The following is a 144,179-nucleotide window of genomic DNA, read 5'->3' as shown; positions in this document are numbered from 1 at the left end:
CACGTCAATATCACGTCTTTATCACGTCAAAATCATGTCAATATCAGGTCAATATCAGTTCAATATCAGGTCATTATCATGTCAATATCAGTTTTTTTCAGGTCAATATCAGTTTTTTTCAGGTCAATATCAGGTCAATATCAATATTAGGTCTTCATTATGTCAATATCATGTCAAAATCAGGTCTTTATCAGGTCAATATCATGTCAATATCAGGTCTTTATTTGGTCAATATCAGGTCTTTATTAGGTCAATATCACGTCTTTATCAGGTCAATATCAGGTCAATATCAGGTCTTTATTTGGTCAATATCAGGTCTTTATTAGGTCAATATCACGTCTTTATCAGGTCAATTTCAGGTCAATATCAGGTCTTTATTAGGTCAAAATCAGGTCTTCATTATGTCAATATCAGGACTTTATTAGGTCTCTATCATGTCAATATCAGGTCTTTATTAGGTCAATATCACGTTTTTATGAGGTCAATATAACGTCAATATCACGTCTTTATGAGGTAAATGAATCAGGTCAATATCATGTCAATATCAGGTCTTTATTAGGTCAATATCAGGTCTTTATTAGGTCAATATCAGGTCTTTATTAGGTCAATATCACGTCTTTGTCAGGTCAATATCAGGTCAATATCAGGTCTTTATTAGGTCAATATCAGGTCAAAATCACGTCAATATCATGTCTTTATCAGGTCAATATCATGTCAATATCAGGTCAAAATAACGTCAATATCATGTCTTTATCATGTCAATATCAGGTCAATATCAGTTTTTTTTAGGTCAATATCAAGTCTTTATTAGGTCAATATCACGTCTTTATCAGGTCAATTTCAGGTCAATATCAGGTCAATATCATGTCTTTATCAGGTCAATATCAGGTCAATATCAGTTTTTTTTAGGTCAATATCAGGTCTTTATTAGGTCAATATCACGTCTTTATTAGGTCAAAATCACGTCTTTACTATGTCAATATCAGGTCAATATCAGGACAATATTAGGACAATATCAGGTCTTTGATAGGTTAATATCATGTCAATATCAGGTCAATATCAGGACAATATTAGGACAATATCAGGTCTTTGATAGGTTAATATCATGTCAATATCAGGTCAATATCAGGACAATATTAGGACAATATCAGGTCTTTGATAGGTTAATATCATGTCAATATCAGGTCAATATCAGGACAATATTAGGACAATATCAGGTCTTTGATAGGTTAATATCATGTCAATATCAGGTCAATATCAGGTCATAATCAGGTCATAATCATGTCAATATCAGGTATTTTTTAGGTCAAAATCCTGTCAATATCATTTCAATATCATTTCAATATCAGGTCAATATCAGGTCAATATCATGTCAATATCGTGTCAATATCATGACAATATCAGTTCAATATCATTTCAATATCGTGTCAATATCATATCAATATCAGGTATTTTTTAGCTCAAAATCCTGTCAATATCAGGTCATTATCAGTTCAATATCATGTCAATATCATGTCAATATCGTGTCAATATCAGGTTAATATCAGGACAATATCATGACAATATCAGGTTAATATCAGGTCAATATCAGGACAATATCAGATCAATATCACGTCTTTATCAGGTCAATATCATGTCAATATCAGGTCAAAATCAGGTCAATGTCAGGTCTTTATTAGGTCAATGTCACATCAATATCATGTCGTTATTAGGTCAAAATCCCGTCTTTACTATGTCAATATCAGGTTAATATCAGGTCAATATCAGATCATTATCACTTCTTTATCAGGTCAATATCAGGTCTTTATCAGGTCAATATCAGGTTAATATCAGGTCAATATCAGGACAATATCAGATCATTATCACGTCTTTATCAGGTCAATATCAGGTCTTTATCAGGTCAATATCACGTCAATATTAGGTCTTTATCAGGTCAATATCAGGTCTTTATCAGGTCAATATCACGTCAATATCACGTCAATATCAGGTAAAAATCAGGTCTTTATTAGGTAATATCAGGTCGATATCATGTCAATATAAGGTCTTTATTAGGTCAATATCAGGTCTTTATTAGGTCAATATCAGATCAAAATCAGGTCTTTATTAGGTAATATCAGGTCGATATCATGTCAATATAAGGTCTTATTAGGTCTATATCATGTCAATATCACGTCTTTATGAGGTCAATATAACGTCAATATCACGTCAATATCAGGTCTTTATGAGGTAAATATATCAGGTCAATATCATGTCAATATCACGTCTTTATCAGATCAATATCAGGTCAATATCGTGTCAATATTAGGTCTTCATTATGTCAATATCATGTCAATATCAGGTCTTTATCAGGTCAATATCACGTCTTTATTAGGTCAATATCAGGTCAAAATCAGGTCTTTATCAGGTCAATATCAGGTCTTTATTAGGTCAATATCAGGTCTTTATCAGGTCAATATCATGTCTTTATCAGGTCAATATCAGGTCAAAATCAGGTCTTCATTATGTCAATATCAGGACTTTATTAGGTCTATATCATGTCAATATCAGGTCTTTATTAGGTCAATATCACGTTTTTATGAGGTCAATATAACGTCAATATCACGTCTTTATGAGGTAAATGAATCAGGTCAATATCATGTCAATATCAGGTCTTTATTAGGTCAATATCAGGTCTTTATTAGGTCAATATCAGGTCTTTATTAGGTCAATATCACGTCTTTGTCAGGTCAATATCAGGTCAATATCAGGTCTTTATTAGGTCAAAATCAGGTCAAAATCAGCTCGATATCAAGTCAATATTAAGTCTTTGTCAGGTCAAAATCACGTCAATATCATGTCTTTATCAGGTCACAAGGTGAGTGAGATAGGGAAGAAGTCATGATTGTGCAGTGCTGAAGGTCACAAGGTGAGTGAGAAGTCATGATCGTGCAGTGCTGAAGGTCACAAGGTGAGTGAGAAGTCATGATCGTGTAGTGCTGAAGGTCACAAGGTGAGTGAGAAGTCATAATCGTGCAGTGCTGAAGGTCACAAGGTGAGTGAGAAGTCATGATCGTGCAGTGCTGAAGGTCACAAGGTGAGTGAGAAGTCATGATCGTGCAGTGCTGAAGGTCACAAGGTGAGTGAGAAGTCATAATCGTGCAGTGCTGAAGGTCACACGGTGAGTGAGAAGTCATGATCGTGCAGTGCTGAAGGTCACAAGGTGAGTGAGAAGTCATGATCGTGCAGTGCTGAAGGTCACAAGGTGAATGAGATTGGGAAGAAGTCATGATTGTGCAGTGCTAAATACGCCATGCACTGAAGTGTGCATTATTCACTCATGGGTTGGTAAGCAACACCCCAATACTCAGGTAATGTTAGCTTTTAACACCAGTGAACCACACACTTATCCATGGGAACATCAACGTTCTTTCACTTGGTCAGTAGCATACAATAAATAGCCTACAATAAATAAAATGACAAATATTAGACCTACTTGAATGAAAGTTCCATGGTTGGCAACGAATAGTGCCAGCCTCAATGTCAGAAGCGCAGGAAGCAACACTGTATGTACAGCAGTATGTGGACACCCCTTCAAATGAGTGGATTCAGCTATTTCAGTCACACCTGTTGCTGACAGATAAAAAAAATTGCACACAGCCATGCAATCTCCATAGACAAACATTGGCAGTGGAATGGCCTTACTGAAGAGCTCAGAGACTTTCAACATGGCATCTGTCCTTGGTGGCAACACTCACTAACAAGTTCCAAACTGCCTCTGGAAGCAACGTCAGCACAAGAACTGTTTGTTGGGAGCTTCATGAAATGGGTTTCCATGGCCGAGCAGCCACACAAAAGCCTACAATCACCATGTGCAATGCCAAGCGTCGGCTGGAGTGGTGTAAAACTCAATGCCATTTGGACTCCGGAGCAGTGGAAACACATTCTCTGTAGTGATGAATCACGCTTCACCATCTGGCAGTCTGACAGACAAATCAGGGTTTAGCAGGTGCCAGGAGAACTCTACCTGCCCAAATGCATAGTGCCACCTGTAAAGTTTGGTGGAGGAGGAATAATGGTCTGGGGCTTTTTTTCATGGTTCGGGCTAGGCCCCTTAGTTCCAGTGACGGGAAATCTTAATGCTACAGCATACAATGAAATTCTAGATGATCCTGTGCTTCCAACTTTGTGGCAACAGTTTGGGGAAGGCCCTTTCCTGTTTCAGCATAACAATGCTTCCGCGCACAAAGCGAGGTCCATAAAGAAATGGTTTGTCGAGATCGGTGTGGAACAACTGCGAGCCAGGCCTAATCACCCAACATCGGTGCCCAACCTCACTAATGTTCTTGCAACTGAATGGAAGCAAGTCCCTGCAGCAATGTTCCAACATCTAGTGGAAAGCCTTCCCAGAAGAGTTGAGGCTGCAAAGGGAGGACCACCTCCATATTAATGCCCATGATTTTGGAATGAGATGTTGGACAAGAAGGTGTCCACATACTTTTGGCCATGTAGTGTATGTCGATGAAAGGTCCTGTTATTCATGGGACACACTTTTCAAGCCACTTTGATACAAATTGATTGACATAGGGGTTAGGAGAGAATTTCCGCTAACCTTAACCCTTATCCTAACCTTCACCTAAGTCTCCTAACCCGCTGAGGAAGTTCTCCCAACCTGCTGGCCGCAGGTAGCCTAGTGGTTAGAGCGTTGTGCCAGTGACCAAAAGGTTGCTATATCAATCCCTGAGTTGACAAGGTAAAAACCTGTCGTTCTTCCCCTAAACAAGGCAGTTAACCCACTGTTCCTAGGCCGTCATTTTAAATAAGATTTTGTTCTTAACTGACTTGCCTAGTTAAATGAAGGTAAAAATTATTTATTTTTTAAATGCTTGCAAAACGTGGTCAATTTCACACCTCGCAGGGTTAATTCACATATAGACCTAAATCCCTTGTAAATGAATCAACCGTTTGGGAGCACAAAAGGTGCGGTGAGGAGGGTGATATGCATTTTAATAAAATGTCTATGATTACTTAACACCTCCCGTTTCAGAGAATGGTCTCAAAAACAATGGTCTCTAAAAACAAACCTAACGCGTGCCGCCGGCGCCCATAAACTCCCCCTCCTTTTCTTGACCGCCAGGCGCAGCTTGACCCTGTCCACATATCGGCACGTGCTATTTCACACTTGAAAAGCAAATGGTTCGAAAGGGGAACCACAGTTGCAGAACGAAGGATGTCAGAGAGATTAAGTACATTCGTAGGCCTAAATGAATTGTAAATGTTGGCCTCTAGGTTTAGATGATTCAATTGTATTGATCATATGGATGTTTCGTTTTTAATAATATATATATTATTACAAAAGATAGCTAATAAAAAATAACAATAATGTATTCCTCTCCCTGTTGAGTAGAATACGCTTCAACTTGTCTAAATAAACGTTTATTCAAAAATGTATTATGAATCAAAAGTAGGCCATGCCCCTATTCACACAACTGACTTGGCTAATATTATTTATAATTCTGAGACGTTTACAATATCCCACAACAAAAGTTACACCTATTCTAAAACATGGCCACTCTGGGTGCGAGCGTGACCATATGCTGCAGGTTTTCCAAAGTGTGACTTGACTCACACCTCACCACCGTGGCGCATGGACACTTTGGGCAATGTCAATGCGCAATTTGACACGAGCACCCTGGCCCGATATATACAAGGCGTCTGACTCGACTTTGTGATCACTCTCAATCGCAAACTCTCAGAGGATTTGCTCGAGACACACTATCATCAGAAACCATGGAGAATATCATCTCTCATTGTGGATTAACTGGCGCAATCACCGGAGGAAACTCTGTTCAACAGCCCGCTAATTTGTGGAGACCTTGGGATGCCAAAGTAGGCAGGGACGCGACACACATGGTTAGTACAGATTACTTTCAAAACTAAATTATTAGTGTCAATAGTTTGTAGAGGAATTAAGTTTGATGTTTCATAGGTCTAGCTATAGTGGACGAAATAGTATGCTAACATCATTGTCTTTCTTTATCCCCTCGCAGCCACACACAAAGACAATTGGAGGATTTCCAGACACCAAACACTGCAAGAGTCCTCAGATCACTCACCCAGTAAAGTAAGTGAAATTGCCTCAGTAATATCACCAACATACACAGGCTACATTAAATATAAGCGTCTCTGTTTGTGCGTAATGGTGATTGAGATGGGCATTCTCTCCATATCTGTTCTCAACTATATCCTAGCCTACTTTCTATTTCCCATTCAAACTCCTAATGTGAGACCGTTTTGTTCTCTAGGTTGTTCTGGCCCAAATCGAGATGCTTCGATTATCTGTACCAGGATGCAGAGATGCTTCTGCGCAACTACCCAGTCCAAGCAACTATCTGCCTCTACGAAGACTCGAGCAGTGATGATGATGAGGACGATAGTGATGATGACGAGGAAAAAGACAGCGTGAAGGAGCTGAATTTAAAAAAGCCCCTTCTCTCCAATTGAAAAAACGCTGAATGTATATTTTAATATGAAATTATAATATATTCGTGCATAATTTATTTTTTGTAAATATCTGTAAATTTGCCATATGACTAACGAATGACTAACACATTTGTCAGGGTAAACAGCATTTTATAATTTATATTTCATAATGGCCTACCTTTATTTAATTTTGTATCCAATGGAGGGCGTTGTAATAAAACAGTTATAAACTCAACAATGAGCTCCTTGAATCTGTGGATATGTTGGTTCTTCTTCAACAATCATTTAAAAAGGTTTATTTTGAGGACTATATCTCTTCCTTCGATTAGTTTAATTGACTTTGCTATCTATTATGTCCACCACTAACTTGAATCAAATTCTATTCTAGCATCTTGATCAAAAAAATTATGAGATCCAGGGGCACAACTTTCACTGGGGACAGGGGGACATGTCCCCCCCACATTCTGGAATTGCATATTTGTCCCCCCCCAGTTTTATCATTGGAATGTGATACAAAACGAGGCAACGGTGTGCTTTGGGATCATGCGGATGCCTCCGAGCAGTCGGGTAGGATGTTTGGCGTGTTTATCTGACCGGATAGATTAAAATATATATATATTTTTGTCCCCCCACTTTTAAAACCAAAGTTGCGCCCCTGATCAGATCTATAATTTTGCTGAATACAAAATCTACGAACACCATGCATTTATTATGACCTCTGCTCCCATAACAAAGATTCTCTCTCATATGTATTGATTCACTCAAGACAGATGTTCATTCAAAAATAAAATCAAGAGTGGTTTCATTGATCACTCTGACAGTGATCATTGAGGTGTAGGCTACAGTTGAGGAATGATCTGAGACCAAGGCATTTTGTTTGATGATCTAAAAAGAAAATGTATCATCCTTGGATGAGAAGCAGAGGTTGCATACATCACTTGGACTATTGGCCAAGAGCACGTGCGACAGTGTCAGTGTCGCTTACCACTTCCTCTCGTAAAACAACAAAGTGCATAAACAAACAGACTCTCAGAGGACAGTGAGCATGAAAACGCCCTACTCATTAATGCCAAATGTGTGAGCGCCAAATGTGTGAGCGCCAAATGTCGGAATGCACACTTTCCATATTAAAAGTAATAGACCTAATATTTGTAATTACGTCTCACAGAGTCACGTCAGAATTAGATGTTCATCCATGTAAAACAAATGTCAAATTTAGAGGTTGTTGCAAACTTCAAATTTTAAAGTGTTTAAGGTTAAGTTTAGGTATTAACTCCGAAATCTTAAGGTTAGACATTATACTTCACATTTTTAAGGTTAGGGTTAAGTTTAGACATTAACCCTGAATGATTAAGGTAAGGGTTAAGGTTTGGGATAGGCTTAAAACTAACATCACAAAAAACACTTTTTATCTCTGGATTGGAACTTTGAATCAGAGGCAAATGCTTACACCTATCCACCATCCCCATGTAGATTCATTTGTATTGTATGTGAACTACTGTCATTGCCATTAGGACTCATTTGATAATAAATATGTAACATTTAACATGACATTATATTTGGCCAGTAGATGAGAAAAACATAGAAGCCATCCCGATGTCCACTATAGAGGACATTTATTGACCAGCTCTTATTTAGCTCTTATTTAATGTGAAAAAATATTACACCGCTCTGTGTCAGGGCATTCTATGTTTTTGTTCTATGTTGTCTATTTCTATGTGTTTGGCCGGGTGTGGTTCTCAATCAGAGGCAGCTGTCTATCGTTGTCTCTGATTGAGAACCATACTTAGGTAGCCTTTTTTCCACCTGTGTTTTGTGGGTAGTTGTTTCCTGTTTTGTGTTGCTGCACCTTACAGGACTGTTTCGTTTCGTTCACTCTCTTTGTTGTTTTTGTTGTTTCAGTGTTCAGTTTATTTATTAAATTAACATGAACACTTACCACGCTGCGTTTTGGTCTCCTCCCTTAGACAATCGTTACACTGAAAACTCCCCAAACTATTCCTGAGATATTTACCTATTAGAAACAATTTGAATATCAAACTCACAAAAATGAAAAATGTACATTTCACAATTACACACACTTACCATCAAATGTGCTAATTGTGATGGGAACCATTTTGAAGAACCAGAAAGAAAAAATTATCCAGGTCCCACTCCCACTGTCACGCCCTGGCCTTAATATCTTTGTTTTCATTATTATTTTAGTTAGGTCAGGGTGTGACATGGGGAAGTTTGTGTGTTTTTGTATTGTCTAGGGTGTTGTATGGTTTAGAGGGTTAAGGTGTATAGATGGTTTAATGTTGTGTGTAGTTGTCTAGGAAAGTCTATGGTTGCCTGAATGGGTTCCCAATTAGAGACAGCTGGTTTCGGTTGTCTCTGATTGGGAGCCATATTTAAGGTAGCCATAGGCTTTAGCTGTTTGTGGGTAATTGTCTATGTCTAAACGTTAGTAGCTTGTGTGTGCACTTTCGTTTTGTAGCTTCACGGTCGTTTGTTGTTTTGTTAGTTTGTAAGTGTTTTGTTTCGTTTTTTCCTTCTTCAAAATAAAAAGAAGATGTTCTTTTCACGCGCTGCGCCTTGGTCCTCACTCTCTCCTATAGACGATCGTGACACCCACATATCTGATATCATTGAAAAGCCAAGAATGTTCTCTCAAAAGGTACAACAGGACAGAACACAGTGGCATGTATGGCCTCAGAGATACAGACCAAAAAACGAATGTCCATTAAAGAGGACAAAAATTAACTGCTGGGTCGCAGGAGGCTATTAAAATTATATTTGTGGCCTGGAAATTTCAATTTCAATAGAGCTGTCTGTTAAGTAAGACTTTCCATTGTTTCAAATGATTGCACGTCTATAGCCTATACTTCTGAATAACAGGACATTTCACAGATATATTGTGTCTGAGTGTGCACATGCGTGTAGCCTACGCCTCGGCTCAGGTTACTGATCATGTGAACTTTAATGAACTAACATGTTGACGTTTTCATCCACTATCACATTTCTCCCATGGTTAGGTGTAATGTTCAAGCTAACACTGTCAATGGGTGGGTGTTGCTTATCCAGGTGTGAAGAATGCACACCTTCAGTGGTGGGTGACTCAGCACTGCATGAGCTAAATCATGACTTCACACGCCCATTCAACTTCTGACCTGATGATGAATATATCAATATGGGCATAACACATAACATATTCTTGAGAAAAGATTAATACATACAGTATATATGATAATTCAACAAAGTGAAATAAATAATCAGAAATGAACAGTAAACATTACACTCCAAAAATGTTTTTAAAAATATAAACATTTAAAATGTTAAATCATTGGCTATGTATAGTGTTGTAACAATGTGAAATAGTTAAAGTAAGAAAGGGAAAATAAATAGACAGATATACAGTACCAGTCAAAAGTTTGGACGTATCTACTTATTCAAGGGGTTTTCTGTATTTTACTATTTTCTACATTTTAGAATAATAGTGAAGACATTAAAACTACGAAATAACACATATAGAATCATGTAGTAACCAAAAAAGTGTTAAACAAATAAAAATATATTTTATATTTGACATTCTTCAAAGCAGCCACCCTTTGCCTTGATGCGGGCTCCAGAGTGGCGCAGCAGTCTAAGGCACTGCATCTCAGTGCAAGAGGCATCACTATAGTCCCTGGTTCTAAACCAGGCTGTATCACATCCGGCCGTGATTGGGAGTCCCATATGGGCGGCACACAATTGGCCCAGCGTCATTCGGGTTTGGCCGGGGTAGGCCATCATTGTAAATAAGAATGACTTTCCATTTTTAAAAAGACAGCTTTGCACACTTTTGTCATTCTCTCATCCAGCTTCAGAAGGTAGTCACCTGGAATGCATTTAAGTTATCAGGAGTTCCTTCTTAAAAGTGTTATTGGATTTTCTTGGTACAGTTGCCAGGACCCCAAATACAAATTCCATATAGACACCATTGCCCTAGAGCACACAAAAAACGATATATGCCTCATCCTAAACATCAGCACCACAGGTAACTTCCACAAAGCTGTGAAGGATCTGAGAGACAAGGCAAGAAAGGCAAAGCAGATCCTATTCTGATGAAACCAAGATTGAACTCTTTGGCCTGAATGCCAAGCGTCATGTCTGGAGGAAACCTGGCACCATCCTCTGATCTGCAGAGAAGAATGAGAGAAACTCCCCAAATACAGGTGTGCCATACCCAAGAAGACTCGAGGCTATAATCGCTGCCAAAGGTACTTCAATAAAGTAATGAGTAAAGGTTCTGAATACTTACGTAAAGGTGATATTTAAGTTTTTTATTTTTAATACATTTGCAAACATAAAAAAAAATAATAATAATTGCTTAGTCGTTATGGGGTACTGTGTGTAGATTGGCTTAATCTATTTCAGAATAAGGCTGTAACGTAACAAATGTGGAAAAAGTAAACCCTTTTTGGTTCTATTGTTCTATGGTTCTATAGATCAAGTCTGTTTGAGTGCTTGTTGAAACCTCCAGTAGATGGACAGTCGTGCCATTGAGAGGACCTGGAAAGTCATAGCTAGAGGGTCAGCGGAGGTGGTGGTCGGAGCTTGTGGTCAGCTCAGCATGTCAAAGGGCAGTCAGGTAGGCAGGCAGCTCCATGTCATCAGGATGTCTCAGATTCTCTGTATTGGGACTCTAAGATTAAGTTTGAGCTCCACAGAGTACAACCCACACCTTGATACAGAAGTATGCTCTTGAGCAATGAAAAATCTGTCCCACTGCCAATCCTGCAATGCATAGCCTCCTATTGGGTCACCGTTGGTGAAAAACTACCCAAAGTAAATAACGTTAGGTATAATTCAAATGAAAACAAACACTGGCTAGCTAGCATTTGCTAGCTTGTTGACAATGCTAATTTTCATCAATTTACAGGTAGGAATCCAATTCATGATATCAAGACTTGATCTGCACCCATTTAGAGAGTGTACATGAGCTCTCTGCCTAGGCTGCCACTAGGTGAATGTGATTTGGTTCCAGAGCCTGGGGTAAACTCTCAATCCCTCTCCTCAGTGTCAGAGCCAGAAGGGTTTCCTAATCTGGGACCTTGTTACATTTTAGGCTATGACTAGGACCCTGTCTCCTGGCCAGGTCACGTAGTGAGGAAACACTCCCAGCCCTAAAGGAACCTGGTAGAGGACCAGTGGGAGGAAGAGTACATCTTTTTGTTCCAATTAACATTAAACAAAACTAACCCTGGTAAAGCTTTAAAGGGTGTTCATAATGACAATAGAAATGCTTTATATAACACTTATAACCAAAATCACACTATATAAAGGGTTACATGAAAGGTTACATCTGCTACTTTACCAAGTATTGCCCAGCCCTCTGAAATAGCTTGATGTTTGCTTTGTAAAGAATTATGAATCATTTATATAGGCCTTGTAAAGGGTTTATGAGGGCTTCATTAAGCCTTAAAAATTGTGGTTAGTTTCTAATGTTGCCAAGCCCAGTATACAGTGCTGTCATGTCTGTAACTACCAGTTGCTGGCTGTGTCTGTATCGATCAACCATCCCAGAGTAGGATTGCTGATCTAGACTCAACTCCAGCATGTCCATATAACATTATTAATTATGATCTAAAAGGTAAAACTGATCCTGAATCAGCATTACTCTGTGACGCTTGATACGTTAGCTGATTGTCCCTCAGCTAATCCATAGCCTTGTTGTGATAGATCAGCATCTGCTGGTGCCATCCAGTGTGTGTGTGTGTGTGTGTGTGTGTGTGTGTGTGTGTGTGTGTGTGTGTGCGTGCGTGCGTGCGTGCGTGCGTGCCTGCCTGCGTGCGTGCGTGCGTGCGTGCGTACGTACGTGCGTGCGTGCGTGCAGTTGTTAACATGCAATACACATGAATACTTTCACAAATACACAGAAAGCAAAAAAACAACCACATTTTCAAACATATTGTTGGTCCCTCACAAAACCCAGAATGCTATGGGATTCGATTTTGTGCATTTTTTGATCTGCCTCGGTTAGCCAATTCTGATTCCCTCTCTTAGTGGGAGCTTCACATTGATACTCTCTGCAGGCATATAGGTTTTTTAGAAGGTCAAAACTTTCAATCAATGGGAGGTGGACAGCTTCGTAGCGAACACACCATGCTGTTACCAAATACTTGAATCATGGGGGAGGTGAGTAGCAGTTCCATCTGAAGATCACTGTTTATTCCTCACTGTCGGTGGCCAGGGACTATTTGTTGGGCGTTATTGTGCTCTTCTTGTTTACATTCTTGGCACGCACGCACGCACGCACACACACACACACACAGGCTTTTGTTCCAGAGTCAACACAATGTGTTGTAAACAACCAGATGATCTACTGTAGTATCAAGCAGCTTCTTCCTCTTTAATGAACTTTCTATCTATCATCCCATTCCCTCTACATGTCTCCATCTCCCTCTATCATCCATCTACCTCTATCATCCATCTCCCTCTATCATCCATCTCCCTCTATCATCCATCTACCTCTATCATTCATCTCCCTCTATCATCCATCTCCCTCTATCATCCATCTCCCTCTATCATCCATCTACCTCTATCATTCATCTCCCTCTATCATCCATCTCCCTCTATCATCCATCTCCCTCTATTAATCCCTCTCCCTCTATTAACCCCTCTCTCCCTCTATCATCCATCTCCCTCTATTAATCCCTCTCTCCCTCTATCATCCATCTCCCTCTATCATCCCACTCTCTCTCCATCTCTCCTTCTATAATCCCACTCCCTCTATCATCCCACTCTCTCTCCATCTCTCCATCTCCCTCTTTCATCCCACTCTCTCTCCATCTGCCTCTATCCCTCTATCATCCATCTCTCCCTTTATCATCCCACTCTCCCTCTATCATCACACTCTCTCTCCATCTTCCTCTCCCCCTCTGTCATCCCACTCTCTCTCTTCATCTCCCTCTCTCCCTACTTCCTTGTCATCTTTCTCTTTTCTCCTGAATGGGTACTCTTTATGTGATTCCTTCTCCATGGCAACTGTCTCCGTCTGCTAACATGGTCTTAGTCCCAAATGGCACCCTGTTCCCTATGTAGGGAACTACTGTTGACCAAAAGTACATTGTAAAAAGTAATTCGTTCTCATAACAATTTTTTGTTGTTGTAGAAACCCGTTGCCTGGAACCATTCGAGTGTGTCAGTGTTCAATACTTAATGGTGCAATATGCGGAAATCGAGCCATTTCCTGTTTGCTAAAATTCGAATAGTTTGCCTAATTTCCGTTTGTGACAAAACAAGCAATGTGTAGTGTAGAGACTCATTGTACCATCTAAACCCGCTGTGAAATATATTTTCAATAACCAACAATATTGTATTTTCAGCTGTTTGAAGCTGGTGTACAAAACCGAAAGTAAAAGATGCAAAAAAGTGCCTACAGTGCCTACAGTCGCCCCCAACAGGCCATCAGGGAGAAGTACAAGGGTTCAAAGTTTGGCAACGTGTCTATGCTAAGTCCTCCTGAGGATCTGCCTTTTTACTGAAGTTCCTGGAAAATGACTGACAACACAGCTCTTAGCTCCCTCTGTAGATGCCTACTGGAGAACTTTTATTTGTATTGCTTTTAAATGTTTTACATCTTATTAACACTTTGTTCTAGCTAGCTATTTGTGTAGGTAGCTATCAAGTAAACACAATGATAAATTGTGCTTATTATTGTTTATCAGAGGGGGAGAGGGATGCAAAAAAAGTTACTTGAAATTGAAAATTGAAGTTACTTGAAATGTAATATTTGTTCTAGTGAACATGTTGTTGGGTCCCTTCTACATACATTATTAATCTTCATTACATAATTTTGTCAAGTGGAGGAAGTTCAGATCATTAATATTAGTGGTCGTGTCTTAAGGTTCAACATTGTTTTCTGTATTTGACAATTTGTCATTTGAACCCACCTTAAGCAGACATTGTTGAGCACGGTGCTCACTCCTCTATAACTGCAGGTAGAACTGTAAACATTACAGAATGCTGCATTAGCCTCTGTCATTGTGAGTGGTGCACAACCTGACCTTGTTGATGGTGGGAAAGACTTGTCTCATTATTGAACATCAATTTGCCTGACTGTTTTGATATCCATTCATCATGATCAATTACACTTCATAGCACAACAAACTGCTTAATACTCTTTTAGAAACACCTTTCTTTGTTCAAACATGCATAGAACATTGTGTAAAAGTATCATGAAGTCTTAACATAAAAAATTACCCACAATTCTCTAAAAACAGTATTCACAACTTTCGAAAAAATGTGTTTTTTACTCAAATATCAAAGTGTCTGACTACTAATTTATTATGTTAAGTAAAGACGTAAACACTACAGAATCAAGTAAGAACAACTGATTTAATAAATGTTAGATATTATTTAAAATATTAAGCAATCATACCTTGTAAACAATCAATAACTTTAGATTAACAAAACACAGATAAATAAAGTTATATTTACTCAATAACCTAACATTTGTTAACAGTACTCAAAACCATTAAGGGGATAAGAACATCTCATTGAGTGCCACTTATATGATTTGAGTTCTACAGGCAGTTGAAGATGTTTGAGTAATCACTACTCAATTGCTTCAATGAAATAGGCAATTACTTTTTACAGTGCTGTAACGATTCTCGTGGGCTGAAGGAAGAGTCGACCAAGGTGCAGCGTTTAAAGTGTTCATAATTGAATCCAAAAACCAAATTGAACAAAAACAACAAACAGGAGAATGAAAGCGAAACAGTTCTGTCTGGTGCAGACACAAAACAGAAAACAACTACCCACAAAACACAGGTGGGAACAGGGTACCTAAGTATGGTTCTCAATCAGAGACAACGATAGACAGCTGCCTCTGATTGAGAACCACACCCGGCCGAACACATAGAAATAGACAACACAGAACAAAACATAGAATGCCCACCCCAACTCACGCCCTGACCAACCACAATAGGGACATAAAAAGGATCTCTAAGGTCAGGGCGTGACAAATGCACTATATAGTACAGCAACTATCGTCTATATTCATACGTGTCAGTAATATTTTCGCTGTATTTGGCCATGTTGTCCATTGTTATCACACATGCCTGCTAAGTGGTTCACTGTGCAAATTGCTCCGTCTTCCTGTGAAGCATGTAGAGTGTTTCCTTTGTACTTCATCAGACTTTACCACATGGAGAAATTAATTAGGATGTGTGTGTGTGTAAATGTGTGTGTGTGTGTCTGTGTGTGTGTGTGTGTGTGTGTGTGTGTGTGTGTGTGTGTGTGTGTGCGTGCGTGTGCGTGTGCGTGTGTGTGTACGTGCGTGCGTGCGTCAGCTCATGTGTTCCCGTACGGCTGTCTAATGTAGACTTCTCTGCCTTGGTATGCAAAGATAAGTCTATTTAAACTGCATCTTGGAACTGCAGGATCAAGGTATTCTTATGGACATCGCTGTTTCTATGATTTACAGCTACAAACACCTGTCATTTTCTTCAGATAAAGCTCTGCTAATAGAAAGCTATTACCTAGAGATTTACTTGGTGTTTTCAGACCATTTGGAGATCTTTCTGTGCCCTGGGTGTGGTGTACTGCACCCAGGGTGCTTTGATGCAGCCTAATTGTATCATGCGCTGGGAACCGATTGGCAAAGGTCCAGAAACCATGGAAACATCACTGAATATATTTGGAGAGGCATTTTATCTAGGGGTTGACTAGCTACTGAAACACAAATAAAACTCAACATAAGATAACTGAACATAGTAGGACAGGCTCACCATTGGCTCATATAGGGTACGGCCACAAAGAGATTTTTGTGCCTGAATTTACGGATTGAACCATTGGTTTTTCAATGGGAGTCATTCGTTGCCAAGCGATGGACAATGATCTTCATTGTTCATCAGACTAATGCACATTGTCTGAAAAAGGTTAAGATGAGCTGAACTTCTGTCGGACAAAAAAAATGAAATGACAATGTGCATTTCCTATGTTTTCATACTTCTCACATCCATCCATCCATCCATCCATTCAACCGTCAGCATGCGTGTGTGTATGTGTGTGTGTGTGTGTGTGTGTGTGTGTGTGTGTGTGTGTGTGTGTGTGTGTGTGTGTGTGTGTGTGTGTGTGTGTGTGTGTGTGTGTGTGTGTGTGTGTGTGTGTGTGTGTGTGTGTGTGTGTGTGTGATGATCCAACAGCTTGGCTGGCTGTTCGTTTTCACCCTCTCAGTATTCAGGGGTGCTGGTGGGAGACCGAACTCCATCTGTTTCCTTCAAACACACAGATAGACAGAGACAGGAGCAAAACCTCCTGCCAAGCACTCTCACACTTCAAATGCAGAAACCAAGGGAAAATATGGAAATGTAGACTACAACACACTTTTACCATTGTATTTTATGATACATTTCATATTGAAGTTGTCATTCAGTGTGAGCTTGAGGCAATCCCTCCCCCTGCAAAGCATTCTCACTCTCAAATGTAAGAATGTTCCAATGAAGGTACATTGAAGAGTACATTGAAGCTATCGGTCTACCGTTGGTTAACCACGTAAAGCCCACGCTAAAGAGAGATGGACAGTATTTATATTCCTGCTGCCCTGTGAACACATGTACAGTAAGTCAGTACAAAGTGAAAGGCGTTGAACTAACCTAATTTCCATCCTAAGAACAAGGCTACACGACTAATGGGGCACACTACATCAGTCAATTAGGCTGCAATGTTTCGCCGTTATTTTCTTCTCATACCTCTAAAGAATTCAGCGCCATCTCTCCCTTATCTCTCCACCCTGCCCCTCTCCATTAGCTCTCCGCTATCTCTCCACCTGCCCCTCTCCCTTATATCGCCATTATTTCTCCACAGCTTCCCTTGCATAATCTCTCCATTATTTTGCCATTATCTCTCTGCGTCACTCTCTCCATAATCTCACCAACCCGTCCCTCTGCATAATCTCCCCATCCCATCCATCTCCATTATCTCTCCACCCAAGACCTCCTCATTATCTCTTCACCCCGTCCATTCACCCAGTCCCTCCAGTAGCAAAAAATGGCACCGATAGAGAGGGCAGCCGAACCTCTAGCCCCTAGGAAACTTTGAAGTATTTCGTTTTTTTGTGGGTTATTTCTTACATTATTAGGTCAGAATTGTTTTTGTGTTATGCAGACCGTATGCAGACCGTATTACCTCCCAAGAGAATTATCTTCGGTTATAGTCACAGCCGTGTATATTCCCACTCAAGCCGATACCACGACTGTCCTCAAATAACTTTACTGGACTTTATGTTAACTGGAAACCACATATCCTGAGGCTGCATTTATTGTAGCTGGGGATTTTAACAAAGGAAATTTGAGGAAAACTCGACTGAAGTTCAATCAACATATTGACTGCGGTACTCACGCTGCTAAAAACGACCACTGCTACTCCAACTTCCGGGATGCCAACAAGGCCCTCCACTGCCTTCCCTTCGGCAAATCTGATCATGACTCCATTTTGCTCCTCCCTTCCTATAGACAGAAACTCAAACAGGAAGTACCCCTGCTAAGGACTACTCAATGCTGGTCTGACCAATCGGAATCCACACTTCAAGATTGTTTTGATCACACGGACTGAGATATGTTCTGGGTAGCCTCCGAGAATAACACTGACGAATAACCTGATACATGACTGAGTTTATCAGGAAATTTATAGGAGATGTTGTACCTACTGTGACTATGAAAACCTACCCAAACTAGAAACCGTGGATAAATGGCAGCAGTCAACAAAATTGAAAGCGCGAACCAGCCAATTTAAACATGGCAAGTTGACTGGGAATATGGCAGAATACAAACAGTATAGTTATTCCCTCCGTAAGGCAATCAAACAGGTAAAATGTCAGTATAGAGACGCAATTCAACGGCTCAGACACAAGACGTATGTGGCAGGTCTACAGACAATCACATACCACAAAAGGAAAACCAGCAACTTTGCGTACATCGACGTCTTGCTTCCGGACAAGCTAAACACCTTCTTTGCCTGCTTTGAGGATAACACGGTGCCACTGACCAACCAAGGACTATGGGCTCTCCTTCTCCGTAGCCAACGTGAGAAAGACATTTAAGCGTGTTAACCCTCGCAAGGCTGCCGGCCCAGACGGCATCCCTAGCCACATCTTCAGGGCCAGGGGAGCTGGCTGGTGTGTTTACGGACATATTCAATCTCTTTCTATCCCAGTCTGCTGTCCCCACATGCTTCAAGATGGCCAGCATTGTTCCTGTACCCAAGAAAGCTAAGGTAACTGAACTAAATGACTATCGCCCTGTAGCACTCACTTCTGTCATCATGAAGTGAGAGACTAGTCAAGGATCATTTGACCTCTACCTTACCTGACACCTTAGACCCACTTCAATTTGCTTACTGCCCCAATAGATCCACAGATGATGCAATCGCCATCGCACTGCACACTGCCCTATCCCATCTGGACAAGAGGAATACCTATGTAAGAATGCTGTTCATTGACTAAAGCTCAGGATTCAACACCAAAGTACCCTCCAAGCTTATCATTAAGCTCGAGGCCCTGGGTCTGAACCCCCCCGTGCAACTGAGTCCTGGACTTCCTGACGGACCGCCCACTGGTGGTGAAGGTATGAAACAACACCTCCACTTCGCTGATCCTCAACACCGGGGCCCCACAAGGGTGGGTGCTCAGCTTCCTCCTGTACTCCCTGTTTACCCAAGACTGCGTGGCCACGCATGCCTCCAACTCAAGCATCAAGTTTGTAGACGACACAACAGTAGTAGGCTTGATTACCAACAATGATGAGACGGCCTACAGGGAGGAGGTTAGGGCTCTGGGAGTGTGGTGCCAGAAAAATAACCTCTCATTCAAAGTCAACAAGACAAAGGAGTTGATCGTGGACTTCAGGAAACAGCAGAGAGAGCACCTTCCTATCTACATCAATGGGACCGCATTAGAGAACGTGGAAAGCTTCAAGTTCCTCGGCATACACATCACTGACAAACTGAAATGGTCCAGCCACACAGACAGCGTGGTGAAGAAGGCGCAACATCGCCACTTTAACCTCAGGAGGCTGAAGAAATTTGTCTTGGCACCTAAAACACTCACAAACTTTTACAGATGTACAATTGAGAGCATCCTGTCCTGCTGTATCACCGCTTGGTACGGCAATTGCACCACCCACAACCACAGGGCTCTCCAGAGGGTGGTGCAGTCTGCCCAGCGCATCACCGGGGGCAAACTACCTGCCCTCCAGGACACCTACAGCACCCGATGTCACAGGAAGGCAAAAGAGATCATCAAGAACAACAACCACCCGAGCCACTGCATGTTCACCCCTCTATCATCCAGAAGGCGAGGTCAGTACAGGTGCATCAAAGCTGGGACCGAGAGACTGAAAATCAGCTTCTATCTCAAGGCCATCAGACTGTTAAATAGCCATCACCAGCACATTAGAGGCTGCTGCCTATATACATAGACTTGAAATAATAATGTGTACATATTTTGCATTACTCATCTCATACAGTATGTACATACTATATTATATTCTACTGTGCCTTAGTCTATGCCACTCTGACATTGCTCGTCCATATATTTATATATTCTTAATTCCATTCCTTTACTTAGATTTGTGTGCATTGTGTGTATAGTTGTGAAAAAAACTGCACTGTTGGAACTAGAAACACAAGCGTTTCGCTACACCCGCAATAACATCTGCTAAACACATGTATGTGACCAATAACATTGTATTTTATTTGATCTCTCCACCTCACGCCTCTGTATTTCCCCTTCATTATCTCTCCAGTCCACCCTCCATTATCTCTCCACCTGCCAATCTGCATATTCGTCCCATTATCTCTCCACCTGCCCCTCTCCATTAACCCTTCATTATCTCTTCACGGTGTCCCTCTGCATAATATCCCCATTATTTCTCTCTTATATCTCCACCCCGCCTCTCTCCATTATCTGTCCATTACGACTATATTATCTCTCCACCCCTCCCTCTACATAATATCCCATTATCACTCTATTATCGCTACACCCCACCCCTCTCAATTAGATCTCCATTATCTCTCCACCCAACCCTCTAAATTATATCTCCAGTCATTCTCACAAGTTCCATTCATTTCCTCTACAAAAATACAATTATTCATTCAATCAATAATTTGATCTTTAATTTATTCTCTCACTCCTTTTTCTCCACTTGGCTCTCATTTTCTAATCTCTCCTCACAACCCTCCATACTGTCCCTTTCTTCTCTAGATTAGGCATATCTCCCCCTCTCTCGCCTTCCCTCCCCTCTCTCTCTCTTTCTCTCTCTTTCTCTCTCTTTCTCTCTCCTTTTCTCTCCTTTTCTCTCCTTTTCTCTCCCCATCTCTCTCTCTCTCTCTCTCTCTCTCTCTCTCTCTCTCTCTCTCTCTCTCTCTCTCTCTCTTCTCTCTCTCTCTCTCTCTCTCTCTCTCTCTCTCTCTCTCTCTCTCTCTCTCTCTCTCTCTCTCTCTCTCTCTCTCTCTCTCTCTCTCTCTCTCTCTCTCTCTCTCTCTCTCTCTCTCTCTCTCTCTCTCTCTCTCTCTCTCTCTCTCTCTCTCTCTCTTCTCCAGCTCGCTAATGAATAATTAATGGATAGATGGTATATTGTATCTCATGTCCTGTACACCTCCCTCCCTGTCTCCTCTTTCTCTTTCCATTTCTTCTCTCTCTCCCTGTCTCCACTCTCTCTCCCTGTGTCCTCACTCTCTCTCCCTGTCTCCTCACTCTCTCTCCCTGTCTCCTCTCTCTCTCTCCCTGTCTCCACTCTCTCTCCCTGTCTCCACTCTCTCTCCCTGTCTCCACTCTCTCTCCCTGTCTCCACTCTCTCTCCCTGTCTCCTCTCTCTCTCTCCCTGTCTCCTCACTCTCTCTCCCTGTCTCCACTCTCTCTCCCTGTCTCCACTCTCTCTCCCCGTCTCCTCACTCTCTCTCCCTGTCTCCACTCTCTCTCCCTGTCTCCTCACTCTCTCTCCGTCTCCTCTCTCTCTCTGTCTCCTCACTCTCTCTCTATGTCTCCTCTGTCTCCTCTCTCTCTCCCTGTCTCCTCTCTCTCTGCCACCCTTCATCCACCCTTTCTCCTTATCACCCATGTACAGGAAAAGGAGTAGTCTATCACTTTCTCCCTCTTTCTCCCCCTACCCTCTGCTTCCTCTCTCATGCTCTCCACCATCTGTCTGCCACCGTCCAGTCTCCTTTTCTCCTATCAACTGCGTAAAGGAAAAGGAGTCTCTTGCGCTATCCCTCTTTCTATCCCTCAGAGTCAGTGTGGAGGCTATATACAGGGGGTACCGGTACAGAGTCAGTGTGGAGGCTATATACAGGGGGTACCGATACAGAGTCAGAGTCAGTGTGGAGGCTATATACAGGGGGTACCGGTACAGAGTCAATGTGGAGGCTATATACAGGGGGTACCGGTACAGAGTCAGTGTGGAGGCTATATACAGGGGGTACCGATACAGAGTCAGAGTCAGTGTGGAGGCTATATACAGGGTGTACCGGTACAGAGTCAGTGTGGAGGCTATATACAGGGTGTACCGGTACAGAGTCAGTGTGGAGGCTATATACAGGGTGTACCGGTACAGAGTCAGTGTGGAGGCTATATACAGGGGGTACCGGTACCGAGTCAGTGTGGAGGCTATATACAGGGGGTACCGGTACCGAGTCAGTGTGGAGGCTATATACAGGGGGTACCGGTACCAAGTCAGTGTGGAGGCTATATACAGGGGGTACCGGTATCGAGTCAGTGTGGAGGCTATATACAGGGGGTACCGGTATCGAGTCAGTGTGGAGACTATATACAGGGGGTACCGGTACCGAGTCAGTGTGGAGGCTATATACAGTGGGTACCGGTACCGAGTCAGTGTGGAGGCTATATACAGGGGTTACTGGTACAGAGTCAGTGTGCAGGGGTACAGGTTAGAGGTAATTTGTACATGTAGGTACGGGTGAAGTGACTATGCATAGATAATAAACAGTGAGTAGCAGCAGTGTACAAAACAAATGGGGGGGGGTCAATGTAATAGACCGGTGGCCATTTGATACATTTTTCAGCAGTCTTATGGCTTGGGGGTAGAAGCCATAAGAAGGAGCCTTTTGGTCCTAGACTTGGCGCTCCGGTACCGCTTGCCGTGCGGTAGCAGAGAAAACAGTCTATAACTTGGGTGACTGGAGTCTCTGACAATTTTATGAGCTTTTCTCTGACACCGCCTATTATATAGGTTCTGGATTACAGGAAGCTTGACCCCAGTGATGTACTGGGCCTTACGCATTACCCTCTGTAGCGCCTTAAGGTCAGATGCCGAGCAGTTGCCATACCAGGCGGTGATGCAACCGGTCAGGATCCTCTCGATGGTGCAGCTGTAGATGTCACGCCCTGATCTGTTTCACCTGTCTTTGTGATTGTCTCCACCCACCTCCAGGTGTCTCCTGTTTTCCCCATTAGTCCCCGGCGTATTTATCCCTGTGTTTTCTGTCTCTCTGTGCCCGTCTGTCTTGTTTTGCCAAGTCAACCAGCGTTTCTCCTAGCTCCTATTTATCCCAGTCTCTGTTTTCTCCTAGCCCTCCTGGTTTTGACCCTTGCCTGTCCTGATGATGTATCCGCCTGCCTGACCACTGCCTGTCCTGACCTCAAGCCTGCCTATTGCCTGGTACTGTTTGGACTCTGACCTGGTTTATGAACTCTCGCCTGTCCCCGACCTGCCTTTTGCCTACCCCTTTTGGTATAATAAATATCGGCGCTCAACCATCTGCCTCCTGTGTCTGCATTTGGGTCTCGCCTTGTGCCCTTATAGTAGAACTTGTTGACGATCTGAGGACCCATCCCAAATCTTTTCAGTCACCTGAGGGGGAAAAGGTTTTGTCGTGCCCTCTTCACGACTGTCTTGGTGTGTTTGGACCATGATAGATCATTGGTGATGTGGACACCAAGGAACTTGAAACTCTCAACCAGCTCCGCTACAGCCCCGTTGATGTTAATGAGGGCCTGTTTGGCCCGCCTTTTCCTGTAGTCCACGATCAGCTCCTTTGTCTTGATCACATTGAGGGAGAGGTTGTTGTACTTGCACCACACTGCCAGTTCTCTGACCTCCTCCCTGTAGGCTGTCTCATCGTTGCTGGTGATCAGGCCTACCACTGTTGTGTTGTCAGCAAACTTAATGATGGTGTTGGAGTCATGTTTGGCCATGCAGTCGTGGGTGAACAGGGAGTACAGGAGGGGACTAAGCACAAACCCCTGAGGGGCCCCCGTGTTGAGGATTAGTGTGGCAGACGTGTTGTTGCCTACCCTTACCACCTAGGGGTGGCCCGTCAGGAAGTCCAGGATCTTGTTTAGTCCCAGGGTCCTTAGCTTAGTGATGAGCTTCGTGGGCACTATGGTGTTGAACGCTGAGCTGTAGTCAATGAACATAATTCTCACATAGGTGTTCCTTTTGTCCAGGTGGGAAAGGGCAGTTAAGGAATGCGATTGAGATTACATGATCTGTGGATCTGTTGGGGCCGTATGTGAATTGGAGTGGGTCTAGGGTATCCGGGAGGATGCTGTTGATGTGAGCCATGACCAGCCTTTCAAAGCACTTCATGGCTACCGACATGAGTGCTACGGGGCGGTAAATCATTTAGGCAGGTTACCTTTGCTTCCTTGGGCACAGGGACTATGGTGGTCTGTTTGAAACATGTAGGTATTACAGACTCGGTCAGGGTGAGGTTGAAAATGTCAGTAAAGACACATCCTGGTAATCCATCTGGCCCCGCGGCTTTGTGAATGTTGACGTGTTTAACCTGTTATGGCTGCACGCTGAATATTGAAAAAACTGGAAAATGTGTGCACATTTTCAAACGGCCTCCTAAGAAACTTTTTATTTTCCAATATGCATATATTTACTACTGTTGGGTAGATAACAGTCTGTAGTTTCTAAAAAGGTTTGAATTGTTTCTCTAAGTCGAACAGAAATATTTTTACAGCCATTTTCCCAGCAGAATTGAGTTTCCCAAAATGCGATGTGTCTCTTTAAGACCTTCTCTATAAAAGGCCATTTGACTTGTGACCATAGGGACACGTCAGAGGCGTTCGTCAGACTGTAATGCGGAAGTGAGAATTGAAAGGAGTCGAATATCTCGTCCCTGGACTGAATAACACAACTTCTTGTGAGACCTGCGCAGTTAAAATAAAAATCCGGGCGCGAAGGATAATTTGATCTCGGCTTCTGGAACAAGGTAGATAACGTTGAATATGATGCCTGACTACGATATTATTTGATACGTGTCACAAAATCATCCTAAAGTATGTTTTTTCAATATACTTTAATTATATTATTGCAATTTATTCTGGACTTTAGATGTGAAACGACGGAAGAATTTTTTGAAGAAAAGCTTTCTAGCGCAGCAATGCTATCGTGCTAGCTAACCAAAGAGGGAAATAATTCGTTCTGGAACCCAACTAAAGACTCTACTGGACATTGGACCCCGTTACAACATTCTGATGGAGTACCAAGAAAGATAAGACCCAATTTGGGATGCTTTTTCATATATATGTCGAACTGTTGAATGCTAACTCTGCTAACTGTGCTAGGCTAGCGCTTGACTAGAATCAATGCTGCCTTATGCTAGCTTATGATGTTAGCTAATATAACGATATATTGTGTTTTCGCTGTAAAACACTTCAAAAATCGGAAATGTTGTCTGTATTCACAAGATATCTGTCTTTCATTAGTTATCCACCATATGTTTTTCTGAAATGTTTTATGAGGTGTAATTAGTAGCCGACGTTGGTGTATGTATTTTCTCTGGCTACTCCCGGCTGGATTCAGACTGTAGCTATGTATTAGCATTTTTGGGTAGCATCAATGTAAAACTGATTTATAGCTAAAATATGCACTTTTTATGAACAAAACATAGATTTATTGTGTAACATGTTATATGACTGTCATCTGAGGTCGTTTTTTCTGGGCTCTTTAGGTTGGTTTTAGTTTATTTCGGTTGGTTGTGCATGCTACTTCAATCATAATTCATACTTCATAATCATAATTCATACGTGTCTGTCCACTTTTGTATTTGGTGGTGAGCTAACATAAATATATGTGGTGTTTTCTCTGTAAAACATTTAAAAAAATCGGACATGTTGGCTGGATTGACAAGATGTTTATCTTTCAAATGCTGTATTGGACTTGTTAATGTGTAAAAGTTAAATATTTTAAAAAAATAGATTTTGAATTTCGCGCCCTGCAGGGGTGTCATTTTCGGTCCGAGGTCGGGCTTGCACGCCAAACTTAAAGGTCTTGCTCACATCGGCTAACGAGAGCGTTATCACACAGTCATCCAGAACAGCTGGTGCTCTTGTGCATGCTTCAGTGTTGCTTGCCTCGAAGCAAGCATAAAAGGCATTTAGCTCGTCTGGTAGTGTCGCGTCACTGGACAGCTCACGTCTGGGTTTCCCTTTGTAATCCGTAACAGTTTTTAAGCCCTGCCACATCCGACGAGCGTCAGAGCCAGTGTAGCAGGATTCAATCTTAATTCTGTATTGACGCTTTGCTTGTTTGATGGTTCATTTGAGGGCATAGCGGGATTTCTTATAGGCGTCCAGATTAGTGTCCCGCTCCTTGAAAGTGGCAGCTCTAGCCTTTAGCTCAATGCGGATGTTGCCTGTATCCAGGAACATATTCCAGTCTGTGCTAGCAAAACAGTCCTGTAGCGTAGCATCCGCTCCATCTGACTACTTCCGTATTGAGAGCGTCACTGGTACTTCCTGCTTTAGGTTTTGCTCTTATAAGCAGGAATCAGGAGGATAGAATTATGGTTAGATTTGCCAAATGGGGGGCGAGGGAGAGCTTTGTATGCATCTCTGTGTGTGGAGTAAAGGTGGTCTACAGTTGTTTTTTCCTCCGGTTGCACATGTGACATGCTGGTAAAAATTTGGTAAAACTGATTTAAGTTTTCCTGAATTAAAGTCCCCGGCCACTAGGAGCGCTGCTTCTGGGTAAGCATTTTCTTGTTTGCTTATGGCCTTATAGAGTTCGTTGAGTACGCTCTCAGTGCCAGCATCGGTCTGTGGTGGTAAATAGACAGCTACGAATAATATAGATGAGAACTCTCTTGGTAGATAGTGTGGTCTACAGCTTATCATAAGATACTCTACATCAGGCGAGCAATACCTCAAGACTTCTTTAATATTAGGCATCGCGCACCAGCTGTTATTGACTAAAAGACACACTCCCACCTCTCGTCTTACCAGACGTAGCTTCTCTATTCTGACGGTGCATTGAAAATCCCTCCAGCTCTATATAGGTAACCTAGAGGATAAGAGGGTTGGGCCAGTAACAGAAAGGTTGCTCTGAGAGCAACTGCTAAATGACTAAAATGTAGCTCTTGTAATTCATTGGTCCTACGATTGCAATTCAATAACCCTTCAGGATGGCTTTTAAATCCATGGTCCTATTTTCTAACACAGAGTGCTCCTAAAACTTTCAGGAACCCCTACTGGTCTTGTGTGGCTCAGTTGGTAGAGCATGGTGCCTGCAATGCCAGGGTTGTTGGTTGAATTCCCATAGAGGACCAATATGAAAAAAGTACAAAAATGTATGCACTCAGTACTCTAAGTTGCTATAGATAAAAGTGTGTCTGCAACAGATATAGGATGTTAATTTGAGCCCGTTTGCAACAGGAAATGTGAATAATTAAATATAATTCATGAACATTTTTATAGGGGTTGATACGTTTTATGTAAAGGTCTGAAATGTCTAATTGGAAAATCTAAACTTCCAAAGCCTTTTTAAATCTCAAATACACTACAAGTTAAACATTTCCTGCATTGCAGGAAAGATCTCCTGCAACAAGGTGATCAAATTAAGATCCTACATCTGTAGGTGGCATTTTTATTTTATCCTCTGTAGATCTAGGATCAATCTGGTTAAAGCACATGTCAGCTCTATTGAACAAGAGGCTCTGTCCTCGCATGGTGCCCAATTATCTAATTTTACACAAGTTAGAGATGACTTCAATAGTAAGAAATGTGTTGGGTCAATTACTCTGTTACAGGGTGCGATGGGAGTGCGATGTTCATAAATTAAGAATAAAGATCACTGCAACTCAAACTAGACAAATGAAAGGGCTGGTAATCCAAAAGGAAAAACAACATGCACAGGCAACTGTAACATCATCTCAGGTCTTCTCTCCTTTGATTCACTAGTTGAGCTGTCAAGGAGGAAATACCATCTCCAGCACAGCAAGAAAAATCAAATAATAATAAAATGATAAATAAATTATGCAGAAGGCATCGGTGAATAGAAACAGAATCAATGAATAGTTCATTAGCCCTCTTTGGGTTATTTTGAGGCACAATAAAATGTTGCTGTCCCCCAGTTGTGTCGTGCCTAAGCCCAGAGCGACACAGCAGGTGAACCACACTCTGAATTCTGAAATAGCCAGTAATGTTTAAAGGGGCAATCTGGGATTGTGGTAAACAGCTGAGGGATGGGGCTGGAGAAATGTAACCACTCTCAAATTCATAGACGAAGCAATACATCCATGAGATCAAAATGATAGTTTTAAGAATGTTTTGAAGCTATACAGCGTTTATAAGGTTACCAACAATGGAGTAAAATATAGTTCTGATGAGGGGTTCTGATGGGGGGTTCTGATGAGGATTTCTGATGGTTCTGATGGGGGGGTTCTGATGGGAGGTTCTGATGGGAGGTTCTGATGGTTCTGATGAGGGGTTCTGATGGGGGGTTCTGATGAGGGGTTCTGATGGTTCTGATGGGGGGTTCTGATGAGGGGTTCTGATGGTTCTGATGAGGGGTTCTGATGGTTCTGATGGGATTCTGATGGGGGGTTCTGATGGTTCTGGTGGGGGGGTTCTGGTGGGGGGGTTCTGGTGGGGGGGTTCTGATGGTTCTGATGGGGGGGTTCTGATGGTTCTGATGAGGGGTTCTGATGGGGGGTTCTGATGGGGGGGGTTCTGATGGTTATGATGGGGGGTTCTGATGGGGGATTCTGATGGTTCTGATGAGGGGCTCTGATGGGGGGTTCTGATGGTTCTGATGGGGGTGTTCTGATGGGGGTTCTGATGGTTCTGATGAGGGGTTCTGATGGGGGGTTCTGATGGTTCTGATGAGGGGTTCTGATGGTTCTGATGGGGGGTTCTGATGGGGTAAGACAGTTGAAATATGCTCATGAGGCATTTATAAGCTCTGTTCTTTAATAATCAATGGCTACTTGCTATTCATTTAGATCCCTGATTGCTCCTTTAAATATGCAGTACTTTCAAATAGGGTAGAACCAACAGGTCATATTATGCTAATTAGGTGTTTTGTACTGAACTACAGTTGTATCACTGAATTAAAAAAAAAATGTGGTGTAACTCAGGATATGTGCCAAATGGCACCCTATTCCCTATTTAATGCACCACATTTTAACGAGGAGCCCATAGAGCTCTGGTTAAAAAGTAGTTCACTATGTACAGAATAGGGTGCTATTTGGGACGAAGCCTATGTCCGTTCAGGCCAAATGTCAGCCTAGTTCCTATTCTGCATGGGTGAGTCATGAGAGTTCTGCTGCAGTAGCTAGAGCCCATTATGCCTTTCTGGGTGGTGGAGATGTATGAGTGGTAGCCTGGCTGAGACTAAGGCTAAATCTATGTAAATATGGACACCGTAGCGTGGTCCCAGATCTGTTTGTGCAGTGTAGACAACTCCTATTTGGCCGGCGCGGCAAGACAGCACAAAGGTCTAGGACTAGGTTATGTGAGTGGTTCTTTGTCTAAGGAAAGGATTGTAGATTCATATCTGGAGGTAAACTAGAAATAGTACATTCTTAAATGTTGGGGATTTCATGTCTTCTTATGATCTTGACAATATTTTACACTACTCAAATTGTTAATAGAGTACATGTTGATCCCCACAAAGCAGGCATTACACATACTTTTCAGTTAAACCATAACTCACTCACAAGACCACATCACAAGGCCACATGGGGATGGTGATGAGAAGAGACTGTATCCTTCTATTTGAATGACTGTCAGCTGCCTTTAAGCACTACAGAAGACAATGGCCTAGTTCTATAGCAGGCCTACAAAGTCTCAGTAGAAAGATCACAGGCATTTCCTTTGTAAGTCATTGGTATTCCCTGTCTTTCGTACGAGGAGTGCACAGCATGTAAACTAGCTTACAACCTATACATGAGTAGTTTGCTCTCCGAGTAAGTCCACAGGATGAGAAAATGATTTAATAGTCATGATTCTGAGTTGGAACGAATGGGGGGGGGGGGGGGGGGGGGGCTAATTCATTCATATTTTTTTGCTACATAAAATAATGCACGTGCTGCAACACCGACAAGCCAACAGTGTTCATTCCCTACATGAGAAGGGCCAGAGGTATTTATGATTTGGACAAATATGCTTGTTGAGTGTAGCATCCTTTGATAATGCCTAAAATGCATTGGGAATGGATGGGTAGATGGATTGATGGATAGATGGGTAGATGGACAGATTAATTAAGTTGTGAATGTTTATTCTCCTTCCAGAACAAATTATTTCCAAAGTTCCGCTCATTTACTACATGAAACATCCCTCATCCCTGCACATGTAGAGCATGGGGATGTATGAAACTGACTCCCCAGCCTGAAGTGTCCCCACTTCCATTGCCAAATTGCTAGATTTTCGGTGGCACCGACACGTGTGCTAGCAATGCAGAGGTCCTGGGTTGGCGCCTCGGTAAGAGACAAATCAGGAGGAAGCAGTATTCGCTAAGCAAGCAGCATAACGTCCACTACACACACACTACACTGTAAAACAAATTCTAGTTGTTAAAATTATTATTATTAAGTAACTGGTTCCACAGCCTCTTTTCAGTTTACTCAACTTTTCAGTCAGTGTTACCTGAACTTAATATTTTTAGTTGTCCCAAACTTATGTCCAACTTGAGAAAACGGGAAGAATTTGGCATCGTCTAACAACGACCCTAGCAACGACAATAGCAACAGACGCTAATAGCTTCTTGAATCTCATTGTGACACAGGGAGGGACACTTTTAGGCAGGGGGATACTATTTGGCATGACAGGTCCACACTTGGGAACATAAGCAACCATTTCAATTTAAACAGGTTCTCTGGCACAAAATGTATATCAGCCAATTCAATTCATTGATTTACTTAAACGTGACAGAACACTAAATTGTAGCTGGTCGCGTCAGATAACATGATCTTATAATCTCCACCCGGCACAGCCAGAAGAGGACTGGCCATCCCTCATAGCCTGGTTCCTCTCTAGGTTTCTTCCTAGGTTCTGGCCTTTCTAGAGAGTTTTTCCTAGCCACTGTGCTTCTACACCTGCATTGCTTGCTGTTTGGGGTTTTAGGCTGGGTTTCTGTACAGAACTTTGAGATATCAGCTGATGTAAGAAGGACATGATAAATACATTTGATTTGATGACATATGCTAACCTCAACAGGTGGCACTGATTTATATCCTGGCACAAATTCTTCATCAGCCTATCAAAGATCGTTGACTTTATATCCACCAACCAATGGCATTTCTTAAAATAGGTCAACCGTGGCCACTAGAGGGATATTTTAAAACTACAAATTTGTTCCGTTGGTCTGTAACAAAAAGGTTGTGTGCCAATATTGCATTGATGCATCCTTGACTAGGCTACCAGCCTACGTTTTCGCTTATATGACAAAAAAAGATTTTATAGAAAAAATATATGTGGTCCTTACAACATGTAAGTTTCTTGTACATCATGAAAAACAATTCAATGAAGAGCCTTATCAATTTGTCGAAAATGCAGTCGTGTAGGCTGTCGTTACCATCATCATCGTGTCTAGGTGGTACACAATGCTAAAGCAGTTGAACTGAAATCGATACTGCACTTTAACCAAGGGACTAAAATGTATTTGGTATGTCGTGAACCAAGAGATTTTGAGTTAAAGTCCCAGGTGAGGACATGTTGAAAGATATTGTAACGAGTATTACCGAAGGTGGCCTTCCTTCCTGTTCGAGTGGCGCTCGGCGGTCGTCGTCGCCGGTCTACTAGCTGCCACCGATCCCTTTTTCCTTTTCCTTTGGTTTTGACTAATTGATTTCACCTGTTTATTGTTTGGTTGTTAGGGTGGTGTTATTTAAGTTCGTTTAGCCCGTTTCTGTTTGTGCGGGCTTGTCTCTCTGTTTGTATATGAGGTTGTTATTTTCATTGGGGTTTTCCACAGTCTGGATTTATTTTTTCCAGTTTTGGACTTTATTCAAGTCGGAGTTTTACGCCAATGTTTTTGACGTTACCAGTTGTTATTCTGGTTGGACATTAAAAAGTGGTTTTCCCCATTACCTTTGCTCTCTGCGCCTGACTCCTTACTCTCGTCCTCATTGAGTGTAACAGATATTTACAGTATAAATCAACATCCACATGTCAATGTATGCAGTGGCAATTTTAGCATGTAAATGTTGGTGGAAAAAACAAGATTAAATGTGGGATGCATGCCAGCAAAGCCACTACACAAGTTACACAACACAACACTAAACAATACATGAATTGCACTATACTGGTGACAAACGGTGCACACAAACTGTTAGGGTCTATATAAAGCTGTCCCAAAATCAGAGTCCCAACAGCAGTCTCAACACCTTACCACCGCTACACAAGGCTATCATTGGACCCTTGTCTGGCAGCGAAACAGTTAATTCAGGCTAATTTACTGCTTTAAAAAAAAACATAGCTGATATGGCTGACTTGCTTAAACAAATGTGATTTCTACTGACAATTGAGATGTACAAACTGTGGCATAAGGGGATGACAAGCGGATAAGTGTAACGGTAGTCCTCCTCCTCTTCAACCAAAAAGGAGGAGTAGTGATGGAACCAAGGCGCAGCGGGTTGTGAATACATCATTTATTTAAAGACAAGACGAAAAAACACGAACTTCACTATAACTAACAAAACAACAAACGGAGTAGACAGACCTGGACTACGAACTTACATTAAACACGAAGAACGCACGAACAGGGAAAATAGACTACACAAAATGACGATGTACAAAAACAAACCGAACAGTCCCGTATGGTGCGACAAACACTGACACAGGAGACAACCACCCACAACGAACACTGTGAAACAACCTACCTAAATATGACTCTCAATTAGAGGAACGCCAAACACCTGCCTCTAATTGAGAGCCATACCAGGCAACCCTTAAACCAACATAGAAACAGAAAACATAGAATGCCCACCCAAACTCACGTCCTGACCAACTAACACATACAACAAACTAACAGAAATAGGTCAGGAACGTGACAATAAGAGACAATCCGGAATATCAATTAAGACATTATTGAGCGAGCTAGGATGGACGTGGTCAATATAACTATTTGTTCAGCACTTTTGAAATGTACAGCAACAGAATTCAGAACATGGGCCGTTCTTACAGTGTTCTTCGTGTACACCAAGTCAGAACCGTAGCAAAAATAAAGGGGGCATATAAGCAGACAATGAAAACTCTTACAATATTCGATGACTACAATTCTCAAAAACAGGTTATAGGTTACATGTGCACCACAAAGACAGAACAGTAGGCAGAATTTAGAGGAGAAAATAGACCAAATTATTAGGGTGAGGCACATGGGCTACTAACAGCTTACGACACAACACACACTTAGTATTACTTTCTTAGCTACAGTATACATACCTCCCTGGCATATTACATAATTTATGCAGCAACATACAATATATTTTTGAACTCACCTTGTTGTGCTGTGCTCACTTGAACAGGAAGGTGGCGCGATGGTCCTTCATGGGCAAATTTTGTCATCAAAGTCTGGCATTCTCTGGATTTATGGTGCTTTCAAGACAACTGGGAACACTGGAAAAAAAAAGATTGAATAATGATGACGTCAGTGATCTTCTAGAAAGAGACCCAAGTTCTGAATTTACAATTCCAAGTTGGATGAAAGTTCCGAGTTAACAGTTGTTTTGAGCACGGCATAAATCATGCTTCACTGACAGCATGACCAATGTTGAAAGTTTATCATTTTAAACTAAGAAAAGATACCCTTAATCTTAGACTTGGGATCACACAGCCACTCCACTGAATAGCAGGCTAGGGATTACTTTGCAATGCTTGCAGTTAGCCTGATTCCTTCCATACCACTCATTGTTGAATTTGCGATATCCAACTTGTTGTGTAATGTTTATGTCCAATGGCCCATGAGCACCGATACGTTTTATCTATAATTTCTCTTCATTATTTCTCTTCATATGACAAGGATTAAAAATGATTTTCCAGTAGATTGTCAAATTTGATTCATGATGATGACTGCTAGATATGATTTTGATAGTATGATGTTGACATTGTCAGTCCAATCAAAGCTATTGTGGTAATAATGTGATTTGACATAATTTTCTCTGTGGCTAATGACCTTGAGCCTTCATGGATGGGCACTTTCAATGTAACTCTATGGCAGCACCCAAGGTGCTTGAATTTTCTAGCTCTGCCCTTAGACTTGGAGATGACGTAGTGTCCCCATGAGTGACAGAACACTGAGCCAATCACAGCGCAACGCTCCGCATTTCTGCTGGCCTGCCCCACCACCACAGAAAGCACTGAGCTAGGCTGAAACACCTACATTTTGGAGCTGCCTTACTCAAGAAAACAAAAAATAGACCATGTTTGTATGCAGCTTTATTAACTCAATGATATAACTATATTTTTTACATTGTTTGCAAACTGATATGTGACACGTATTCATGCCAAAATAACAAGCAAAACAGGAAAGCCCCCCTCCCAAAAATGATCTACAAATGTGGGACTCAAAATAGCCCCACCTGCCCAAAATGACGGGTCGCCAATGAATGTATGTCAAATGTGTAAGTTGAAAAGATTTAGTGAAACCGCCCAAATAATAATTTCTAGTTGAATGAACATATGAGACAAATTGAGCAGACACATCATTTTAAATTGACTGAATTTTTCTTAAGTTGGAGCAAAGTTTGTGCAAACTAAAACATTCAAGTTCAGGGAATACTTTGATTGAAAGTTTAGTAAACTAAAAAAGGCAGTGGAACCTGTTACCTAATAATAATTAGTTGAAACAACTACAACTTTTTGGAACAGAATGGAATTTGAGATAATCTTGTTCGTGGTGCTATAAATAAATGATTCCATAGATCAATGGAGCAGAAAATGAATAGTACGATTTAATCAAATGTCTCTTATCATGTTTTCATGTACCATAGACCACCTCTAGCGGTCCACATCAATGACCACTGATGCACTTCTGATAGACCATTGGATCTTGCCTTTAGAAGCAAGTCGGAATTTCATTGGATGGAGTACACCAATTGTTCCTTCATGAGGTAGGCTAGATAGGAAAGATAAAAAAAGAGGCTCCTTGATTGTGAGTGATGTAAAAAGTTGAAATATCAACTTGCCATATTGATTTAAAATAATGGGGGAGGCAGATTAGATGTGTAACGATAGTCCTCCTCCTCTTCAACCGAAAAGGAGGAGTATTGAGGGAACCAAGGCGCAGCGCGTTGAAATGACATGATGAATTTATTTAACAAGACAAAAACGAACTATACTTGAAAATGATACAAAATAACAAAACGAAAGTAGACAGTCCTGAACGACGAACTTACATACAACGTGACGAACGAAATGAACAGGAACAAACTACATGAAATGAACAAACCGTATACAGTCCCGTATGGTGCAAACATTGACACGGACACAGGAGACAACCACCCACAAACAAACACTGTGAACCGCCTACCTAAATATGACTCTCAATTAGAGGAACGCCAAACACCTGCCTCCAATTGAGAGCCATACCAGGCAACCCTAAACCAACATAGAAACAGACAACATAGAATGCCCACCCAAACTCACGTCCTGACCAACTAACACACAAAACTAAACAGAAAACAGGTCAGGAACATGACATAACCCCCCCCTCAAGATGCGTACTCCGAACGCATCACCAAAAAGTCCAGGGGAGGGTCTGGGTGGGCATCTGACCACGGTGGTGGCTTAGGCTCCGGGCGTGGTTCCCACCCCACCATAATCAATCCCCGCTTCCGTAGCCTCCCCACAATGACCACCCTCCAAATAACCCCACCTAAATTTAGGGGCAACACCAGAATCAAGGACAGCTCTGGGACAAGGTAGCTCAGGACAGAGGGATAGCTTAGGAGAGAGAGGTAGCTCAAGATAAAGAGGTAGCTCAGGATAGAGGGGCAACTCCGGACTGAAGGGCAGCTCCGGACAGAGAGACAGCTCTGGACTGCTGGGCAGTTCTGGGTATCTAGCCTTTTCAGGCTGAAGGGCAGCTCATGGCTGGCTGACGGCTCTCGACGCTCATGGCAGGCTGACGGCTCTCGACGCTCATGGCAGGCTGACGGCTCTCGACGCTCATGGCAGGCTGACGGCTCTCGACGCTCATGGCAGGCTGACGGCTCACGACGCTCATGGCGCTCTGACGGCTCTCGACGCTCATGGCGCTCTGACGGCTCTGGCTGCTCATGGCGCTCTGACGGCTCTGGCTGCTCATGGCTCTCTGACGGCTCTGGCTGCTCATGGCTCACTGGCGGCTCTGGCTGCTCATGGCTCGCTGGCGGCTCTGGCAGATCCTGTCTGGTTGGCGGCTCTGGCAGATCCTGTCTGGTTGGCGGCTCTGGCAGATCCTGTCTGGTTGGCGGCTCTGGCAGATCCTGTCTGGTTGGCGGCTCTGGCAGATCCTGTCTGGCTGACGGCTCTAGCGGCTCCTGTCTGGCTGATGGCTCTAGCGGCTCCTGTCTGGCTGACGGCTCTGTAGGCTCATGGCAGACGGGCGGCTTTGCAGGCTCATGGCAGACGGGCGGCTTTGCAGGCTCCTGGCAGACGGATGGCTCAGATGGCGCTGGGGAGACGGATGGCTCAGATGGCGCTGGGGAGACGGATGGCTCAGATGGCGCTGGGGAGACGGATGGCTCAGATGGCGCTGGTGAGACGGATGGCTCTGGCCGGATATGGCGCACTGTAGACCTGGTGCGTGGTGCCGGAACTGGAGGCACCGTGCTAATGATAAGCACCTTCCTACTAGTGCGGGGAGCAGGGACAGGGCACACTGTATCCTCAAAGCCTACTCTACCCCTGATGCGTGGTACCGGCACTGGTGACGCCGGGCTGAGGACAAGCACATCAGGATTAGTAGGGGGAGAATATATAGTGTGTACAGGGCTCTGGAGACGCACTGGTAGCTTAGTGCGTGGGGCCGGAACTGGAGGCACCGGGCTAGATGCACGCACTACAGGGAGAGTGCGTGGAGGAGGAATAGGGCTCTGGAAATGCACTGGTAGCCTAGTGCGTAATGTAGGCACTGTAGGTACTAGGCTGGGGCGGGGAGGTGGCGCCGGAAATACCGGACCGTGCAGGCGTACTGGCTCTCTTGAGCATTGAGCCTGCCCAACCTTACCTGGTTGAATGCTCCCGGTCGCCCTGCCAGTGCGGCGAGGTGGAATAGCCCGCACTGGGCTATGCAGGCGAACCGGGGAAACCATGCGTAAGGCAGGTGCCATGTATGCCGGCCCGAGGAGACGCACTGGAGACCAGACGCGTTGAGCCGGCCTCATGACACCTGGCTCAATGCCCAATCTAGCCCTACCAGTGCGGGGAGGTGGAATAACCCGCACTGGGCTATGCACACGTACAGGAGACACCGTGCGCTCTACTGCGTAACACGGTGTCTGCCCGTACTCCCGCTCTCCACGGTTAGCCTGGGAAGTGGGCACAGGTCTCCTACCTGCCCTTGGCCCACAACCCCTTAGCCCCCCCCCAAGAAATTTTTGGGAATTACTCACGGGCTTTTCGGGCTTCCGTGCAAGACGCGTCCCCTCATAACTCCGGTTCTTCACTCCAGTAGCCTCTGCTCTCCTCAGTGCCTCCACCTGTTCCCATGGGAGGCGATCCCTTCCAGCCAGGATCTCCTCCCATGTGTAGCAACCTTTACCGTCCAATACATCGTCCCAAGTCCATTCCTCCTTCTTGCGCTGTCCCTTACTCCGTTTAAACCGCTGCTTGGCTCTGGATGGGTGGGTGGTTCTGTAACGCTTTTCCTCCTCCTCTTCATCAGAAGAGGAGGAGCAGGGATTGAACCAAGGCGCAGCGGATTGTGAAGACATAATGATTTATTAAAGACAAGACGAAAACACGAACTTCACTATAAACTAACAAAATAACAAAACGAAAGTAGACAGTCCTGAACGACGAACTTACATACAACGTGACGAACGAAATGAACAGGAACAGACTACATGAAATGAACAAACCGTATACAGTCCCGTATGGTGCAAACATTGACACGGACACAGGAGACAACCACCCACAAACAAACACTGTGAACCGCCTACCTAAATATGACTCTCAATTAGAGGAACGCCAAACACCTGCCTCCAATTGAGAGCCATACCAGGCAACCCTAAACCAACATAGAAACAGACAACATAGAATGCCCACCCAAACTCACGTCCTGACCAACTAACACACAAAACTAAACAGAAAACAGGTCAGGAACATGACAAGATGATATATAATGAAAATATATAACGAAAAAGATATTAGCCCTAACCAAGTAAAATATAAATGGCAAGGCTATCAGTGGTTTCACATCTAATATTTATACAAATATATACTCGGGCAATCTGCAGTTCAAACAATAACAAAGTGGTCATCTCACCACTCTTTCTGGCAAAGAGCTGAGCAAGGTTATGTATTATATATAGTCAACTAAAACTGAAACTAAAATAAAAACAAAAATTGAAAAAACAATTTAGTAAACTGAAATAAAATAAAATAAAAATATTAAAAACTAAAACTATAGGGCCTCCCGGGTGGCGCAGTGGTCTAGGGCACTGCATCGCAGTGCTAACTGTGCCACCAGAGTCTCTGGGTTCGCTCCCAGGCTCTGTCGCAGCCGGCCGCGACCGGGAGGTCCGTGGGGCGACGCACAATTGGCATAGCGTCGTCCGGGTTAGGGAGGGTTTGGCCGGTAGGGATATCCTTGTCTCATCGCGCTCCAGCGACTCCTGTGGCGGGCCGGGCGCAGTGCGCGCTAACCAAGGGGGCCAGGTACACGGTGTTTCCTCCGACACATTGGTGCGGCTGGCTTCCGGGTTGGAGGCGCGCTGTGTTAAGAAGCAGTGCGGCTTTGTTGGGTTGTGCTTCGGAGGACGCATGGCTTTCGACCTTCGTCTCTCCCGAGCCCGTACGGGAGTTGTAGCGATGAGACAAGATAGTAATTACTAGTGATTGGATACCACGAAAATTGGGGAGAAAATGGGATAAAATATTTAAAAAATATATTAAAAAAAAACTATACTAAAATGATTACCTTTGACTGCAAAACTAATTAAAATAAAAAAACATAATTAATTACGTTTAGTTGTAGTTTTTTTCTTCTACTTTTGGCAAAAATCAATTGGGGTTTCAAAGCTTTTTTTCGAATGGGGTTTTCAGACTCTGGCGGGTAAATTCTGCCAGTAGATGGCGATGTTTCAAATAGTCCTAACTTGGGCATCACTATTACTACCCATCATTAGCTAACAAGGAAGAAATCAGTGGGCGAGCACGGAGCGTAAGCGTCAGAGCCAGTCCTGACCTCCCTGGGACCCTAAGAAAAATTCTGCTAAGAGGCCCTCCTACCTGACCCGGGAGCCATGCAAACCATTTGTCATTATCACACAGTCACACCGGACATCCCAGTGCTCCCACTACAATCCTCCCTCATTTAAAACGGTTTGCTCAATATGTCAGTATAAGAATAAGTAGACCTAGACAGAACAAAATGAGGTATAAAAAAAACAATATTTAATGAATAGAATATTTTCTATAGAATTTTAAGTTAAGTGAATACATTAACATATATAAGAAATTGTAGAAAATACAAAATGTAGAAAATTATAAAATATAACACTGAGCTTTGGCTCTGGTAATTAGTCCAGTCCCCACGATATTATACAATTAGCTTTGTCTATACAATGTAAACATAAACCTATAGGCTATGGCTGCAGCTATATGTCTCAAAACAGTAAATAAAACCTACACAGCTGTGTGATTAACTTTGGTTCTGTCACGTTCCTGACCTATTTATGTTAGTTTTGTGTGTTAGTTGGTCAGGACGTGAGGTTGGGTGGGCATTCTATGTTATCTGTTTCTATGTTGGTTTCGGTTTGCCTGGTATGGCTCTTGATTAGAGGCAGGTGGTTTGCGTTTGCCTCTAATTAAGAGTCATATTTAGGTAGGGCATTCTCACTGTTTGTTTGTGGGTGATTGTCTCCTATGTCTGTATGTATGTTCGTACCACATGGGACTGTAGCGTTTGTTTGTTTCGTTTCGATGTCGTCCGTTTCCAGTACGTAAGTTTATGTTTAGTTATGTAAGTTTATGTTCAGGTTTCGTTCAACGTCGTTTTCTTGTTTTGTAGTTTGAAAGTGTTTTGTTTCGTTTCGTGTTGCCATCATCGTTGTTATAATAAAGATGGCTTATTTCCCAAAGCCTGCGTTTTGGTCTGAGGATCCTTCTCTCCTCACCTCATCCGAGGATGAGGAGAGCGTCACCCGTTACAGAATCACCCACCAACAAGCTAAGACCAAGCGGCAAAGGGTAACGAAACGGAGTAAGGGACAGGAGAGAAAGGAGCAATGGACATGGGACGATGTTTTGGATGGAAAGGGTTGCTACACTTGGGAGGAGATCCTGGCTGGGAGGGATCGCCTCCCATGGGAACAGGTGGAGGCATTGAGGAGAGCAGAGGCTACCTGGGAGAGGAACCGGAGCTATGAGGGAACGCGTCTGGTCTCCAGTGCGTCTCCTCGGGCCGGCATACATGGCACCGGCCTTACGCATGGTTTCTCCGGTTCGCCTACATAGGCCGGTGCGGGTTATTCCACCTCCCCGCACTGGTCGGGCAACCGGGAGCATTCAACCAGGTAAGGTTGGGCAAGCTCAATGCTCAAGAGTGCCAGTACGCCTCCACGGTCCGGTATTTCCGGCACCACCTCCCCGCCCCAGCCTAGTACCTACAGTGTATACACTACGCACTAGGCTACCAGTGCGTATCCTGAGCCCTGTTCCTCCTCCACGCACTCTCCCTGTAGTGCGTGTATCTAGCCCGGTGCCTCCAGTTCCGGCCCCACGCACTAAGCTACCAGTGCGTCTCCAGAGCCCTGAACCCACTGTATCTTCTCCCCCTACTAATCCTGATGTGCTTGTCCTCAGCCCGGCGTCACCAGTGCCGGTACCACGCATCAGGGATAGAGTAGGCTTTGAGAATACAGTGTGCCCTATCCCTGCTCCCCGCACTAGTAGGAAGGTGCTTGTCATTAGCACGGTGCCTCCAGTTCCGGCACCACGCACCAGGTCTACAGTGCGCCATATCCGGCCAGAGCCATCCGTCTCCCCAGCGCCATCTGAGCCATCCGTCTCCCCAGCGCCATCTGAGCCATCCGTCTCCCCAGCGCCATCTGAGCCATCCGTCTCCCCAGCGCCATCTGAGCCATCCGTCTCCCCAGCGCCATCTGAGCCATCCGTCTGCCAGGAGCCTGCAAAGCCGCCCGTCTGCCATGAGCCTGCAAAGCCGCCCGTCTGCCATGAGCCTACAGAGCCGTCAGCCAGACAGGAGCCGCTAGAGCCATCAGCCAGACAGGAGCCGCTAGAGCCGTCAGCCAGACAGGATCTGCCAGAGCCGCCAACCGGACAGGATCTGCCAGAGCCGCCAACCAGACAGGATCTGCCAGAGCCGCCAACCAGACAGGATCTGCCAGAGCCGCCAACCAGACAGGATCTGCCAGAGCCGCCAGCGAGCCATGAGCAGCCAGAGCCGCCAGTGAGCCATGAGCAGCCAGAGCCGTCAGAGCGCCATGAGCAGCCAGAGCCGTCAGAGCGCCATGAGCAGCCAGAGCCGTCAGAGCGCCATGAGCGTCGAGAGCCGTCCGAGCGCCATGAGCGTCGAGAGCCGTCAGCCTGCCATGAGCGTCGAGAGCCGTCAGCCTGCCATGAGCGTCGAGAGCCGTCAGCCTGCCATGAGCGTCGAGAGCCATCAGCCTGCCATGAGCGTCGAGAGCCGTCAGCCTGCCATGAGCGTCGAGAGCCGTCAGCCTGCCATGAGCGTCGAGAGCCGTCAGCCAGCCATGAGCATCGAGAGTCGTCAGTCAGCCATGAGCTGCCCTTCAGCCTGAAAAGGCTGGATACCCAGAACTGCCCATCAGTCCAGAGCTGTCTCTCTGTCCGGAGCTGCCTTTCAGTCCGGAGTTGCCCCTCTATCCTAATCTCCCTCTCTATCTTCATCTATCTCTATAGTCTTATCTATCCCTCTATCTTGATTTATCTCTCTGTCCCGGTGTTATCCTTATTAAATATATTATTAAGAGAATTGTGTGGGGGAAAAAAGAGGGTGGACATTCTTTGTGGGAGGAAGTTAGGATGGATTATGGTGGGGTGGGAACCGCGCCCGGAGCCTGAGCCACCACCGTGGTTAGATGCCCACCCAGACCCTCCCCTAGACTTTGTGCTGGTGCGTCCGGAGTTCGCACCTTGTGGGGGGGGTACTGTCACGTTCCTGACCTATTTATGTTAGTTTTGTGTGTTAGTTGGTCAGGACGTGAGGTTGGGTGGGCATTCTATGTTATCTGTTTCTATGTTGGTTTCGGTTTGCCTGGTATGGCTCTTGATTAGAGGCAGGTGGTTTGCGTTTGCCTCTAATTAAGAGTCATATTTAGGTAGGGCATTCTCACTGTTTGTTTGTGGGTGATTGTCTCCTATGTCTGTATGTATGTTCGTACCACATGGGACTGTAGCGTTTGTTTGTTTCGTTTCGATGTCGTCCGTTTCCAGTACGTAAGTTTATGTTTAGTTATGTAAGTTTATGTTCAGGTTTCGTTCAACGTCGTTTTCTTGTTTTGTAGTTTGAAAGTGTTTTGTTTCGTTTCGTGTTGCCATCATCGTTGTTATAATAAAGATGGCTTATTTCCCAAAGCCTGCGTTTTGGTCTGAGGATCCTTCTCTCCTCACCTCATCCGAGGATGAGGAGAGCGTCACCCGTTACAGGTTCCCTCTACAGCCTGGGCATTTTCAGCATCAGCATAAACACCAGTCTGTCTGGACTGCCTGGAAGAAATTGAAAAGGAAGTCACATAGTTAGTTAAACAGTCATTTGCACAAATGCACTTCTGCCATACAATCTTAAATGTTACTAAGTGTGTAAACCTTTGAATGTTTGACTTAAAATCTTACCATCAAAATATTCCTCTACGGCACTTTCTTGACACAAAATCATCACAAGGATATCATCATAGGATGTGTTTCCCCACGTCATGATTTATACTCATGATGGCCAGACCACTCAAACGTTCCTGTGACATGGAAGACCTCAGGTAGCTTTTGATGAGCTTTCATTTTGAAAAGCTCCTCTCTGCCGATGCTACTGTTACTGGTAGGGTGACTGCAATTCGCATAAAGTTCCTCCAAATTTTTCTCACAGAGAAAGGAAAACAGCTCAAAGGCAGTCATCTTATCTGATAGCAGATCAGGTAAATTCTGAATCTCGTGTGCCAGATCCATTCCACTGATGTCACAGTCATCTCTGAAGGTTTGAGTGTTATCAACTTCCATGAAGTGATCCTTTAAAGATCCACGGGACATCTGAGAGGCAGTGCTGAAGTTCAGCAGCACTTTGGTTTTCTCCTGATTGAGTGTTTCAAATCTCTCATCCATGGATGTCACAGCAGAGTCAAACACAATGTTGAAGTAGTTGACTTCAAGGTTTTTCAGTGCATCAGTCACTGGTTCATCAGGAACCTCATAGCTCAAAAGACTCTTGCTGTTTCTCAATCTCTTCTCTTTCAGAACAGCCTCCACATTTATTTCTTCACAAATGCTTTTGGCTGTTGTCTGGGCCTCAAAGAATCCAGTTTCCCGGTATGTAGTGAGAGAGGCCTTTGCATTTGAGATTAAATTCACTGCAATATCCAACTACATTGAGGCGGATTGGAGGAGCATGTTCACCTTGTTTGTCAATGTCGGTATCTCACACCATACGACACAGAAAATCAAGAAGCGTTAGGACCCAACTTCCTCTGCAAGTGCTTGTGCCTCCACTTTGGCCACAGGATCGTTGATCGTCTGTCTGGCTTCCAGTAATGCCTCCTGAACCTCAGAAGCCTGATACCTGATTGCATGAACTCTTTAGAGCCTACTCTCCCATCTTGTCTCACTCCATGACTTCACAGTTATGTTCACGTGTTTCTTCAAAACACTCCATCTTTGTTTGCCAGCTGAAAAGAATGTGAAGAGCTTTTGCACATGTCCAAAAAACCTAACTGCATCTTTTGAAGATTTGGCAGCATCTGCAATGACAAGGTTTGGAGTATGTGCTCCACATAGGACAAACACGGCTCTGGGATTTTTTTTAGCAGTCTGGCTTGTACTCCTTGGTGCTTGCCCTTCATGTTGGTCCCATTACTATAAGCTTTCCCTCTGCAATCTTCAAATGGAATCTTGAGCTCGTTCAGCTTTTCTAAGATGACAGTGGACAGATTCAAGCCTGTTGTAACCTCAACATTCACAAAGCCGAGGAAGTGCTCCTTGATCTCTGGCTTTCCCTTTAAAGCCACGCTTCTCAGAATAATGCACATTTTCTCCTGGTGACTAATGTCAGGTGTACAGTCCAAGATAATGGAGAAGTACTTTGAGTCTCTTACTTGAGTCACTATTGTTTCCAGCATCTTGTCACTCACAATCTGTATCAGCTCATTCTGTATGCACTTCCCAAGGTAATGAGCATGTGTATCTCCATCTTTATTTTTGCTGAGATGATTTTCCATAACGGGGTCAGATTTTTCCAGTAATTCAACCTCTTAAGAAGTTTCCATTATCTGGTTGGAAGAGTTTGTCTGATGAACCCCTGAATGGTAGGTTTCTTTCAGCCAGAGACTGGGTGATACTTATTAAACAATCATATTGTTTGTGTGTTCAGGACTACCCTCATGGTGTTTCAGAATGGCGGTGATATTTGACCAGTCATTCACGCCTTCCTTTATTATTTTGTAGTCTTTTGTAGAAAATAGCTTACAGCAAAAACAATACACCGCGTTGTTTTAGATTGAGTATGAAAGCCAGCTCCTGGTAATCTTTTCCCCGTTTGACAGCTGTCTCTGTAATACGCCTGAATGAAAACCTCTTCTAGACTTGTCTTTCAGGTAAGACAAATTCAGTCCTGGTTTGAATGGACCTCTGCTCACTAACTCAGTCCTCATGAAGTCTGTTAAGACTGGGGGCCAATCTGCTGGGTCATTTGGTGGAGCAGCAACTGTTCTATTAGGGTCTGAGCTGCTGGTATCTGATGCTGGCTGTACACCTCTGGTTGTGCTAGTACTGGCTGAGGCTGCCTGTACTTCACCTGGGTCTGTGTTAGTACTGGCTGAGGCTGCCTGTACTTCACATGGGTCTGTGTTAGTACTGGCTGGGGCTGCCTGTACTTCACTTGGGTCTGTGTTAGTACTGGCTGAGGCTGCCTGTACTTCACCTGGGTCTGTTTTAGTACTGGCTGAGGCTGCCTGTACTTCACCTGGGTCTGTGTTAGTACTGGCTGAGGCTGCCTGTACTTCACCTGGGTCTGGGTTAGTACTGGCTGGGGCTGACGGTACTTCACCTGGGTCTGTGTTAGTACTGGCTGGGGCTGACGGTACTTCACCTGGGTCTGTGTTAGTACTGGCTGAGGCTGCCTGTACTTCACCTGGGTCTGTGTTAGTACTGGCTGAGGCTGCCTGTACTTCACCTGGGTCTGTGTTAGTACTGGCTGAGGCTGCCTGTACTTCACCTGGGTCTGTGCTAGTACTGGCTCAGGCTGCCTGTACTTCACCTGGGTCTGGGTTAGTACTGGCTGGGGCTGACAGTACTTCACCTGGGTCTGTGTTAGTTCTGGCTGGGGCTGACGGTACTTCACCTGGGTCTGTGTTAGTACTGGCTGGGGCTGCCTGTACTTCACCTGGGTCTGTGTTAGTACTGGCTGAGGCTGCCTGTACTTCACCTGGGTCTGTGTTAGTACTGGCTGGGGCTGCCTGTACTTCACCTGGGTCTGTGTTAGTACTGGCTGGGGCTGCCTGTACTTCACCTGGGTCTGTGTTAGTACTGGCTGGGGCTGACGGTACTTCACCTGCGTCTGTGTTAGTACTGGCTGAGGCTGCCTGTACTTCACCTGGGTCTGTGTTAGTACTGGCTGGGGCTGCCTGTACTTCACCTGGGTCTGTGTTAGTACTGGCTGGGGCTGCCTGTACTTCACCTGGGTCTGTGTTAGTACTGGCTGGGGCTGACGGTACTTCACCTGCGTCTCTGTTAGTACTGGCTGAGGCTGCCTGTACTTCACCTGGGTCTTGTCAGGACCCGGTGTGAGAAAGTCACTAATAATCGTCAGAACCCAGAAGATGAGGCAGACACAGCAGTACTAGAGACGGTGGTTTAATCAAAGGAAAGATCTTCCGGCAAAAATATAAATCCACAACGTCCAAAACAAAAGCCAAGAGACAAAAATAGATATCTTCCAAAATACAAAGAAAAACAAAGTAGTAAGAACAGCAAGGGAAAAAACAAACCTCAAAAGACTAATCCAAAATAAACAAGAACAATACCAGAGAACCTCTGGAAACTCCAACAAGAGAAAAAGTTAACGCTGGGGCTGGGTGCTAACGTACAAACACTGAGCAAAGAACTGAGGAACACACAGTGTTTAAATACTAACAAGGGAACGACATACAGGTGCAAACAATAATTAGAGCAAGGAAAAACAAAAGGTTCAAAAAAGGTGCAATGGGGACATCTAGTGACCAAAAACCAGAACAGTCCTGGCCAAAACCTGACAGGTCTGTGTTAGTACTGGCTGGGGCTGACAGTACTTCACCTGGGTCTGTGTTAGTACTGGCTGGGGCTGCCTGTACTTCACCTGGGTCTGTGTTAGTACTGGCTGGGGCTGACAGTACTTCACCTGGGTGTTAGTATTTGCTGAAGCCAGCTGTACTGGGTCTGTGTTAGTACTGTCTTGAGGCCAGCTGTACTGGGTCTGTGTTAGTACTGTCTGAGGCTGGATGTACTGGGTCTGTGTTAGTACTGGCTGAGGCTGGATGTACTGGGTCTGTGTTAGTTCTGTCTGAGGCCAGCTGTACTGGGTCTGTGTTAGTACTGTCTGAGGCTGGATGTACTGGGTCTGTGTTAGTACTGGCTGAGGCTGGATGTACTGGGTCTGTGTTAGTACTGTCTGAGGCTGGATGTACTGGGTCTGTGTTAGTACTGGCTGAGGCTGGATGTACTGGGTCTGTGTTAGTACTGTCTGAGGCTGGATGTACTGGGTCTGTGTTAGTACTGTCTGAGGCTGGATGTACTGGGTCTGTGTTATTACTGGCTGAGGCTGGATGTACTGGGTCTGTGTTTGTACTGTCTGAGGCTGCCAGTACTGGGTCTGTGTTAGTTCTGGCTGAGGCTGCCAGTACTGGGTCTGTGTTAGTACTGTCTGAGGCCAGCTGTACTGGGTCTGTGTTAGTTCTGGCTGAGGCTGGATGTACTGGGTCTGTGTTTGTACTGTCTGAGGCCAGATGTACTGGGTCTGTGTTAGTTCTGTCTGAGGCCAGATGTACTGGGTCTGTGTTAGTACTGTCTGAGGCCAGATGTACTGGGTCTGTGTTAGTTCTGGCTGAGGCTGCCAGTACTGGGTCTGTGTTAGTACTGTCTGAGGCCAGCTGTACTGGGTCTGTGTTAGTACTGTCTGAGGCCAGCTGTATTGGGTCTGTGTTAGTACTGGCTGAGGATGGATGTGGATCAACTGAGTCTGTGCTTGTACTGTCTGATGATTCAGCATCTCCTCTACTGACAAACTTAGGCACAGCACCTGTAAATTATAGATAACAATACTATTATTAATTTTATCAGCTGCATCAGGCCCATTCAAACTGGCTCCCCCAGATTTCCTTTTATACATTTTCAAATATAAAATACTATTTATACTATGGCTTGGCTGAATACTTGGTTAATATTTACTGAGAGATGTGCATCCATATTGCCCAGTATGCCCAGCTAATCAACGTTTATAAACGTTTAATATATAAATCAATATTCAATGTCAATCCAAGTGCCATCACGCCAATATATTGTCTGGACTGTTTCCCACAGAAGTTGCTGCTGGAAAGCGCAAATTTCATTTTGTGCACGCGCATATGAACGCATGTTCACGCGCGACGCGGTTATCTTTTCCAAGCTGCAGTTATAAACAAGGTTGCCTGTTGGCGTTTATTCACTCTCACTTTTGTCAGGCACAAAGTCACAGAACACAGCCCTGGAAATGGCTGGCAAGCAAGACACAGACAGACCAAGAGATGCACTGCCCAGCTAGGTTAGCAAAACAGACAGTACTAGAGAGAGATGCACTGCCCAGCTAGGTTAGCAAAACAGACAGTACTAGAGAGAGATGCACTGCCCAGCTAGGTTAGCAAAACAGACAGTACTAGAGAGAGATGCACAGCAAGCAAACACATCAACTTAACGTTACTGTTATTTGCTGACATCAAACTTGGAGAGGAGAGAACACAAGTTTACCTGATCGCTGTTCCCACAATTCACTCTCATGGTGTTTTTTTGTTCTCTTTTCGTGACCAGAAGGATAGTTCCGATTCATCCTCTCATCCAAGTTGTAAACACTGACACGCGCTTTGACACGAGAGGGAGGCGGAGCCCTTGCGTAATTTGCGGAACCGCCCAGCTCTGGTAAACGTGAACTCAACCAACCTCAAAGTTAATCTGAACAGCGCCCACAAATAATCATACAAACAATTTCAAAATAAAGACAAAGTAAGACAGCCACCAGCTATTAGTAACTGCACATCAACGGCAATGTTAGGACAACCAGCTTTACGCCTCGATCACACCGACAGTGTTATTGAGCTAAATGGTACGCAGTTTCTGAATAAACTCAGCAAAAAAAGAAACGTCCTCTCAATGTCAACTGCGTTTATTTTCAGCAAACTTAACATGTGTAAATATGTGTACCAACATAACAAGATTAAACAACTGAGACATAAACTGAACAAGTTCCACAGACATGTGACTAACAGAAATTGAATAATGTGTCCCTGAACAAAGGGGGGGTCAAAATCAAAAGTAACATTCAGTATCTGGTGTGGCCACCAGCTGCATTAAGTACTGCAGTGCATCTCCTCCTCATGGACTACACTGGACTTGCCAGTTCTTGCAGTGAGATGTTACCCCACTCTTCCAGCAAGGTACCTGCAAGTTCCCGGACATTTCTGTGGGGAATGGCCCTAGCCCTTACCCTCCGATCCAACAGGTCCCAGACGTGCTCAATGGGATTGAGATCCGGGCTCTTCGCTGGCCATGGCAGAACACTGACAATCCTGTCTTGCAGCAAATCACGCACAGAACGAGCAATATGGCCGGTGGCATTGTCATGCTGCAGGCACTACAATACATTAAGGACAGGAATGTGATTCTCCAGTCAGGAAAAATCTCACTTGACACAGAGGCAGCCAATATCAGAGCCTTAAAGGAAGAGATGCAGGCTCTTAGAGATGGATGGGAGTCTCTCCTGTCTGAGGCAATACTGATTGCTACGCAAATGGATGTTGTACCTCAATTTAGCAAGGAACACAGCCGCCAGAGGAAAAGGAAGAGATTCCATGATGAGACTTCTCAAGAGGAGACCGCTCAGGACAGTGCAGCAACGGTTTTCAGAACACAGTGTTTTTTACTGCTATGGACAACATCATACGTGACTTGGACACAAGGTTCCACACCACTACAAAAATTGTAGAATCATTTTCTGCTGTTCTGAAAGTTGGGCAGATTAGTGAGGATAAATTCCCTTCTGTGTACCAACCACTGATCATGAAGTATTCCAGAGATCTTACACCGGAGTTTCAAAATGAAGTAAGACACCTGAACACTGTATATGCTGCCACTTTCCCTCCTAACTTGTCCCCTCTTTGTCTCCTGGATGCAATTTGTAAGATGCAGTTGCAAAGCATTTTTGGAGAAGTGTGCATTGCTTTACGTATATTTTGCACACTGCCTGTGACTTGCTAGTGGCAAGAGAGCTTTCAGTAAGCTTAAACTGAAACTATTTTAGGTCCACTATGTCCCAGGAGAGGCTTTGCAGTCTTGCCATGCTGTCCATTGAAAGTCAGTTAGCTAGAAAGCTGGACTTCAAAGACTTGATCAGTGACTTCTAGCAAGAAGGCTCGACACTGGGCTCTTGGTGAGTAAGGCTGAGCAAGGGCCAGTGATAACTGTTAAATGACATGGCTATGGGTATTGGATCACTACACACATGATGCCCACAGGCTGAGAACAAGACTGAGAACAGACTAAGAACAAGATATATCTCAAAGTAATGGCTGGATTGCCATAAAATGTGTTGTGCACAGTCAAGACCCCAAGTGGAAGAAACGTATTGATTTGATGACCTAGTGACCTTTCCCCTAGCGCCACCATCAGGCCTTTTCATTTCCATATTGTTTTCCATTTCCCATTTCCACTTTTACAGCTGCTTATTTTCTAGTTGGTATGTATACTTTGTTCAAAAATCTGCTGCTGATTTTATTATTTGGTTTGTTGTATCATTCTATAGATGATAATGTTAATTTATTTTAATTGAAGGTTAATATATATTTAATTAATATTTATTTTAAGTTATTCATGAATGTTAAGAGAATTTTCCATTCAAGAATTGTACCATTAAAATTACATTTAGACTGTAAAAGATGTCCTTTAGCACATTTCTTATAGAGGGTATCAGTCTTGCATCAAATAGTGAATTCCACTGAATGCAGAATGTTGCATGTATGTCTGCACAGTGTTATATTTTCACTGCTCACTGTCAGTAAATATCGTACAGTAAATATTGGACTATAAGAGAGTTACAAGCCTGCAACGATAGAGTTATTTAAAGCTTTGAACGGGTCGATTGGCTTCTGGAGGTGTGTGGTTACAGCAATTGCGCAGGGTTTGAGTGGCCTGTGGTGGTGGGGCCCAATGTGATATTTTTTCATGGGGCCCAAAATCCCTGGAGTGCCTCTGCCGACGATTATCCTTTTAAATCCAAGTCACATTAAGATAGATTTATAATTAGAACATAACCAAACCTCATCACCTTATGTACCCCCCCCCCCCCTCCCCCCCTGTGGCAGGAAGTGACATCCCCAAAAACACAAACTATAAGCCTAAAACACTTAAATGGCTCCTAGCTACTGTCTGTCCCTAACACTACGACTACATCTGAATCTGAAACTAAATCATATAAAATAAAAATAACAATTATTTTATAAAACTCTAATAAATAAAAACTATTACAAAATCACAAAACTATAATAACCTTGGAGCTGAAGGATGGGTCTGGAGAAATGTAACCACTCTCAAGTTCATGATATGATATCAACATTATAGTTTTAACCGTGTTGTGAGGCTATACAGTGTTTGTTTACAACCATATTTTTTACAAACAAAGGAGTAAAACAAGATCATATTTTGGGTTCAGGTGGTGTTAGACAGTTGAACCAAGCTCATGAGGCATGTGTTTGTTATATTCTTCAAGAATCAATGGCTATGTATGGTTAATTTAATTTCAGTCCAAAAATTGATGTATCAATCACAGATTGCCCCTTTAAAAGGCATAACATATTTTTTACAATAGGCCTACATTACTGCCTTTACCCATTCACTAGGTTTTCGACAACAACGTCTCCCTTCGCTCATCCAATCCAATTCAATACCCAAAGCCGATCAATATGAATATATTATCCTAGGTTGCGTCACACGGTATCCCACCCGCGCTGCTGCTTATCCAACCGCAGTGAACCCTCGTGCGGAGGATACTTGATACTGCGCTTTGCAGGCTTCTATAGCAGCAGTGTGATGCATAGCCTAGGTGTGATGTACAGCTGATGCACAGGCTTGAAAATAACGCAGCTGAGTTTGTGTCTATTTGTAATGGTTTTTCTACTTTTCTCTTATCTTGAATTCGCTTTTGACGCTCCGTGTCTAGGAAATTTGTTCGCGACTGAATTACCGTTTCCAAGAGTGGATGCTGGATAAATGTGTTGGAGCATTTGTAGGATTTCTAAATTCTGAAAGAAATGCAGGTAGGCTATTGTCAAAAAAAACGTGAACATTTTACTTCAATTGGAAACTTTTCATCTGTTCTTATATTTCTGGAAAATGTTTATGGTTCGATTTTCATACGGATGCCCTGGTCTAAGTCGGTTGTTCAGCTTGCCAATACTTTTGCTGTTATTTTTTGTCTTCTCTTAGGTCTGGTAAACCCAGTGTCCATTTGAGATGTCCGAAATCCATAATAACCATAATTATAATCAAAGTCGACCCAGCATCACACGTGGCAGTGATTATGTGTGGCAGTATGAATATTATGACGATGACGAGCCCGTGTCTTTCGAGGGTCTCAAGGCTCATCGATGTGAGTGACATCTTATTTTACTAAACGCCTGCCCTGGCCTCTTAATGAAACGCTAGATAAATCAATTGATTGAGTGTGTGTTGCGCGTGTGTACATTACATTTTGTCGGCGTGCATTTGTCGCTGTGAGTGTGTGTCTGCGCGCGTGCATGTTTGTTTACACTCCCACCACGTCTATCCTCTATGTTAATTGGGTTTCTATAATTGCATCAGGCAGCTGCTTCCCTAATTGTAATGCTCCTTTTTTCCAAATCAGTGGGACCCCACTGGACACAAACTGGTTCAATCAACCTTGTTTCAACATCATTTGTCAACATATTGTGATGTGAAATCTATATGGAAAATACAGTGGATTTGCAAAAAGTCATCAACTGTTGTTTTGAGTGAAAATTCAACCACAGGATTATGTCATTATGGTAACCAATTTTCAACAAACCTCATAAAATATGTTGAATTTGTACCTTTGAAGCAACATCAGATACTCTATGCAATATCTGCTATAAGAAAAAAGTATAAACTGGGTGGTTCGAGCCCTGAATGCTGATTTTTTTTATTTTCATTTCACCTTTATTTAACCAGGTAGGCTAGTTGAGAACAAGTTCTCATTTGCAACTGCGACCTGGCCAAGATAAAGCATTGATTGGCTGACAGCCGTGGTATATCAGACCTTATAACACGGGTATGACATTTTATTTTTACTGCTCTAATTACGTTGGTAACCAGTTTATAATAGCAATAAGGCACCTCAGGGATTTGTGATATATGGCCAATATACCACGGCTATGAGCTGTGTCCTGGCACTCCGCGATGCGCCGTGTATAAGAACAGCCCTTAGCCGTGATATATTGGCCATATACCACACCCCCTCGTGCCTTATTGCTTAATTATAAACTGGGCAGCACTTCCTACTGGAGAGTTGAGCTATCTACAGCTATCCCTTTGGTCTTCCATCCAGGGTTTTAACCAAGCCCAGCTTAGAAATTTTTCACTGACTATTACCAATGTGAGAATGATTTGAGAAATCTACACCTAATAGATTCACTGTTGCGATCAAAGTAATTCCAAAGGGTAAGTTTAACAGAGCAAATTAAATGTTACAATATTTCAATCATCTAAACTCAGCAAAAAAGGAAACGTCCCTTTTTCAGGACCCTGTCTTTCAAAGAATTTGTTTCCCATGCTTGTTCAATGAACCATAAAAAATTAATGAACATGCACCTGTGGAACAGCTTAGGCAATTAAGGTCACAGTTACGAAAACTTAGGACACTAAAGAGGCCTTTCTACTGACTGAAAAACACCAAAATAAAGATGCCCAGGGTCCCTGTTCATCTGTGTGAATGTGCCTTAGGTATGCTGCAAGGAGGCATGAGGACTGCAGATGTGGCCAGGGCAATAAATTGCAATGTCTGTACTGTGAGACGCCTAAAACAGCGTTACAGGGATACAGGACGGACAGCTGATCATGGCAGACCACGTGTCACAACACCTGCACAGGATCGGTACATCCGAACATCACATCTGTGGGACAGGTACAGGATGGCAACAACAACTGCCCAAGTTACACCAGGAACGCACAATCCCTCCATCAGTGCTCAGGCTGTCCGCAATAGGCTGAGAAAGGCTGGACTGAGGGCTTGTAGGCCTGTTGTAAGGCAGGTCCTCACCAGACATCACCGGCAACAACGTCGCCTATGGGCACAAACCCACCGTCGCTGGACCAGATAAGACTGGCAAAAAGTGCTCTTCACTGCCGAGTTGCCGGTGATCTTCAAATTTGCCGATTTATCGTCAAAGGAATGAGTGTTACACCGAGGCCTGTACTCTGGAGCGGTATCGATTTGGAGGTGGAGGGTCCGTCATGGTCTGGGGCGGTATGTCACAGCATCATCGGACTGAGCTTGTTGGCATTACAGGCATTCTCAAGGCTGTGCGTTACAGGGAAGACATCTTCCTCCCTCATGTGGTACCCTTCCTGCAGGCTCATCCTGACATGACCCTCCAGCATGACAATGCCACCAGCCATCTGCTTGTTCTGTGCAGTTCTCCTGCAAGACAGGAATGTCAGTGTTCTGCCATGGCCAGCGAAGAGCCCGGATCTCAATCCCATTGAGCACGTCTGGGACCTGTTGGATCGGAGAGTGAGGGCTAGGGCCATTTCCCACAGAAATGTCCGGGAACATGCAAGTGCCTGGGTGGAAGAGTGGGGTAACATCTCACAGCAAGAACTGGCAAGTCTGGTGCAGTCCATGAGGAGGAGATGCACTGCAGTACTTAATGCAGCTGGTGGCCACACCAGATACTGACTGTTACTTTGATTTTGCCCCCCCCCCCCCCCCCCCCTTTGTTCAGGTACACATTATTCTGTTAGTCACATGTCTGTGGAACTTGTTCAGTTTGTTTCAGTTGTTGAATCTTGTTATGTTCATACAAATATTTACACATGTTAAGTTTGCTGAATATAAACGCAGTTGACAGTGAGGGGACGTTTCTTTTTTTGCTGAGTTTATATTCAATTATGTTATTTAGGACTAAAGCAGTTAGGAAGTTATCAACAGCTATTGTTTAAATTCATCCCGGGATTTAAAAAAATAGCCAATGCCTATAGGCCTAGGGTTTCAAGCTTAGGTTTACAGTGCCTTGCAAAAGTATTCACCCCCCTTGGCGTTTTTCCTATTGCATTACAACCTGTAATTTAAATTGATTTTTATTTGGATTTTATGTAATGGACATACACAAATAGTCCAAATTTGTGAAGTGAAATGAAAAAAAATACTTTTTTCTAAAAAATAACAAACGGAAAAGTGCATGTGTTTTCACCCCCTTTGCTCTGAAGCCCCTAAATAAGATCTGGTGCAAACAACTACCTTCAGAAGTCACATAATTAGTTAGATTGCACACTGGTAGACTTTATTTAATTATCACATGATCTCAGTATATATAAACCTGTTCTGAAAGGCCCCAGAGTCTGCAACACCACTAAGCAAGGGGCACCACCAAGCAAGTGGCACTATGAAGACCAAGGAGCTCTCCAAACAGGTCAGGGACAAAGTTATGGAGAAGAACAGATCAGGGTTGGGTTATAAAAAAAATCTAACTTTGAACATCCCACGGAGCACCATTAAATCCATTATTAAAAAATGGAAAAAATATGACACCACAACCAACCTGCCAAAGAGGGCCGCCCACCGAAACTTGCAGACCAGGCAAGGAGGGCATTAATCAGAGAGGAAACAAAGAGACTAAAGATAACCCTGAAGGAGCTGCAAAGCTCCACAGTGGAGATTGGAGTATCTGTCCATAGGACCACTTTAAGCCGTACACTCCACAGAGCTGGGAATTATGGAAGAGTGGCCAGAAAAAAATAAGCAAACATGTTTGGTGTTCGCCAAAAGGTATGTGGGAGACTCCCCAAACATATGGAGATTGAACTCTGGACAGATGAGACTAAAATTGAGCTTTTTGGCCATCAAGGAAAACACTATATCTGGCGCAAACCCAACACCTCTCATCACCCAGAGAATACCATCCACACAGTGAAGCATGGTGGTGGCAGCATGCTGTGGGGATGTTTTTCATCGGCAGGGACTGGGAATTGAAGGAATGGTGGATGGTGCTAAATACAGGCAAATTCTTGAGGGGAAACCTGTTTCAGTCTTCCAGAGATTTGAGACTGGGACGGAGGTTCACCTTCCAGCAGGACAATGACCCTAAGCATACTGCTAAAGCAACACTTGAGTGGTTTAAGGGGAAACATTTAAATGTCTTGGAATGGTCTAGTCAAAGCCCAGACCTCAATCCAATTGAGAATCTGTGGTTTGACTTAAAGATTGCTGTACACCAGCGAAACCCATCCAACTTGAAGTAGCTGGAGCAGTTTTGCCTTGAAGAATGGGAAAAATCCTAGTGGATAGATGTGCCAAGTTTATAGAGACATACTACAAGAGACGGTGGTGGGGGGTGAAAACTTGAGGGGGCATAACTATTCTGTTTTTTTTGTCTTATTTCTTGTTTGTTCACAATAAAAAATATTTTGCATCTTCAAAGTGGTAGGCATTTTGTATAAATCAAATGATAAAAACCCCACAAAAATCAATTTTAATTCCAGGTTGTAAGGCAACAAAATAGGAAAAATGCCAAGGTGGGTGAATACTTTCGCAAGCCGCTGTATATCAAATGGAATCGGCAAGTTAATAATACATATGTTGCATTCACTTCTCCATCTCATCCAGAAATCTCTCCAAAACAATCTTACTGTATTTAAAGAGAGGGAATAAGAGAAACGTGAAAGACAGAGGGAGAGATGGAGATGATGTAACATCTTCCAACGCAGTGTGCTTGTTTTACAACTTAATGACTATTCACTGACCGGAACTGGACCATAATTCCTTGTTGATCTGATGTTGCAGACTCCATCGTCATCGGCTTCTGGGTGGGACTAGCCGTGTTCGTCGTCTTCATGTTCTTCGTCCTCACCCTGCTGACCAAGACAGGAGCCCCGCACCAAGAGTGAGTTGAAAACAGCCCCTCTTTCCCCCCCTAAACCGTACAATCTGTCTACCCCATCTACGGTCCCCTTTTCCCCTGAAACCCTCTACCCCTTACCTCTCCCACTTTGCTGAGAGCCCTTCCAGCACCATGGACAGCCCCAGAAACTAGCATTGCGGTTTCAAGGCCTTTTTCTCAATTGTCTGTCTGTCCTCTCCTTGCCTCCTCCGGTATCTGCACTAATCTAAAATAATTGAGCAGGTGAAAGCCAGCCTAATGATGAGCTTCCACTATATTGTTTTCACCTGCCAAGTCTTTTCTAATCAGTGCAAATGAAGAAGACCCGAGGAGAGAACAGATTTTTAGACAATTGAGACAGAGCCAAAGACCGATTCCCTCCTTGATCATATCCAACCGCCTTACCTACCGCACTGCAGAACAACTGTGGCTAAAATGTTGCTTTTTGGTTAATATGCCATCAGCAGGATTTCCGTTAGTAGATAATAAATAAGAAAGAGAGGTATATGTCAAGGAGAAATAAGGAGCTTTATCTTAATCTGTTTATATTAAATTGTCTCTGCATCAATCCATTAAGTCTCACCTCTCGAGGCTGTTTCATGGCACTTTAGAGGCAGATGGCTTGGCTCTGGAGTGGAAGCACACTAACACTAGAGCTTCCATTAACACACTGGTGACACACTGGTGTGGAGGTAAGTCTCAATGGAAAAAGCACCATTTGTGCTGTCTTGCTCACTCCCATATGGTTATTGGCACAAACAGATCTGGGACCAGGTTAGGAAAGGCTACCTTTGAAATTAAAACATCTAGTAATCACCCAGTGAATATAATCTGTTCTCTCCGTAATGTGATAAATCATCAACCTGTTAAGATTATGAATCCTGAATCACACAATCTAATAAAGGATTCAATCAAAATGTTGGATTATAAGACATTCACAAGAGCTATATTGCTGTCCTTGAAAATAATATAAATTAATTAAAAAATCTATGTGATGACGTTGAATCAACGTGGGAAAAGTATTGGATTTGCAAAAAGTCCAAAAGTCAGGTAATTTTGTATTTTTTTCACCCAACTTTTAACCTAAATACAATGATATGGTCACATTTTTGCTGTTGATTTCACGTTAAATTGACGTTAGTTGACAACTCAACCAAATGTAAATCTAGACTTGAACTGATGTCTGTGCCCAGTGGGTTCTCTCCTCTTCATCTTGCGCACATCCTCGCCACTTCTCTGCTCTTTCATAGACTTCTCTCTGCCCTCTCCTTTCCATCCATCCATCCTCATAATCTTTCCTAAAGTCCCATTAAATTGAATTTCTCGCCACTCCTAACCTTCCCCTCTCCCCTATCTTCTTCAACTAACCTCGCCCCTTCTCTCTTATCCTCTCCTCTCTTTCTAACCTCCTCCTCTCTCCTTTTATCCCTACTCTTCCCTCCTCTCTAACCCCCCCCCCCCTCTCCACACTAACCCCCTCTGTGAGAGAGCTGGGCATTACTCTAACACTTAAAAAGCTTAAAATCGGACTGAGAATGTCCTGTTTAAAATTACTTAATTTAAAAAAAGCTGCAGTAGCAGAGTAAGTTAAACATACAAACCTGGCAGCTAAAACTGATATGGCTCACCGTAGTTAAAAGTAGTTCTGAAAACACAGGACATGGTGTTATAAATCCTTTGTGCCAATTGTTGATTGTGAGCACTAACTTAAAATCTGCTTGATGTTGTTGAGATGGGGATAAGGCAGATATTTCATTGGTGTTTTCAAGTGGGCACCTTCCATATTAAATGTTTCGTTGATGAGTCCACAGCATTTCCAGAAGGCTCAACAGTGAATTCTGGTATCCCAGAACCAGCCCCCTCTATACCTGCTCAATCTCCTTCCCGCTCACTTTGAGGCCCATCTGGGTTATTTTCTCTTCGGCCGGAGCCACTGGCTGCCCCTTTCAGCATCCTCTGAAGTTGCCTTGATGGTTTGACATAAGGCTTGGCAGTGGATCCCAAGGTCCTTCAGCAACCTGGTAGTAGATGTTGCCACAAATACACGACACCCAACCTCCACTGGGCAGACTCTTGCTTTCTAGCCTCCCTGCTCTGTATCCACTGCAAGCTCAGCCTCTTCTTCTCGTATGCCTCGTCCACCTTATCCTCCCAAAGCACTGTTAACTCCACAAAGTAGAGAGCGCACAGAGACTGTGACCATAGTAGACCATAGTACCAGGTTTGGTCTTAGGTTGGTAACAGCTGTTGTATCAGATGGAACTGTGAGGCATTGGCCCACATCCGTCAGCATTTTCCATTCTCTGTCCTTGGAAAGAGATTTCTACGATTTTGTTCTCCTCCGTGGACAAATGCTTTTTGTTGCATAGGGTCGAGTGTTCTGGGAGGCAAGGCATTGATGGTTGTTCACTTGGTTTCAAAGCTTCAGCTTGGCAGGATTGATGGACCTGTCAATGCTCTTGAGTCCTCTGATGGTCTACTGCCTTAGCACCTGGGCTTGGTCTGTGTCCTTGAGGCTTGCATCATGCCATATTCACCTGGGCTTGGTCAAGGTCAATTCTGGTGTTCTGAAGAGTCGCAGGTCATGGAAGTTTGCCTTGACAAGGGTTGTGATGGACTCTGGAACCTTGAAGAAATCGAATGCTGCCCAGAGGAGATTGTGTGGAACTGAGCCAAATGCAGTGGTGAGGTCAAGGAACATGGTGTGGAGATCTCTGACTTCTATTAACTGGACCAATAGAAACAGTTGACAATGAACACATGGCTGCAATTGGTTGAAAATTAAGGAAAATATTTAGTTACTGGTACGTTTGGCTCTATAAAAACTTGGAATAAATACACTTTAAAATTAAGGTCTCTATTGAAGGCATCTCTTTCACACACTCCCTCTCTCCTTGTAACATCTCGCTCTCTATTCTCCCTCCCCAACAGAAACCCGGAGCTGTGCGAGAAGCGCCACCGGCTGGGGAACTGCGTCGTGGACATCCGCTGCCCCCAGGGGGACTCCCTGGCCGACGAGGACAAGGCCTTCTCGCGCCCCCTTCTGGACGAATCACGCTCCTTCTTCTACATCAGCAAGGAGAAGCAGGGGAGAGGGGGAGCAGGGGGTGGATGTGGGCCGCATAGGGTCCGCGGGAGGCTGGGCGGACGCAGCTCCTTCGGGTTGGAGGAGATGGGGGAGGCGGGGGAAGCCAGCGAGCGGGGAGACGGCGGTATCGACCTCCAGGGACTTCCGGAGGAGGGAAAGTCAGAGAGGGAACACAGCTTCCTGTCGCACCACTTCGACATTCCCAACTTTGTGAACTCGGAGCACAGCTCAATGATGGGAGAGGATGATCTGCTGCTCTGTGAGCCGCCCGTCCTCCTGGACAGCCAATCGTGCGGTCAGGATGGCCACCACGTCATCAGCTGAGGCCCCGCTCCCTCCACATACATCAGTGACATCATTATTGGAGATATGTTACCATAGCAATACTTGAGTTCCAAATGGCCTCTGCTCATTTCTTTTATAGGAGTGTGGACTAACAGGTACTGTAAAGTTACACTGACCTCACCCATGACTACCAGGGTTGTGTTCATTAGGGCATGCAACCGAAAACATTTTGCAACATAAAAACAAACATTTGTGTTTCTTATTGGACAATTCCAGTTAGTCCCGCCCTGTTTTAGTCCGTTTTCCTGTGTTTGGGACCTCATGAACATGACCTAGCTCTTTTCCATCTGGCTATTGGCAGAAAATACTCTTTACAAACCACCATCAGCCCCTGGTGAACCTTACTTGTTAGCTTGTACTAATAGGTTGACACAGGGTGACAATGTTTTTTGCAAGGGAGAATATTCTCAAGTGGAAACTTCAGCGACTTTTTTAACTTGACCTTTATTTAACCTTTATTTAACTAGACAAGTCAGTTAAGAACAAATTCTTATTTTCAATGACGGCCTAGGAACAATGGGTTAACTGCCTTGTTCAGGGGCAGAATGACAGATTTTTACCTTGTCGGCTTGGGGATTCGATCTAGCAACCTTCCGGTTACTAGTTCAATGCTCTAACCATCACAAACCATTACTTTATCTTAATGGCTAACTCATGAATTCATTTTATAAGTATGGGCTGGATGACACTACACAGGAGAGATGAGATGCCTCTTTATGAGAAACCATCTCATAAAGATTGAATTAAAAAGCAGAGAGGGGGTTGGAGAAGAGCGAGAGACTGTGTGGAATATATATTGATGAACACTAGTCTTCCGTTGCCCTTGTCGTATCTCGACTGAGACATTTTCCAGACAGAAACATCATCAGACACTAAAGAAGCAGGTTCTAAATATATAAATGCATGTATAAATACTGTTAATGTATAGATGATAATACAAGTAATATAAACCATCAGACATGAGTCTCTGAGTTTTTTTTGTTTACAGGTATATTACACTAGCATAGCATAAACAGCTAATTAAAGTCTTAGGCCAGCTTCAGAACCTGCAGATGCATCTAATCTAAGCTTTCTTTGCTTTAATTCATCTTTATGAAAGAACAAACCTTTCATAATACAAACACATTAGTCAATAACAAGATGACAAAAGAGGTACAAGGAGATTGTCTCATTGTAAGTTAGAGGAGATGACTCATCCTGCATTCATCTTGCAAAGACTAGCCTGCGTCCCAAATGGCACCCTATTCCCTTTAGTGCACTACTTTTGACCAGGGCCCTATGTTTAACTTGGGTCAAATGTTTCGGGTAGCCTTCCACAAGGTGAATTTTGGCCCATTCCTCCTGACAGAGCTGATGTAACTGAGTCAGGTTTGTAGGCCTCCTTGCTCGCACACGCTTTTTCAGTTCTGGCCACAAATTTTCTATGAGATTGAGGTCAGGGCTTTGTGATGGCCACTCCAATACCTTGACTTTGTTGTCTTTAAGCCATTTTGCCACAACTTTGGAAGTATGCTTGGGGTCATTGTCCATTTGGACAACAAACATAATGATGGTCATTATGGCCAAACAGTTCTATTTGGTTTCATCAGACCAGAGGACATTTCTCCAAAAAGTACAATCTTTGTCCCCATGTGCAGTTGCAAACCGTAGTCTGGCTTTTTTATGGTGGTTTTGGAGCAGTCTTCTTTGCTGAGCGGCCTTTCAGGTTATGTCAATTATAGGACTCGTTTTACTGTGGATATAGATACTTTTGCACCTGTTTCCTCCAGCATCTTCACAAGGTCCTTTGCTATTGTTCTGGGATTGATTTGCACTTTTTGCACCAAAGTACATTCATCTCTAGGAGACAGAACGCGTCTCCTTCCTGAGCGGTATGACGGTTGCGTGGTCCAATGGTGTTTATACTTGCGTACTATTGTTTGTACAGATGAACGTGGTACGTTCAGGCGTTTGGAAATTGCTCCCAAGGATGAACTAGACTTGTGGAGGTCTACAATCTTTTTTTCTGAGGTCTTGGCTGACTTGATGTCAAGCAAAGAGGCACTGAGTTTGAAGGTAGGCCTTGAAATAGATCCACAGGTACACCTCCTATTGACCCAAAATGATGTCAATTAGCCAAACAGAAGCTTCTAAAGCCATGACATCATTTTCTGGAATTTTCCAAGCTGTTTAAAAGCACAGTCAACTTAGTGTATGTAAACTTCTGACCCAGGGGAATTGTGATAGTGAATTATAAGTGAAATAATCTGTAAACAATTGTTGGAAAAAGTACTTGTGTCATGCACAAAGTAGATGTCCTAACCAACTTGCCAAAACTATAGTTTGTTAACAAGAAATTTGTGGAGTGGTTGAAAAATTAGTTTTAATGACTCCGACCTAAGTGTATGTAAACTTCCGACTTCAACTGTATCTGCATGGAAGCAAAAGGGTTCTCCTATGGGGACAGCCGAAAAATCATTTTGGAACCTTTTTTCTAAGAGTGGACCGTTGTCCCTTGACAAATTTAATGTTGGCAAAAACAGAACTCAGTTTTGCTTTATGGAGGACAGTTATCACTAGTATGGAGGGAAATTTGTTTTCATCGTGTTCTTTCTTTCTCACACTCTCTGTAACACTCTCTCTCACACACACACTAAAAGTCTCTTTCTCTAAGTCCTGTTAGGTGTTGTAGAGTAGCTAACATTTTTGAGACCATTGGTGATGCATCAGAGCCCCACCTGTTATAGTTTTGATTTGTTGACTGTTTTGCATGTTATTTTGGCATTAATACGTGTCACATATCAGTTTGCAAGCAATGTAAAAAAACAACAATAATTGAGTTAATAAAGCTGCATATAAACATGGTCTCTTTTTTGTTTTCTTAAGTAAGGCAGCTCCAAAATGCAGGTCTTTCAGCCTAGCTCAGTGCTTTTTGAGGTGGTAGGGCAGCCAGCGGAAAATAATGTTCTCTAGTTGAGCCGTGATTGGCTCAGTGTTCCATCACTCATGGGGACACTACGTCACCGCAAAATCTACTGGGAGAGAATACATTTTTTCACCTTGGGTGCTGCCATAAAGTTACATTAGAAGTGCCCATCCAAGAGGGCTCAAGGTCATTGGCCACAGATAAAATGACGTAAAATCACATATCTACCATAGCTTTGATTGGACTGATCATGTCAATATCATCATTTCAAATCGTAGCTAGCAAGCTAGACAAGCAGTCATCGTTATGAGTCAAGTCGACAATCTACTGGCAAATCCTTTTCAATCTTTGTCATATGAAGAGAAATGATAGATAAAATGTATCTGTGCGCATCGGCCATTGGACATAAACATTACACAACAAGTTGGAAATGAAAATTCAACAATGAGTGCTGAGGCACGACTGCAGCCTCGGGTTCAATCCTAGGCTGTGTCACAGCCAGCTGTGACCGGGAGACCCATGGGGCGGCGCACAATTGGCCCAGCTTGGTCCGGGTTAGAGGAGGGTTTGGCCGGACTTGTCTCATCGTGCTCTAGCAACTCCTTGTGGCAGGCCGGGCTCCTGCAAGCTGACTTCGGTTGTCAGTTCGACGGTGTTTCCTCCGACACATTGGTGTGACTGGCATCCGGGATAAGCGGGCAATATGTCAAGAAGCAGTGCGGCTTGGCTCTCGACCTTCGCAGAGGCCATAGGGGAGTTGCGGTGATGAGACATGTATGTAACTTCTGGCCAATGGCGTTGCACGTGAATGTTTATCCTTATTTATAAATTTAAAAAATACCCACTTTTTCGCCGCAATTCGTGATATCTAATTGGTTATATTTGAATAGATTGGCCATGCTATCAATCCAGCATGACTTATGTTCAACACAACTGGAAACTCGGAACTGGGAAATCTGACTTCAGGGAGTTCAAGACAACTGGGAACTCTGAAAAGAACTAGCTAAGACTGGGAAAATACGGAAAATAATTTTGAATGGTCATCCAACTCGGAATTCCAAATCACAAACTCTGGCCTCTTTCTAGAACCCAAAAGAAAGACCGCCGCGCCACCTTCCTGTTCAAGTGAGCACAGCCGAACAAGGTGAGTCCAAAAATGTCTTGTATGCTGCTGCATAAATGATGTAATATGCCAGGGAGATATGTATACTGCAGCCAATAAAGTAATACTAAGTGTATGTTGTGTAGTAAGCTTTTAGTAGCCCATGTGCCTCACCCTAATCATTTGGTCCCTTCCCCCTTCATAACTTAGGCTACTGTTCTGACTTGGTGGTGCACATGTAGCCTATAGCCTATTTTAAAGAAACGTCATCATTGAATATTGTAAGAGCTTTCATTGTCTGCTTATATGCCCCCTTTATTTGTCCTACGGTTCTGACTTGATGTACAGGCAGAATACTGTAAGAACGGCCCATGTTCTGAATTCTTTCACTGTACATTTCAGAAGTGTGTACATCTCAATTGTCAGTAGAAACCATTTTGTTTAAGCAAGTCAGCCATATCAGCTATGTTTTTAAAAAGGGCAGTAAATGAGGCTGAATGAACTGTTTTGCTGCCAGACAAGTCTCTGCTGATAGCCAGGTGTAGTGGTGGTAACGATTCACTCCATGGTGCTGAAAAGAAAGCTCTGCTGTTGGGACAGCTTTATGTAGACCCTAACAGTTTGTGGGCACCATTTGTCACCATTATAGTGCAATTAATGTACTGCTTAGTGTGGTGTAGTTTAGTGTTGTGTTGTGTAATTTAGTGGCTTTGCTGGCATGAATAAAAATACAACGAAATGTTGTTTTCCACACCAAGATTTACATGCTAAAATCGCCACTGGTTGAGACACTTAGCAAAATGCATTTGCCACTGTAGCCCCTTGCAGTGGCGGAACAATTGTCATACTTGAGTAAAAGTAAAGATACCTTAATAGAAAATGACTCAAGTAAAAGTCACCCAGTAAAAACCTACCTGAGTAAAAGTCTAAACATACTTAACGTATCAAAAGTAAAAGTATAAATAATTTCAAATGTTTTTGTTTTTTATTTATGGATAACCAGGGGCACACTCCAACACTCAGACATCCTTTACAAATGAGGCATGTGTTTAGTGAGCCCATCAGATCAGAGGCAGTAGGGATGACCAGGGGCGTTCTCTTGATAAGTGTGTGAATTTTCCTGTCCTGCTAAGCATTCAAAATGTAACGAGTACTTTTGGGTGTCAGGGAAAATGTATGGAGTAAAAACTACATAATTTTCTTTAAGAATGTAGTGAAGTAAAAGTAAAAGTTGTCAAAAATATAAATCGTAAAGTAAATATACCCCAAAAAACGACTTTACTTAAGTACTTTACACCACTGGCCTTTAGCATATTAGGTACTGAACAATTCATTGTAAATAATGCTTTTATATTGTTTTCAGTATACGTGTATAATAATAAAATATCTGCAATTTAGCAGATGCTTTTATTTAAAGCAACTTCCAGTCATGCGTGCATACACTTTACATATGGGTGGCCCTTGGAAATCGAACCCACAATCCAGGGTCTGCAAGGGTCTACCAGGGTCCGTATCCATAAAGCTTCTCAGAGTAGGTGGGCTGATATGTCAGTTCCCACCTGTTCATATAATCGTATTCATTGTGATCTAAAAGAAAAAACTGATCCCAGATCAGCTCTCATAGTCTGACATGTTTATGAATACAGGCTCTGGCTTCTCCAATTTTGTTACTCACTCTTTGAGCTTTTTAAATTCAAATGTGATAACTACAGATTTTTCTAACGTAAACACAAGCTAAGAGTCGGGTTACATATAAAACTTGATGTGAAAAGTTTGACAATAGGAACACAGTTTGTGTTGTGAATGATTTGTGTAAACTGAATACAGAGTATACTCTCTGTTGAATAAATGTAGAAGTTGTAACGGCAGTCTAAGTCGTCATCCTCCTCAGACGAGGAGAGGCGAGAAGGATCTGAGGACCAATGTGCAGCGTGGTAATTTTCCATTATTTAATTAACACAAAGCAAGACACTATACAAAATGACAAAACAAACTGTCATAGTCCTAACTGGTGCAGACAAAAAAACACAAAAACAGGAAACAACCACCCACAATCCCCAACACAAAACAAGCCACCTATATATGATTCTCAATCAGGGACAACGATTGACAGCTGTCTCTGATTGAGAACCATATTAGGCTGGACACAGAAACAGACAAACTAGACACACAACATAGAATGCCCACCCCAACTCACACCCTGACCATACTAAACAAATACAAAAACAAGGGAAAACAGGTCAGGAACGTGACAGAAGTTCAGAACTAGTCACTGTGTTTATTGTTCAAGAAGGAATGTTTCTATGGTGACCCGGGACTGAGTGGGAGGGGTGGAGTCAGGCGGTCTTACATTCCCTCTGAATGAAGTGTTCCATCAGCCTTCGTGGCACCCTATTCTTCCATAGTCAAAATGGGCCTGGTCAAAAGTAGTGCACTATAAAGGGAATAGGGTGCCATTTGAGATGCCGACTTCATCCTCCCCCAAAGTAATGAGTTCTGTTTAGGTCAGCAAAGCAGAATCCAGTGTGAAAACACAATCAATGAATGGATGGAAGAGGGTGGGTGGTTAGTACTGGTCTACTACGTCACATTTTGCACATACACACACACACACACACACACACGCCGTAAGGCTTTGAGTGTATCTTTGTCCATTGAGTGAATAATTGTCCTTCTTGCAAAATACAGTATTCATAATCATCCTTGAAAATAATTTCAGTACTCTGACACAGACAAGTTCCACATTAGAAATAAATACTTTTTTTATTATGACCATTTATTTCCACCCCACATGTTGACCATGAGCTTCCATTAGTAAAGTTTCCCCTAGGTACAGCTCTAGGATCAGCTTCTCCATTCCGCAATCCTATCCTCAACCAAGAGTGGGGAACATCCTAAACTGACTCAAGATCAGTGTCTAGAGGCAACTTCACCCTAACTACTCCTGCTTCTATTGAGAAGTCTGGTCCTTGAAGATGTAATGACTGTTGTTGACCAGAGGGTGGGGCAGTGGAGTGGCACTGATGATGGTTCACAAAGTAGGGTGAAGTTTCCCCGAGTTGCTGATCTGAGGCAGTATCCAAAAAGCGTCTCAGAAAGGTACCTAGGAATCCTGCTAAAACCTGTTTTATTAAGACAATAAAAACTCCCAGCTCAGAGTAGGTTTTAGGGTGACATGACACTGCCCAGACAAAGCCAGGAGTAAAATAAACTCGTAAAAGTTTATCTCAGCTGGTAATCACGACAGTTTGAGGTACAACAAAGGAAATATAGTGATGACGCTCATTGACATTGTTGCAAATGATGGGGAATATATCATTGGGAATAACCAGTCGCAATGAGGCATTGCCAGCTGTGCTCGCTTCAGACAACCACGGTGAATGTGACTGTACATTAAATCTTTCTGGTTATTTTCTCTTACAAGTCTCCCAAATGTTTATTAATGTTTAACGTAGCATAACTTGCCCATGCTTCCTCCAACGACATAGTATGACATACAATTTTGGAGCTCTGAAACGGAACCTTTGTAATCAGATTTTTCGACATAAGACACAGTTGGGACAGGCCATCACAAATCGTTATGTTGGATTGACTTAAAAAGTTGAGATGAGACACATGAATTGTTTAGTTGAGCAAGAGTAATGGAAGCCAGGGAAAGGGTTGGTATTTTGTTGTTGTTGACATAGTGATTTCTGGGAGAATTACAGGATAGGGAGGGGAGTGGGTTTACCCCAAAGACACCCTATGAGGCCTAGGCCTATGTGAAATCATTGGCAAAAGCGCAAGAGACACTGTTGCATGAATGTCTAGATTATTTATGGGTTGATCATATAGAAATATCAAACTATTATTTCAACAACTCCAAAGCATTTGTCTGTCTATGGTGCAGGAACCACTGACTCGCTGCCTTTTTCTATTACCAAGACACCTGCTGGTAACTCTTAACTGGTTAGGACAGCTCATGAGGTGTCCTAAATATCTGTCGACTAGGTGGGACTCATGACTAAAGAGGCTTTTATTTTTACCCATGAGAGCATGAGTAAAATGTCTCTATACTTGGTACTTACGACCAATTTTCTACTCTGTTACGCTTTGCGGATACGGACCCTGAGGCCCATTTTGTGTCCTCCACCCTAACTCGAATTCAGGGATGGTAGCCTAATCCAAGATCTGTGCATACTTCTACACAGAGTTCTTGTTTGCCAATATGGATGACTGTCTGTTGATTGAGTTAGCGCCTTGGTATGTCTCCAGCAGCGGCTCAGTGAGAGAGAATGAGACAAAAGGTGTGTTCATAAATTCACTCTGGCTATCTACGCTGATTTTAGAGCACGTTCGCCTGAGTGTGCCAGTGCGCAGAAATACTGATCAAATCAAATCAGGTTTATTTTATATAGCCCTTCGTACATCAGCTAATATCTCGAAGTGCTGTATAGAAGCCCAGCCTAAAACCCCAAACAGCAAGCAATGCAGGTGTAGAAGCACGGTGGCTAGGAAAAACTCCCTAGAAAGGCCAAAACCTAGGAAGAAACCTAGAGAGGAACCAGGCTATGAGGGGTGGCCAGTCCTCTTCTGGCTGTGCCGGGTGGAGATTATAACAGAACATGGCCAAGATGTTCAAATGTTCATAAATGACCAGCATGGTCAAATAATAATAATCACAGTAGTTATCGAGAGTGTAGCAACCTCAGGAGTAAATGTCAGTTGGCTTTTCATAGCCGATCATTAAGAGTATCTCTACCGCTCCTGCGGTCTCTAGAGAGTTTGCTGATGAATTTACGAACGCACAAAACCCATTCAATATGACCGGTGTCAGTAAACATCAGCAAAAAAAACATAATTAAATTGTTGTCAGCAGCACAGTTAAAGTCATCAACACTCTGGATAACATGAAAACAGCCTAACCAGCTCTGCTAGGGGGAGTAAAATGGTCAGAGTGGGGCGTTCTCTCATTTGTGTCTGGATGTAGCTAGCAAGCTAGCCAACTTTAGCCAGTTAGCTTGGGTATTTGACTGCCGTTGTGAGGTCAGAAAGCCTACTCCTTGGTCAGAGTGTCCAGGTCAGTGTCCTGTGTAGGCTCTGGATACTGACCAGATCAGAGTGTTCTGTGTACGCTCTGGATACTGACCAGATCAGAGTGTTCTGTGTATGCTCTGGATACTGACCAGATCAGAGTGTCCTGTGTATGCTCTGGATACTGACCAGATCAGAGTGTTCTGTGTATGCTCTGGATACTGACCAGATCAGAGTGTTCTGTGTATGCTCTGGATACTGACCAGATCAGAGTGTTCTGTGTATGCTCTGGATACTGACCAGATCAGAGTGTTCTGTGTACGCTCTGGATACTGACCAGATCAGAGTGTTCTGTGTATGCTCTGGATACTGACCAGATCAGAGTGTTCTGTGTATGCTCTGGATACTGACCAGATCAGAGTGTCCTGTGTACGCTCTGGATACTGACCAGATCAGAGTGTCCTGTGTACGCTCTGGATACTGACCAGATCAGAGTGTCCTGTGTATGCTCTGGATACTGACCAGATCAGAGTGTTCTGTGTATGCTCTGGATACGCAGAGAACGAAAAGCTCTGAATTTAAGAACATCATTTACATATAACCCAGCGCACACTCTGATACACTGGAAGCAATTTACGAACGCCCCCAAAGTGACAAGATTACGGCTATGAGATAACTAGGAATGCCAGTGGTGGGTTGGTCCTTGTATTGTCAATCAAACTACATGAATAGTGTGACTTCGAGTGTGTAGAAAACTTGTTCAACAGCATACGCCAATGCTAGGTACAGTACCAGTCAAAAGTTTGGACACACCTACTCATTCAAGAGTTTTTCTTTATTTTTACTATTTTTTACATTGTAGAATAATAGTAAAGACATCAAAACTATGAAATAACACTTATGGTATCATGTATTAACCAAAAAAGTGTTAAACACATCAAAATATATTTTATATTTGAGATTCTTCAAAGTAGCCACACTTTGCCTTGATGACAGCTTTGCACACTCTTGCCATTCTATCAACCAGCTTCATGAGGTAGTCACCTGGAATGCATTTCAATTAACAGGTGTGCCTTGTTAAAAGTTCATTTGTGGAATTTCTTTCCTTCTTAATGCGTTTGAGCCAATCAGTTGTGTTGTGACAAGGTAGGGGTGGTATACAGACGATAGACCTATTTGGCAAAAGACGAAGTCCATATTATGGCAAGACCAGCTCAAATAAGCAAAGAGAAACGTCAGTCCGTCATTACTTTAAGACATGAAGGTCAGTCAATACGGAACATTTTAAAGAACTTTGAGAGTTTCTTCAAGTGCAGTTGCAAAAACCATCAAGCGCTATGATGAAACTGGCTCTCAGGAAAGGAAGTCCCAGAGTTTTTTTTATTTAACAAGGCAAGTCAGTTAAGAACAAATTCTTATTTGCAATGACGGCCTAGGAACAGTGGGTTAACTGCCTTGTTCAGGGGCAGAACAACAGATTTTTACCTTGCCAGCTCAGGGATTCAATCTGCCAACCTTTTGGTTACTGGCCCAACACTCTAACCACTAGGCTACCTGCCGTTACCTCTGCTGCAGAGGATACGTTCATTAGAATTACCAGCCTCAGGAATTGCTGCCCAAATAAATGCTTCATAGAGTTCAAGTAACAGACACATCTCAACATCAACTGTTCAGAGGAGACAGCGTGAATCAGGCCTTCATGGTCAAATTGCTGCAAAGAAATCACTACTAAAGGACACCAATAATAAGAAGAGACTTGCTTGGGCCAAGAAACACGAGCAATGGACATTAGACCGGTGGAAATCTGTCCTTTGGTCGGATGAGTCCAAATTGAGATGTTTGGTTCCAACCGCCGTGTCTTTGTGAGACGCAGAGTAGGTGAATGGATGATCTCCACATGTGTGGTACCCACCGTGAAAATTGGAGGTAGGAGGTGAGATGGTGTGGGGGTGCTTTGCTGGTGACACTGTCTGTGATTTATTTCGAATTCGAGGCACACTTAACCAGCATGGCTACCACAGCATTCTGCAGCGATACGCCATCCCATCTGGTTTGCGCTTAGTGGGACTATCATTTGTTTTTCAACAGGACAATGACCCACTACCTCATGAAGCTGGTTGAGAGAATGCCAAGAGTGTGCAAAGCTGTCATCGAGGCAAAGGGTGGCTACTTTGAAGAATCTCAAATATAAAATATATTTTGATTTGTTTAACACTTTTTTGTTTACTACATGATTCCATATGTGTTATTTCATAGTTTTGACATCTTCACTATCATTCTATAATGTAGAAAATAGTAAAAATAAAGACAAACCCTTGAATGAGTAGGTGTGTCCAAACTTTTGACTGGTACTGTATGTTATATGTAAATTAGACAAGAGACAACTGTATTCATTAATTAAAGATGAACTAAGATGTGTCTGAAAAACATTGAGGAAGACGGCCTATTTAACCACATAGCTAACATTGTTGACATAGCTGGATCAATTGTTTTGGGCAGAAATTGTGTCTGCTTAAACATGTTTAACAGGTCTGCCTAGGTACTGTAGCAGCTGGAAAGTGGCGGAAATGACATGTTGTTGTCATCGTAACCATCCATTGTAAACATACACCGTCACTGCCCATCTGTGTCTTGTGTCTGTTGCTATCCTCACAAAAGGTGACATGTCCTTGAACAGGGGCATCTGGTATGTGTCACACCTGCACAGTGACTCAAATTGTCCCGCCAATACTCCCTTAAAGTGTATATAACGCCAGTGTCTAGTTCAACGTGTGTGGGTCTGTATAACCTCTGATCGCTCATTTGCTACCAAAGGGACTCTCGTGACTGCAATATTCTCTGCTTTTCTGAAACATGGCTTCTTGGACAAGATACCTCTCATGGCTATTCAACTGGATGGATTCTCTATCCACTGAGCCGACAGGACAAGTGGAGTCAGGGAAATCGAGAGGGGGAAGGGTTTGCCTCTTCATTAACAACAAAAGGTGTGCTGACTCGAGTGCAGTGGAACTCTTTAACAATTGTTCACCCGTCTTGGAATACCTGATGCTCAAATGGCGACCATTCTACCTCCCGAAGGAGTTTCCAGCTGTTATCGTGACTGTTGTATACATTCCACCTCAGGACAAGAAAAATAACAAGATGGCACTTAAAAACTGAACAAGGCTATAAACAAGCAGGAAAAGGTGCACCCAGAGGCTGCTTTACTTGTTGCCGGTGCTTTTAATTCCACGTCATTAAGACACGTGATGCCCAACTTGCATCAACACGTCTCCTTTGCCAATAGGGGCAATAAAGACCACTGTTACTCTACCCACAAACAAGCATACAAGGCCCTTCCTCGTCCCCCATTCAGCTTGTTGTTTTCAAGCAAAACCTCAAACAGGAAGTACCCGTGACTCGCTCCGTTGAGAAATGGTCATCAGAATCAGAGATGATGCTACATGACTATGTTCCGAGACTCCGCCGTTAACATCGACAAGCTAACCACCTCCGTCACCGGCTTCATTAGGAAATGCATCGGTGATGTTGTCCACACAGTGAAGGTTTGCTGCTTCCCCAATCAAAAGCCCTGGATTAACTATGAGGTTGGCGCTAAGACAAAGGACAGGGCTACCGCACACATTGCTATTGCAGACAACCCTGAAGCTACAGCTGAGGACAGGAACAAGTACAAGAAGTCACGCTATGTCCCACGCAGAGTCATCAAACAAGCAAAAGGACAATATAGGAATAAGGTGGAATCATATTACACAGCCTCCGATGCACACCGCATGTGGCAGGGGCTACAGTTCAGTATGGATTACAAAGGAAGACCCAGCCGTGATCTGCCCAATGATGCCTCTCTACCAGACGAACTCAATGCATTTTATGCACGCTTTGACAACAACAACAACACTTTGCTGTGCGTGAGGGCCCCCAACCAACCAAGAGGACTGGGTGATCTCTCTCTCCAAGGCCGACGTGAGTAAGGTCTTTAATAAAGGTCAACACTCGCAAGGCCACAGGGCCGGACAGCATTCCAGGGCAGGCTCTCAGAGCCCTAACCCACCTAGATAAGAGGAATACCTATGTGAGAATGCTGTTCATTGACTACAGCTCAGCGTTTGACACCATTGTCCCCTCCAAGCTCATCACCAAGCTTAGGACCCTGGGCCCTGGGACTGAACACCTCCCTCTGCAACTGGGTCCTGGACTTCCTGATGGGCCGACCCCAGGTGGTAAGGGTAGGCAGCATCACCTCTGCCACACTGACGCTCAACACGTGAGTCCGACAAGTTTGTGTGCTTGGTCCCCTTCTGTACTCTATATTCACCCATAACTGCCTGGCCTCGCACATCATCAAGTTTCCTGAAGACACAACGGTGGTAAGCCTGATCACATGCAACGATGAGACAGCCTACAGACAGGAGGTCAGTGACCTGGCAGTGTAGTGCCGGGCCAACAACCAATTGCTCATTGTCAGTAAGACCAAGGAGCTAATCGTGGACTACAGGGGGGGAGCACAGCCCCATCCACATCGACGGGACTGCAGTGGAGCGGGTCGAGAGCTACAAGTTCCTCGTTGTCCACATCACTAAGGACTTAAAATGGTCCACACGTGCAAACAGTCGTGAAGAAGTCGCGACAGCGCCTCTTCTCCCTCAGGAGGTTGAAAAGGTTTGTCATTGGTTCTACAGCTGCAAAAGGTTCAACAGCTGCACTATTGAAAGCATCTTGACTCGCTGCATCACTGGTTGGTATGGCAACAGCACCTCCCTAGATCGCATGGCGCTACAGAAGGTGGTGCGGACAGCCCAGTACATCACTGGGGCCGAGCTCCCTGCCATCCAGAACCTCTATATCAGGTGAAATTAAGCCCCGGAATATCGTTAAAGACTCCAACCACCCAAGCCATAGACTGTTCTCTCTGCTTCCGCACGGCTAGTGGTACCGGTGCATCAAGACATCAGCAGGCTCATGAACAGCTTCTATCCCAATGCCATAAGACTACCAAATAGCAAACAAAAGGGCTACACAAATCTGAGTTGACCCTTGTATTTTTTATTTTTTATTTTTTTTGGGGACTGTTTCAATGCACACTCACAGAACTCTACACACTCACATGCACACTGACACTCAAACACACACACACTCACTTCATTTGCTCACACACACATAACATGCACACACATTTATACTGGCTCTACACACACACACCCACTCATATACGATCATCATATACGCTGCTGCTACTCTGTTTACCATAAATCCTGATGCCTAATCACCTTACCCCTATACCAGTGGAGGCTGCTAAGGGGAGGACGGCTCATAGTAATAGATGGAATGGAATCAATCAACCACATGAAAAACACATGTTTTATACCACTCCATTGACTCCATTCCAGACATTATTATGAGCCATCCTCCCCTCAGCAGCCTCCACTGACCTATACATATCTACCTCTATCACTCGAGTATCCCTGCACATTGTAAATATGGTATTGGAACTAGGGTTGGAAAGGGTCAGAAACTTTGCATGGTAAATTAAGCCTGGGAATTTGGGGAATTTTGCTTAAATTCATCAAAAAAGTTAGCTTATAACAGTGAACACTTTTTGTGGGATACACATAAGTCAATTCTAGGTCTTGTGACATATTTTAGTCAAACTATCCCCAATTCAATGGAATTGCAACCCTCTGCATGCACAGTGCATTCTTCCATCACGTGTACAGCTGATTCTCAAGATCTTGCACACTAATGAGATGCTATTGAGCCCACACTACTACACTGTCTGAGCCCAGGACTACATGCTTTATGGTAAGTTTTGATTACAATACTGGGTGGGGTGAATATATTTTATATGTTAACTAGTAAATAGTAGCCATCTGGCCAAGTGCATAAAGTTCCCTCAGCGCTCACAACAAGCAACCTCTGACAAAAGTCCCTCTACTTCTATCCAAGGTGAAAATGATGAATCAGACACCTTATCGATAGCAACAGCTCATGGTCCTCCTGGAATCAGAAGGTTTTTTGACTCAATGGAGGAACGTAGTCAGAGAAATGCTGATGAATGTCTTGCTCGAGCTGTGTATGTAACTGGTTCACCTCTGATGCTCACAGTCACTGTGTATTGGAAGAGATTTCTAAATGTTATTCGCCCAGCATACACCCCTCCAACCAGACATGCTTTATCTACTCATTTGCTGGAGGCAGAGTTCAACAGATTTCAAATGAAAGTCAAGCAAATCATAGAGAAAGCAGACTGTATTGCAATCATCTCTGATCAAACATATGCGCCTGGCACCTACTACCATACCATAAAAGGCACTTAAATATTTTGTCTTGCCCATTCACCCTCTGAATGGCAGACATACACAATTCATGTCTCAACTGTCTCAAGGCTTACAAATCCTTCTTTAACCTGTCTCCTCTTCATCTACACTGATTGAAGTGGATTTAACAAGTGACATCAATAAGGGATCACAGCATTCACCTGGATTCACCTGGTCAGTCTATGTCATGGAATGAGCAGGTGTCCTTAATGTTTTGTACACTCAGTGTATATAGTTTACTTACTTCTTGTTATTGTTAGTGCTACATTGATATTTATTACTGCATTGTTGGGTTTAGATCTTGCAAGAACGGCATTTCACTGTATGTGCATGTGACATTAAAACTTGAAATTTGAAGATAAAGCTTAGTACTAGACTAAAAAGCTATTTCAATTGACGTTTATTTTTAATCCAAGACTAGGCTTAATCTGTGTGTGGGAAACCAGCCCTGACTGTCGGAACAACATTTTCTCCAGTCAGCCCAGTTCTTAATTAATTATTCTAACATAATATTCAAATATGCAATGTTTCATTAGTGCACCTAAAGTTGGCCGATGGTGCACTAAGGTCCAGGTGAACGACAAACTGATGCCTGTTGGCTATCTTGGCGCAGGTGAAAAAGCAACAGTGGTGTCGTTTTACCTCAGGGTCAGTTGGCTTGGTGGAGTATCAATGCAAGTGTGTTAAAGGGTCACAAAGGGATACCCGTGATGTATATTTTATAATATAGCACCATTATGTGATGTGGACGATTACCTATGGGGTCAGTCTAGCATAGACAGCCTGGTTACCAGCCCAACCCCCAGGAGCAGTGTGGGCGTTAAGTGCCTTGCTCACAGGCACAAAGGCAGGTGATGGCATCTAGGATTTAATCCAATCCTCCTCTCCTGGCCAGAAACATCTAGGCTATTCCTTGTTGGTTGGGAAAAATGTGGATTCAACCAGAATATGCTCAGAAGGCAGCTTTTCTGGTGTGTGTCTACAGGTATTTTACAATGATTTGTTGCATATGTAATAGGTCTATGTTCTGTTTCCCACAAGTGTTTATGTAAGAACGTTGATTCAAAACAGTGTTTAAATGTTTAATAGGGTTGGAGAGGCGGGTTTCAACTGCAATAGATTAATAATTTAGCAGTTGAGGGGTATCAACAGTGTGTGTGTGTGTGTGTGTGTGTGTGTGCGTGTGTGTGTGCGTGTGTGTGTGTGTGTGTGTGTGTGTGTGTGTGTGTGTGTGTGTGTGTGTGTGTGTGTGTGTGTGTGTGTGTGTGTGTGTGTGTGTGTGTGTGCGTGTGCGTGTGCGTGTGCGTGTGTGTGTGTGTCATGTGTTTGTGTCTCTGAGAGTGCTTTACTTTTGTGTTGGACTGAAAGTGTTGTATAACAAACTGCCATACCTGCTGTCACCAGTCTTTCTCCTTGGGGTGTGTTACCTGGGCTGGGAAGATTCCAGATGCAGCCTCAGCCCTTCTCTCAGAAAGCCACTCAAACAACGTGGATAATGCAACGCTATTGGTTTAATTCAAAAATTGCCTCTGAACTCTTGACAAGGACATTTGGACTCATATAATGATTTGTTAACGGTATTAGTTTGTAGGAAAAAGTAAAGGTGATGCAGACATAGGTTACCTCACCTCAGAGTGACGGTGGCCGAGTGAGAGTGTTATTTTAACCGGGTCCTTGCTCAAAGTCGCCCCGGCAAGTTCCATTTGACCGATTCCTGGGAGATTTGGAACGGATTCAATAACGAAGGCGTTATCATGGTAAGTACTCCGTCTCTCTCTAATGTAATTCTTAAACTATAATTAGTGTATGGCAGGCGGCTTGGCTGAACTTTGGGATTTGTCTAACATATGAACTGGGCGTGTTAAATGAGGCGAAAAAGAAAGGAATGCCACACTGACATTTTGGTCTACTGTTTCAGGATGAGTTTACCTATGGGCGCGCCAAGGCTTTTACTAAGGGCACTGTATTTTTTGTGAATATTTGATAAATAGCCTCGGGAATGCATCTGTGTGACTTGGGTTATATTTATTGGTGATATATCAATTGTCTGTTCTGTAAATGTTTTAGGCCAATATTCTATTATATGTTATTATATCATATTTTATTTTCTAATTACAGGTAGGTAATGTCTAGCCTATGATTAGGCTATTTCAATGATAAAAACACACATATTGCAAAGTAGCATAATGACAATAACAATCGCACTTTAGGCCTAATAGCTGACATTTAGGTGCATAAATAACTTCATTAAGTGGAAAGAAATAGGCTATGTGTAAATATTTGTTCACTTTCCTTGTGGTTATGGTCATTCTATTGACAAATAGACAAAACAAACAGACAAACAACAACTACATGTTATCCTGAGGCAGACAGTTATTTGAAGGGTTAACTACAGTTCTCAACTGTTTATGGAAAGACTGACTTGAGCAGCCCGCCAACAGTGGCACACTGAAACCAGACGATTCAAAAAAGAAACAGGCAAGCCTGCAAATCGAATGCGTCATCTCCCGAGGGAAACGTTTGCCGGATATTTTACCACCAGGCTGCGTATGCGCGCGGTTCCGCACAGAAATAATTATCAAACTTCAACTCAGCCTGCACACATACCTTCGATTCCACTTTCAAACCGTCTTCCTCTTGTTCTGCTTGCTTTTTCTGTTGGTCAGACATGGAAAATACTTCTACAAAGAAAACGAGAGAAAGACTATTATCATACTGACTATATTGTGAGACTGACTTATTCTGAACTTGACAGCTGTTCATTTTGAGTTTCAAATATTGGAGTTTTCCTCTAATTTAAGGTAAGTTGTTCTTTAGACGTCTCTGTTACTGGGGTATGGAAGCAGTTGAAAATGTTGGAGATCTTATATCTATCATGTACTTATATTTAGATTGAAAAATACATTTTCATATATAGGGGAACGTGGGGTAACAAGCCCCCCCTCTAAGAACAATGTTCAATTGCTGACACAAAAAAACAACGTTTGGTAAAACTTTGGTATGGGGATGGTTGTCATCCTTAGGCAAGCAAACTATGAAGAGGAGTAAGTGGCTACAGTTTACACTTTTTTGGTTATTTAATGACATTTCGTTTTTAGAAAAGGACAGTTTTCCGAAGATTACTGTGTTAAAATCTATTTAATACATTTTATTTCGATACTTTTGAATAATTAAAAGCTTAAGTCTAGGTATATTTTTTGAATAACATACATCAAATATTGAAACAAAATGGCATTGCACATCTCACTATTAATATCCTCACTATGATGAGGTTTTGATGTAAGGCTTCTCTTTTCTTTATCACTCCAAATCATGTCCAAATCATTCTAAAGTGTCTAAAAATGACTGTGTAACTCAATTAAGTTACTTGTAGATGATTTGGACATTATTTGTAAAATACTAATTTAGGTAGAATAGACTTGCATTAGATTGCCGTGGGGCCAGTTATTGGAAGGGGGACCCCCAAAACCCTCAACTTAAATGTTACTGCTTTAATCAAAACGGATTCCTATTTTTCTTTCTAAACAAGTGGATTATTTATATTTAGGCTCCGCTACAGGTTACCACAAGCTTTACTCCGTTGATCTAACACCGTGCATGCACGTAGGTGGAGTGGGATTGTTGGATTAGCGGACACCTTTTGGTAACATGGTATCCTCGCCAGTCCCACGCCCATTCACAAGGGGGTAATAGCATCGGTTTCTTTAATCTTTTCATTTTGTGAAAACAAGGAAGAATTGCCTTCCCTAGCTAGTAGCAGCTATCTTTAGCTTGACTAAAGACTTAGCAAGCTAGCTAGCCTTTTTAGCTTCCCACATATACACAAGAAAAAATCAGATTTATAATTTCAAAAATATGCCCTAGCAAATATTCTTATACTTGCCGATGATTGAACTTAAAACATTATCGCAGTATTATATGCTGCTTGTGTATTCATTCCCATATCAGCTAAAACATCATCGTGTTTTGGTCAAAAAGAAAAAAGCACATGGCTAGCTAGTTGGCTACAGCAATTTCTACCATTTCACAATACCCTGTATTCACTAGTTATTACTTTGAAACAAAACACCTTTTGGGGTGGATTCTTGTTGTTTGAACAATGGCTGAGATTATATTTAGTTATCAATGCAAAATAGGCTACTTTGATGAAGAGCCTATATATAGCCCATAGATCAAATCAAGGAACCAAGCCACACTGCCCCCACGGCTGCAGAAGGAATGAGCGTGAAAATGTTCAGGTAGTAAAAAAGTATGTTGAATGCCAGAGCGTATTATAAGAAGCCGTCACTTTTGTAACTAAAATTAAATTGCATCACTCCGAATCGTGCGTCGGCGTAGAACTTGCAGTAAGCTTAATGGTACATACATAAAACATTTATAGATGTAATACGATTATATATATATAACTTTTTAGAAAGGACGAAATATTAGATCAATTTAACACAGAATCGTTTTGTTAGTGACTTACACTACCGGTCAAAAGTTTTATAACACCTTCTCATTCAAGGGTTTTTATTTTTACTATTTTCTACATTGTAGAATAATAGTGAAGACATCAAAACTATGAAATAACACATATGGAATTATGTAGTAACCAAAACAGTGTTAAACAAATTCTTCAAATAGCCACCCTTTGCCTTGATGACAGCTTTGCACATTCTTGGCATTCTCTCAAAGAGCTTTACGTGGAATTCGTTTCCAACTGTCTTGAAGGAGTTTCCACATATGCTGAGCACTTGTTGGCTGCTTTTCCTTCACTCTGCGGTCCAACTCATCCCAAACCTTCTCAATTGGGTTGAGGTTGGGTGATTGTGGAGGCCAGGTCATTTGATGCAGCACTCCATCACTGTCCTTCTTGTCCAAATAGCCTGGAGGTGTGTTGGGTCATTGTCCTGTTGAAAAACAAATGATAGTCCTACTAAGCGCAAACCAGATCGGATGGTGTATCACTGCCGAATGCTGTGGTAGCCATGCTGGTTAAGTGTGCCTTGAATTCTAAATAAATCGCTGACAGTGTAACCAGCAAAGCACCCCCACACCATCAAACCTCCTCCTCCATGCTTCACAGAGGGAACCACACATGTGTAGATCATCCATTCACCTACTATGCGTCTCACAAAGACACGGCGGTTGGAACCAAAAATGTCAAATTTGGACAAAGGACAGATCAAAGGACAGATTTCCACCGGTCTAATGTCCATTGCTCCTGTTTCTTGGCCCAAGCAAGTCTCTTCTTCTTATTGATGTCCTTTAGTAGTGGTTTCTTTGCAGCAAATCGACCATGAAGGCCTGTTTCACGCAGTCTCCTCTGAACAGTTGATATTGGGATGTGTCTGTTACTTGAACTCTATGAAGCATTTATTTGGGCTGCAATTCCCAAGGCTGGTAACTCTAATGAACTCTGCAGCAAAGGTAACTCTGGGTCTTCCTTTCCTGTGGCGGTCCTCATGAGAGCAAGTTTCATCATAAAACTTGATGGTTTTTGCGACTGCACTTTAAGAAACTTTTAAAGTTCTTGAAATGTTGAGAATTGACTGACCTTCATGTCTTAAAGTAATAATGGACTGTCGTTTCTCTTTCTTTGAGCTGTTCTTTCCATAATATGGACTTCGTCTTTTACCAAATAGGGCTATATTCTATATACCACCCCAACCTTGTCACAACAGAACTGATTGTCTCAAACTTATTAATAAGGAAAGAAATTCCACAAATGAACTTTTAACAAGGCACACCTGTTAACTGAAATGCATTCCAGGTGACTACCTCATGAAGCTGGTTGAGAGAATGCCAAGAGTGTGCAAAGCTGTCATCGAGGCAAAGGGTGGCTACTTTGAAGAATCTCAAATATAAAATATATTTTGATTTGTTTAACACTTTTTTGGTTACTACATGATTCCATATGTGTTTTTCATAGTTTTGATATTTTCACTATTATTCTACAATGTAGAAAATAGTAAAAATAAAGAAAAACCTTGAATGAGTAGGTTTTCTAAAACTTTTGACCGGTAGTGTACATTTTTTTTAGATGACAGATAAATATTGTAGTCGAGGAAGAGTAGTGGCAGCAAGGGTGTTAAAAAATTGGTGACATAAAGTGGTTTCCGTTAGAATTACATCACGTTACCCAATTTTATTTTGGGGGGGGAAATGCTCTAAAATATGAATTATTTGCATAGGTGCATGTTAATTTGCAACAGAGCTAAATAGTATGTATTTTAGGATGATTATATACTATATTTTTGTCTTATGGTCTATAGGTTTAAATGTTTTAAAGCCTAAAACATGTTCACAAGCGGCATAAAGACTCTGAATGATATGGTACTTGGCTCTTGGGTGAGTTGAGCTCCTGTAACAAAGGTATTATTAGTACTGCTGTTGCATGCTTTCATTACGTTGAGAGCTGCACAAAATCTGACATTCACAAAGCAAATAACCCTTGGACTCTCTGACCCTTCCTTCCTTTCGCCTATCTGCAATATTCACTGTGCCGTACACACGTAACTTACACTGTATACAGTAACACTTACTTAAAGCCCGTAGGTACCTACACTGTAAGCAGTAACACTTTGCTTAAAGCCCGTAGGTATAATGCATTATAATGACGTTCTAATCCATTGTAAGACTATAGGCACAAATGAGTCTCTTTACTGTCTTGTTATCCTATTATAATCATCCTGACTGAAATAACAGCCTATTTGAGTCACTTGAAAATCTCCTACATACAGTAGAGAGGGACAAAACATAGCTTCATAACAAGGCATTGTAAAGGCGCATACATGCTTACAACAAGTTATAATGCATTATACCTGCAGATTTTAAGTAAATGGTTACCACTTATGCTTATGCATGTGCAGCGTATGCATGTGTATTGGCACTGGCAGTCAGTGAGTATGTACTGGTACTGTAAAGACATGTCTAATTAGTTCTCTGTCTGCCTCTACGACTACAGTCTCAGACCCCAGAAGAGCACAGTACTGGTGTCTTGGGCCGGATCGGGAGCTGGTTCTCCCCCTGGAAAGAAAGAGGGAGCCCCAGGAGTCCAAGTGACGATGCCTCTCAGTCCCCGACGGAAGACCAGAGCCCCAGGCCAGAAGGAGAGGGGGCCCAGGAGGAGCCTGTGAGGGGACAAAAGGAGCAGCAGAAGGAGGGATCGAATTTCCAGCCTGCCCAGCGGCATCTCTCCAGGGTTTTTGAGGAGTGGAACGCGGCGGACGCCAGAGCGTCTACCCACAGGGACAGCCCCCTCTCTGCAGCCAGCAGCCACAGCGAGTGGGGAGAAGGAGGAGGTCCTAGGGAGGAGGAGTGGTGGATTGCCTCGCAGGGAGAGGAAACGGAGGAGGAGGGGGGAAGGAGCAGTGGAGCGAGCAGGAATCCTGCCCCGAAGAGGAATGCCAGCCATCTGACACGTGTGCTTTCATCTGCCCTTGAAGAGGGAGTGGCCTGGGAGGACTCTGACCGACAGGAACACACCCAGGCCCTGCCCCGAGCCCAAGTCCAGGCAGGCAAGAGGCTGCATGTGTACCTGGAGGAGACGAGCCTGAGCCTGAGCCAGAACGGAACGGGCACCCACACAAAGCAGGAAGTGCCCCCCTCCATCATCACCACCAGGGTGAAGAAAAGAATTCAGGTGGTTTCCAGAGCAAAATCATCCAAGAGTGTTGACTTGTCATCAGAGAACACCAATACAAAGGAGAGGACCGAGGAGCGCAAAAGGATTTGTCTCAAAGCTGCTATAGGGATCAAAGGTCATAGCAGTTACAGTGCCCTGGTGGGAGTGTCACTGAAGTCCCCCAAAGAGACACAGACGAGCTCACATACCATCCCTGAGCTCTCTGGTGAAGAGGAGTCAGACAGAGACACAGACACGATGGGCCGTAAGAACTCAGGCAAGAGGCGGTCCAGGAAGAACTCCTCCGGAGATGGAGGAGGAGCCAGTTCTCAGGAGAATACGCCCACCAAACCCCAGCCTGGAGCCGAGAACTCACCTACATCATCAGAATATAACACACCTAAACCTGGAGACTCCACCCCCTCCTCTTCTAAAGACAAACATGCTTCAGTTCCCAAAATAATACGCAGAGGGAAGGAGAGGGAGGAAGCCCAGGAGGACCTAGACGTACCAGTACACGCCACCCTGGTGGCCGTGGTGGACGGGGAAGGGGACATGGACGTAGACGTGGTCGACAACAGTAGCCCGTGCCGGGTGGAGAGGCGCACGGAGAGCGCCGAGTCCAAACGCCGGAGCATGAAGGTGTCGCACAGCGAGGTGAAGTTCTTTGCGAAGAAAGTGATGGTGAACTCAGAGCAGCCACTGAGTCCAGAGGGAGATGAAGAACACATAGCCGTGAGCTTTGAGAAAGGAGGAATGGCTACAGAAAAGGTCACGGAGGGTCATGATACAGCTAAGGGAAAGGGCAAGGTGGAACCGAAGGTGGCCAAGAGGTGAGTTGTGTTTACCTGACTACTAGATTACTGTACTGTTGGATAACCTACTTCCTGACTATGCAGTTTAGGAATCAGATATGTTATTTAAATACTTTAAAATATTTCTGTTTATAGCAAAAAAAGTGAAATAATGATATTCTACCTGTAAAGGGAAAACTATCTTTGTAGTGCATCAAAATATGTCCTACATTTCTTGGCATTTCAACCACTATCTCCACTTAGCTTATAGAGTATTTTCCAAACACTAAATCCATTGAGATAGATTTTGTGTGTGATATAGAACAAATGTAGTGTATTTACAGCTAGATCAATTGAATATCAGGGTTTTTGTTCATATTGAGACAGAAAACATGCTTCTTTGTTTTCATTAGTCACAGACCACCTGATTTAAAGAAAGTGGACGAGGAATCCAAGACTCCTCAGCCTATTGGGCGGATCGCAGATAGGATCAGCCTTTTCGAGGGGAGAGCGATGGGGGTTGCCAGTCCCAGTAAGACTTACCCCAGGAGTGCAGATGTTTCTCCCACCAGGAAAGTCACAGAGCAGCTCATAACAAATGTAAACAGAGAGCTTGTGTTGCCAGATCAGCGGGAGAAATCGGTGGAACGTGGCGATGCCAGGTCCAGCTCGGCCCCCCCTGTTCGGGATAAATTAAAAACGATACGGGAGCGGGCGAGGAACTTTGCAGAGGCTCAGAAGATGGATGATAAAACAATGGTACCCCAAAAGTCCTCTATTATTGCAGGAATACCTGAAAATTCTACAGATTTCCCTGCTTCTGCTGTGTCAAAGATAACAAAACAGGACATTCAGGGAAAACTGGCCAGCGGGGAAAAGACTCCTACTCGTGTCACTCCGAAGGCAGAGATAACATTGAAACCAGCGGAGCCAGATACCACCCCAGTAGCGGTCATGCCAGTTCCTGAAGCAGATCAGACAGACTCCAAAACAAAGGACAAAGAGGCTACTGAAACAGTGGAGCTACCAAAGAGACCTACCAATATTGACCTAAATACTTCAGTTAAAGGGGGGAGTAGCTCAGACTCAAGCCAGCTGACACCTCAGGTGGACTCAATCAATGAGGTCAGCCCACAATCCAAAGCCAACAGCAGACAAAACTCCAGGTCAAAGAGACGGAAAAGCAAAGGAGGGGAGTCAGCCAATCACCTGAGCTGTGACATCAAACAGGAAGTGACAAACACTGAGCAGGAAGTGGTCAACAGCAAACAGGAAGAGGCAGGCACCACAAAGAAAATGGCCACTGCGTTTGAGCAGGACGATAATACAGTTACATCGCCACAATATAGTCAATCTGTAGACATAAAATCAGATGTTAAAAAAGAGTCTGTTAGAGAAAACATACAGAAAGTAGTCATTAAAAAGCCAGCACCCTCAGACAAGCAGATTGAGTCATTGTCAGATGAAAAAGAAAATTCTAACAAACTGTTAAAGGAAAAGACGCAATCACCCACACCTCCAAACGTCAACAAAGACAATAAAATGGCTACCTCTGATCCTATCAGTGGAAGAAAGGGGCCCAATAATAAAACTGTAGACATTCTACCCTCACAGAGTTCCAAGGGAGAGAAGGCAGAGGGGGGAAGCTCTGAGACGACCTCTACCATTAAGACAAATCAAAATGTTTCCAAGGACAACAGCGAAACATCACTGTCTTCACATTTGCCTAAGAAAAAACAGACTCTTGTTCAAGACCCCTCTCGTGTGGAGCAAGGCTCACCTGTCCCACACGCTGAAGTCGACAACAGACCAATGCAGCCTGAAAAGAAAGCGGTGGAAATGGTAAAACAGCCTGATAAAAATACAGATACAAAGTCAGAGAAGGATTTGCCTTCAGGCAGTAGACAAGACACCCCTGAGATAGCTGCTACTAAAGCTGTCCCACCCTCTGTAGCTCCTATTAAACCTCCAGCCTCACTGACTCCTATACAGCCTTCTCAGTCAGATAAAACTGCCAGTGTTGTCACTCAGATTGATGAGACAGCGATGGGAAAAGACAGTGATAAATGTGCAATCGAGCCTCCTAAGGAAGGGTCGTCTACACGTGTGCCTGAGCAGAAAACAAAACCCTATCATCAGGACCCTGTATTAGAAAAGCAGCAAACCAAGGTCTCAAAGCAAACCCAGTCTGTAATGTCATCTGAGGTGAAGATAGATAAACCTAGCCACGACACACCGACACACAGAGTGAGGCCTACCCCAGAACCCACCCCCTCAATGCCTAGCACTACAGTGCCAGTAGTAGAGAAGGACACCTCTGTAAAAACAGAAAGCAAGGCCTCAAATCCTACAGCGGTAGATTCTACTCAGAATCCTTCGGAGACCAAAGCCCCAGAAAATACAAAGGGTCAGGGGGAGAAAGAACTACCTGGGCTAAAGCCGAAGAGCAGTGAGGGACCAAGACTGGATGTTGGGAAGGAGAACTCCACATCTGTAAAAACAGAAAGCAAGGCCTCAAAACCTACAGCGGTAGATTCTACTCGGAATCCTTCAGAGACCAAAGCCCTAGAAAAGACAAAGGGTCAGGGGGAGAAAGAACTACCTGGGCCAAAGCCGAAGAGCAGTGAGGGGCCAAGGCTGGATGTTGGGAAGGAGAACTCTGCTGTAAAAGCAGAAAGCAAGGCCTCAAAACCTACAGTGGTAGATTCTACTCAGAATCCTTCGGAGACCAAAGCCCCAGAAAATACAAAGAGTCAGGGGGAGAAAGAACTACCTGGGCTAAAGCCGAAGAGCAGTGAGGGGCCAAGGCTGGATGTTGGGAAGGAGAACTCCACAGCTGTAAAAACAGAAAGCAAGGCCTCAAAACCTACAGTGGTAGATTCTACTCAGAATCCTTCGGAGACCAAAGCCCCAGAAAAGACAAAGGGTCAGGGGGAGAAAGAACTACCTGGGCTAAAGCCGAAGAGCAGTGAGGGGTCAAGGCTGGATGTTGGGAAGAAGAACTCCTCTGCTGTAAAAGCAGAAAGCAAGGCCTCAAAACCTACAGCGGTAGATTCTACTCAGAAGCCTTCGGACACCAAAGCCCCAGAAAATACAAAGGGTCAGGGGGAGAAAGAACTACCTGGGCTAAAGCCGAAGAGCAGTGAGGGGCCAAGGCTGGATGTTGGGAAGGAGAACTCCACTGCTGTAAAAGCAGAAAGCAAGGCCTCAAAACCTACAGTGGTAGATTCTACTCAGAATCCTTCGGAGACCAAAGCCCCAGAAAATACAAAGGGTCAGGGGGAGAAAGAACTACCTGGGCCAAAGCCGAAGAGCAGTGAGGGGCCAAGGCTGGATGTTGGGAAGGAGAACTCCACTGCTGTAAAAACAAAAAGCAAGGCCTCAAAACCTACAGTGGTAGATTCTACTCAGAATCGTTCGGAGACCAAAGCCCCAGGAAAGACAAAGGGTCAGGGGGAGAAAGAACTACCTGGGCCAAAGCCGAAGAGCAGTGAGGGGCCAGGACTGGATGTTGGAAAGGAGAACTTCACTGTAAAGACTATAGCCCCAGAGGTAAAGAAGCCAGAGGATGTGAAGGAGTGGAACACTCTACCAAGCCAATCACAGAGTGAGGACAGAGAAAAGACAGTGATGTTGCCCAATGGAAAGCTAGCAGAGGGAAAATGGGATGCACTTGAACAAAAGTCATCTACTAGTAGGTATACTACTACTGTGCAAGAAAGGACAGCTGATGACAAGCAAGGAATTGTGGTAACAAATTCTACACCGGTTGTGAATGTCGAGATCCGCCCGGCAACACAACCCGAGACAACCAATGAGAAATCAAAATTTTTCCCCAGTCCAGGCAAAGCTCCGAAGATACTCTCTTCTACTGAAACCACTAAAAAACAGAGCCCAGTCTCTCCCCAACATCCATCTCTGAATAAGCTCCCCTTACTGGGGGGCGGTGGCAGTGGCTTGCCCCTCCAACGCGACACCCCCTCCAGCTGGCTAGACGTGGACCATCGCTTCCCCAAGCCGAAGCTCCTCCGCCCCGCTGAACCCAAGCTCAGCTCATCGGTCAGCGAGAGCAACCTCTTGGACACGTCCGGAGAACTGGACGACGATGACTTCATCGAGAACATAAAACGCCTTGGCGTGCCTTTCTCGTTGCCACCGCGGCAGAACCACCACCACCATCCTCCCAAGCCACCGTTCGCAATGCCCGCCATCCGGGAGGACCGCTTCGAGAAGACTTTTGACCCAGAGGAGTTCCAGTTCGGCCTGAGGAAGAAGAGGGAGTTTTCTGTGGAGACGACACAGAGTCTTCTGCCTAAGCTACAGAGGAACCGGGTCAAAGGGGAGCTGAAGCCGGCCAGGGCCAGCATCACGGACCGGGACAGGGGCAGCATCCTACTCAAGAGCCTCGACACCCGTTCCAGGCTCGTCTTGGAGAGGGAGAAGACCACCATGGAGGAGGGCGAGGAGAAGATGAAGGAAGAGGGTGGGGGGGGGGAGAAGAAAGAGGAGGCGAAGGTGGTGAAACCTCGTATGTCACGCTTGGAGGGGAGCTGTATCCTTAGTAGCCTGAACAGCTCCTCCACCAGGGGCAAGAGGCCCGGAGATGGACCCCAGATGGACACCACTCCGGGTGGGGAGGTGTCTCCCACCGAGGCCCCTCACCTCCAGCCCAGTCCTTCACCAGTCACTAAGCCATCCCAGACTACCCCCACTTTCTCTGGGGAGCTCAGACAGGCATTGGCCAAACAGCCCAGCCCTCCACCACCAGTCCCCCAGACTTCCCCCACTTCCTCTGTGGAGGCTACCATCCAAAGTCGTAACCTGGGGAACAGGCCCACTGCCCAGACTGCTGTGGTCAGTGACTCAGCTTCTCCGTTCCCGTCCTTTAACGACATCAAGCTGCCGGAGTATTTAGAGAAGTACCTTCCTCTCCGAGAGCCTGCTGGGAAACTAGAGCTGAGCACAGGGCAGGAACCGCTCAACTCAGAGGTAGGTTTTCGACAACCCTCAATTCTATTGAGTAGCGCTTGTTTGGCCAATGCCTGTATGTTGAATCTAGCACTTTTGAACATCTCAATGGCAGTGTTTCTCAAACCTCTCTTTGAGAATCCCAAGTCATGTTACATATTTGTTCTATTCCAGTACCAACACACCTGATACTCTAATCCAATGCTTAACGATTAGTTGACCATTCAGATGTGCCGGCACTGGCAGGTGTTTTGGGGAACACTGCCATTGAGATGTTTGAAAGCTAAAGAGTGTGTTATCAATCTTGATTGAATGGTGTGAAATGCAAGCAGTGTAATCCCGAGTGGCGCAGCAGTCTAAGGCTCTGCATCTCAGTGCAAGAGGCGTCACTGCAGTCTCTGGTTCGAATCCAGGCTGCATCACATCCGGCTGTGCTTGGGAGTCCCATAGGGCGGCACACAATTGGCCCAACGTCGTCCGGGTTTGGCTTTCCTGTTGATGAGAAGAACATTATCATAGAACGCAGACACTCTGTTCCGTGTTTAAACATGTTATCCTATTTCAGTAATTGTTTTTGTATTTTCGTAGGTTTTTACGGTGAGGGAAGCATGTCTAACTGCCTCACACACTGATCCTTATCTGCTGGATATTTAATGGTTATTGTTTGGTTATATCAGGTTATTGGAGGGATGAAGCCACTTGAAGGAGGTGGTAGAGGAGACTTGAATATCAGGCCTGGACTCCTAATGCTGGATGGAAGACCTCCGAGTCGTCCTCTGGTTCCTCCATCCTCCCTACTCGAGGCCATGGCCCCTCTGGCTGGCCCACTAGGGACTCATACTGACCATGTAAGTGTGTGTGGCAGAAGGTGATGGGTGGGGGGGTTACACGTGTGTAATATTCATTAAGTATTATGTATAAAACAGTTATATTAATTGACTTAAACATGTCTCACAATAGTCAATAAAACAAGCCAAAGTCAAACCATGAGTCAGAAAGGCCTGACCCACAAACAAGTACACAGTACGCAGTACACAGTCTCAGAAAAGAAAGCTATCTAGAACCTTAAAGGGTTCTTGGCTGTCCCCATAGGAGAACCCTTTAAAGAATACTTTTGAGTTCCATGTAGAACACTTTGTACTGGAAGCAAAAACGGTTCTACCTGGAACCAAAAACCGTTCTACTATGGGGACAGCTGAAGAACCCTTTTGGAACCCTTTTTTCTAAGAGTGGACAGTACACAGTACACAGCATTAACTTAAACACTGATAAGCAGATCTAGAACCTGGATTTTATGACATTGAAGATAACCATCTAGAATGTCATGATAATTGCAGTATTCATGTGATTTTGGTGTTACAGAGAGAGGCTGTGAATGGATTCCATAGGCGACCAGGAAAGGTAGGCACAGCTTCAAACAGATATTTCTAATTGAAAGAATTAGCATTGAAATCGAATGGAAGGAGAAGCTATTATGTGTGTGTTCCTGTCCCAAATGGCACCCTATGCCCTATGTAGTGCACTACTTTTGACCAGGGCCCATAGGACTATACAGAATAGGGTGCCATTTGGGACTCTACCATTGTGTTATTGAAGACATCTGTTTCATATGGTTTCGCATCAAGGGAAAATGGGGTTGTTTGAGAAAGGAGCTATACAGATCTACAGCTGGATATGTTTAAGAACAAGCTATTCTGTACTGCCAAGAGCCATTTAAACTCTGTGGTAAATCATTGCATTGTGGAATCTCAGGGGGTGGGGATGGAAGGCAGGCAGTTAAACATGTACTTTATTTTCTTTATGCTGTTTCAGTAACTGTAGGTTTGCATGTAAGAGTAATAAGGTGGCATCCCAAATGACACTTTGTTCCATATACAGTGCACTGCTTTTGACAAGAGCTCTATGGTCAAAAGTAGTCACTATAAAGGGAATAGGCTGCCTTTTGGGATGTTATATCGTGAGGTTATATAATACTTGAAGATGAGAATTAGAAATGAATGGAATGAAACATCCTAACAAACTCTCATGGTAGCTCTACCAACTTAGTCATATGATGAGTCACCCGATGAGTCATACAATGTGATGGAATATCGAAGTCAGATTCAGAGAGGGAGAGTTAATGTACTTCCTTTTCTTGATGTCTTGATTAAAAGAGTTCGTTTTGGTAGTCGGATAAATGGAAGTTTGCTTCTTTCTGTTGATATTTTGAAATGACACATGGTGTTTCCATGGTGATGTTTGAGCATTTCCTTCTCTCTTTATGCTTTCTTCAATAAAATAAAACCCACAGTGCACGTTGCCAGTATCACTTTAGTTTATTAAGCTTACGGTCTCTCTGCCTTCTTCAGAGCTGCTCATGACATCTTTTTCTCTTGATGTTTTGAAATGACAAAATGGCTTCCCTGTTCCTATGATTTAGATGGTGTTGTTTGAGCATGACCAGTTTAGCGGCCAGGCTTATGAAGTCTTCAGAGACATGGTGGATGCCACCCAGCTCCAACTGTCTCCCAGAATTTTTGTGAAGGTGGTGAGAGGATGGTGAGTCACACAGCCAAACTGGCTCTTATTTCCTACAGAGTAAATGTTCTGTTTTCAAAGTTCAAGCAAGGTCTGGAATAGGAATATCCAGTTAACAGAAAAAACACACCGTTTTGTATGCTCTGTCTGGCGTCTGTAGAAAGCATATTTACATAATATGTAGCGTAGTACTTTCTTGGCAGAAAATATCTGGCATGCCAAGCTGAGTAATTCGATGGTTTCAAATACCATCCCATCCTATGACTCATGTCAGGAAATACCAATGCGTGATAACAATTATATTGGCTGTTTATCATTCATATTACTTCATTTTATTGAATCAACCACCCAAAGTTATTGTCCTACATGATAGTGGGACGTGCACAAACAATAAACTAGTCCAAAGTCAAGTAGCCTGGGTACCTGTCTGTCCACTCCTTTCCACTCCTTGTCATGCAAAACACAGAGTACAAGGAGTGGAATGTTAGCCAAGCAGGTTCAGGATTTCAGGCTACAGAAAGAGTTAAACGTGAAGTGTAAAAGAGAATTTCCAGGTGAAATAAAGACGAGCGGTCTCTGATAGTCAATCAAAAAATGCATCTGGATTAATTCAAGTTGCAACAGAAAGACATCCAGCAAGAACACAGAAAAAGTCTAATGGCCTAAATCAAATAAATTGTATTTATTACATGCAAGAAAATACAACTGGTGTAGACTTTACAGTGAAATGCTTGCTTATGTACCATTCCCAACAATGCAGAGTTAAAAAAATATATATACAAAATAAAATAACTTACACGAGGAATAAAATAAAATACACAAGAATGGAGTTATATACAGGGAGTAACAGTACCAGATCAATGTGTAGAGGTATGAGCTACAGCGCCTTCGGAAAGTATTCAGACCCCTTGATTTTCCCCACATTTTGTTAGGTTACAGCCTTATTCTAAAATTGATTAAATTGTTGTTGTTTTTCTCATCTATCTACACACAATACCCCATAATGACAAAGCAAAAGCTGTTTTTTATATATATTTGCTAATTTATTTAAAATAAAGAACTGAAATATCACATTTACATAAGTATTCAGACACTTTACTCAGTACTTTGTTTAAACACCTTTGACAGCGATTACAGCCTTGGGTATGACGCTACAAGCTTGGCACACCTGTTTTTGGGGAGTTTCTAAAATTCTTCTCTGCAGATCCTCTCAAGCTCTGTCAGGTTGGATGGGGAGCGTTGCTGCACAGCTATTTTCAGGTCTCGCCAGACATGTTCGACCTCGTTCAAGTCTGGGCTCTGGCTGGGCCACTCAAGGACATTCAGAGACTTGTTCCGAAGCCACTCCTGCCTTATCTTGGCTGTGTGCTTAGGGTTGTTGTCCTGTTGGAAGGTCAACCTTCACCCCAGTCTGAGGTCCTGAGCGCTCTGGAGCAGGTTTTCATCAAGGATCTCTCTGTACTTTACGCTGTTCACCTTTGCCTCGATCTCGACTAGTCTTACAGTCCCTGCCGCTGAAAAAACTCCTCACAGCATGATGCTGCCACCACCATGCTTCACCGTATGGATGGTGTCAGGTTTCCTCCAGACGCGACGCTTGGGATTCAGGCCAAAGAGTTAAATCTTGGTTTCATCAGACCAGAGAACCTTTTGGCAAACTCCAAGCATGCTGTCATGTGCCTTTTACTGAGGAGTGGCTTCCGTCTGGCCACTCTACCATAAAGGCCTGATTGGTGGAGTGCTGCAGAAATGATGGAATTAAGAATGATGGAGGCCACTGTGTTCTTGGGGACCTTCAATGTTGCAGAACTGTTTTGGTACCCTTCCCCAGATCTGTGCCTCACCACAATCCTGTCTCAGAGCTCTACAGACAATTCCTTTGATCTCATGGCTTGGTTTTTGCTCTGACATGCACTGTCAACTGTGGGACCTTATATAGACAGGTGTGTGCCTTTGCAAATCATGTCCAATCAAATTAATTTACCACAGGTTGACTCCAGTCAAGTTGTAGAAACAATTAAAGTTTATCAATGGAAACAGGACACACCTGAGCTCAATTTCGAGTCTCACAGCAAAGGGTCTGAAAACATATGTATATAAGGTATTTCTGGTTTTTAGTTTGAATAAATGTGCAAACGTTTCCACTTTGTCATTATGCGGTATTGTGTGTAGATTGCTGAGGATTTATTTATTTATTTAATCTATTTTAGAATAAGGCTGTAACGTAACAAAATGTGGAAAAAGTGAATGGGTCTGAATACTTTCCGAAGGCACTGTATGTGGGCTCCCGAGTGGCGCATTGATCTAAGACACTGTATCTCAGTGCAAGAGAGTCACTGCAGTACCTGGTTTGAATCCAGGCTGCATCACATCCGGCTGTGATTGGGAGTCCCATATGGTGGTACGCAATTGACCCGGGGTCATCTTTGTAAATAAGAATTTGTTCTTAACTGACTTGCCTAGTTAAATAAAGGATAAAGAAATAAAAAAATATATACATGAAGGCAGGGTGAAGTGACCTAGATATCAGGATAGATAATAATAATAAGAGTAACATTTAGAAAAGAACAGAGTAGCAGTACCAAAGTGTGGGAGTGCCAATGTAGTGTGTGTGAATGATATGGTGTGTATATATAGTCTAGTGAGTGTATATATATATAGTCTAGTGAGTGTGTGTAGGATCAGCGCATTAGTTTACTATTTAGCAGTGGCTTGGGGGAAGAAGCTGTCTCGGATCCTATTGGTCCGAGAGCCGATGCTCCGGTACCATTTGCTGGACGGTAGCAGAGTGAACAGTCTATCAAATCAAATGTATTTATATAGCCCTTCTTACATCAGCTGATATATCAAAGTGCTGTACAGAAACCCAGCCTAAAACCCCAAATAGCAAGCAATGCAGGTGTAGAAACACGGTGGCTAGGAAAAACTCCCTAGAAAGGCCAAAACCTAGGAAGAAACCTAGAGAGGAACCAGGTCAGTCCTCTTCTGGCTGTGCCGGGTGGAGATTATAACAGAACATGGCCAAGATGTTCAAATGTTCATAAATGACCAGCATGGTCAAATAATAATAATAATCACAGTAGTTGTCGAGGGTGCAACAAGTCAGCACCTCAGGAGTAAATGTCAGTTGGCTTTTCATAGCTGATCAATAAGAGTATCTCTACCGCTCCTGCTGTCTCTAGAGAGTTGAAAACAGCAGGTCTGGGACAGGTAGCACGTCCGGTGAACAGGTCAGGGTTCCATAGCCGCAGGCAGAACAGTTGAAACTGGAGCAGCAGCACGGCCAGGTGGACTGGGGAGAGCAAGGAGCCATCATGCCAGGTAGTCCTGAGGCATGGTCCTAGGGCTCAGGTCCTCCGAGAGTGAGAAAGAAAGAGAGAATTAGAGAGAGCATACTTAAATTCACACAGGACACCGGATAAGACAGGAGAACTACTGCAGCATAAATACTGGAGGCTGAGACAGGAGGGGTCAGGAGACACTGTGGCCCCATCCGATGATACCCCCGGACAGGGCCAAACAGGCAGGATATAACCCCACCCACTTTGCCAAAGCACAGCCCCCATACCACTGGAGGGATATCTTCAACCACCAACTTACCATCCTGAGACAAGGCCGAGTATAGCCCACAAAGATCTCCGCCACGGCACAACCCAAGGGGTTGTTGACTCAACCCACTCAAGTGACGCACCCCTCCTAGGGACGGCATGGAAGAGCACCAGTAAGCCAGTGACTCAGCCCCTGTAATAGGGTTAGAGGCAGAGAATCCCAGTGGAGAGGGGAACCGGCCAGGCAGAGACTTGGGTGGCTGGAGTCTTTGGCAATTTTTCGGGCATTCCTCTAACACCGCCTGATATAAAGGTCCTGAATGGCACGGAGCTCGGCCCCAGTGATGTACTGGGCTGTCCGCACCACCCTTTGTAGTGCTTTGCGGTCAACGGCGGTGCAATTGCCATACCAACCAGTGATGCAGCCACTGAAGATGCTCTCGATAGTGCAGCTGTAGAACGTTTTGAGGATCTGAGGGCCCATTCCAAATCTATTCAGCCTCCTGAGGGGGAAGAGGCGCTGCCGTGTCATCTTTACGACTGTGCGGGTGTGTGTGGACCATGTTAAGTCCTTAGTGATGTGGACGCCAAGGAACTTAAAGCTCTCGACCTGTCCACAACAGCCCTGTTTTGTTTTTTGACCTTTATTTAACTAGGCAAGTCAGTTAAGAACACATTCTTATTTACAATGACTGCCTATCAAAAAGCAAAATTGCCTAGCTGTGGATTGTGTGTAGCCCAATCACGAGGCATGCCTACAGTCAGGAACACGCTTCAAACTTGTCAGTGAACAGCATGAAGCTAAAACAGGCCTTTCACAATATTTCAAATACAACCGCCGGAAAATACAGCTTGGAAAGCGAAGGGATCCTGCTGAAAAGAAGAAATACAGCTTGGAAAGCAAAGGGATCCTGCTGAAAAGAAGAAATACAGCTTGGAAAGTAAAGGGATCCTGCTGAAAAGAAGAAATACAGCTTGGAAGCAAAGGGATCCTGCTGAGAAGAAGAAATACAGCTTGGAAAGCAAAGGGATCCTGCTGAAAAGAAGAAATACAGCTTGGAAAGCAAAGGGATCCTGCTGAAAAGAAGGCTAATCTGTCTGTAGTCTACCAAGTTATCAACTTCCAAATAGGCCTATTGAGCGAACAGCATTGTTTTACCAAGTAAAATAAGAGAGAGATAAGCTTTTGGCACGAGCGTATTGGCCGTCGCCGGTGACTGAGCTGAGCATTATTGGGTGAGTCAGTGAAACTAGAAAGTTTTTTTAGGACTAGAATTTCCTCCTTCCCCCTTTCTTCCATCCAGTTACACACACCTAGGCCTAGGCCAGTGATGGATTGAAGTCAAGGTCGTTTTTATTCATCTCAGTTTCTCAGTTTGTCAGTGTCAAAGTAGCCTATTATTTTGATCATTTGTGAGGTATTCTAAAATGAAATAGAATTGCATGAAATGCGTTTATAAGGGCCACTTAGGCTACAAAAAAAATTCCCCATTGTGTGCAACTTCTGCAAGTGCCTCTACTGATCTATGCCAGTACACAAAAGCAAGATAATGCATGCAAGGCTTTGTTATAAAGGAGGTTTTTTTTCATGCTTTTTGGTACATCAGATCACCCCGGGTAACCCTGCTCTCTGGCTCACTTTTTGTTCCGGCTTCTCCAAATGTACAAATTAAGCACTGGTTAGGATTCATTCTTATAGTCACTGTGGGGATGACATTATCTATGTACCTATTGATGAAGCCCGTGACTGTTGTGGTATCCTCAATGTTATCGGATGAATCCTGGAACATATCCCAGTCTGTACTAGCAAAACAGTCTTGGAGCCTTGCGTCTGCTTCATCCGACCACTTCCGTAATGGGCATATCACTGGTACTTCCCATTTGAGCTTTCGTTTGTAAACAGGAAGCTAGAGAATTGAGTCATGGTCAGATTTGCCAAAGAGAGGACGAGGGAGTGCCTTGTATGCATTTCTGCAGTTAGAATAAAGGAGGTCTACATAGCCACTATCAGGAACAACTGTTCTGTCGACAATGTCACTAAATCTTGTAGGAACCTACAAATAAGGCACAGTGGTCTTGGCAACTAGCCGTACAGATTACAAGTAAGTATCACATCAGCACTTATAACGGGTCAAAGGTCTGCTTAAGAGGTATAAACATCATCAGCAATTACATTTAATTACAGATGCAATTATAGACTTGATTACCAAACATGGATTTTAGACAAGGAATAGCTGGTTAACTCCGGTTTCCCCTCTCCAGGGGAATGCCTCTGTCAGCGTTTCCCCACTCACATGAATATGTTTAATACAGATCATAATCAATACAACAGTAATCAAATACATGTCAAATAATACATCAATTAAGAGAAAGAGATAATCATATTGTTCCAATTAGTCTATTTCTATGATTCATATTTTATGTGTTTGTTTACCTGCTCCTATCTGTCTTTACAGCTGGGTGCTTTATGAGAGGCCTGGGTTCGAGGGGCGTTCCATTGCCCTAGAGGAGGGGCCTATTGAGCTGACCAATGTCTGGGCAGATGCAGGGCCACCAGGTTCACACCCCCATGTCGACATACCAATGGTCATCGGCTCCATCCGACTGGCTGTATGGGTGAGTGTCCACTCTGCTATAAATGTTGCTACATAGAGAGACACACCATAACATATCATGAGCCTTATAATAAGACATAATAAAGGCTAATACTACATAAGGGATAATCAACCAGGGGCAGGGTTGCCATGTTTGCTGATTTCTAACAAGTTGGGTTACATTGAAAACGTTGTCGCTGGTGAAAATGTATTGGTCGCGGGTGGCAGGTTTTTGGGCTACTTCTAATTGCACTGTGGCCGCCATGGCATTTCTCTCAAAAGATGTACAGTATATTTCACTGCAGTGAGCTGTTACTGAAGGCTGGAGGGATGTGTGTGCGTTGAGAGCACTGGTTGAGAGAGTGCTGCAGCTGGGCCACGGAGACAGAGCAGCACGCACGTCATGACAACTTTTTACCAGTTGTAGGTAGGCTATTTAGATTGGTCCTTATGGAGACAGCCTCTTTCCATAACACATATTAACGTGCTAGAACTAACAGAATGGCGACAAAGCATTGTCAAACGGCTTTAGGCGCACACTAGAGCTCTTTAGATACATTCGCTCAGAGATGTTTTAAAGTAAACTGCATTCAAATGTCGACTTTTCTTATGGATAAGCAAAGGGTTTTACTCATGCTCATTTCTAGGGTCTGGAGCGCAGTGGGAGTGTAAATATGAAATGGAAGTATGATAGGGAAGTATGATAGGGTGCATCTGTTGGCCATCAAGTAGGCTATTCATTTCTATGCCATTCTAGGCTACTGTAGCCTACCATTTGATACAATAAATATGTTGAACTTACAATATCGCTGGAGTCGTTGCAAATGAATTTGTGCCACTTGTGCAGCCTACCTGGAGCTGGCAAACTGATTTCATAAATAGCCTTTAACTCAGTTGTTGTAGCCTTGTGTTATTATGAAATTATTAATGGCCATGTCAGTTAATTAAATTTGAAGTCATCAATTGTGATCATGGTCACAGCTCTATCACAAATGTATCATTCTCCAGATTTAATGTCAGCTTCATTGTGGACTTTTCCCTGAAATTAGCTGTTGGCCTATCAGGGGCAATATATAGGCTACCTACATCTAGCTCAGCAAACCATGGCAAAGTTGATTTCCAATTATAAACACATAGCAGTTAATCATAGCAGTCAAAACAAGTTAAATCGACATCCATTGATGGAAAATGATTGGGATAGTTTGATACGGGACATTTATATTTTCTCTTGTGACATATTCTTAAACTGGCAGTAAGTCATATTTTGATGGAAACCAAATTTTGCTTCGTAGCCTACATCGTTCAAATTCACTTGATAACGTTATGGGTAAAAGGTTTATTGGATAAATGTGGCAACTCCTCTCTTGCTGCACAAAAAAAATATATTGGGCTAGTTTTCAGGCCTTGTGGACGGGTTTTCCGAGATCATTGTTAGAAATGTAGCTAGACCTGGCAACCCTGACGAGTGGCTATGCGCTAGACTGCCACTGACCGTCGACTGAGTTGCATTATTTTCCACAGAACGCATAAAGGCCTGAGTTGATTATCCTGCTTATCCCACAGTTATAATATAACCCATTTGCAGCTAGAAATGTGTTAATTTGCTTATAGAATTGTGTTAAACATCCAGTGAAGTAGCTAGCAAGTTTAACTTTGCTAGATAGCTACATTTAGTTGCTTTGGTAACCAAACAAATAGACTTAGTTTAGCTAACCAAAACGTTAGTCCTCCTAGCTTGCTATTATGATAATCAAATTCAACAATGCCAATGATGTGTTCAATTCAAAATGTTATTTCAAAAGCAACTCAAACATAGAACATGTTAGAATGTACCTCATAGCTGTTGGTTATTGCCGTGCATTACTTAAGTGATAATGCTGGAAAAGCCGGTGTTTGGAGGATGTATTGGCACACAGCTGTTATTAAGTCGACGGCCGGCAAACCATGCCAATATATCCTCCAAACACCGGCTTAGATGGCATTATCACTTTTATACAACAGGTTACCAACATATTCAAATAATGTTTGATTCATTTATTCATACTATTTCATTCTTCCAATATTTATAGTGCCGACACAAATCTAAGGTTGCTACGAAATCGGCTGATCAGAGACTTGACCCAGTCATTAAGTCTTGCAATTTTCTTATCCCTTGGTTGCAAGCTAGCCAACTACGGCTAACTTACTGTCACGTCAAACAGTACAGCCAGAATAACAGAAAAATAGCTGCATTTGTTTAAGCTGTTTTCTAGTGACATTTATTTGGATACATCCATAACAATGAGATAATGATGCACAATTTTGCCTGGCATAGAAAATGTGGTCTCTCGTCAGGACACTGTTGTTCAAGGGAGCTAGCCTTGTGGCTCAGTTGGTAGAGCATGGCACTTGCATCGCCAGCGGTGCGGGTTCGAGTCCAAAGGGGGAACAGTAGGAATGAAAATGTATGCACTCACTACTTGTAAGTTGCGATAAGCGTGTCTGCTAAAACGTAAACACAGCTAACACAATCACTTCAAACTGCAGTAGAAAAGACAGCAAACTAGCTGTGTTTAATTTGACCTGTTTTCTATTGACATTACTTTGTATATATCCATAAAAATAATGCCAGTTGATTCATGATTTTGACTGGCTGAGAAAAGCTGCCTGCCTGTCTGTCTCATCCCGACTCCCAACACGTTCATTACTATGGGACAGCTGGAGACCAAATTTCAATATTGAAATAATGTTGCAAATGTCAGAGAGACAGGCAGCAAGGTTTATACAAATCAGCGCTGTTGAAAATCAAATGCTAGTCTAAAAGAAATGGGAGATAATGTCTAGATGCTTTTTATAGCGGAGATACATTGCCTGGCTGGGCTGATGAGACAGTGGATTGCGCAGTGAGATTGGAACAGAGTAAACGGGCATTTCAATGTCTTAGCTTTTGCCGATGGTAATTTGAGGAATAGACAACTTCTGGAATGCGGTTTTAACCAATCAGTATCCAGGATTAGACCCACCCATGGTATAAAGAGAAACATAATGCACACTCTAGAATGCCCTTTAAAGGTTATTAGAAACGAGTATTCAACAATGCTGTGGTATAAATGCTTATATAAAGCATTATATCTGTCAGTTTTAAATAAAGTGTTACCACAATGCAATCAATCACAATTCTCCCTCCACAGTATGGTGACTTCCTGGGTTTGTGTTCCCCTCTGTAGGACTACAGCGTTCCCCATATTGACTTGTTCACTGAGCCAGAGGGCCACGGCAGGCTAGCACCGTACCATGACGACACAGTAGAGATCAGCTCCTTCGGTATCCCACAGAACACAGCTTCCATCAAAGTCAACTCTGGAGTGTAAGTGTATCTAATGGTTGTTGTATTTACATGGTACCTCTTCAGTCCACTCTAGGGCAGGGCCAAACTCGTTCCTGTGGCCTGTCCTGGGTGCAAGTTGTGTTTTTTGCCCTAGCATTACACAAGTAACCAAATCATCATCAAGCTTTGATTATTTGAATCTACTGTGTATTGCTAGGGCAAAAACCAAAATGTGGGGGCCTCAGGACCGAGTTTTGGAAACCCTGCTCTTGGGTGTAAGTGCAACTATGCTCTTCCTAAAATGCTACATCTAAATGTCTATGGTGTAGTGGTTCAGTGGATCAGTCCACTCTGTGTAAGTGCATCTTTGCTCCTCATAAATCAGGGGTGGTCAAACTACGGCCCACGAGCCGGACAGTTTTTGGTCTGAAGCAGTGCACTAAATAGGGAATAGGGTGTCATTTGGTATGCTGCCTTATTACTCTTGCATGCAGATATGTAGTTACTGAAACATCCGGCATACATTTTTTATTCATTTGTATTTATTATTTGGGGAAAAAACAATCCAGAACACGCTTGAACGTCTGAAACTAGATTAAAAAGTATGTAGAAATTATAATGGACCTTTATATTTTCAAACAGCTGCCCTTTCCCCAGCCCCCAAATTGATTTTGACAAACAAATTGGTCAAAATAAATCTACAGCCCTGTTGATTTTCGAAATCCTGATGTGGCTCTCAAGACAAAAAGTTAGCCCACCCCTGTCCTAAATGTCTATGGTACCTTTTTGATCCACTGTGGGTTGTTAGTGTGTGTAGTCCTCTTGAATGGTGCCTCTAGAGGTCTATGGTACCTCTTTAGTTTGTTTAGTATGCTGCTTGGCTCTTGTTGTTAACCTCCTCAGCAACAAGGCCTTCTCCTCATGGTACTTCTAATGAGATTGCTATCTGGGTAGGCAGCGGGAGATCAGCATTACATACTGCAGTGCAATACAACTCTTGCTATTGTAGAGAATTCAATTACTGTTTCAGTTGGAGATAATGACATTTCGGAGCCTTGAGCGACCAGGCAATCCTAATTCTCTACGTTGATTATTTCATGGCTTCTGGCTGCTACTGAGCCAAACCTGGGTCATGTTCATTAGGTTCCAATGGGAATAAAACTGATTGAACCAGGGAGGGACAATAAGAAATGCTGATTTTTGTTTTCCTTTCTGGGGTGTGCCCTAATGAACCCGACCCTGAGTTCAAATATAATTTGTTTACTTTTAAAACTAAGCCTGCTCAGAGTGCCAGATCAGATAAGCTTTTAATTAAAAAAAATAAAGTATTCCAAAGAATTTGGATTGAAGAAGAGTCAGGAAATTATTCAATCCGTGTTTCCCAAACCTGGTCCTGGGAACCCCAGGTGGGGTACACATTTTAGTTTTTGCCCCAGCATTAACACACATGATTCTAATCCTGGACCGAAGGGAGTACACATTTTGTTTTTGCCCCAGCATTAACACACATGATTCTAATCCTGGACCGAAGGGAGTGCACATTTTGTTTTTGCCCCAGCATTAACACACATGATACTAATCCTGGACCGAAGGGAGTACACATTTTGTTTTTGCCCCAGCATTAACACACAATATTCTAATCCTGGACCGAAGGGAGTACACATTTTGTTTTTGCCCCAGCATTAACACACATGATTCTAATCCTGGACCGAAGGGAGTGCACATTTTGTTTTTGCCCCAGCATTAACACACATGATTCTAATCCTGGACCGAAGGGAGTGCACATTTTGTTTTTGCCCCAGCCTTAACACACATGATTCTAATCCTGGACCGAAGGGAGTACACATTTTGTTTTTGCCCTAGCATTAACACACATGATTCTAATCCTGGACCGAAGGGAGTACACATTTTGTTTTTGCCCCAGCATTAACACACATGATTCTAATCCTGGACCGAAGGGAGTACACATTTTGTTTGTGCCCCAGCATTAACACACATGATTCTAATCCTGGACCGAAGGGAGTACACATTTTGTTTTTGCCCCAGCATTAACACACATGATTCTAATCCTGGACCGAAGGGAGTGCACATTTTGTTTTTGCCCCAGCACTAACACACATGATTCTAATCAAATGCGTAATGGTAAGTTGATTAGTTGAATCATGTGTGTTAGTGCCTCAGCAGAAAACAAAAAGTGCACCCCTTTCGGTCCAGGATTGGGAAATACTGGATTAAATAATGATGGGCATGTTGATGTTTTTGAATGAGGCGTCCGTTTTAATGTGGCTTGCATGTGGTATGCTGTCATGATGTTGTTGTTGTTGCAGATTCACATGCTCAAAGTGATTGCTCCTCAGGGATAAATAATGTCTCAATGGAATTGATTTGCAGGCTGAGGAGAGCGAGAGAGCACTGACAGATAATGATTACTGCCCCCCCCCCCCCCCCCCCCCCCAGAATGTCCCATATGCAACCTGCATGTTATAGAGAGAAAGGTAAAAGTGGGGAGTGAGGGAGAGAGAGAGGTGGAGTAGGAGACTGGTAAAGGTGGGGGACATACAGACATAGAGAAAGAGGGGGGGTGAGGGAAGAAACTGGTAAAAACGGAGAGAGAAAGACAGAGGTAGAGAGGGAAAAAAGGAAAGAAAGAATCTGGCAAAGATTTCAAAGGTTATTTTTCCCACGTGAGAGGCACGTTTCAGAACATTGTGTGCCCGGACTCCTAGCTGAAGTACACCACAATAGACCATTTCCCTCTTCGTTGCCAAACTGCTACTAAAGACGGTTTACTTAGGCACGTGTGATCGAAAAGTCCCCTTTCAGGAATCATTTCTTTTCTGTGCCCGACCATCCCGGAAACTCTTAATGGAGGCAGTTAAAATTAGAGTTGAATACTTGTGGCTGTCAAAGAAGTGATCATCTAGCCTGGTTACACCAGACCAATGATACAGTACATCATGGCACCAGACTGAATGGTGAGCACAGCGTTCAGTCTAGTTGAACCAGGCTAGTAATCAACTCAACACCAATGTTATTCCCTGAATACTTTGGCATGTGTTTCCTTAGCAACTCTCCCTGCGGTTATTTTTCTGATTCACACACGGAATGTCTGAGTACTATACAGTCTTTCTTTCCTTAGCCTCACTCAAGGTAATCTAGCATTGTACAGTACTGGGGGTAAAAGAAGCTGGCACAGCATTGGATGGAGAATAGAGTTTGACTGTAAATCTATCACTGATGTTTTATGTGATACACAGGCATAATATGAACATCAATAACTTAACATTTCAGTTTAATCAATTCAGGCGATGAATGGAAATTGAATCCATGATTTCAAAATGGCCCATTATTTGAATCTAATCTCAGTTCAACTGCGGACTGATTTAAAGTTAAGACAATTTGTACATTCATGTAAATCATCTATTGATGTAAATGTAACGGATGTGAAATGGCTAGCTAGTTAGCGGGTGCGCGCTAGTAGCATTTCAATCAGTTACGTCACTTGCTCTGAGACTTAAGTAGTGTTGCCCCTTGCTTTGCAAGGGCCTCGGCCTTTGTGGAGCGATGGGTAACGACCGTGCTTCGTGGGCGACCGTTGTTGATGTGTGCAGAGGGTCCCTGGTTCGCGCCCGTGTCGGGGCGAGGGGACGGTTTAAAGTTATACTGTTACATTGATGCTGTTGACCCGGATCACTGGTTGCTGCGGAAAAAGGAGGAGGTTGAAAGGGGGGTGAGTGTAACGGATGTGAAATGGCTAGCTAGTTAGCGGGTGCGCGCTAGTAGCATTTCAATCAGTTACGTCACTTGCTCTGAGACTTAAGTAGTGTTGCCCCTTGCTTTGCAAGGGCCGTGGCTTTTGTGGAGCGATGGGTAACGCTGCTTCGTGGGTGACTGTTGTCGATGTGTGCAGAGGGTCCCTGGTTCGCGCCCGGGTCGGGGCGAGGGGACGGTTTAAAGTTATACTGTTACATAAACACTCTGATCTCAAGTCTGGATTAGCCCGCTGCTGAATTGACTGAATTGGAATGGGAGGTACCCTGCTTAAAAGAACAGATGACTGATCCATTGGTGTGTACATAATGTTTAGGGATTCCTGTTCCTCCCCAACACAGGTGGTTGGTGTTCAGTGACCCAGGGTTCCAGGGCCTCCTGGCGGTGTTGGAGAAAGGGGAGTACCCCTGTCCCGAGGCCTGGGGGTTCAACACACCCTTCATCGGATCCCTCAGACCCCTCAAAATGGTGGGTGCTACAGTATCTCGCCATAACAGATGTAGGATCTTAATTTGATCACTCTTTTGTTGCCGAGAATGCAGGAGGAAATGCAAACTTGTAGTGTATTCAAGGTTTCAAAAGGTTTCTAAAGTTTGTAATTTGATTTTCTTTAACGAAAAAAGGTATCAACCCCTACAACAAATGGCCATGATAATCCACATATCCTTTTACTGCATGATTAATTTCCTGCTGTAGCAAACTGGCTCAAATTAATATCCTACATATGTACTGCACATTAAATACATGGATTAAACTACATGTCCATAAAACAAATGGAAGCAAGGACGATGAACAACAAACAAGGCTTGTGTTCATTTACAATTTAGCTTTATGTTTTATTCTTTCTCCTAACCTTTGTTTTACCTTTTTTTCTGTTTTCAATGTTTAATTACCTTTTGAAAAAACAGGTGCCAATGTTTAGCAAATCATTTCCAAGGCAGAAGAACAGTACATGCAAAGGATGAACTAAACTATAAATGTTTATCTTTATTTTTGGAATAATCTTCTTGTTTAGCCACATTTTTGCTTTTATTGAATTGTGGAAATTTGTCTAAAGCTACATTATATATCTTTATGAACATGTATCTTCATGGATGTAGTTTAATCCATGTATTTTATGGACATGTGATAAGATTAATGTGCAAATAGTCATGACTGACTAGTGAGTGAGCTGTTGGCCAACACAAGCATGCAAAATTGCATAGTGACTAGTGAGCAATTGTCAATTGTTCTAATGACGTTTTGGCTTATGTTTCTATGTCCTATACCACTCTACATGAAGGTTATTAAGTTCACTGTCGTACCAAATTACTGAAATTACTCAGACGCAGAGACAGAATGCACTCATTCAATCTGAATGAGGCTTGTCCAGTCTCTGGGCGGTGCAATCTCTCACTATATCCCCTATCTGTCTCCAGCATCTCTCACTATATCTCCTATCTGTCTCCAGCATCTCTCACTATATCTCCTATCTGTTTCCAGCAGCGTCGCAGTTCATTATGCTATGTGCGTAAATGGCAGAATTTGCATATTGCTGACTCCCACCTCGATGTTGTGTGCTTTTTTAATTAGTGGACTATAGTGCTGTTGTGATTGATTATCTCTGTTTGTTGCAGGGTGCCTTCAAGGTGGAGAATCCTAATGAAGTCAAGGTACGCCATTACTTTACCATTACATTCTGCTTCACTGTCGTCCTCAAGTTGTCCCGGGTTCAAATAGTATTTTTGTTCTTTCAAATACTTTAGCTTCGCTTGATTGAGTTTTCCTGGCACAATGGAGCCAATAGAATAGTCCCAAAAGGACAAACCCTTCTGGCACCCCAGACAGGCTCAATTACATGTTTAAATCATTTAAAACCTGTGTGGTTTATAATTTCACATACTATTTTAGCATGTTGTCAACTAACGTATTGTTGGTCTGACTATGGAAACACAGTGAAAAACAACAACCAATCACAAATCATTACGATCAGGTCTTGGGGTCAATCACGGGTCAAACACCCTTTGAAATGCTCCCTCCTACCTTTGACCTTTGGCCTTGGTCTCCTCAGGCTGTGCTGTATGAGCGGCCTGGCTTTGAGGGATCCTGTCTGGAGATCGATGGGGACGTGTTCTGTTTTGGAGATGAAGGAGATGAAGAGACATCAAACCTGGAGTCAAACAGACTGAAGTCAGTGGGCTCTGTGAAGATCCTCAGAGGACTGTAAGTTCATATAGCTCTCAAAATGTTCATATGTATTTATGTGGGAGAGAATATGGTTATTAAGAAACACAATACACAATCAATGTGTCGTGTTGGGATAGAGAGTGTTACAAAATGGTACTGTCAGTGATCCTCAAACCTGCTCCTGGAGAGCCACGGTACTGTGCACTATTGTCCCAGGTTTGAACCATCACACTTGATTCAACTTATCATCTAATTTTCAACACCTTGATAATGTGAATCAGTTGTCTCACTGCTGAGCTGCAACAAAATCCTGCAGTACTGCAGCTCCCCAGAAGCACACGTTTAGGATAATGTGTTACAGTACTGCAACATACATATGAAGTAATATACTGTACAGTGTGTACAATGTAGCCATTGTCTAATTCCCTTTTATTTGCTGTCCCAGCTGGGTGGGGTATGACCAACTAGGGTTTGAGGGTCACCAGCATGTCCTGGAGGAAGGAGAGTACCTGGACTGGAGGGACTGGGGAGGAATGACTGATCAGCTGCTGTCTATACGACCTGTACTGACTGTAGGTATCATGCTATGACCTAGAACTGAATGGTGTACGATTTGGTATGAAATTATGAATTACAGTATGAATGAACCCCTGCTATAAATGAGCATCAAGCCTCCTCTTGGAGAGGTTTTGCTCTACACTCTTATTTTGTGCTCTACAGTGTTTCCAAAAGGGTTCTTTGGCTGTCCCCGTAGGAGAACCCATTTTAGTTCTAGGTAGAACACTTTTTGGTTTCAGGTAGAACCCTATGTGGAAAGGATTCTTCATGGAACACAAAAGGGTTCTACCAGGAACCAAAATGGTTCTACCTGGAACCAAAAAGGTTCTTCAAAGGGTTCTCATATGGGGACAGCCGGGCACCTTTATATTCTAAGAGTATATTGTAGCCCTACACAAACACACCTGATTCAGCTAATCAATAGAGTCAGGTGTGCTGTATTAGAGTTGGAACAAAAGCATGCAGGGGAGCTCTCGCCAATGAGGAGGGTTGGGCACCTCTGATGTTTGATATGCCATGCCAATGGTGTAAAGGTAAGTCATGATAGGATATTGTTTCTTATGGTATGCCATGACCATACAATTAGTTATGCAGTACTAAAACAAACTTTCCCCATTCAAGTCAATGTTCTGTGATTGATGGACCAGCGGTCATATTGGGTGTACCTATGAGTGTACCAGTCAAATTGCTGTGGACTGAGGGTTTTGTACATTCTAGTAGTTCTACTTCTATGGGCAGGACCAAGGATGTTCTTTGTTTCATTTCCCCATGACAGGATTTCATGTCACCACACCTCAAGATGTTCAGTGAGAGAGACTTTGGCGAGCTGGGCGCCAACATTGACATCTTAGAGCCTATCATCAATATAGAGGACACCGGCTATGGGCTGAAAACGCAGTCCGTCGACGTTATGGGCGGAGTGTAAGTCTGAGATCTCTTTCTTTCTCTGTTTCCACCTCTGATGTGCACAGTTAAAGCTACAATCTGCCATTTCAACAGCCTGACCCTGTCACTGTTTGGTAAGCTTGGGGATGGGGCTGGGGAAATGTAACCACTTTCAAATTCATACAGACCTATGGAACCATGGATAATTAATTGAAATGACCATTGAACAACAGGAAATGTTACAGATTGTGGCTTTAAATCTACCTTGCCCAGTCTTGTGTGTCTTATAGGAAAATGACCAGTTAGTCGATTACAGAAATTCCGGGCTGTGCTCTGCTATAAACTGTTAACCACTCATTTACTGTCCTGATTAAAATACTCCAGTGATCTGTAGTAGCTCAGGTCAGGTGTCTTCTAAGTTTCATTATTACCACTGTGTCCTGTGGCCTGGCGGACTACATAGTTAAAAATGAACACTACAAAGCTGGAAATGTAGTGTTCTAATAAACAGAAGCAAAGTTACAATGCGACTTCTAAAAGCATATTTGATCCTGTATAGTTAAAGGTAGACTCAGTGAGATGACGTTGCAACGAGCAGCAGATAGTGAGATGACAGTGATGCAAGACTGCACTCACACAGTCACACAGAGGATCTACACCAATGGAGGCTGCTGGGGGGAGCTATAGGAGGACGGGCTCATTGTAATGGCTGGAATGGAATTAATGGAACAGTATCAAACACATTAAACATATGGAAACCACGTTTGACTCCGTTCCATTCATTTCATTCCAGCAAATTACAATGAGCCTGTCTTCCTATAGCTCCTCCCACCAGCCTCCCCTGATCTGATCACATGTGCATGTGTGTGCTTCACGCTGCTGCAACGTGTTAGCTACGGGGCCAAAACAGAGGAGAAGTTGTTTCAGAAATGAATCCACTATGTGTATTCAACTTCCCCTCGCTGAGTCTACCCTGAGAGTTTCAGCGAAGCACCAAGTAAACAGCCATATTGTGCCGATTTCCACAACAACTAAGAGCGTTGAAGCTTCTCTGCTGTTTTAGTCCCGCATGTTGTAGCTATTGAAACGTGCACATGCGCAGATACCCTGCACTACTCTGTGAGTGCATCTTCTGGCGTCACACTCATCTGCAACATCTGTTGTGCTGCTCGTGGCAACATCATATCTCAGAGTCTCAGATGTTTAACTTATAAGTGAACCTTGACACATACTATCCTACAGCATGTGCAGCCCTCTAGACTTAATCGTTGTTACTAATGTGTCTGTGCTAGATAATTGTTTCTCACTTTGGCTGAAATATCTTCCTGCGTTGCCTGCAGAGCTAGGTCTAACGCGTGTTCATTCATGTACAGTATGTTATCTTAAGTTCCTTCTCTCCGGATAAGGGTCGTGTTCATTAGGGCACACCATACCAAAACATTTAAAAACGGAATGCAGAAACAAGCATTTCAAGATCAGGTTGTTCATACACGTTTCACTTCGTTTTTGGAACCTAATGAACAGTTGTAGGGCTGACTGTAGGCTGGCTGCCTCTCCCCGGTTGGCACGTTCAGACAGGGGACCAAAATTCCTCCGAGACATTCAGTCCACGCCTCATTTCCTGGGTCTCTGTCAGTTGGGAACAGGGTGGAGTACACTATGTGCAGCAGAACACTTCCACTTGCTTTTGGAGGAACGTCTCTGGTTCTGTTACAGTGTTGTGAACGCTCGTTATAGTGTACTACATCTCCCTTGTCGTCCCGCTCCCCCGTCGTCCCGCTCCCTTGTCGTCCCGCTCCCCCGTCGTCCTTCTCAAACTCAGCAGACTCTCTCTCTCTCCCTTCTCTCTTTCTCTCTCTCCCTCTTTCCCTCTCTCTCTCCTCCTACCTATCATATCATTCTCTCTCTCCCCGATCTATCTTTCTCTCTTTCGACAGCTTCTGCTGTGGTCTTTCTACACAGGCACAGTCATCAGATACACACTAATCAAAGACAATATTGAGTAGGAGCGTAAGAGCTAATTAACCACTATCTGTATCTTATCTACATGTTTGATCTGAAATGTCAACGTTTAATATCAACCTTGGTTTTAATGACTTTGATTCCGTCTATCTATTCATTGTTATAGATTTTGTCTTTGGCGTCATCCATCATAAGAGCACAAAAAACACTAAAACTCATTATAATGTGCAGCGCAGTTTAATTTCCCTTTCTCTAATGATGTGCGTTTAAGGTTGCCAAATTACAGTATCTTTCCCTAAATTCCCACAGAGGATTACACATTTCCTGCTTACTCCATCCTGATTCCGGGAAATTTCCAACCGGGAATTCTGGAAAGTTACTCAAATGTTTTCAACCTTAACCAGAGTTTAGTCAAGTGTGGATGCATGTGATGCAACTGCGAGTTGCAGTCTTTGACACTTCTGTTTGAAATGTTATTGTTATTTTGCAAACTGCCAACTGTTCACGCAAAATGTTGGCCCTCGGACTGAAACATCAAGGCACTACCTGAACTTGAGCAATAAGAAACAGTACTGAATACGGTCCTTGTGTGTCCCTTCTAGATGGGTGGCATTTGAGGAGGCAGGGTTCTCTGGAAAGGCGTATGTGTTAGAGAAAGGCCTCTACGGAAGCCCAGAGGACTGGGGGGCCCTCAGCTCCAAGATCACATCCGTCATGCCCATCATTCTGGTAAAATATTAAATTACAAATTATTATAATATTATAATGATAAACTAATCATATAATATACTATTAATGTTGCAACAATAAATTATTAACATGATAAAATATTAAATAATTGAAATATTCTGTAATCAGTTACATCCGTTTGGAAAGGGGGCAAGGTCGGGGGAATGACATGAGCCATACAGTATGGGATAATGATGATCTACAGAGAGGTGATAGTGCACTATATAGGGAAGAGGGTGCCAATTTGGGATGCATCCAATGATAATAACAAAGTCATCAATACACTGATCCACGTTGAATTATTTCCTCAGTTCTCTCAATAATGCCCTCATTTGTGGTCTCTTCTAGGATAATCTGGGAAATTCCTCCAAGTTCAAGGTATGTCAACCAAAAGCAACAGGACCAACCTACATTTTCTTTGTCATAGATTTTGTAAACCACTCCATGACAGCCCCATATTTGACAGAATCTGACAGTGTATCTGTTGTGTGTCTCAGATGCAGTTGTTCTCGGAGCCGGGGTTCCAGGGTTCTGTCCACATTGTGGAGGACAGTGTTTCTGCCCTGCCACATGGCTTTTCCCTGGGTTCCTGCAAGGTGCTGGCTGGCAGGTGAGTGTCGTACTTGTTATTCAGCCAACGTAATCTGCAGATTTTAACACGTACAGTATCTTTCCCGTACCATTAGCTACATCATTTGCAAGACGAAGTTACTGTTGGCCACAGTCATTTATATCTACAGTTCTAGATGATGCCTCTACTTTTATACATTTGCTGTTGGAACATTATGATGGTGGAGAAGAATAATGATCATCTCCATGTCTGTGCGTGTCTGTGTGTTCCAGCTGGCTGGCGTTTGAGGGCCAGGGCTTCACTGAGAGGATGTATGTGTTAGAGGAGGGGGACTACCCTGATCTGAGGGCCATGGGGTGTGTGGAGCCCAACTCCTCTGTCCTGTCCCTGCAGACTATTGGCTTTGTGAGTACTCTGTCTATTAGCTCTCTTTCTGTGATGTAAATGGCACCCTATTCCCTACATAGTGCACTACTTTTGACCAGGGCCATAGGATATATAGTAGTGCACTATATAGGAAATAGGATGCCATTTGAGATGCACAAAATGTCTATGTCAGGGATGGGCATAGACATGTCTATGTCAGGGATGGGCATAGACATGTCTATGTCAGGGATGGGCATAGACATCCCAAACATTCCCACACTGTTCCTGCAACTCACATCTCTCTGCTGGAGGTGAATGCATTGGAAGATGACGTTTTCTGATGTTGCGAATAGTAGACTACACAAAGTGCAATATAGAAATGTGGTTGTGCATCAGCAGATTTACTCTTGTTATGTCAGTCATTGATAGTCACTCAATTAGCCCGTGTCTAACATTTTTAGCGGCCAGCTATCTAAACTTGTTAACTTTGTCAAATTACCGGCCGGGGGTCCCCCATTGATTTTTTTTAGTCAGTGTCACTTAGATATCATATTAAAAACTGCAAACATTTCTCTCCTCCCGCATGGCAAAATGTGTAGAATTGCAAGAAATTAACTCTAAAACATAAACAACTTCTATCTGCTGACAAGAGGTGGGCCACTAAGATGTTTTGCTCACAACACATCAAAGTTGCCCATCCCTGGTCTATGTCAACCTTATATGGCACAAATAAAAACCTATTTCATCCAATACATTGGATCCACATAATCACGTGACTTCATCCAATGAAATAATTGTTTTTGGACAATTGTTTGGTATAAAGGGTTACAATAGGAATATTGGCAATCTATATACAGTACAGTCGTGGCCGAAAGTTTTGAGAATGACACAAATATTCATTTTCACAAAGTCTGCTGCCTCAGTTTGTATGATGGCAAATTGCATATACTCCAGAATGTTATGAAGAGTGATCAGATGAATTGCAATTAATTGCAAAGTCCCTCTTTGCCATGCAAATTAACTGAATCCCCAAAAAACATTTCCACTGCATTTCAGCCCAGCCACAAAAGGACAAGCTGACATCATGTCAGTGATTCTCTCGTTAACACAGGTGTGAGTGTTGGCGAGGACAAGGCTGGAGATCACTCTGTCACGCTCATTGAGTTCGAATAACAGACTGGAAGCTTCAAAAGGAGGGTGGTGCTTGGAATCATTGTTCTTCCTCTGTCAACCATGGTTACCTGCAAGGAAACACGTGCCGTCATCATTGCTTTGCACAAAAATGGCTTCACAGGCAAGGATATTGCTGCCAGTAAGATAGCACCTAAATCAACTATTTATCGGATCATCAAGAACTTCAAGGAGAGCGGTTCAATTGTTGTGAAGAAGGCTTCAGGGCGCCCAAGAAAGTCAAGCAAGCGCCAGGACCGTCTCCTAAAGTTTGTTTTAGCTGTGGAATCGGGGCACCACCAGTACAGAGCTTGCTCAGGAATGGCAGCAGGCAGGTGTGAGTGCATCTGCACGCACAGTGAGGCGAAGACTTTTGGAGGATGGCCTGGTGTCAAGAAGGGCAGCAAAGAAGCCACTTCTCTCCAGGAAAAACATCAGGGACAGACTGATATTCTGCAAAAGGTACAGGGATTGGACTGCTGAGGACTGGGGTAAAGTCATTTTCTCTGATGAATCCCCTTTCCGATTGTTTGGGGCATCCGGAAAAAAGCTTGTCCGGAGAAGACAAGGTGAGCGCTACCATCAGTGCTGTGTCATGCCAACAGTAAAGCATCCTGAGACCATTCATGTGTGGGGTTGCTCACAGCCATGAATAAAGAATGGTACCAACACATCCTCCGAGAGCAACTTCTCCCAACCATTCAGGAACAGTTTGGTGATGAACAATGCCTTTTCCAGCATGATGGAGCACCTTAACTACACTGCTCAAAAAAATAAAGGGAACACTAAAATAACACATCCTAGATCTGAATGAATGAAATATTCTTAATAAATACTTTTTTCTTTACATAGTTGAATGTGCTGACAACAAAATCACACAAATTATCAATGGAAATCAAATTTATCCACCCATGGAGGACTGGATTTGGAGTCACACTCAAAATTAAAGTGGAAAACCACACTACAGGCTGATCCAACTTTGATGTAATGTCCTTAAAACAAGTCAAAATGAGGCTGAGTAGTGTGTGTGGCCTCCACGTGCCTGTATGACCTCCCTACAACGCCTGGGCATGCTCCTGATGAGGTGGCGGATGGTCTCCTGAGGGATCTCCTCCCAGACCTGGACTAAAGCATCCACCAACTCCTGGACAGTCTGTGGTGCAACGTGGCGTTGGTGGATGGAGCGAGACATGATGTCCCAGATGTGCTCAATTGGATTCAGGTCTGGGGAACGGGCGGGCCAGTCCATAGCATCAATGCCTTCCTCTTGCAGGAACTGCTGACACACTCCAGCCACATGAGGTCTAGCATTGTCTTGCATTAGGAGGAACCTAGGGCCAACCGCACCAGCATATGGTCTCACAAGGGGTCTGGGGATCTCATCTCGGTACCTAATGGCAGTCAGGCTCCCTTGGCGAGCACATGGAGGGCCCCCCAAAGAAATGCCACCCCACACCATGACTGACCCACCGCCAAACCGGTCATGCTGGAGGATGTTGCAGGCAGCAGAACGTTCTCCACGGCGTCTCCAGACTCTGTCACGTCTGTCACATGTGCTCAGTGTGAACCTGCTTTCATCTGTGAAGAGCACAAGGCGCCAGTGGCGAATTTGCCAATCTTGGTGTTCTCTGGCAAATGCCAAACGTCCTGTACGGTGTTGGGCTGTAAGCACAACCCCCACCTGTGGATGTCGGGCCCTCATACCACCCTCATGGAGTCTGTTTCTAACCGTTTGAGCAGACACATGCACGTTTGTGGCCTGCTGGAGGTCATTTTGCAGGGCTCTGGCAGTGCTCCTCCTTGCACAAAGGCGGAGGTAGTGGTCCTGCTGCTGGGTTGTTGCCCTCCTACGGCCTCCTCCACGTCTCCTGATGTACTGGCCTGTCTCCTGGTAGCGCCTCCATGCTCGGGACACTACGCTGACAGACACAGCAAACCTTCTTGCCACAGCTCGCATTGATGTGCCATCCTGGATGAGCTGCACTACTAGCTGAGCCACTTGTGTGGGTTGTAGACTCCGTCTCATGCTACCACTCGAGTGAAAGCACCGCCAGCATTCAAAAGTGACCAAAACATCAGCCAGGAAGCATAGGAACTGAGAAGTGGTCTGTGGTCACCACCTGCAGAACCACTCCTTTATTGGGGGTGTCTTGCTAATTGCCTATAATTTCCACCTGTTGTCTATTCCATTTCCATAACAGCATGTGAAATTTATTGTCAATCAGTGTTGCTTCCTAAGTGGACAGTTTGATTTCACAGAAGTGCGATTGACTTGGAATTACATTGTGTTGTTTAAGTGTTCCCTTTATTTTTTTGAGCAGTGTAAGTGGCTCGGGGACATGGCCAGGAAACTCCCCAGACCTTAATCCCATTGAGAACTTGTGGGCAATCCTCAAGAGGCAGGTCGACAAACAAAAATCCACAAATTCTGACAAACTCCCAGCATTGATTATGCAAGAATGGGCTGCCATCAGTCAGGATGTGGCCCAGAAGTTAATTGACAGCATGCCAGGGCGGATTGCAGAGGTCTTGAAAAAGAAGGGTCAACACTGCAAATATTGACTCTTTGCATCAACTTCATGTAATTGTCAATAAAGCCTTTGACACTTTGACACAGATTGTGCACAAATGCTTGTAATTATACTTCAATATTCCATAGTAACATCTGACAAAAATATCTAAAGACACTGAAGCAGCTAACTTTGTGGAAATTAATATTTGTGTCATTCTCAAAACTTTTGGCCACGACTGTATATGTGGGCTCAGGAGACGTTTAAGTAGCTTGAAGGTTTACGGTCGGTATCAAACAAAGAAGGTCACTATTTAAATGTATGAACATGTTTAAACAATAAACAATAAAATGGTCACCAGTAATGTTAAGAGTTGGTGTTCTCATACCATTGTCAGGCGTATAAATAACCTCTCTCCCTCCTTCTCTTCCTCTCTCCCCCTCCCTCTCTCTTCCTCTCCATCTTCCTCTCCATCCCCCTCCCTCTCTCCATCCCCCTCCCTCTCCTATTCTCTCTCCCTCCCTCTCTCTCCATCCTTCTCTTCCTCTCCATCCTTCTCTTCCTCTCCATCCTTCTCTTCCTCCCTCTCTATATCCCCTCCCTCTCCTCTCCTCTCTCCCTCTCTCCCCCTCCCTCTCGTTCTTCCTCTCTCCCTCCCTCTCCTCTCCTCTCTCCCTCCTCATAGGAGTTTTCGCTGCCCTCTGTCACCCTGTTTGAGAGGTCAGGTCTGCGGGGAAAGAGGGTGGTTCTGACCGACAGCTCGGTTAACCTGCAGCTTGCCGGAGGCTGTAGCCTGGTCCAGTCTGTCCTTGTGGAGGGCGGCATGTGAGTACATACAGCACAGCCTGTCTGTCCTCATGTCTCTGGCTGTGTCTGTTGTCTCTGTCTGCCTACCTGCTTGTCTCTCTGTCGAAGGTCATATATTTGTATGCATGGGCCTCCTAGTCTCACGCACCACATAGTCCTCCCCAGATTGTGCACAATAGCCTGTGGACAAGGTTTTGGGGCCCTTCCAATCCACAGACAGAGCTCTGTGTTCTTTGTGTGGGTGTGTCGCTGGGTAGTGATTGTGTGTGTGTGTCTAAGAGAATCCTACTGACGGTTCCCCAGGAACCTATCTGTTATGTTTATATCCTTACAGTGCATAGTCCTTTATCCACTGACACAGCCATTTGTAGCCCTTTATCCACTGACACAGCCATTTATCCACTGACACAGCCATTTGTAGTCCTTTATCCACTGACACAGCCATTTGGAGCCCTTTATCCACTGACACAGCCATTTGTAGTCCTTTATCCACTGACACAGCTATTTGTAGCCCTTTATCCACTGACACAGCCATTTGTAGTCCTTTATCCACTGACACAGCCATTTGTAGTCCTTTATCCACTGACACAGCCATTTGTAGCCCTTTATCCACTGACACAGCCCTTTAACCACTGACACAGCCATTTGTAGTCCTTTATCCACTAACACAGCCATTTGGAGCCCTTTATCCACTGACACAGCCATTTGTAGTCCTTTATCCACTGACACAGCTATTTGTAGCCCTTTATCCACTGACACAGCCATTTGTAGTCCTTTATCCACTGACAGCTATTTGTAGCCCTTAATCCAGCTGACACATCATTTTAGTCCTTTATCCACTGACGCGGCCATTTGTAGTCCTTAATCCAGCTGACAAAGCCATTTGTAGTCTTTCTTTCAACGCTTAATACAAGCAGTTCACACACTGTGAGCCAATTAATCACTGTATTTAAAAATGCCAAAAGGTTTCTCATGAGTCATAGCACTACTTCACACCCCAGACCAGTTCATCAACTTTTTGTAAACACAGAGCGAAGTACACTTCACACAAGTTGTCTGCGTGGGTAGTAGATCAGGTGACTATAGTGGGAGCTATTATTGCACAGTTCACAGTTGTGGAAATGTTGCATAGAGTTTAGTCTAGTGTAGAATGCACAGTCAGCAGGAAGTAGGAGTTTAGTCTAGTGTAGAACTTATGGTCAGCAGGAAGTAGGAGTTTAGTCTAGTGTAGAATGCACAGTCAGCAGGAAGGAGGAGTTTAGTCTAGTGTAGAACATACTGTCAGCAGGAAGTAGGAGTTTAGTCTAGTGTAGAACTTATGGTCAGCAGGAAGTAGGAGTTTAGTCTAGTGTAGAATGCACAGTCAGCAGGAAGGAGGAGTTTAGTCTAGTGTAGAACATACTGTCAGCAGGAAGTAGGAGTTTAGTCTAGTGTAGAACGCACAGTCAGCAGGAAGTAAGAGTTTAGTCTAGTGTAGAACGCACAGTCAGCAGGAAGTAAGAGTTTAGTCTAGTGTAGAACGCACAGTCAGCAGGAAGTAAGAGTTTAGTCTAGTGTAGAATGCACAGTCAGCAGGAAGTAAGAGTTTAGTCTAGTGTAGAACGCACAGTCAGCAGGAAGTAAGAGTTTAGTCTAGTGTAGAATGCACAGTCAGCAGGAAGTAAGAGTTTAGTCTAGTGTAGAACGCACAGTCAGCAGGAAGTAAGAGTTTAGTCTAGTGTAGAACGCACAGTCAGCAGGAAGTAAGAGTTTAGTCTAGTGTAGAACTTATGGTCAGCAGGAAGTAAGAGTTTAGTCTAGTGTAGAACAGACTAGATCAGATGACTATAATTGGAGCTATTATTGCACAGTTCACAGTTGTGGAAATGTTGCATCAAGTTTAGTCTAGTGTAAAACGCTCGGTCAGCAGGAAGTGGAGTTTAGTCTAGTGTAGAACATACGGTCAGAAGGAAGTAGAAGTTCAGTCTAGTGTCGAACGCACGGTCAGCAGGAGTTTGTGTCGTCTAGCGTAGAACGCATAGTCAGCAGGAAGTAGGAGTTTAGTCTGGTGTAGAACACACGGTCAGAAGGAAGTAGAAGTTCAGTCTAGTGTAGAACATACGGTCAGAAGGAAGTAGAAGTTCAGTCTAGTGTAGAACGCACAGTCAGCAGGAAGTATGAGTTTAGTCTGGTGTAGAACACACGGTCAGCAGGAGTTTAGTCTGGTGTACAACACACGGTCAGCAGGAGTTTAGTCTGGTGTACAACACACGGTCAGCAGGAGTTTAGTCTGGTGTACAACACACGGTCAGCAGGAGTTTAGTCTGGTGTAGAACACACGGTCAGCAGGAGTTTAGTCTGGTGTACAACACACGGTCAGCAGGAGTTTAGTCGGGTGTACAACACACGGTCAGCAGGAGTTTAGTCTGGTGTACAACACACGGTCAGCAGGAGTTTAGTCTGGTGTAGAACACATGGTCAGCAGGAGTTTAGTCTGGTGTACAACACACGGTCAGCAGGAGTTTAGTCTGGTGTAGAACACATGGTCAGCAGGAGTTTAGTCTGGTGTAGAACACACGGTCAGCAGGAGTTTAGTCTGGTGTACAACACACGGTCAGCAGGAGTTTAGTCTGGTGTAGAACACATGGTCAGCAGGAGTTTAGTCTGGTGTAGAACACATGGTCAGCAGGAGTTTAGTCTGGTGTAGAACACACGGTCAGCAGGAGTTTAGTTTGGTGTAGAACACACGGTCAGCAGGAGTTTAGTCTGGTGTAGAACACACGGTCAGTAGGAGTTTAGTCTGGTGTAGAACACACAGTCAGCAGGAAGTAGGAGTTTAGTCTGGTGTAGAACACACAGTCAGCAGGAAGTAGGAGTTTAGTCTGGTGTAGAACACACGGTCAGCAGGAGTTTAGTCTGGTGTAGAACACACGGTCAGCAGGAGTTTAGTCTGGTGTAGAACACACGGTCAGCAGGAGTTTAGTTTGGTGTAGAACACACGGTCAGCAGGAGTTTAGTCTGGTGTAGAACACACGGTCAGCAGGAGTTTAGTCTGGTGTAGAACACACGGTCAGCAGGAGTTTAGTCTGGTGTAGAACACACGGTCAGCAGGATTTTAGTCTGGTGTAGAACACATGGTCAGCAGGAAGTTGGAGTCTCATCCAGGCAACGGGGGACTGTGTATTTTTTACGACCATGTTGCCCATAGCACAGGGTAATACTGAACGCATTATTAAGAAATGCTATCTTACCTCTGAAGTTGCTACAGATTTTATTGAGTGTATGACCAATACCCCATCACTTATTCTGCCTTCCTCTTGTGATGATTTAGTTGATAGTTAGTTTTTATTGCAATTTAAGGACAACTGTGGATGCCATAGCTCCAGTAAAGTTGAAAAGGGCCACAGCCAAACGGAGAGGCCCTTGGATGAGTGAGTAAACTAATCAATTAAAGAGAAATTGCAGGAAGGCAGAGCGGAAGTGGAGAAAGTCAAAGTTGCAGGTCCATTATGATATTCTGAGAGAGCAACTTGGCATATATAGTGCATTCGGAAAGTATTCAGACCCCTTCCCTTTTTCCACTTTGTTACTTCAGCCTTATTCTAAAATGGATTTTAAAAATCCTCAATCTACAAACAATATCCCATAATGACAAAGTGAAAACAGGTTTTTAGAAATGTTTTCTAATTTATAAAAAAACAGAAATACCTTACATACAGTTGAAGTCAGAAGTCTACATACACTTAGGTTGGAGTCATTAAGACTTGTTTTTCAACCACTCCACAAATTTCTTGTTAACAAACTACTTTGTGCATGACAAGTAATTTTTCCAACAATTGTTTACAGACAGATTATTTCACTGTATCACAAATTTTCAGTGGGTCAGAAGTTGACTGTGCCTTTAAACAGCTTGGAAAATTCCAGAACATGATGTCATGGCTTTAGAAGCTTCTGATTGACATCATTTGAGTCATTTGGAGTTGTACCTGTGGATGAATTTCGAGGCCTACCTTCAAACTCAATGCCTCTTTGCTTGACATCATGGGAAAATCAAAAGAAATCAGTGAAGACCTCAGAGAAAAAAAAATTGTAGACCTCCACAAGTCCGGTTCATACTTGAGACCATTTTCCAAACGCCTGAAGGTATCACGTTCATCTGTACAAACAAAAGTACGCAATAGTACCGCTCAGGAAGGAGAAGCGTTCTGTCTCCAAGAGATTAACGTACTTTGATGTGAAGAGTGCAAATCAATCCTAGAACAACAGCAAAGGACCGTGTGAAGATGAAGGAGGAAACAGGTACAAAAGTATCTATATCCACAGTAAAACGAGTCCTATATCGACATAACCCTAAAGGCCGCACAGCAAGGAAGAAGCCACTGCTCCAAAACCGCCATAAAAAAGGTTTGCAACTGCACATGGGGACAAAGATCATACTTTTTGGAGAAATGTCCTCTGGTCTGATGAAACAAAAATAGAACTGTTTGGCCATAATGGCCATCGTTATGTTTGGAGGAAAAAGAGGGAGGCTTGCAAGCCGAAGAACACCATCCCAACCGTGAAACACGGGGGTGGCAGCATCATGTTGTGGGGGTGCTTTGCTGCAGGAGAGACTGGTGCACTTCACAAAATAGATGGCATCATGAGGATGGAAAATTATGTGGATATATTGAAGCAACATCTCAAGACATCAGTCAGGAAGTTAAAGCTTGGTCGAAAATGGGTCTTCCAAATAAATAATGACCCCACGCATACTTCCAAAGTTGTGGCAAAATGTCTTGAGAACAACAAAGTCAAGGTATTGGAGTGGCCATCACAAAGCCCTGACCTCAATCCTATAGAAAATGTGTGGGCAGAACTGAAAAAGCGTGTGTGAGCAAGGAGGCCTACAAACCTGACTCAGTTACACCAGCTCTATCAGGAGGAATGGGCCAAAATACACCCAACTTATTGTGGGAAGCTTGTGGAAGGCTAACAAAAACGTTTGACCCAAGTTAAACAATTTAAAGGCAATGCTACCAAATACTAATTGAGTGTATGTAAACTTCTGACCCACTGGGAATGTGATGAAAGAAATAAAAGCTGACATAAATCGTTCTCTCTACTATTATTCTGACATTTCACATTCTTAAAATGAAGTGGTGATCTAACTGACCTAGGACAGGGAATTTTTACTAGGTTTAAATGTCAGGAATTGTGAAAAACTGAGTTTAAATGTATTTGGCTAAGGTCTATGTAAACTTCCGACTTCAACTGTAAGTATTCAGACCCTTTGCTATGAGACCCGAAATTGAGCTCAGGTGCATCCTGTTTCCATTGATCATCCTTGAGATGTTTCTACAACTTGATTGGAGTCCACCTGTGGTAAATTCAATTGATTGGACATGATTTGGAAAGACACACACCTGTCTATATAAGGGCCCATTGTTGACATTTGTAACGGTTTTGACTTGAGGTTATTGTTTGAGGAGGTGGCAGGTAGGTTGTGCCTACCAGAGAAAATATTGCTTTCTCTTTTTTCTTTGGGAGGGAATGAGTCCTGTCTGGTCCGTCAAGCCTACACCAATACAAATGACTCATGTAAAAGTCAGTATGGACATACATTTTTCATAAACCCTTAAAACATTGGAAATAACTGCAAAACAACTGTTCTTTTGTGTTGGTTGTCTTCCCAAAATAAATGATCACACATAATAATGTAACAAACAATAAGCTCTGGTTCCTCAAGAAAAGTCACGTACCTCGGGCCTAAAAGAGTCCAGCCCGGTAAAGGAATTCAGTGAACCCAAGTGACCTCAGTCACTCAATTGTCATTTCATAAAGTGATGCGTAAACTTGGTCTCATTAATACAAATCAGATTGCAATCAACTCTTTTACCACACAACTATAAAGTGTCATCTCTGTAGTCTTCACTACAACTGAACACATAAATCATCATGGTATACATCACACCAAAACAAATAAAAAAGTTGTGGTCAGACAATCCAATCCGACAACAGATCTCCAGCGGAGAAAGGCCACGAAGAAACAGCGGAGACCAACTGAGATGTGTAGTCCAAAAGAAGAAATGAGTGGATCCGATCCTGGTTAAACTTGAGACAAGGCTACAAAGCACACTTTTAAATACAACAAAACAAATGGAGTAAAGAATATTCAGAAGTGAGGGCTGAACATATCCTCATTCGCACCACCATCACAACCCCATTTTGCACAGCTAATGCTGGCTATATAATTGGGAATTAAAAAGGGAAGTGCCCTATTGGAAGAAGCACCGAAACGGTTCAGACAAATTCAGGGCCGAATTCAGGGCCGTCACACAGTGCATGTCAGAGCAAAAACCAAGCCATGAGGTCAAAGGAATTGTCCGTAGAGCTCCGAGACAAGATTGTGTCGAGGCACAGATCTGGGGAAGGGTACCAAAACATTTCTGCAGCATTGAAGGTCCCCAAGAACACAGTGGCCTCCATCATTCTTAAATGAAAGACGTTTGGAACCACCAAGACCCGTCCTAGAGATGGCCGCCCGGCCAAACTGAGCAATCAGGGGTTGAGTGCCTTGGTCAGGGAGGTGACCAAGAACCCGATGGTCACTCTGACAGAGCTCCAGAGTTCCTCTGTGGAGATGGGAGAACCTTCCAGAAGGACAACCATCCCTGCAGCACTCCACCAATCAGGCCTTTATGGTAGAGTGGCCAGACGGAAGCCACTCCTCAGTAAAAGGCACATGACAACCCGCTCGAAGTTTGCCAAAAGGCACCTAAAAGAATATCAGACCATGAGAAACAAGATTCTCTGATCTGATGAAACCAAGATTAAACTTTTTGGCCTGAATGTCAAGTGTCACGTCTGGAGGAAACCTGGCACCATCCCTACGGTGAAGCATGGTGGTGGCAGCATGCTGTGGGGATGTTTTATAGTGGATGGGGCAGGATCGAGGAAAAGATGAACGGAGCAAAGTACAAAGAGATCTAAGTACAAAAATTTCTACAAACCTGGTTTTGCTTTGTCATTATGGGGTATTGTGTGTGAATTGATGAGGGGGGGAATGATTTAATACATTTTTGATTAAGGCTGTAACGTAACAAAATGTGGAAAAAGTCAAGGGGTCTGAATACTTTCCGAATGACTGTATTACAAGGCAATTAGAAATGCCAGACGGGCTCATTTTTCTAGCTTGGAGCGCTAACAATCTGAATAATTAAACAGTGCTCTTCTCGACCATTGATGGCCTGATAAATCCTACCCCCGCAGACCTATGTGAACTTTCCTCCACATCTAAATGTGATGAGTTTGTAGCATGTTTCAGAGATAAGATACCCTGCCTTATGTTGGTTATCAGACAAGCAAGACCTGATGAGAAGTTTGGTGATATGTCCCCTAATCTAGCACGCAAAAGCACTATGGATTGATTTCCCCTGGTTGACACAGACATGCTCAGGAAAGTGATATCACAACTTAAGTCTTCTACCTGCCTTCTCGATCCTATCCCCACCACCTTTTCAAAACGGTTTTTAATTGCATTTCTGAAGAAATGCAAGCTATTGTTAATCTCTCCCTGTTTACAGGCATTTTCCCCACTGCACTAAAAACTGCTATGGTGAAATCCCTTCTGAAGAAAGTAATCTAGATTCTTCAGCTCTTAGCAAATTTCAGCCGATCTCCAACCTTCCTTTCTAAAGCAAAATTCTGGAGAAATTGTTTTTCAAACAGCTAAATAATTTGTGCCAACTGTCTTTAAAAAAAATCTAATCTGTTTTTTTGTGCCCACCACAGCACAGAGCCAGCTTAAGTTAAAATGCTAAATGATCTACGAGTGAACACGTGCCAAACAGCTCTTTGTACTCTTGGATTTATGTGCTGCATTCGACAATGTTGACCATAATGTCCTTCTGGATGGACTGGAGAGGTGGGTTGGTCTCTCCGGTCCAGTTCTAAATTGGTTTAGGACCTATTTAACTGGTCAATAGTTTTTGTCACCCTTGGTGAACATAACTCAGAGAAAATGCGTATCACATGTGGCGTTCCACATGGTTCGATTTTGGGTCCGGTACTGTTCAGTTTATACGTGTTACTCCTTGGCAGCGTTATCAGAAAGCACAGCATTGATTTTCCCTCGTACGCAGACGATACACAACTTTACATTTCTGTGTCACCAGAGGATTTTAGCTCCACGGATAAATTATTAGACTGTATTAGGGATTTAAATAATAGGATAGCTGACAACTTCCTATAGCTAAATCAAGACCGAGGTAATTATTGTTGGAGCCAAAGCACAGAGAGAGAATCTGGCCACAAATGTTAATTCACAGGCAATAAAGATAAAATAGCAACTAAAAAACCTAGGTGTTATTTTACATTCTGAACTCAGTTTCAAATCACACATTAGAAATGTGACCAAAATAGTTTTTACCACCTGAGGAACATTGCCACGGTGTGGCTGTTTCGCTCTCAGGCTGATACAAAAATACTCACTCATGCTTTTATTACAAGCAGGCTTTACTACTGTAATGCTCTCCTGTCTGGTCTACCCAAGAAAGCCATTGGTCAACTGCAAAACATACAGAATGCTGCAGCATGGGTACTGACCAAGACCAGCACACATTACACTGGTTTTAAGGTTTTCAGAATTTATTTGAAGATTATTGGATTGGTTTTTAAATCAATCCACGACTGTGCATCCCAATACATGTCAGACATGCTTTTAAGTTGTACCCAGTAGGTCCCTCAGGTCCTCTGGCCTTTTAACTGTCCCAAAGCCTCAGACCAAGAGGCATGGTGAGGCAGCCTTTATTTATTATGCCCCCAGCCTCTGGAATAGCCTGCCAGAGAACCTGAGGGGGACCAAGAGGCATGGAGAGACAGCCTTTAGTTACTATGCCCCCAGCCTCTGGAATAGCCTGCCAGAGAACCTGAGGGGGACCAAGAGGCATAGAGAGACATCCTTTAGTTACTATGCCCCCAGCCTCTGGAATAGCCTGCCAGAGAACCTGAGGGGGACCAAGAGGCATGGAGAGACAGCCTTTAGTTATTATGCCCCCAGCCTCTGGAATAGCCTGCCAGAGAACCTGAGGGGGACCAAGAGGCATGGAGAGACAGCCTTTAGTTACTATGCCCCCAGCCTCTGGAATAGCCTGCCAGAGAACCTGAGGGGGGCTGAAACTGTGGACATATTTAAAAGAGATCTTAAAACACACCTTTTTAGCTTTGCTTTTCTTAAGGGTGCATTTCAGTTTTTATTGTTGTTATTTATTTATTTTCCTCTTATGTTTGTTGTATAGTAAATATTAACGTTTTTTTTAAGCACATTGCGTTGCATTCCATGTCTGAAATGTGCTGTATAAATAAAGCTTGATTTGATTTGGAAGGGTCTTGGAATCGTGGGATATTATGAGGTAGTGAGGCTTGGTCCAGACCAGTGGAAAGTTCCCAATGGGGTGTGACATTCAGACTGGAGATGTGGACTCACCTCTGCAACACACAGAAACACAAGGAGATCCAGCAGGGTCAGACCTATAACTCATGAGTGGGACTTTCTTGCAGGGAGAGAAATGGGATGAGGCCAAATGAATGGCGCTTTTGATTCCAGATAAAGCGATGACATCAGCACAGACAGAATGTTTCTGTGTTGATGTGTTCTAGTTTCTATGGGGGTTGAGTGGGTGAAAAGGCAAAGCAATCATTATTCACTAATTGATATGTGAGACACTTAGTTTGGTAACTGTTTTGACCTTGTCTTTGACACTGAGTGAAAAGTTCAAGGAATAATTTGTCTGATATGTGAGACACTAAGCTTTGCTAGTGTGTATTGATACTTTTTGATTGACACTTGGTTACTTCTGATTGACAGGTGGGTGCTGTATGAGGGGATCAACTACCGCGGAGCTCAGATTCTGCTGAAGCCCGGCGAGGTGCTCGATTGGCGAACATTCAGTAACTGGCAGCGAATCGGATCCCTGCGCCCACTGATCCAGGTAAGAAGCCATCTCAAATGTGATAACATGATTATATGGGCACACAGAGATTAAGGCCAGGATTCAATCCTAGTTTCGTTATAGAGCTACGGACTATAACAGATTTTTAAAGGTAATTTACACTTGAGCCAACATCGGCAGCGTTTACCGTTAATGTGATCTCTGCCAAAGTCAGGGAAAATACCTTTTAAAAGGTGCGCTTTTGGCTTCTATAGTCCACTACTCTAACGGCCCCATCAATGGAGCTTTGCATAATATTCTGTGTGAGCACAGGGGCTGCACGGCAGACAGGGAATACATTGACAGCATATTGAACTGAGAACTACTTATGGTTCATAGACAGTGAACCCTAATCCAGTGTGTGTGTGTTTGTGTGTTACCTGAGCAGCGACAGGTGCACTTCCGGTTGAGGAGCCAGGAGGGCCTTCTAATGTCTGTCACTGGGGAGATGGATGACATCAAGCTGATGCGTATCCAGGCAACGGAGGAGATGGGCGGAGTCGAACAGATCTGGTTCTATCGGGATGGACATCTCCACTGCAAGGTAGCATCGTCATGGCAACAGGGTGTTTCGAGTAAAGCCCTGCAGGGGCATGAATTTTTAAGCCTTGCCCCTGCCCGTGACGTTCAGACCCTACCCAGGCCCGATTGCTTCTGACAAATTTAAGGCCCTGCCCGAAATCAGAAGTAACTTCCTCCATTAGTAAATCCATTAGCCGCTCCTCTCCGTCACTCTTATCGCTCCCTGCGTGCAGGCAGCTCACTCTACAGGCACTCTGCTCATGGCGAGTCTGTGTATCCATAGTAATGGGCAATGGATGGAGGAACATATAACGCCCCACCCAGCAGACTGTCAACCAATCGCGTTCACATGCTGAGTCACGTGGTTGCTAAGCTAATCGTCACACAATCCATTCTCAAAATCAGGGTGTGAGTCGAGAAACGTGCCTATTTTCCTCAACATAATGTCACAATTCCAAAGCTATACAGATAGCAAGTTAATTATCTCACATCTCCGAAGATTTGTAATGTTGTACTTCTTGTTGACAAAATTCATGCTAATGTTGAGTTTTTGAGCTAGCACCCAATTGATTCCCATTCACGCCTTGAGAGAGAGCTCTCCTTGTCCCAGAATGGACCATGTGTCCCATTGATGTAGCATGGGCAATGTACACAATGGCCATTAATAGGATTCCAATGGAGTTTTCCATCTCCTTAAAAGTATCTCTGGCTCTGCTCAACAAACGAAGAGACATGAGAGAGCAGTTAGCTGTTACCTACTTTTGGTCACTCTAAACTCAAGGAACATTATACGTTTTTTAAAATAATCTTTGTTTTATATTTGACAAGTTTGAAGCACTTCTGACACCATGTTATAATCTTAGTCAGATATGACTACTGTGCAGCAGAGCACAAGCAGATGGCTCAACTTCAATATGTTAGTGATCAATGTAGTGATACCCGAGCCCTTATGTAATTGATGAGAAAACTTACCCGGCTCTAACCCAATGTAAAATGTCGGAGCCCGTCGGGCTCGGGTCGGGTAGCAGAGTTCCAGTTTAGAGAAGGTGGACAGGCCAGGAAAACTGTAACTTAACAAGCACTAGAGCCGGGGTATTTAAATCAGATCCTGGAGTACTGCTGGTTCTTGGGTAATCAAATCCTTGGGGATTTGTTAAGTATTCTATCTATAGAGTAGTCTGTCTTGGCCGTGGGCTACACCTACTGTACAGTTCTCTGAACTCTGAACATGGCCTTGTAACTTCACAGAAATTGAATGCCATCCATTTCATTGTTCATGGCCTATCGACGAGGATCCTGCACCCAACTATTTTTGAGAGTAGAACTTTTGAGTAAGCACGTCGATTATTATTTCATGAACTTTAAATTTCCGACCCATGACTTTAATTAGTGAGTTCATAACAGCCTTTGTACTCTGGACTCCCTGCCACGTCTCACAGCATCATGCTCTATGTTGCACTTATATGGTTTATTACAACACTCAACTAGTGTTTATGCTTGATGCAGGCCCATTCTTTATTTAAAGTGTGTGATTGAATGTCGGTACAAATTATTTCCTCTTTAGAAGATAATAAAGTTTTTCAAGCTAAAGTTTTCTACTCTGTCTGTCCAGGTGCAGGAGGATTGCTGTGTGGCTCCGTGTAGCGTGGCCATGACAGGCAGTCGTATGGGCCTCTCACCTGAGCCTGGCAAACAACCCTCCTGCTGGAGCATTACGCCTGATGGCCTCATCCGCTACACCGCCAGCCCCGACCTGCTCCTGGAGGTCAAAGGTGAGGCAAAAACAACAACAAACATGGGATACCAGGTTCATATTCACTAGGCTACACAAATGAATATGACTCCAACTCCCCAGCCACTCCTGTAGATCTGAGAGGATTTGATAGGTAGGAGCAATATGACGACATTGCTACCCAGCCAATCAGAAGGCAAGAGAAACCTATTGCAATAATACCTCAAAGCTACAGGAACTAGTCCGTGTATTGTATTGTTCACTGGTTTCACTTCATTCAGTTCTGGGGTTTTACTTAGATTAGGTAACTTGACTGGAATAATTGTGAATTAGCAACACCTTGTGGATGGACAGAGACGTGACAATGGGCTGCAGCTGGATTCAGTATCAAGTAGGCTTGTGACAATTTTAGAGACAGACAGGCTGAATCTCAAATCACTCCCTTCTCCTCGCCCCTCCATTTGCGCGCGCCTCCGCCATATGCACAAGTGTCCCAAGGAAGGGCCTTCCAATCGAGTTGGTAGGGACCAGGGGTGTTTTGGGATTCACCGATAGGCTTTGAAAAAACCCCTCAAATTTCCCCTCCTTTTCCCCTTCTTTGAGGTATTCACTAATCAGTAAGTTATTAGATAAGTTAAGGCAACGTTGTCTGGACAAGTTAAGGCAACGTTGTCTGGACAAGTTAAGGCAACGTTGTCTGGACAAGTTAAGGCAACGTTGTCTGGACAAGTTAAGGCAACGTTGTCTGGACAAGTTAAGGCAACGTTGTCTGGACAAGTTAAGGCAACGTTGTCTGGACAAGTTAAGGCAACGTTGTCTGGACAAGTTAAGGCAACGTTGTCTGGACAAGTTAAGGCAACGTTGTCTGGACAAGTTAAGGCAACGTTGTCTGGACAAGTTAAGGCAACGTTGTCTGGACAAGTTAAGGCAACGTTGTCTGGACAAGTTAAGGCAACGTTGTCTGGACAAGTTAAGGCAACGTTGTCTGGACAAGTTAAGGCAACGTTGTCTGGACAAGTTAAGGCAACGGTATCTGGACAAGTTAAGGCAACGTTGTCTGGACAAGTTAAGGCAACGTTGTCTGGACAAGTTAAGGCAACGTTGTCTGGACAAGTTAAGGCAACGTTGTCTGGGTAAGTTAAGGCAACGTTGTCTGGGTAAGTTAAGGCAACGTTGTCTGGGTAAGTTAAGGCAACGTTGTCTGGGTAAGTTAAGGCAACGTTGTCTGGGTAAGTTAAGGCAACGTTGTCTGGATAAGTTAAGGCAACGTTGTCTGGGTAAGTTAAGGCAACGTTGTCTGGGTAAGTTAAGGCAACGTTGTCTGGGTAAGTTAAGGCAACGTTGTCTGGGTAAGTTAAGGCAACGTTGTCTGGGTAAGTTAAGGCAACGTTGTCTGGGTAAGTTAAGGCAACGTTGTCTGGGTAAGTTAAGGCAACGTTGTCTGGGTAAGTTAAGGCAACGTTGTCTGGACAAGTTAAGGCAACGTTGTCTGGACAAGTTAAGGCAACGTTTCCATTGTGCTTTCACTGATCCAACCTTGGCAGATCAGTGATTGGCCCAAGGAAGGAAGGGACACATTGTATTTAAACAAGGCACAACTCAAATAATTTTGTCTGTCATTGCAGGTGGTCAACAATATGACAGAAACCAGGTGATTCTCAACGCGTTTGATCCAAACAAACCCAACCAAAGATGGACAGTGGAGATACTCTGAGGTCTTGTTTTGAGAGGGAAGAACTTGGTGTAGTCTCTGAGGTGCAGTATGATGAGAGGCCTCAGCGCTCTGTGACGCAGCTGCAGCGTGGGCCCCATACAAGCCTCAAGGACAAGATGCCTCAGGAACAGAACATTTGCTGCTGGAAGAGAAGCTTATATACAGTATAATCTTTCCTCTGCGATCAACATGGAAAATATATCAAATTTCCTGGATAATCTATAATATCGCATTACTTCTTCTCGAACAAACAGGGACAAAACAATAGTATTCATTACTACATTATGGGAAAATGGACTCAGACTAAACTTGAAATACTTTACCTACCCTTTAATATCTGATAATATACGAGTTTGACATTGTTGATGAATATGTATTTTTTTGACATCTTATTCCCTTCTGCCATTGATGTCCTTATGTAAATAAATATGTGATGTGATTATATTTTGTTATCTAGAATATTTGGAATAACAAATTGCCTAACAAAACATGTCATAAAAGTATGAATCAATTGCGCAGGCCAAAATGTATATATTTTACTTTTCCGTAATGAATTCTCAACACACAAGACAAACCATAAGATAAATAAATGTTGCCTTTCTCAAACAAGCAGTTTATCTGCAAAAGCGCAAACCAAACAGTATTTTGCAGTAGAGCTCAAGAGTTCAGCGTTCTACAGGATGGACATGGACAAACCATATTCAGGGTCATGTCCATTAGGAAAATGTAAGAAAACTGACTGAAACAGGGTGGGACTATCTGGACTGGACCAAAAACCAAAAATGTTTTAAGTTGTCCGTTGCAAAGCGTTTAAAAAAACAGTTGCGTGTCTTAGTGACCCAATGCTTAGTGTTGACATCACAGCGGTTTAGCTCTTTGGCGCTGCTTGCCTGACTTCCTCCCTGACTTGCTCTGGGGTGTCACTAGTCTCCCCCTCCTCTTCAGTCACTCCGGTCCCCTCTTCCTCTTGGGCCACGGTGACCACAGTCTTCCCCCTGGCGTGACCCCCCTCTACTTTCTGGAAGGCCAGGGGCACCTGGGAGAACAGGAACGTGGCCTCCACCACTGGAAGGATCTAAGGAATGACAACACAGTGTCTGTACACACATGAACAGTAAAAACACAATCCACCAATGAACAACCACCTCAAGGAAATACGCTAGGACTAAATGTGTAACTAGAACCAATAAAATGACTTGCTTGTTTTTGCAGCGAGCTGTGTGTATGGTGTGTGTATGGACCCCAACCAACCAAACTAATACATACTGCAGGAGAACTCTAAACACATTAGTAATCTATGAATACATTCAACCACCCATGCGCAAATCATCTCCAAATGAATGCACAAGCGTCAACAACAACAAAAAAACGAGGGAGGGGCTAGTGTTTAAAATGTGATGAGGAAGGACAATCCTGTGCCCCCCTCCCACCACCCAACATGTTATTCTCGTCTGTGTCTCGTCATTAACAATGAATGGACCGGCTACTGGCGTCACAGTGAGAGACTGTGGAGATATATATTTTTAACGTTTCATTAGAAAACTAAGTAGTGAGTCACAAATATGTAAAATGGAGGTCACAAATGTAATCTGTGGAGTAACAAATGTTGTCAAATGTCACATTCACAAAAGCATATTTGACCACTTGTGTTTGCAAAGAAAGAAATATGTTTGTAAAATGTTCTGTTTTAACCAGAAAAAACCTGTCTTGCATTTATTTGTTATTTATTTTTGTTGATGACTCATTTGCTTTTGGATCATGACATATGTTCGTGGACCTATATGGGCATATTTACAGTCTGATATTTAAAAGTTGCATCTTCTGTTTGTGACTCACAACTAATATATTTGAAACATTGTGATAGAAATCTATCTCCATTCTGACAGGGATTGGGGTGTGTGTGATGTATGTCTGTGTGAATGGATTCCTGCCACCAGCACAGCACCCCCGCTCCCCAAAATGCCATGCTGTCCCTATAATCCCTGGGACAAAGGGGTATGGATTACACCCGTGACTGGGGAGGGGGGGGGGGGGGGGGGGGCTTTAGCAAATGGCTGCTCAGCACTGTTGGAAACCCATTCACTGTTCAAATCTGACTCATAGCCAACCACACACCGACACAGGGGAATGCCCACACACAAAGACAGAGGGACTCTGAATATAGGACAATGCTTGGAATCTGTGGCATGTATAGACCCACCTACCTGGCTAATTTCCATCTGTAGAAATGAGTTACTGTAGGATGTTATAGACTAGAGAATGCAGTAGCAGTACCTTTCCGGCATCCACCAGCTGGCTGACCTCGTCCAGCGCCGGGCCGTCTGGAGCATAGAACCCCCAGCGGTAGAACACTCCGTTACACATGTTCTGAGAGGAAAAGATCTGACCGTCAAGATACTATCCGACTTCAATTCCATACATCTTTATTGTCCCCAACGGCCATAAACAGAAAACCGACCAGGGACTAAATATGAACAGCAAGCACAAACGCTGGTGAAATGACCTTGATAATGACCGTTTGGTAGCACCATGTACTGCACTGTACACATCCTATACAACACTGCATAGTCACATAATAATGCTAAGTTAACACGTGGTGGCATTATCCTATGTGTCTCCAGAAATAAGTGAATGTGCTAGACTGGTCCCAGGTCTGTACTATTATGTCAACACCTTGTTATGCCCGACATGTCAAGTCAGTGTCATGACAAGGATATGACATGATGGCACAAACTGATCTCGGAACAGGCTATGAAAGTGCCACTTGTGTTCGTGACTAGTAAGGCTACGTTGGTCCACTAGAGGTCCCCATTTGGCTGTGCTCTCTCAGGTACTGTGTCCAGCTCCAGCCCTAGTCTGTCTGTCCAGTGTGACTCATGCTTTAGCCCCGCAGTCGCCCGATATGGCCAGCCAGCTGCTCACCCAGACAATAGGGTCCTGAGCCAGAGGCTTGGCAGGAAACATACAGACACACACACAAACATACACATACAGGCATTTAGTGATTTAACAGCCTAAAAACTGCCGTTTCAGCAGCCCCCCACCCCCGTGTGTGTAACTCACAGACAGTCAGACAGTCTAGTGACTATTATAACTCACTGCCAGAGTAATTGTCCTTGCCTACCAGGCTTGTGTTGTTCGGGAGGACTACATAGCAAAGTCCCCTAAGCAGTAATCTGTCGTGGGCAGACTACTTAAACATGAATGGTGCCATAGATCAGTCTTTATACTATGGGCACTGATAGCAAACAAACAACAATAGTTCCAGAGCTTAAGCTTATTTGGACCAATCACGATTTCACAGGTGTTCGTATCTTTTGAATTTCGGAAGGGGACATTCGGCCCATAGACTTGCCCGCAAAGAGAGAGGGTGGAGCTCCTCGTTCTAACATCTCTTCATCTCTTTTAACATGTCTGGACTCTGAACTTAATCTAGCAGCTGACCAATTACGCAAAACTTTAGTTCTGGGTTAACCAAGATTACCTAAGAATCAGCTCCACCCTGTTCCAGACCATCCATCCATTTAGTTCAGCTCCACCCTGTTGGTAACCATCCATCCATTTAGTTCAGCTCCACCCTGTTCCAGACCATCCATCCATTTAGTTCAGCTCCACCCTGTTCCAGACCATCCATCCATTTAGTTCAGCTCCACCCTGTTCCAGACCATCCATCCATTTAGTTCAGCTCCACCCTGTTCCAGACCATCCATCCATTTAGTTCAGCTCCACCCTGTTCCAGACCATCCATCCATTTAGTTCAGCTCCACCCTGTTCCAGACCATCCATCCATTTAGTTCAGCTCCACCCTGTTAGTAACCATCCATCCATTTAGTTCAGCTCCACCCTGTTCCAGACCATCCATACATTTAGTTCAGCTCCACCCTGTTGCAGACCATCCATCCATTTAGTTCAGCTCCACCCTGTTCCAGACCATCCATACATTTAGTTCAGCTTCACCCTGTTGGTAACCATCCATCCATTTAGTTCAGCTCCACCCTGTTGGTAACCATCCATCCATTTAGTTCAGCTCCACCCTGTTCCAGACCATCCATCCATTTAGTTCAGCTCCACCCTGTTCCAAACCATCCATCTATTTAGTTCAGCTCCACCCTGTTCCAAACCATCCATCCATTTAGTTCAGCTCCACCCTGTTCCAGACCATCCATCCATTTAGTTCAGCTCCACCCTGTTCCAGAGCATCCATCCATTTAGTTCAGCTCCACCCTGTTCCAGAGCATCCATCCATTTAGTTCAGCTCCACCCTGTTCCAGACCATCCATCCATTTAGTTCAGCTCCACCCTGTTCCAGACCATCCATCCATTTAGTTCAGCTTCACCCTGTTCCAGACCATCCATCCATTTAGTTCAGCTCCACCCTGTTCCAGACCATCCATCCATTTAGTTCAGCTCCACCCTGTTCCAGACCATCCATCCATTTAGTTCAGCTTCACCCTGTTCCAGACCATCCATCCATTTAGTTCAGCTTCACCACACATGAACTCCAAACAGCCCAGCTGCATGTAATACACACACACACACTCACAGAGAGAGACACACACACACACACACACACACACACACACTCACAGAGACACACTCACAGAGAGACACACACACACACTCACAGAGACATACACACACTCACAGAGACATACACACACTCACAGAGACATACACACACACACTCACAGAGACACTCATATAGAAAGAGAGACGAACACACAAAGAGAGAGAGACACACACATTCACAGAGACACACACGCAAACGGGTGGATTCCTCCTGTGTAATTTCTTCCTCATGAAATCGTTTAGAACAGGTTATTTGCACTGATTAAGCACAAACCATATTGAAGTTAGGTCCAGGCCATATGGCCTAAAACTCATATCTCGATTTTTTTTTCTAACTTATGTATGTTTCAGAATATATAGTATAAGTTAAAAGTTTGGACACACCTACTCATTCAAGGGATTTTCTTTATTTTTACTATTTTCTACATGTTAGAATAATAGAGAAGACGTCAAAACTATATGGAATAATGTAGTAACCAAAAAAAGTGTTCAACAAATCAAAATACATTCTATATTTGAGATTCTTCAAGGTAGCCACCCTTTGCCTTGATGACAGCTTTGCACACGCTTGGCATTCTCTCAACCAGCTTCAACTGGAATGCTTTTCCAACAGTCTTGAAGGAGTTCCCACATATGCTGAGCACTTGTTGGCTGCTTTTCCTTCACTCTGCGGTCCAACTCATCCCAAACCATCTCAATTGGGTTGAGGTCACATGATTGTGGAGGCCAGGTCATCCGATGCAGCACTCCAATACTCTCCTTCTTGTCCAAGTGGCCCTTACACAGCCTGGAGGTGTGTTGGGTCATTGTCCTGTTGAAAAACAAATGATAGTCCCACTAAGCACAAACCAGATGGGATGGCGTATCGCTGCAGAATGCTGTGGTAGCCATGCTGGTTAAGTGTGCCTTGAATTCTAAATAAATCACTGACAGCGTCACCAGCAAAGCACCCCCACACCATAACACCTCCTCCTCCATGCTTCACAGTGGGAACCACACATGCAGAGATAATCCGTTCACCTACTCTGCGTCTCACAAAGACACGGCGGTGGGAACCCAAAAATCTCTCATTTGGACTCATCAGACCAAAAGGACAGATTTCCACTGGTCTAATGTCCATTGCTTGTGTTTCTTGGTCCAAGCAAGTCTCTTCTTATTATTGGTGTCCATTAGTAGTGGTTTCTTTGCAGCATTTCAACCATGAAGGCCTGATCCACGCAGTCTCCACTGAACAGTTGACGTTGAGATGTGTCTGTTACTTTAATATTTTTGCGACTGCACTTGAAATTTTCCAGATTGACTGAACTTCATGTCTTAAAGTAATGATGGACTGTCGTTTCTCTTGGCTTATTTGAGCTGTTCTTGCCATAATATGGACTTGGTCTTTCACCAAATAGGTCTATCTTCTGTATACCACCCCTCCCTTGTCACAACACAACTGATTGGCTCAAACACATTAAGAAGGAAAGAAATTCCACAAATGAACTTTTAAAAAGGCACACCTGTTAATTGAAATGGATTCCAAGTGACTACCTCATGAAACTGGTTGAGAGAATGCCAAGAGTGTGCAAAGTTGTTATAAAGGAAATGGGTGGCTACTTTGAAGAATCTCAAATATAAAATATATTTATTTAATAGTTTTGATGTCTTCACTATTATTCTACAATGTAGAAAATAGTAAAAATAAAGAAAAACCCTGGAATGAGTCGGTGTGTCCAAATTTTTGACTGGTACTGCATTTCTCGATTTAAAAAAAAAAAAATTCTAAATAAGCTTTGTTGTAAAATTAAAGGTCAAATCCACTGCATTAAAAACAGTCAGCGATTATTATTATTTATTTTTTATCCCCTTTTCTCCCCAATTTTCGTGGTATCCAATCGCTAGTAATTACTATCTTGTCTCATCGCTACAGCTCCCGTACGGGCTCGGGAGAGACGAGGGTCGAAAGCCATGCGTCCTCCGAAGCACAACCCAACCAAGCTGCACTGCTTCTTAACACAGCGCGCCTCCAACCCCGAAGCCAGCCGCACCAATGTGTAGGAGGAAACACCGTGCACCCGCCCCCCTCGGTTAGCGCGCACTGCGCCCGGCCCGCCACAGGAGTCGCTGGAGCGCGATGAGACAAGGATATCCCTACCGGCCAAACCCTCCCTAACCCGGACGACGCTAAGCCAATTGTGCGTCGCCCCACGGACCTCCCGGTCGCGACCGGCTGCGACAGAGCCTGAGTCAGCGATTATTTAATGACTTCAGGGCTTGTGTAATCATACCAGGCTGAATATATTCCTTCCACAACCATAAGACCCACTTGTAATTTAATTATTTTATCAAAATAGTTGTACCTGGGTTTTTTTTGTTGCTATAATCACTTATCTGGCTTTCAGGTTTGTCTATAAAAATTCCCAGAACCATGCATAATGCACATTCACTAATAATGTAGCAGGTATTCTAGAAAATGAACACCGGTCTCAATCTCTCAAGCACAAGCCCACGGGCTAGTGAGTAGCCAGCTAATATTTATATTTCTAGTTCAGCCAACTTGGATCTAGGTGTAATTTCACTAGCTCTGGATTCAGCTAACTTGGATCTAGGTATAATTTCACTAGCTCTGGATTCAGCTAACTTGGATCTAGGTATAATTTCACTAGCTCTGGATTCAGCTAACTTGGATCTAGGTATAATTTCACAAGCTCTGGATTCAGCTAACTTGGATCTAGGTATAATTTCACTAGCTCTGGATTCAGCTAACTTGGATCTAGGTATAATTTCACAAGCTCTGGATTCAGCTAACTTGGATCTAGGTATAATTTCACTAGCTCTGGATTCAGCTAACTTGGATCTAGGTATAATTTCACTAGCTCTGGATTCAGCTAACTTGGATCTAGGTATAATTTCACTAGCTCTGGATTCAGCTAACTTGGATCTAGGTATAATTTCACTAGCTCTGGATTCAGCTAACTTGGATCTAGGTATAATTTCACTAGCTCTGGATTCAGCTAACTTGGATCTAGGTATAATTTCACTAGCTCTGGATTCAGCTAACTTGGATCTAGGTATAATTTCACTAGCTCTGGATTCAGCTAACTTGGATCTAGGTATAATTTCACTAGCTCTGGATTCAGCTAACTTGGATCTAGGTATAATTTCACTAGCTCTGGATTCAGCTAACAAGGAGAACAGTTGAATTGTTATGAACACACCCTGCTGTCCGTCTCCAACTGTTTGAACAACATGTTGGCCTGTCCACTTTGTTCACATGTTGAAATCAAGTGGACTACTTTATTTCTGAGGAGTTGAGACATAAACAGGGTTTCATTAGAAAGGTTCATTTCTCCTCTATTACAGTATAATCATTTCTCCATGTGTTGTGTTGTCCACATGACCCATTCTGTTGGACCAAACCTCAAATGCAAATAGAGAGTTGAAACTGTTTGTCAGAGAAGAAGTGATCTCTCATCTTTTTTGTTGTGTGTGGTAGGGGCTTGGGAGAAAGAGGCGAAGCGAGAGGTGCCACTCTCGCCAAAATATGTCCAGAATAAGCCCAATGCGTTTTTATGAACTTAAGTATTACGTCTGCTTTGCTGCCTTTGGGACAACGACCCTCATTGTTAGGGCGGAGACATGAGCATCTAGTCATTATATACAGATCTCTGGTGTAAATGGAAAGGTGCACAGCACAGAAGGAGCGAACGAGACCAAAAAGACAACATGAGAACAAGCAGACAAACGCTCATAAAAACCTAAATATAAGTCATACAGGCCATGGTTGAATCAGTCACATGGTGCCAACTACCCCACCCTGGCCAAACTAAGGGGTTTCACTTATCCATTTTTCACACTATTGTAAAGCATTGGCACAGATTTTATTTTTTACATTGTCTTTTCCAGCATGGTTCTAGCAACTATGTTTGATGTGTAACCTGGCCAGCGCAGCGGTGTGAAAAGGCCCCTGTAACCCCCACCCTGACAGAGCGGCGTGGTCGGTTGGTTTAGTCAAGTTACAATAAAGGCTTTTTTAAACTTTGACATGAGAGTGCATTGATATTTTAGGAAGTTTTCCCATGCGTATGTAACGGAGGTGAATCGGACTCAAGCTCTCGTGATGAGGTAGCCCTACCAGCGACTTGGTCTAATGGTTAAGACCTTTGTTTCCCGAGCGTAAGACCGGAGTTCAGACCTCATCCGTGACACGTATGCATTGTTCACACTGCCGGCATCAACTTGTTTTGCTAGCTTACCGTGATGACCTTCTGGTGCAGGTTGAGTCCTGAGTGGACGGCTCCCTCCAGCAAGCCCATGGAGTCGATGTTAAGCAGGAAGGGGGTGACCAGGGTCACGTATTTGGCCCCTGACCAGGACTTTAGCAGGCCCAGGGCCCACTGCTCCGAGTCCCCACCCACATTGTCCAAAATCACGTCGAACCTGAGGGGGAACACAGGGAGACAGTGGTTATTGTGAAAAAGTCTAACACACCATCATGCCAACCTGAGACTCTGTATTGACTCGGGTACTTTCTTTCACTTTGTTCAGTCCAGCACAGTTCCAACTAAGATGAAGGATGTGTAACCAGGTCAGCGCAGTAGAGTTCTGCTTGATTCACTAGTGTAAACATGATAAGAGAGAGGAAGAGAAAGAAAGAGAGAATCCAATCCACAACAACACAACACTCAAGATACTATACCTTCATGCTATTCAATAGACAAATATAGACGTCAACCTGAAGATAAACTGAGATGTCTAGCCAAGCCTAAGGGATTGAAGTGTGTCTTCACTCAGGACCACTGAGACAAGGTTAACAGGGTTTATTCTGATCAGCCAACCCCCCCCCCCCACAATGGAGAGCATTTAGTTTCCCACTCTAGTCCTTGAGCCACGTTGCCATGGAAACCAGGAAGTGAATCAGTGAGCAGGTATGCCAAATCAACCTTGTTCAGCTGCGTGGGTGGGTAATGTTGTTTATGACGTTGGCCAGGGAGAGAGTTGGTGGGGAAAGTGCTATTCGAGTGGGAACGTGACTGTATGTCATTAGATTGGACCTTGGCAGCTAGCTACTCTCATGATGTCTCAGAAATATGTTAGATCAGATCTAGAGGAGAATCTCAATGGATAAAATAGGGTTTATTTAAGATACATGATCTCTTTGAGGCACTCATTATCTTCTAGTGTTGTGGCCCTGTCTCAGTCGACACATCACAGGGTTGTAAAAAGTGTTTTAAACATTCCTTGATACACGCACTTTTACATTATTCCAACTAATAAAACCCACTTTTCCAGCAGTCCCAGCTCCGTGGCCACATCTCCTGCCATGTAGTCCACCACTTCATCCGCCCCCAGACCCCTCACCAGTCCCTCGGCATTGTGGGAGCAGGTCACTGTCACGTGGGCACCCCAGGCCTTCAGCAGCTAGAGGAAACAGACACTTAGGGAGAGAGACACCTCTCTGTGTGGGTGTGTGTTGATGTGTGTATACTCTTTATGATTGCACAAGGTCAACCAACCACTGGTGCTGGTGTGAGGTGAGTCTTTAGTGTTGGTGCTATAAGCTGCTGGTCAGATCTGAAAGGTCCTTACCTGGATGGAGAACGTTCCAACACCACCTGAGGCTCCGGTGATAAGAACTCTGAGAGAGAGAGGAGAGAAGGGGGGGGGGGGGGGGCAGAGGGAGAGAGAGGGGGAAAGAGAGAGACAGGGTGGGGGAGAGAGAGAGAGACAGGGTGGGGGAGAGAGAGAGAGAGAGAGAGAGAGATCAGACATGAGGTCAGGATTCAAAGAGAGAAGATGATCCATCTATGTTCAGTGTAAAACATATATCAGACAAGTATCGCTGGCTGATTAGCCGAGACCCAGAGTGAGCATCACGCAGCAGGGATGTCATCCTGCGTGACACTTAAAGTAAAGATACTCTTGCTCAAACCAAGACCATGGGTTCTGGTATAGTGATTAGTTAGAATGCTGGTTCAGAAGTGCAAAGTGTTGGTCTAGGGTTTGTGGCCAGAGTGGAACAGGGTGGGGACCTACTGTCACAGAGCAGGAGTCTGGGAGATGGCCAATTTGGTCATGTATGGATGTGTGTGTACTTGCCGTTTGTTAGTGCAGTGGTTTCTGCACAGGCCGCCCGCGTTGACCAGGGCAGACAGGGCCGTGGCAGCCACGTAGGGGATGGACGCCGCCTCCTTGTGACTCAGCGACCTTGGTTTGTGGGAGACCTGAGGTGGGAGGGCACACAAATACAATTTTTGTTATTCATACAAGAACACACACACACATATAGGGTAACTACTAGAAGGACATACAGTAGGCACAAACTCTCTCACACATCTGTACGTGGTTAACCGTTACTCTTCCCTCCCTTTACCCTTTCTTTTGTTTCAGGCAACGATGGGAAAGCGGAACGACTGGAGTTGCTGCGAGGACAGGACAACAGGACAGGACAGCAGGACACCAGGATAGCATGCTGAGAAGTGCCAAACAAATGATGCACCACACAACTCAGTTTGTCTGGCTAGCCTAATTGCTGTTTTCACTGGCTCATGGAACTAGTTGTACTGGGAGTCTTAATTAATTATGCACACTTCATTGCAATATGATTAAATGATTACATAATAATAGACTTGAACCTCATCCAAGTTTGTTTTACACGTTTTCTCAGTTGAAGCAAGGGTTTGTAGAAAGCGATGCCCCCTGGTACTTCCATTTGTTTGAAAACAGAGCCATTAAAATAAGCTAATAGTCTCCTCTATAACAGAGCCATTCAAATCTGAAAGAAGCCAATGTTCTTTTCTATTCAGCAGACGACTGAACACCAAGAGGGTGGTCTGTCTTACAAAGACTAAGATATATTTCGTGAAACAATTCAGTTTCTACACGTATAATGGGATAACACAATGAATGAAAACCTGTTTGGAAAACAATTCATAATAACAACAATGTCATTGCATGTAGCATACACAGTCATAGTAGAATTACCTCATACTCTGTCAGATTCACCATCTCTGCTAGGCTGCCCTGCTTCCATGGAGGAATGGCTGCCCACACCTGTGAAGAAAAAAAAACACACACACAAAAAAACACACAAAATAATATATATATATATTATTTCAAACATTTTATATTTTCAACACATCAGTTATTTACAATAACAACGTAATGCATACGAAAAACACAAAACAACGCCGAAGTCCTCGAAAAACTAAATCAAACTTGTTACAATAAGCAGACAGGCAACAACCAGACAGGTGGAACATTTGGACTAGATGAGTTTCTGCACACCGCCTGCAGCCCAGCGGAGGCTCAGCAGAGGAGGCAGCCCAGGCGGGCCACCGCTGAGGGGGCCAGCCAAGCCACAACCACTAGGGATGGAAAAATACATTCTAAGGGTATCTCTATGTAATCCTACTTGATAAACAAGGTATCAGATAATAAGTGTGACAAGTGTAGAAGAAAAAACAACACCCATTTCATTCCTGCCAACAATGCAAATAATTTACCAGTAGGTAAAAAGTACAGCCAGGTCCGTTTTCATTCGATCAGCAAAACGGCTGTTCTCTTGAATGTCACAGGAAGGCACTGTGCATGCCATCCCGACTCAGCATGGTTGTGTTCAGTAAACACCAAATGAAGGAACCCGAGTAAAAACTGGAGAGACGACTTGGACTTGTTCAATAACAAATGTCCATTTTCATTTTCCGTTGCAAAACGTTTTGCTACGGTCGGCCCTAACGACTGTTACTAGGCCACATCAGAGCTGCTCAACTACGTACCTCATCTCCTGGTTTGAAATGAGTCACTCCCGACCCACAATCCACCACCACGCCAGAGACATCCCGACCCAGTATGATGGGAAACTCGCCTCCGTTCTGACCCAAAGACACCGGGTCCCGTCTCAGCTTCAGAAGATTTGACCCATACCCACCTGAGAAATATAAACAGACAGATTAGTAAAACAATTGTGATAAAGATGCAAAATTATTCCCATGACCGCTAATGCACTGCAACTGACTGAAGTCCCATAATCTTGGTTTATAAGGAAATATGACCATGAGCATTTGATATTATAGACTTATAGATACTTACTCCTCATGGATATGTCGAGAGGGTTGAGGCTTGCAGCGTGGACCTGGATTAAGACCTCACTTGCTGAGTTGACACTGGGAGCTGTTGCATCTTCAGTGAACCGCAGTACCCCATTGTTGCCATACTCGTCAATCACCCAAGCTGGCATCCTGGACCGCAATCTCGAAGAGGAACCGAGATTTCTTCGAAGGGAGCATATGATGTTCCCAGAACTAGCCATCTTTGTAGTTAAAGCAAGTGCTCTTGCATGGGGCAAAAATAGCTGCCTGCAGCACGCTGTGACTTTGACAGAGCCCATATCGAATGTTATTATCCACCTCCTGAAATGTCTATCAAATCAACTGTGTAGAAAAGTATAAATGGCTTCATGCACTGTCTAATGTAAGGGCTACATGTCAATAGTACGATAATTGTGAATGTCAGCGTTGAGGTGACATGTAGTTATTCATTAAACATACACGCTCATAGAAATACCTTAAAGGTTTAATGAATTACTCGAAATGATGCATGAACGAAAATCCCAAAATATCTCTATCTTGATAACTAAAATCAATAAGTTACATGACGTGCACCTGGTACATAACTTACACAACATTCGCTTCCTACTCTGCGCTCTCAGTTACCGCTGACCTCATTCTTCTTCGTGTAGTTTTCCGGCAGACTATATGCTTTGTCGTGTATTGCTGCCGTTAACAGGTCGGAGTGTGAATTGCACATTTCCTTCACAGAGCCGAAAAGTAACTATACATTTAGTATGCAGAGGGAAAAAAGAAGAAAAAGAAGTGAGGCTCCACCCCAACCTCCCACTCCCTTCCCAACCCCACCCACCTAGCATGTCTCCCTCCAGCCACGACTGAACTAGGCAAATAGAACTCGCCACCTTGTAGTCTTAAAACCCGCTAATGAGTTACCTCTGGTTCGTTCAGCAATCCCAATGGGGAAAATAAATGGGGAAAGATTAGGCTTTTGGGGAAAATGCAGAAAACAAGGTCCAAGGTTAACACAGGTTTAGGATATCTTATATGTTTTGTTCTATGATAATATCAGTCATGTTAACACATGACCTTTGTGAATTATGAAACCTTTATGTGCGTTTTGCGCTTTTTTATTACATAAAAAAGGTGACGTTAGCTGATGAAGATTATGTCATAAAACAAAACGTATAAGATCTCCTAACCCTGTATTTACCGCAGACTTTATTTTCAGAGGTTATCCAATAAACCCTACAAACTATTATTTCCCTATAGGCTTTGTCCACCGAATCAATGCTGGAGTTATTGCCTACAAAAAGGCTCCATTACTGTTTCTCTCTAGTGTGCCAAATCTTCGTGTCAGCCAGGAATAATCTGCTTGATAAAATGGTTCAATGGTTCAATTCTTGAATTTGAATTTAATTAAAATTGCCCACAGAATTTGAATTGAATTTGAATTAAAGGAAGTAGAATGTAATCCAATGAAACTCAAATGGCTTATTTATTCTACACATCACCATAATAATGTTTATTTGACCATCCTGTATGGTTAACACTACTATGTAGTTCATTTTTAAAACGCATTCTCCTAAAACAATTTTAAATAATTACAGTG

General features: G+C 43.6%; 4 protein-coding genes and 1 long non-coding RNA gene across 6 annotated transcripts; 3 read left to right on the top strand and 2 right to left on the bottom strand.

Moving 5' to 3' along the window:
* Positions 1 to 5,753: 5,753 nt before the first annotated feature.
* On the top strand, positions 5,754 to 6,480 carry LOC129817882 (protein ripply2-like). Its single transcript, XM_055873482.1, has 3 exons — positions 5,754 to 5,889; positions 6,027 to 6,100; positions 6,282 to 6,480. The coding sequence occupies exons 1-3, from the start codon at positions 5,767 to 5,769 to the stop codon at positions 6,478 to 6,480; spliced, it is 396 nt and encodes a 131-aa protein (XP_055729457.1). The 5' UTR covers positions 5,754 to 5,766.
* Positions 6,481 to 51,297: 44,817 nt separating this feature from the next.
* LOC129817709 (melanocortin-2 receptor accessory protein 2A-like) lies at positions 51,298 to 62,705 on the top strand. The gene is made up of 4 exons (XM_055873207.1): positions 51,298 to 51,597; positions 51,767 to 51,929; positions 56,337 to 56,436; positions 59,365 to 62,705. The coding sequence occupies exons 2-4, from the start codon at positions 51,794 to 51,796 to the stop codon at positions 59,843 to 59,845; spliced, it is 717 nt and encodes a 238-aa protein (XP_055729182.1). The 5' UTR covers positions 51,298 to 51,597; positions 51,767 to 51,793; the 3' UTR covers positions 59,846 to 62,705.
* A 13,978-nt stretch (positions 62,706 to 76,683) lies between these two features.
* Positions 76,684 to 130,392, top strand: LOC129817706 (beta/gamma crystallin domain-containing protein 1-like). 2 transcript variants are annotated; one of them, XM_055873203.1, is made up of 22 exons: positions 76,684 to 76,957; positions 82,150 to 83,642; positions 84,017 to 88,592; positions 89,249 to 89,419; positions 89,934 to 89,972; positions 90,991 to 91,109; positions 97,093 to 97,252; positions 100,437 to 100,576; positions 104,650 to 104,776; positions 105,925 to 105,960; positions 106,359 to 106,510; positions 106,920 to 107,046; positions 107,808 to 107,953; positions 110,482 to 110,608; positions 110,957 to 110,986; positions 111,106 to 111,218; positions 111,452 to 111,584; positions 115,911 to 116,050; positions 125,859 to 125,982; positions 126,371 to 126,526; positions 128,117 to 128,276; positions 129,862 to 130,392. In XM_055873203.1, the coding sequence occupies exons 1-22, from the start codon at positions 76,955 to 76,957 to the stop codon at positions 129,948 to 129,950; spliced, it is 8,361 nt and encodes a 2,786-aa protein (XP_055729178.1). In that variant the 5' UTR covers positions 76,684 to 76,954; the 3' UTR covers positions 129,951 to 130,392. The 2 variants fall into 2 exon arrangements, with proteins under 2 accessions (XP_055729178.1, XP_055729179.1); XM_055873204.1 differs by lacking the exon at positions 76,684 to 76,957 and adding an exon at positions 81,483 to 81,533.
* LOC129817708 (uncharacterized) lies at positions 91,756 to 126,448 on the bottom strand. The gene is made up of 3 exons (XR_008753755.1): positions 126,363 to 126,448; positions 106,331 to 106,457; positions 91,756 to 97,280 (listed from the first exon to the last, which is right to left on the bottom strand). It is a non-coding gene; the product is annotated as an uncharacterized LOC129817708 (long non-coding RNA).
* Positions 130,393 to 130,471: 79 nt separating the features above from the next.
* On the bottom strand, positions 130,472 to 143,248 carry LOC129817707 (reticulon-4-interacting protein 1 homolog, mitochondrial-like). Its single transcript, XM_055873205.1, has 9 exons — positions 142,593 to 143,248; positions 142,280 to 142,431; positions 141,486 to 141,554; positions 140,601 to 140,725; positions 140,091 to 140,139; positions 139,786 to 139,922; positions 138,758 to 138,941; positions 132,225 to 132,317; positions 130,472 to 131,025 (listed from the first exon to the last, which is right to left on the bottom strand). Exons 1-9 carry the CDS (start codon positions 142,888 to 142,890, stop codon positions 130,819 to 130,821), a joined length of 1,314 nt encoding a protein of 437 aa, XP_055729180.1. The 5' UTR covers positions 142,891 to 143,248; the 3' UTR covers positions 130,472 to 130,818.
* Between the last annotated feature and the right edge of the window lie 931 nt (positions 143,249 to 144,179).

The sequence above is a fragment of the Salvelinus fontinalis genome, chromosome 20 (assembly GCF_029448725.1).
Source record: "Salvelinus fontinalis isolate EN_2023a chromosome 20, ASM2944872v1, whole genome shotgun sequence".
NCBI classification, from domain to species: domain Eukaryota; kingdom Metazoa; phylum Chordata; class Actinopteri; order Salmoniformes; family Salmonidae; genus Salvelinus; species Salvelinus fontinalis.
Note: the sequence above shows the minus strand (reverse complement) of the source record. Positions and strands in the feature narration are given on the sequence as shown.

Excerpts from the sequence above, each read along its gene's own strand:
- LOC129817882 (XM_055873482.1), top strand. The coding sequence starts at position 5,767 with ATGGAGAATATCATCTCTCATTGTGGATTAACTGGCGCAATCACCGGA. Across the intron at positions 5,890-6,026 it reads GCAGGGACGCGACACACATG|CCACACACAAAGACAATTGG; the intron begins GTTAGTACAGAT and ends ATCCCCTCGCAG. Across the intron at positions 6,101-6,281 it reads CAGATCACTCACCCAGTAAA|GTTGTTCTGGCCCAAATCGA; the intron begins GTAAGTGAAATT and ends TTTGTTCTCTAG.
- LOC129817709 (XM_055873207.1), top strand. The coding sequence starts at position 51,794 with ATGTCCGAAATCCATAATAACCATAATTATAATCAAAGTCGACCCAGC. Across the intron at positions 51,930-56,336 it reads GGGTCTCAAGGCTCATCGAT|ACTCCATCGTCATCGGCTTC; the intron begins GTGAGTGACATC and ends CTGATGTTGCAG. Across the intron at positions 56,437-59,364 it reads ACAGGAGCCCCGCACCAAGA|AAACCCGGAGCTGTGCGAGA; the intron begins GTGAGTTGAAAA and ends CCTCCCCAACAG.
- LOC129817706 (XM_055873204.1), top strand. The coding sequence starts at position 81,483 with ATGTTCACAAGCGGCATAAAGACTCTGAATGATATGGTACTTGGCTCT. Across the intron at positions 100,577-104,649 it reads ATCAAAGTCAACTCTGGAGT|GTGGTTGGTGTTCAGTGACC; the intron begins GTAAGTGTATCT and ends TCCCCAACACAG. Across the intron at positions 110,609-110,956 it reads CCGTCATGCCCATCATTCTG|GATAATCTGGGAAATTCCTC; the intron begins GTAAAATATTAA and ends GGTCTCTTCTAG.
- LOC129817707 (XM_055873205.1), bottom strand. The coding sequence starts at position 142,890 with ATGGGCTCTGTCAAAGTCACAGCGTGCTGCAGGCAGCTATTTTTGCCC. Across the intron at positions 142,432-142,592 it reads TCTCGACATATCCATGAGGA|GTGGGTATGGGTCAAATCTT; the intron begins GTAAGTATCTAT and ends TATATTTCTCAG. Across the intron at positions 139,923-140,090 it reads TTGGAACGTTCTCCATCCAG|CTGCTGAAGGCCTGGGGTGC; the intron begins GTAAGGACCTTT and ends TGTTTCCTCTAG.